The following is a 114,961-nucleotide window of genomic DNA, read 5'->3' on the forward strand; positions in this document are numbered from 1 at the left end:
CATGTTCTTTATCCTCTACTTATCTTTACAATTATATGTCACATTCTGTTTTCACAGCAGTTCATTGTCAAGTTCACTGGACATTAAGTGAACATTTAAAAAAAGATGAAATCGTAAGATCCTCAAAATTTAATTCATATCAGAGTTCTTTTTATAGAACAGAATTAGAAGCATTATTTTAAAAAGTATATTATATATAATTGAATTAACAATTATATTTTGGTTTCTGTTTTTTTAATGAGTCTCCTAAGGAAGACCTTAGAAAAGCTACTAACTTCTGGAAAGAAAGCTAGGATAGTTTAATGGGATATTGCACATAAATTTGAGATTTGATATATGATGTTATAATTAAAGTCAGTCCCATTCATTATAAACTCCTTTTCTGCAAAGCATTATCATAGCATAATCTTCCATGTTCAAAATTATCTCAAGTAATGGAGAAAATAGAATTTAACTGCCTGAGCAGGACTTTAACTTGCTATTCTAGCTTAATCATAGATAATCAATAGTAAAGACGTATCTTTTCAAAGAAGAAAGAAAACATTCCCCAAGTTATTTGATCTCTCTTAAATTTGAGACAAGCTTAACACTGAATATTAATGGAGCTATTTGGAAATCTTGATTCTATAAATGTTTAGCAAAGTACACTAAGATCATCAAGAGGCATTTATCCAGTGTGTAGGCAGAGACTTGATATACAACCTACTCAGCAAAACTTTCTAAATAATCATAGAAAGCAGTGATTCTTTGATTTGACATTTCTAGAAACCAGAGGAAAATCTAGGGAGTACTAGAAAAGTACAGGGGCTGTGGAGAACCTGATGCCATCTGTTGCCATCCCATTCTAACGTAACGCTACAGAACTGAAACCAACTCGTGTTCATCCCATTGAGATCAGCTGAGCATGCTGTGATGCTTTTGATTTTGTCTAGAAACCTGTCGCTTCAGGATAATTTATGAAGACAAGGTCTGTTTCCCGTTTGGTAGGTGACCAGTTTAATGTTTTCCCTGTGTCTGGGAACTCCTTAGTGTAATTAGCGACCTTTGAACTCCACGACTAATCCTGAGCTATTTTGTATTCCTTACTCATCTTTAAGGCTGGACCTTTCTTTTCTTCAGAGTCCGCTGCCACAATTAAAGAAGAAACAGCTGCATTTCAAAGGGATTCCGATTCCAGAAGCTTAATCGTGATTGACATGTTCTTATTCTAAGCTATAAGACACTCTTAAGAGTCCTTTCTTGGGTTAAAACTTCAATCATTTTCTAAAAAATTATCTCACTATGGATTTTATTCATTTTCTTTGATAACTATTCTTTGCTTTTTTTAACTTGAAAGATGCTTTGCGTTTGCAGTGAATATGAGCAACTACGTCCAGTGAAAGACTGGATGGTGTCAGACGTATCCTAGATGCAAAATTGCTAAATTCTTTATAGTGCCAAAATATGATTATGAAATCTGATGTCTATCATATGTGTGATTATTTACCACTAAACCAGAAAAGGTAAAAAAAAAAAAAAAGAAGTGTTAAATTTCTGAACGTGAACTCGAGAAAAGATGGTTCATGATTCTGATAAGACTCCTAGAATACTTCTTTTCATTTTTTACTAAACAATATGTTTTCACTTATTAAGCAATGTAGTAGGCAACACTTTTACAATGCTGGGCATTTTTTAGTTTTTAAGTAATTGATTTGAATGCCATGTTTGAAGTGAATAGCTTTGTCAGAAATTCTTATGGGAATTATTTGTTTAAAAATATTTTTTCTTGATTAAACATTAGTCTGTCCCATAAAATAACTTAATTTTTTCATTTGAAACATCACTTTTGATGTCACACCAGTTCAGTATTTCTAATTTTTTAAATTATTGTGATTTTATACCTTGTGCATGATTCAAGGTCTTTCAAATGCAGGCAGACATAGTAACAAGTGCAAATATTTTTATTTTGTTTTTTGTTAAAAGATTTTAAAACTATAGACATTCATAGACTCCTGCAATACCCCTGAGAGGTAAGTAGGTAGGTAGAATTATTATCAAGAGCCCCTGCAGGGACTGCTGCCACAGCAGAACGGTTGTTTCTAAGACAAAGGTCAAAAAAGGGATGTTAATAAACAGTCCTCAGGTTTAAGGGACTTTTTTAGGATTACATCTTAAATTCCAACAAATCAGATTTAGGAGTTACTGCAAGTGAAATTGATCCATCCCTCATCCAAACTTTGCAATACTTTCCTGTTCTGACATCATTTAGATAGTTAGCTGTATTATCAGATTAGAAACCATTGTACCAGACTGCTGAAAGGAAAAGGAGGCAAAAAGCTAAACATGGGATGAATTCTGAACCTTTTAACCTGGCTGAAGTACGTTGGTCCCTGTTATGCAAATACCTTCAATCCTCTGCTAAGTTCAGTGGAAATAATTTTCTTGAATGACAGGTTTATTCAGCAAGGATTCAGTTGGTGATTAATCCCCCTTTGATCTAGGGTATTTCACTTAACTACCAGTTACCTCGTTCAGACAAAGTGCAACTGAGATTAGGGAGATCACTAGAACACTACTAGGGTGTGCGTTTATTCTGTATAACCTTTTAAAGCAAGGGCCAAGAATGCAATTTATTTTCAGTATTTGAAGATGTAAAGTCCTGTCCGCTAGTTAGAAAGTCAATTGAATACCAAATGAAGTTTATTTCTTATTTAATAGAACAAACACTTCTTTTTGCTTTGCCTAACAATGATTTTAGCAAACAGGCTTTGAAGAAAGAAGAAATAAAGGCTAATTATAAATATAGCTTCTAGTTTTGTTTCATGTACTAGAATGTATACTTACTGGCCCTGAGGTAACCCAAAAATTAAAACAGTGACTACAGCTTAGGTTAAGAAAATGCTTCTATCTTACTAATACTGCACGATTTCTCTCCTGCCCCATTAAAAGAAGTCATGCTATGTGATAAGGAAATCCAATTGGGGGAAAAGTGATACCCATCTAAGACTTCTGATTTCAAAGTTTTGTTAACTTTGTCCTTTCTTGAGGAAAAGGTGGTTGTTATGTTCCCATTATAATATAAATGCATTCACTTTCAGAATGAAGTGGGTTCCCCCCAGTAAAGGTACTATTACCAAAATACTTGAAAGTAATTATTTCAAAGTATCAAAATAACCATTTTTCAGATTATTCTTTCCTATTTTTCTCATTAATTTGGGTAACTTCCATAATTTTAAGCTTTGATATATCCTGTGGACTATTATATTTTTTTGAAAAAAAAAAAGGTTAAAATGTGTTCATTGCTAGGTTTCTCATAGAATTTGCTTTTTAAAACTATTATCAATATCATTGTCAGTATTTATCATAGGATTTCAAATTAGAAGATTTGTTCATCAAGTATATTTCAAGACCTTTTAAAAAAGAAATGATTTATAACAAAACTTATTTTTAAAGCTTATGTTTTTATTAGTTTTCTGTGATCATAGACAATACTCTTAAATGCTTTATAATCGTTAGTAAGTTTAATCGCAGTTTTCAATAGGAAGTTAATTTTCTTATACTATTTTTTTACTCAGACTTTTTGTGATCTAATTTATAAGTTGAAATAACGGCTCAAAGAAGTATATATCTAATTTATGTCATGCTGGTGCCAAACCAGCCTTTCTAGTTTCAGTTATTAAACCAAACAATTCATAAATATCTTTTGATAGGAAGTTACTTAACCACAGCAAAATTGAGGGTCAGAAAAAATACAAGACCAGACAGGTATTAGAGGGCAGGATCCCAAATTGTGTTGCTAACAAACTAGTGTCTTTAAATAATTACTCCATGTAGTAAATATTTAGTTAATAAAATACTGCAATATATTTTAGAATGTACCACAAGAATATGTTTATATAAAATATGTATGCTTATATGTGTGCTTATGTAAGTAACACGGTAGTGTGTCTGACTTGGTGAGTTTCCCCTAAAACATTTCAGTATTGTATCAGGAAGAAGAGTATTTTAAAATTCAATATTCAAATACTGTCCTTCCAAAAACAGTGTTAATTAACAATTTATAATTGTAATGAAGAAATTCATTAAAGTGAAAGTTGCCAGAGAATTCATGAGCTTAGTCTTACAGAATGGTTAAAACTCTTATAATCTGAAGTATTGTCAACTGTCTTCTAATTTTATGGGTATGATAACGTTATTGTCCATATGTAACCTGGAACAGAACAATGCCATATTCGTATCACAAACTGACTGCCTTGTAAGCAGGTTACTTTGAGGTCCAGGTTTATTTCTTAGTCCTGGCTAGTCTGTGTGATTGATTGCAGTGTGGTGTTATTGTATGATGCATAAGCATTTACAGATTGATGGATACCCCAGGATGTAAACCACCTGCTGAATTGCTTTTCCAGTAGGACATGTGAAAATTTGTACATCTAGTAATTCATTAAACATCTGAAGTCAAACTGTATGTTTCTTTAAATGGCTTCCTTTAAATTATATTTGCTGTGAAAATGTGTTTAGTGCACTTCTAATAATAAAAATGAAAAATAGAAAATTGCTGTCCCTCTTAAAATTTTTATTTTTCCTTCAAGAGACTTGAGTGCCCTCTGCAGGTTATAAGGAGAATAATAAATTATTTTTAAACTGATTTTTCCTCCTTTTAAAAGTACAACTCTTACTTACATCCATTCTCAAAAAAGTGAGATCCATATTATTTATATTTTTATCTCTATTACTTTGCCAGTGATTGAAGGAGACAGTTTTTATGTGTTTTGTCTTTGTTTTTTGCTGCTGGTTTTACAGTTGTGTTTAGTGTGAAAATTTGATACCATTAAACTTTCCAGATCACTTAGCGGTAGCTCTTTTAAATGTTGGGACTATAGAACACACATTCTCTCACAAAACAGATATTGGGAAAACACTTAGCTATTCTGAAGTTTATTGAGGATGTGGAAAATAACTTATTTCCTATTACATTTTTAGAATATTATACATTTGGAATAAGTCTTTTTCAACATACATCATGTAAAATTACACAGGAGTTCTATTTCTTGATCTTGTTGAGTGATAATTGTGTTTAAATTTTAAAAAACAGACTTTTTAGAATTTATTTTTTTAAAGAACTTATGATTGAACAAATAACCCTTCGGTTTTATTGTTGCATAGGCCTGCTAGCTAGAAAGAGCCTTTCTATTTGAAGACCACGGGGCAAAGCCATGCTCACCATAATGTGAGAATATTTGAGTCATTGATGTAGCAGACTTGTTCCTAAAGGAGACAGGAGTTCACTTTGTAGATGAAACTGTAGAGGTGGAGTGCTGGTGGCACTTCTGATTCAATTAACTTGGTGAAGCTGCCTGGGAAACTATGATGAGAACAAGAGGAATGACTGGATCAAATTAATAGAAATAGATCTTTTTGCAAGCAACGTAATGACCCTGATCATCAACCTTGAAAAGTAAATTAGAACAAGCACATTGCTGTTGGAAAATTCTTTCCGCACTCTGCGGTTGCTACTCCGCTAGTCATGGCTCAGCCAGAGGCAAGGAAAAAATGCACTCAGTTTTGCATTAACAAAGGAAACATTATTAAAGTGAATGTTTACATTGTATTTATTGAAGTGTTCAAAGAATATTTGTTGCATCTTCAAGCAACCTGCTGTTCTCCAGACCATTACAGTGCAGGCAGGAGTGATAATAAAAATGAATCACTTGTACATTTTAGAAAAATAAATGACATTTAATAGTGTTTTTCAACTGTTTTTACATCAAAATAAGTATCAGGCTTAGTTATACCTTTTAAAAATACTTTAGTCTCTAGGAAATATACTCCATTAAAAATTTTTTTTATTTGAACATACCTTCCAATTACTTCCAAATGTTTTGTTTAACTTTCTTCCTGGAAACTACAGCATGTAAAGAATAAGATGAATAAAAATATTAAAACAATTGTGAAATTACTGAAGTGGGTGTGAAATTGAATATATAATATATGCTTTGGGAATGATAATTGTGATAAATAACCTTTAGCTACAGTTATCTTGAACTACCTCCTAAAGACTAAACTGAGAGTCAATAGGACAAAATTGAATAGGCATGCCAATTGGACCATTTAGAAGTTCACTAAATCCTTATCGTGTGCACTGGTAAAATGGCGGTGAAATCAATAATTAAAAAACAGAATTTTAGCTTTTACTTGTCTCAAATAAGAAATTTAAATCACTTTTGTATTTTAGATGTAATGTTGTTAGTTGCCATGGAGTCAATTCTGACTCGTGGCAACCCCATGTGTACAGAATAGACCTGCTCCATAGAGTTTTCAAGGCAGTGACCTTTCAGAAGCAGATTGCCAGGCCTGTCTTCTGAGGCACCGCTGGGTGGGTTTGAACCTCCAACCTTTCAGCTAATAGTCAAGCACTTAACCATTTTTGCCACCCAGGGACTCTTTAGAAGTAGTAGAAGCATGGTATTTAACAGGGATTAAAGTACCATATTTTCCTTGGTCTCTTAGCAGGAATTGTCAAATACAAATGCAATATTCTGTAATTTTACACAGATTGACTAACTTTTGAAGAACTATTTTCATCACCAGGGCAATTTTTCAGTCCTCTTGCACATTCAGCCTAAAAATCTTATCATAGTTATCCAAATTAGCCCATGCTACTGGAAACCCTGACGGTGTAGTGGTTAAGTGCTACAGCTGCTAACCAAAGGGTCAGCAGTTCAAATCCACCAGGCGCTCCTCAGAAACTCTACGGGACAGTTCTACTCTGTCCTGTAGGGTCACTATGAGTTGGAATTGACTTGACAGCACTGGGTTTGGTTTACAGGCAGTGGGCAGTGGGTAGGGTCACTGGAAACCCTGGTGGCGTAGTGGTTAAGTGCTAGGGCTGCTAACCAAAAGGTCAGCAGTTCAAGTCCGCCAGGCTCTCTTTGGAAACTCTATGGGGCAGTTCTACTTTGTCCTATAGGGTTGCTATGAGTCAGAATTGACTCAACGGCAGTGGGTTTGGTTTGGGTTTTTTTATAGGGTCATTATAAGTAAGAATCTGGTCGACGGCAATGGGTTTGGTTTTTGGTTTTATAGGCTCTTAAAATCCTCTTAGCCGGATGTTTTATTATTTGCTATTTCAATAACACATACATTTACAGAGCATCTTGTATTATTTTCAAGTCCAGAATCAAAATAATTGTTTAAAAGTTATGAATTATTGTATCATAAGTTTATATTTTAAATGAATATTTAACCTTTATTTCATAAAGGTATTTCAATCTTTGTCCATAAGCCATGAAACTTGAATCCATTGTAAAGCGATGCCAAGCCCCTAACTCTGCTTTTGGTAAGAAAATGACCAGCAGAGGTGGCTCATAATGTTTATTGCTTGTTAACAAATAGTGACAAGACGAGTTTTTAACGAATGTGAGTATCAGTGATCTCATGCCCATAATACATATTTCCCTCATATTAAGATAGTATATGCCATTTTATTTAATATTGAAGGCCTAAACAAATTGAACATAATGTTTGGCTTGGAATTAAAAACTACTGAGCAATCTAGTTGAAATGGAGGCCTTAATTTGGCCAGTAAATATTCATAATTGGTGAGATGAGAAGGCCGAGGGGGACAGGAGCTCATTGAATGGGCATGGGAAATCTGGGGTGGAAAGGAGGAGTGTGCCGTCACACATAGGGAGAGTAACTAGGGTCACATAACAATTCGTGTATAAATTTTTGTATGAGAAACTAACGAACTGTAAACTTTGACTTAAAGCACAACAAAAAAATCATAATTATGTTAAGCTTTTATTGTGTTCCTATTACATGCCACTCCGGTGCTTTAAAAAAATATATATATATATATTGCCACGGAGTCTATTCGGATTCATAGCAACCCTGTGACACAAAGAAAAGGCAGTCCCTGATTCTCAATGATACATTATAACTCCTGCAACATATTAACATTGTAGTAGGGAAGACAACCAGTACTTCTACAAGGTGAATACAGAAATTGTCCAAAGTTTGGGGAAGGGCTTCACCAAGGAGGTAATGGAGTTAACCAGGGAAGGAACTGGCATCCCAGGGGCAACATCCGATCTCTTTAGGCCTGTGTCTTTAGCAAACAGAATCCCAGAAACCTGGTCTAATATATCAGAAAGAGAAAAAGAAGATTATAGTATGTATATGCAGCCAAGGGAATACCTTTAGCTTGCAAATGTTTGGGGTTTAGATATTTAAGATAAATATAAATTTCTAAAAAAGTAATTACTATATTTAATTTCCAGTCTTATATACATAATACTAAATACATGAATACAAAAATACTCCTGCATGTTACAGAAACAGAGCCAAGAGTATAAATAAGCCCCAGTTTTGAGCCAGACTTGTGTTCCAAAACCAACTGACACATGCTGTCTATATGACCTTGAGGAAGTGGTTTCTCCCTTCAAGTTGTATGTACCTGTAATATGCGGGGCTGGTGTAAGTGAAGTTACTGAATGATTAAGCAGTAGCTGTCAGTCTCTTCTCTCACCTCGCTTTTTCTTTTTTTTTTTTTTTTTTGTGGTCTCCTCTGCTTTTCACTGAGATTCACCTCTGCATTATCAATGAAGAAAATGTAATGATGTATAAATAGAATTATAAGGAAAATAAGAAATGTTATATAATCATTGATATGCTAATGTATTTATATTTAGTCAATTGATAAGCTAAATTTTTCTTTAGAATGGTTCACATCTATTAGGACTTCTACCTTGTAACACATTCTTAGCCTGTTTCAGTTGAATAGACATATGTATACGTGTGTGTATGTAAGTAAAACAAAAAAATGCAAGATCCAGAGCACTGCCCTCACGTTGATTTATACGTTGCATATCTTTCCCCCACCTCCCGCCCCCGTATTTTGAACTTCTTGAGTGTAATTCATCTGCATCTTTGTATTCCCTTTGCCACCTGAAACACGAAAGGAGCTTAGTGTTGATTCAGTGAAGTAGTAAAATGTTAAAGGTATAATAAAGCAAATTGTCCTCCCAGCTAAAACAAATCAATGATGTTTGATTATAGTTTTGCATGTGTGTATAAAAAAGCCATTGGGCAAACAGTGATTCAATCCACATTCGGCACAAGTAAATTCTGCCCTGTGATTGCCACCTCTAGCACTATTGGGAGAATTTGTCGCTATTTATGAAACTGGTCTTCAGACAGGCTATGCAGAGCCTTGGCTCAGCCTGTTAGACTGGCAGCAGCTGAAGCCTGCAGTTGCTGCCCATCATAGGACACATTCTTTGCAAGTTACGCTTCAGTAAACCTTAAAGCATTCGGCACGCCCATCTTAGAAACTCCCTTCTGGAATTCCCTCTACCACAGCTTTGTAGGCTCCCCACTATTTACCAGAGTCAAGCCTGATTTTGTTGTGCTATAATATGACCTGATATGATATGACTGTCTGCACCCCACAAAACCACAGCTTCCAGTGATCCCCCAAATACTGATGAAATGGAGTTGCAGGTATCCAAGAATTCCAAGTGATTATTTTGAACATTTCCATGAAGCATAAAGGCAGAGTGGTATAGAGAAAATAATAGTCTTTGAAGTCATACAGGCCTGATTTCAAATCCCAACTCTGCCATTTACAAGCTGGGTGGCCCTGGGTAAGTTTCTTAAGCTTCATGGCTTTCGGTTTCCTCCCAGCTTCGTGAGGTTATTGTGAGCATTAAATGATACCAAGTTCTAAGTGCACAGGTATTCAATCAATGTTCATTCCCTTCTATGTGAAAGAATTTACAACGGCCTTTTCATGGAACGGTTTCTACCTGTAATGAGACTGCTAGGCCTTCAAATTATCAACATTATATAAACTGTCCATTTGGCCTTGGTTTTGAATGTTCAGCTATACATTGTAGAAACACCTACTCAGTTGCTTGAATGGATCATTGGAGTTAATAAAATGGCTATAGAATCGAGTAGGTGTAAGTGTTTTATAGAAGTTTACTAAACTTTCACAATTTGTCATTCATCGGAAAACATTTACTCAAAATTCACATAAGGTTGGAAAAAATAGTCATATTCTGTCAAAAAGTATTAAGCAAAAATGAAATTCATCTACAGGAACATTGGACAAATAAATACAATAATCCGCAAACTATTAATAGACCTCAATTTGCATCTGGAGGTCTTTTGCATACATTGTCCAAGATACGGTCTGTGCCATTCATAACTAATTGCTATGTGTGGCAGTCATTTCTTCATAAAACGAACTACAGATTTAGCCTGAGTTGGATGTCTGGAAAAGAAACGAATGAATACATTCAGAATATTCTAACACGTATTTATTATATAATATACTGTGGAAGACCCTAGAAAAAAGGTAAAGACAAGACTAAGTACCTGCTTTCCCAGAATTTACAACCTGAAAGATACAGAAATGCTTTAAGTACCAGCTGTTATTTCTTGGATTTTCTTGAAATTTTTTTTCCTAAAAATAGATTTAAATTTAATTGACAACTAAAATTTTTTATATGTAAGATTGCTTGAGTTATTGTTAAGTTAATGAAACATTGGAGCTGTCAAATTTAGCTTCTTGAAAATCTGATGTTTCAGGATATGGGCACTTAAATCTTAGTAATGCTAAGGAGAGGTGAAAATAATTTGTTCTTACAGAAAAGGGACATTTTTATTTTGTTTTATCCTACCAGCACTTCTGCCCAAGTTAGCTGTATTGAGCAAAGTACTCTAAGCTGCAGCTACACATTTCTGATGACAGTGGGCGTATTCCTTCATCTTTCCTAAGGGCTGAGTCTCTGTCACAATGCCAAGCATCTCTGATGTCTAAAAGTGGAAGCGTGAATGACAGGGTAACATTGAGGTCTGGATGTGACCCTCAGGAAACCTCTGCTGAAGACCACTCCCCTACAGCCAAGGAGCTTCCCAATTTCCAGGTCCTCAGCTCAGGGCGCCCAGGATGCACAGTTGGTGGTGCCTGAGATCATCTTACATGCTGCCTAATTCCCACCTTTTAATAGAGATTCCTCTTTGTTTTCTAATTCTGGCAAGCACACTGGTTTTACATTTATAATAGTGATACAAAGTTCCTCTTTAAATAAATTTAAATTAATGAATACACATAAAGAAAAATATTGCGTAAATAATAATTCAGGTGGTATATGGCTAATGCAAAGGTTGGAACTCAAATGACTGCACTAAAGCAATCTTGGGCCTCTGTGAAAATCAGAGATTGATGCTTCGGGAATCGGAAATAGAGGTAAGTCTTCTTCATTGTGCTACTTAAGATACAGTCTCTGAGAAGTCCTTGGAGAGGGGTTAGCAAGCAGCGTGGTCAGTGGCGAATACACTCTCACTCTGGCTTAAGCAGTTTAAATGCCAGCTCTGGTTAAGGATGTGTCAGTTGGGCATCTTGGGCCCAGTGTCCTCATTTGTAAAATGGGACTCTCACCATGTAAGATTGGTGTATGAATTAAATGTCAAAATATAAAGTGAAGGGTGCAGATCATGCCCCTCATTCCCCCTTGGCTCCCCCCTGAAGAACAGTATCAGCTATTTTAATTTTAAAAAATAAATTAGAACTGGAAGTAGGCCACAATTATTTACATTCTAATTTTTTTTTGTATTGTGATAGAAAGGTAAGGGAAAATCAAATATTAAACCCCCATTTACACTGCGTCACAGTAAGTTTATGTCAAGAGCAAAACCAGGCTTATATTTTCGCAGAGTTAAGCTAACTAGCCCTACTTCTTCTCCCTTCGCTCACTCGAAGAATTCACTCACATACATACGTATCCTCCTCGTAGCAGATCATTTTCCTCTCTGCTTTGGTAACTGGGAAGCTGAGAGCTGAAATTTTGACTTTTAAAATTGTGCAGAGCCTTTTCATGTACATTTCTGGTTATTTGTACTGTCTTCATTTTACTATTCTAGCATTATTTTCCCTTTGCCTATATAGCCTATACCCTGTTCTGTTGAGGAGCCTTGGTGGCACAATCGTTAAGAGCTCAGGCTGCTAACTAAAAGGTTGGCAGTTCGAATCTACCAGCTGCTCCTTGGAAACCCTGTGGGGCAGCTCTTATCTGTCCTACAGAGTCACTATGAGTTGTAATCGATTCAACAACAATGGGATTTATTCTGTCCTACTGGTCTTTATTAATTTTGTACTATTACATACTTTATCATTAGCTTCCTCAAAGTATTTCTGGAATAGGTTGAGAATAATTAAATATGCAAAACAATGTCACTAATCCAGCACTGAGTAATGTTCTGGACAAATTTTCAGAGAAAAAGACTGAAGAAAATTTAATGTGATCCTGAAGCTAATTACATCGGACAGTGCCCTGGTGACTTCTAACTTTAAACATTTCATTCTTGTCCAAATACAGCTACCTTTGTTATGCTGCCAATCATTGCTTTGCATCAAAAGCCATTCGAATCCATTGACTATAAAGAAATGAGGCTCACATCATAAATCTACCAGTTCAAATGCATACTGTCTTGCAAATTAGTCACCTTTAGAGACAATTTTAGTGATACTATCATAGCTTAAAAAATATTTGGAGATGTTCTCTTTGGACATGCCTTCAAATCTAATTTAGAAGACACAAAAGAAAATGAACCTTACAACTGCCTCCTGTTTTTAAATGAAAACTATTTGATTTAGCTTAATCAATCACTTTAGATTCATGGGGCTCAACTTTAAGAACTCAAATATTTGGGAGGCTGTGCCACATGATTTGAAGGCCGTTCACAAAGAAAAAGGAATTCCCAGAAAGACCTGGCACAAAGGCAGAATCACTGGAATAAGCATGTCGTTAACCAAAGAGACTACTCTGAAGCTCAGCTGCCAAGTTCGGGTGTGTTTCCTTTTGAATGAATCTCAATGAGAGGCAATCTCAATAAGAGGCACACCCCATACAACGGAGTCTTACATGTTCCTAGGAAGCCAAAATGTTTTAAATACCAGGGTCTATTTGGGTTTTGTTTGTATAATGCATAAAGATAAATTTTAAAAATAAAAATAATAATTTAAGGGCCTTTTATAGCAAAGATCTATTTTGACAGGAAAATTACAGCAATTGTACCTATAGTGTATAGTCTAGGACTAGGACTGCTTAAAATGAAGGGAAAATAAGAGAGTATTTGTACATGTGTTTTCTTATTTACATTTGGGTATTCTATCGAGAGAAACTAAAAATTATGTTTCACAGGTCATTCTCATTCTTATGACAATCTGGTGATTATTTGTATTTAATGTTAAATATTTCCTGACATTTTTACTTCAATTATTTTTAGCTATTCACCCACAAATGCAGTAAAGCTGACATAATTAAACCCCCTTTTAATTCACGAAAGACATGTATTTACCTATTTGTTACAAGGCTTTTTATGCTAGCATGCTGTTACTGTGACAAGAGTACTCTGAACACACAGTAGGTAAAACAATATTGTATACTGCACAGCAACCCTAATAACTGAATGTTAATTTAACCAATAAAGACAAAGTAACTACAATAATAAGAATTCTTATCTTTTAATGGAATTAAAAATGGAACTCAAATTAGTCTTATGTAGCTCATTGACTCAGTAGTCACTGAAAAATCAGTCAGTCAAGGTGCAAAGCATATTTGCAAAGCTGCAACTAGTTATTATAGATTTTAGCAGAAGATCTCAGTGTAGGTATTAGTGATATAACTAGAGTATTTGACACCCAGAGTGGATTATATTTTAACACCTATCACCTCCGTATGATAAAATTATTTTCAGTAATAATCATGAAAGGAAATAACAATGATGGCCAGAAAAGCAGATAGTGAAAATTGTATTTTATTTATTGAATATATACATATGTCAATAAATAATCACTATGTAAAATCATAATAATCATGCCAGTAAAAAATAAAATATTTATTATAAGAAAATACTTTTAAATTACATTAATGTATTTTTTAAAAGAGGAAAATTTAAGCCTATATATCGGTCTATCACAGTGATGCATAATAGCATCATAGTAGCTGGTAAGTACATTTTAATAAAGCCAAAACATCTGCAAAAGGTACAATTTGGACAATTAAATCATATCACTTATATAACATTCCATTTGCTTGAGTTATTCTTTAGTTCAAAACAAATGATTATCAATGAGAAAAAATTTAAGTTTACTAGAAGATGCAATGTTTGACATAAAATGTGTACTTCCCAAATAACATTAGACTCAGCACTGTCTCACTGTTGTAAATATTAAACAGAATTGAAGTAACTCAAGTTCTGTTTATCCATCTTTAAAACTGCTGTGTGCTAAGTTGTTAATTTCAAATATACTCTTTAAACACAGGAACATGTAGTACCACAAGGGTAGGAGATAGAAATTGTCCTCAAAGCAAGCTTCGACAATTCTGAATTGTTACTTACTCTTGAACAGAGCGAGCACAGCTGAATCCATGTGGGCGTAGGGGAAGCCTAATTGTAAAACCAGAAATTCTCCAAATTAACTTACAAGTAGGATACAATGTTTTTAAAGGCTAAGTAATCAAAATATGAAAATCTGAAACTTACATATATTTTATTTCGACTCAACAAAACCACAGCAATTGTTTAAAATGTAGACCAAAAAAAGACAGTAATGAAGAGGAGTATTTTATCACTAACATTGTTTAGAATTGCTGGCACATGGTGATAATAAAAGGCCAACCAACTTTTGGTCAGTTAAAAACCAAAACCAAACCCATTGCTGTCGAGTCGATTCCGACTCATAGCGGCCCTGTAGGACAGAGCAGAACTGCCTCATAGAGTTTCCAAGGGGTGCCTGGTGGATCTGAACGGCCAACTTTTTGGTTAGCAGCCGTAGCTCTCAACCACTACACTACCAGGGTTTCCTTTGGTCAGTTATTGCGTTAAAATTCTCTGCAGACAATGCATCCCTTTACTGCCTGCACCAGAAGTGGACCATCCTGTCTTAAACACATCACTGCATACCCTCATCTCACCTCTGCTCATAAAACATGCTTAGTTTTTGTTTTGTGCCAGATAATCCAACTGCAGAAAACCTTCAGAGATGTGCCACACCAATCCCAAAGTTCACTCTACATGTTCCTCAATATTCATTTAGTGAAGGGGAGCCAAACAATTTAATTCTTGAGGGCTACCTATTAGTAAAATTAACTCTTACCAAATGCCTGTGTTTTAACCATGTGCTCCCTAATACCTTTATACAACAGGATTAGTTCTGCATCATATCCCACCATAACATTATAAAGACTTTTTTGCCTATTTAACTGGAGAGGAAACTCAGCGCTGGCCTTAGTGTGCAGTTGACTCTCAGCATTTTTGCTTTCTCTTCGAGTATATTCCTAACCTCCACTCTGCTCCTTTTCCTAATCCTTTAATTTTAGTATGCCTGTGCTCCTAGGTTTCTGGGATCACTTGAAAGTCTTTGTGTCCCTACTTAAGTTTAGGAACCTTATGTGTTCCCATATTCAGAGGATTTGGTTTTTCAAATAGGATTGGGAGAGTGAGTAAAGCTTAGCACAAAGCTAATAGTGTAAATTCTGGCATTGGAAGTATTCCGTATTTTTGATTATAGGATCTGGATACTATCTCTTATATCATACCATATGGACTACTGCCTACTCATCGTACTCACTTGGTCTACCCTTGTAAAATGACTCAGGCAAAATCATTACATCAGGGTTGAAAACGGGAAATTAGGGCTCATGAATGTATGATATTTTCTATCTTGATGAGAATAGGTTTTTAAATCTTTTTACAAAGTCACAGGACTTTTCTATCTTAAAGCTAAAACGAACCCCCACAGGTTCGGGTATTGCGGGTAGCCATGCAATCCTGGGTGCCTCATTGTCAGTATCCTCATCTGAAAAATGCAGGGGTGGGCCAAGAGAAATTACCACTCTTTCAGCTTCACATTTTATGCTTCTATTGTATATATGTAAAGCAAATCTTATCATCTGTAGCCAGTAATTTTGGGAAAGAGAGGGAGAGCTATCAATAATAGGAAAAAAGGGATGGTGGTGACAATGAGGACAAAGTCCATGGTTAGGAAAGGAAGTTGTCGAGTTACAAAAATTTTTTTCCTCCTACAATTGTCTTGGTTGGATCACAATTTTAAAATTTTAGATAAATTCCACTTACATAACCAAAACCAAAAACCTGTTGCCATTGAGTCGATTCCGACTCATAGTGACCCTATAGGACGGAGTAGAACTGTTCCATAGAGTTTCCAAGGACCGCCTGGTGGATTCGAATTGCTGACCTTTTGGTTAGCAGCCATAGCTCTTAACCATTACACCACCAGGGTTTTCACCACGTATATATCCATCCTTTAATTCAGTAAATTATTTATTAAGTATCTACTATGTGCCAGTCATTATTCTAGGTGCTGGGAGTTCAGCAATAAATAAAAGAAATGAAATCTCTTGTCCTTGTGGAGCTTATGCTATAGTCAGGGGAGACAGAAAATACATAAATAAGTAAAATATATGGTAAACCAGGTAGTGATTAATTCTTTGGATTTAAAAAAAAAGAGGGGAAGGAAGCCAGATGAAGGGCGCTAGAGGTAGAAGTTAGGTACAATTTTTACAACATAATGGTCACAGAAATGGGGAGGGGGTGAATCAGGAGAAGAAAAATAAGTACTGTGAATAGTCACATTCATACCATTCAGGAAAGAGAATTGACCCAGTCCTTGCTTGTCACAAGACAGTGGGTGTCACAAGGACAGGTGAAGGTATAATTGACAATAGAAGAAGAAAAACTCAATACAGACTAAAAAATTTTAAACAATGGCTGTAATGTCCCAAAACACCTAAAGCCTAATTGCTGTTACCTTCTGAAATGTCATTAAAATTCACAGACACCAAAGATAATATTTGAATCATTGTATGCTAGGCAACAATGTTTCTCAGTAAGTTATAGCCTATTTTGTGCCAAGTCCTGGAGGTATGAATTCCAGGGAAGGGTGCGGAGAGGAGACTCGGGCCCATGGGGTGGTTGACACTTGAAACAGCCCTGACTCAGAGTTTCTGAGGCTGACTGGTGCCTGGAAGGACTGGAGCATTACTAGAAGCGCAACACTAGAGCTGTACGTTTGTTTAAAATCAGTTGCAAGGAAGAGGGGTTGGCCTTAACAACTGCTCTGTCATGTCCAGAGAGTCAAGTGTTGGACAGGAAAGTAGCCACTTTTTAACAAGCGACTCCATGTGGCACTAAGAAGCAACAGCAGCAGCAGATTTGTGTCCGACATCAGTTTCTGCTTGATTGGGTGGAGAAGTTGGACTAAACAAAAGCTATCTGTACTTTGGATACTGGGGTAAGAAGGAAAGCCCATTATTTGTGCATATTTATCCATAATTTTTAGATCAGTTCAGATTACATGTCTAAATTACATAAATATCCTTTACGTCCCCTTGAATTGAGATGAAACCTTCATCAAGAAAAGTATGAATCTTGGTCTCCAGAAGGAAATTTTCATTAGCATTCAAATATTATGTCATACAAATGCATACTGTTCTAGGCTGATTCTGAATGCAGATGATAAAAACTAACATGTAATAAGCACTTAATATTTATTATTCTGGAGCCCTGCTGGTGCAGGGGTTAAAAGCTCAGGCTGCTAACCAAAAGTCGGCAGTTCAAATATACCAACCACTCCTTGGAAACTCTATGGGACAGCTCTGCTCTGTCCTATAGGGTTGCTATGACTCGGATTCGACTCAACGACAACGGGTTATTTATTACTCTGTATGTAATTTCTCTCTTAATCATCCAGTAATTCAGGAAGGTGTGTTCTATTAGCACCTCCATTTTGAAAAGGAGGAAAATTTGGGTTTGGTGAGATTAAGTGGTAAAGCTAGAATTGAAGAACAGGGCAGCTGGCCATCTTCTCCCTCCAATACAATGCCTTCCAAAAGACTAATTGGATTCTTCGGCATTTGCAACAAAAGGTCCCCCGACTATCCTTTTTTTTGTCCTCTTGTGATCTTCTTAGTGCAGATGAAACTGAAGCTAAATTACTCACATTAGTCCAGTGCACCTTTCCGCTAATGATGGTGTGAACATTTCTCTGTGGATTGTTCATCTTTTTCAATCTTCCCTTTTGCAAACCGGGGCACTGAGTTGATGTGTACTATTCAGCAAGCCTGCCAATTGTGCTTTGCAGTCATCTGTAAAATAAACTTTTCATCCTGACTCCATCCATTTCCACAAGCAAATGACTCAAGTTTCATAGGCAAGAGACAAGGAAAAATCTACTTGTGATTTTTTGAAATGTCTCTGGGTTCAGGGAATGTACATTATAGGGGTTAATTGCCAGAAAGTTTAATTGTTACCCTGCAAGTCAAGCTGCCCTCATGTGCTAGGGCACACGGTAGGTGCTAATAGTGAGAAAATTTGACTGTAACTCTGCCGTGCTCTCTTCATTAAGCTAATGGAACATTTTCCTCTCATTTTCTCCCTAGGGTAGCTGTAGGAGTACAACCTTATAATTGTTGCTCTTACTGTAATTGGAGGTAGTAGGAGTATATATAATTTTATTGTCTTTCCTATGTGGTAGTAGTTTATTTACGGCCTGTTGGTAATTTCTAGCCAGCAGCTAAAAACTCAGTGAGTATTACATTAGCATTCCCTCCTAGGAGAGTGACTACAAAACAAAGACTATTATTAACCACAAAGAACACAAACTAGTGATGGCCCATCATACCAAATATAAAGTTCATTACTGCAAGGATTGACCCCTCTGGGTATCATGGGTGTTTCTTCCCGCCTCCACTAGAATTCATGGAGACTTGACCTTTCTTTAGATGTATGAACTCGGCTTCAGGAACCATTTTGAAAGATTCCTTCAAAGTGGCTGGGGTCATGTTTGGCCACTGAAGTGCTTGTAGTGCAATGGACCAGGAGAAAAGCATCAAAGTCAGCAGTCACCACCCTGATTTGAGACCACTGGACTGTGCTGAGTGCAGTTCTGGGCCAGTAGGCCCTCCTAAAAAAAGAGATACCGGGATGACCTTGGGTCTAGTTAACCCAAACACAAATGGAGAGATCTGCTGAGGAACAAACATCCATCTTACCAAATCTTGACCTCCTGCAACATACCTTGGTAAAATAACCCTTCTACAGTCCTTTATAAGATGTAACATTCTTTAGGACATGGTCCAATAAGAGTCCTTCTTGGGACTTCGCTACCAGAGAAGGAAAGATGTTTTTTCTTCCTTTTTGGCTCTCCAAAAATTCTCCACAATCATGTGTTCCATTTGGACTTCATTAAAGAATAACTGAAGAGAACTTGCATGTTGACTATTTTGCTGCTTCAAATAATTCTATTCAAGGGCTGCCCTTTATTTTTGAACAGAAAAAAATCTCTTCTAAGTACACAGAGCTCGGAAATGTAAGATATTAGGCTGTCATCTACGAGAATGTATCCTTTAGGAGACGTGTATTTCCTCTCAACAGGATATCAAACATCTAAAAAGCTAATGCTGGATGGGGCTCATGGTCAAATATCTGAATCATTGGAATTTATGAACTGAAAATTGGTATTAGTCAAATACCTATGATGTGGCAAACACAGTGCTAGGAAACTTCACAAGTATTATTTCATTTTGTACTCCTGTGGTAATACAAATAATGGCTCCCCATAAAATGCGTATGTGCTAATCCCAGAAACCTGTGAATATGTTACTTTACATGGCAAAAAGGACCCTGCAGATGTGATTAAGTTAGGGATCCTGAGCTGGGAAGATTATCCTGGAGTATCTAGGTAGGCCAAATTTAATTAAAAAGGTCCTTATAAGAGAGAGACGGGAGGATCAGAGTCAGAAAAGATATGACCACAGAAGCAAAAGTTGGAGTGATGCAGCCAGGAGCCAAGGAATGTCAGCAGCCTCTAGAAGCTGGAAAACACAAGGAAATAGATTCTCCTCTAGAGCCTTCAGAAGGAATGCAGCCCTGCTGACATCTTGATTTTAGCCATAAGAATTCTCAGTTCCATGGCTGTAAGATCATTAATTCGCGTCATTTTAAGACACTAAAGTTGTGGCAATTTATTACAGCAGCAATACGAAACTAATACAACTTCCAACAATTTTGCAAACCAAAAGTTATCATCTCCATTTCACAGATAAGGAAACTGATCTTTCAAAAGGTTTAAGTAGCTTGACTCACCCTGCTTTCTCTCACAATAAGGTGTCACTATTTTTTGTTGTACTTTAATTCTCTCTTAAACCAGATGGGTTCTCCCAAGGCTCTGGGAAAAGCTGCAAGTTGCATGAGTTACCTATCTTGATAACTGGACATCCATCCTTTTGTCTTCAGTCATCATGTTAGATGAATTTTTAATGAATTTAGCTGAGCTTTTTTTTTTTTTTCCTAAAAGCTTGGCAGGTTGTGAAGATTAATTTAAACCAAAATAAAATAAAATAACCAGTTGCCATCAAGTCAGCTCTGACTCACGGTGACTGCATGTATATCAGAACAGAACTGAGCTTCATAGGGTTTTCAATGGCTGATTTTTTTGGAAGTAGAACACAAGGCCTTTCTTTCAAGGTGCCTCTGGGTGAGTTCCAATTGCCAAACTTTTTGTTAGCAGCTGAGCACTTAACTGTTTGCACTAGCCAGGGACCCAAAGATTAATTTAGCATTTCTGAAATCAGAGTTTCTGTATTGCTCCTTCTTTCATAAACATTTTCTTTTGTCTCATCCTTTAACATCAGGCTCTAAAACATATTCACATTAGGAGAGAATGAACCGCCTACGAAGGGAAGCAGCTTGATGTATTTGCAAGTTTGTAATAACAGCTTTAATCAAGATGGGGCCTTAAAGAAATATATGCCATATTCTTCTTTTTTCTTTTGACTTCGGAGAACAGAATTTTATTTTCTAACAGTTCTAGAGATCAAAAGTCTAAAGCATAGTCTTGGCCATGTTGATTTTTCTTGGGGCCTCTCTCCTAGTTTCTGGAAACTGTTGATAATTCTTGGCATTCTTTTGCTGCTTATAGATGCATCTGCCTTCATCGTCACATGTCATCTCCCCTGTGTGTCAGTATCTATTCTGCTCTTTTAATAAGACACTACTCAGAAGAGACTAGGTTTAGGACCAACCCTACTCTGGTATTACCTCTGTAACATAACAGAAGAAAACCCCTATTTCCACACAGGTTCATGTTTACAAGTATAGGGGTTAGGACTTCAACATAACTTTTTTGTAGAATACAATTGAATCTATACACTAAATTTACAATTTCATTTCTATGTATACTTTTTTTTCTTTAATCTCTAACTTATCAAAACTGGGTTCACGTATTTATATTTAGCCCATACCTATGGTGGCACAAGTGGTTTGTGAAAGGCTACAAACCTAATGGTTGAACCTACCCAGTGGCTCCTCAGAGGAAAGGGCTGGCGAACTGCACCTATAGAGATTATAGCCAAGAAAACCCTATGGAGCAGTCGTACTCTGTAACACATGGGGTCTTCATGAGTCGGGCCAACTTGATGGCAGCTAACAATAACAACATGTATAGGCCCTGGTAATCAGATGGATGTTGAAATATGTCATATTCTTGATTCAACTCCACAGCCATGTCAATGAAGTTCATGTTTTAAATAGTTAATAATCATTTTCCATGTCCTTAGCACTTTGACATTCACTGAGTTCTATAGCAGGTCTAGATACAAAGATCTGAGCCACAGGGATTAAGAAGGCTTTGTTCTAGTTTCAAAAACATTTGTCTCTATAGTAGATATATATTCATTGCCCATCACTCCTGACTGCATCCCTGGGTGGTGCAAACAGTCAAGTGCTTTGCAGTTCAAATCCACACAGAACTGCCTCAAAAGAAAGGCCTCGCTCTCTACTTTCAAAAGATCACAGCCATTGAAAAAACTGTGGGTTGCCATGAGTCAGAATCAACTCTATGGCAACTGGTTTGGTTTTCTTTTTTTTCTGTGTGGTGCAGATGAGAGTATCCTCACCATTCCCATGTGGCCTAGGTCTGTCCAACCAGAATACTCTACCTCCTGACCTCGGTGATTGGTTTAGGAATTCAGAATGGGCATGTGATCCAAGATAGTCCAATCAGAGTCCTTCTTGGGACTTCACTGCCAAAAAGGAAAGATGTTTTTTCTTCCTCTTTGGCAAGCTGTAAGGGTAATGTAAGCATGTGACTCATATGTCCTTTTTTTTTTCCAGCTGTTTACAGGTGTACAATTTATTACATTAACTGACTGTGCAACCCTACTGCATCTTGTGGCCATTTTTCCAGAACCTTGGGAGGCAGCCATCTGCTGCAAGAAAGAACACAGCCAACACCCAAGAAAACTAGAGCTAAGAGTTGGGCAGAGACAGAGGGCAAAAGTGAGAAAGTCCTGATTTATCCAACCATGTCTTATCCAGCTAGCTCTACTCCTGACCTCTTCAAGTACATAAGCCAATAAAACACTCCTTTCAAACTTTAGTTAGTTTGAGATGGATTTGTGATTAAAACAGAATATATTTTCTTTTATTGTACTTTAGGTGAAGGGTTATACAGAGCAAATTAGTTTCTCATTAAACAATTAATACACATATTGTTTTGTGGCATTGGTTGCCAACCCCGTTATGTGTCAACACTCTCCCCTTCTCAACCTTGGGTTCTCCATTTCCATTCATCTAGCTTTCCTGTCCCCTTCTGTCTTCTCATCCTTGCCCCCAGGGATGCTGTACCTATTTAGTCTCATATACATGGTTGAGATATGTGTATTAATGTTTGTTTTATGGGCCTATCTAATCTTTGTTTGAAGGGTGAAATATAGGAGTGACTTCAGTATTGAGTTAAAAGGGTATCCAGGGTGTCTCGGGATTTCTCCAGCCTCCATTAGACCAGTAAGTCTGGTCTTTTTTTGTGAGTTTGAATTTTGTTCTACATTTTTTGCCAGCTCTCTCCAGGACCCTCTGTTATGATCTCTGTCAGAGCGGTCAGCGGTGGTAGCCAGGTACCATCTAGTTGTGCTGGACTCAGCCTGGTGGAGGCTGTGGTAGTTGTGGTCCATTAGTCCTTTGGACTAACCTTTCCCTTGTGCCTTTGGTTTTCTTCATTCTACCTTGCTCCAGACTGGGTGGAGCAAGTAGATGTATCTTAGATGGCTGCTTACAAGCTTTCAAGACCCCAGACACTACTCACCAAATTAGGATATAGAACATTTTCCTTATAAACTATGTTATGCCATTTAAGCTAGGTGTACTCCAAGACCATGGTCCCCAGCCCTCAGCCTAGTAACTCGATCCCTATGCGTATTTGGATGTGTCTATGAAGTCTTTTTTTTTTTTTTTTTTATGAAGTCTCTATGACTTTGCCTTGGCCAAGTTGTCTGGCTTCCCCAGTATTGTGTACTGTCTTACCCTTCACCAAAGTTACCACTTATCTATTGTCTAGTTAGTGCGTTTTTCCCTCCTCACCCTTCCCTTCCCTTGTAACCATCAAAGACTGTTTCTTTCTGTGTGTAAACCTTTTCATGATTTTTGATAATAGTCTCATGCAGAATTTATGCTTTTGTGATTGACTTATTTCACTCAGCATAATGCCCTCTAGATTCATCCATGTTGTGAGCTGTTTCACAGATTCATCATTGTTCTTTATGGTTACATAGTATTCCATTGTGTGTATGTACCATAGTTTGTTTATCCATTCATCTGTTGATGGGTACTTAGATTGTTTCCATATTTTTGCTACTGTGAATAATGCTACAATGAACCTGGGTATGCATATATCTATTTGTGTGACAGCTCCTATTTCACCAGGATATATTCCTAGGAGTAGGATTGCTGGATCATATAGTATTTCTATTTATAGCTTTTTAAGGAAGTCACATATCATTTTCTGAAATGGTCGTGCCATTTCACATTCCCAGCGACAGTGCATACGAGTTCTAATCTCCCTGCAACCTCTCCAACATTTGTTACTTTCTGTTTTTTTGATTCATGCCACTAATGTCAGGGTGAGATGTTATCTCATTGTAGCTTTGATTTGCATTTCTCTAATAGCTAGTTATCGGGAGCATTTCCTCCTGTGTCTGTTAGCCGCCTGAATGTCTTCTTTGGTGAAGTGTCCAAACAGAACACATTTTTTAATTTAGTTTTTCAAAAAGGTGATAAATTTACATTGTTCAAAAGAAAAAGATATATAGTGAAGTCCTCCTTTCCCAATTGCTCCTGTCTGCTCAGTTTCTTTGCCACCCCATAAGTTAATGGCTATTCTTAATTTTGTTTGCATACTTTCTTCATGCATATACAAATATAAATATATTTCTTTATTTTCTCCTTAACACACAAAGTAGCATATAAGACATGCTGTTCTACACCTTGCTTTTTTCACCAATGTATCTTGTTGATCTTTCCCTATCAACGAATAAGGAGCTTCTTCAGTCCTTTATACAGCTTTATAGTAGTATCAAAGGATTTAATCTAATCAGAAAGACCTTGGAAAAGCAAGTTGGTTTTGAGGACCTTCGTCAACTCTATATGAGAAAATAGCGTAGCTCCTAGAAATACTAATATGGGATGGAGGTTCCCATACACAGCCCAGTGCAATCTCTCTACAGTGACATTCATAGTCTTCAAGCTTTTCATGCTACACATAGAACTTTCAGTAAGCTTTTAAGTGCTCCACTCTTAAGTCTTATCAGGCGGGTAAGAATCCTTACACATCTGAGGAAAACCTCTAACATAAAAGACAAAGTCTGAAACAAAACAAGAAAAAAAGCCAGTTGCAACTTGGAGGAATCAAAGCCTATAGTTGCTGTTGTTGTTTACTGCCATGAAGTCAGCCCCCAACTCATGGCAATGCCATGTGTTACAGAATAGAACTGCTCCATAGGGTTTTCTTGGCTATAATCTTTATGAAAGCAGTTCTCCTGGCCTTTCTTCTTCACAGTATCACTGCATAGGTTCGAACTACCAACCTTTATATTAGCAGCCAATAACAAACCACTTGTACCACACAGCTTCTGAAAGATTACAGAGGGAGATGAAAACTTAACAAGATAAAAATAAATAAAAAGCTATCATTAAAATCTTCAGAGGAATAAGAAGGTATTGCATCCATGAAACAAGAAGGAGATGCTATTGAAAAGAAATATTTATAAGGGAACCTGGGAAAATCCAACTGCCAACAATATACTCAGTGGAGAAAGACTAAGAGTCTTCCCCTTGAGAACGGGAACAAGACGAGGATGCCTGTTATCACTACTTCTATTCATTATCATACTGGAAGTCCTAGCTGGAGCAACAAGGTGATAAAAAGAAATAAATCTATCCAAATTTTAAAGAAAGAAATAAAGCTATCTTTATTTGCAGATGACATGATTCTATGTACAGAAAATCCCAAACAATCCACAAGAAAGCTACTAGAACTAATTGAAGAATTCATTGATGTTGCAGGGTAAAAGATCAGCACACAAAAATCAGTTGGGTTTCTATATGCCAACAAGGAGAAATCTGAAAAGGAAATCAAGAAAACAATACCATTTACAATGTTGTGTTGTTTTTGTTAGGTGCTGTCAAGTTGGTTCCAACTCATAGCGACCTTATGGACAACAGAATGAAGCACTGCCTGGTTTTGCACCATCCTCACAACCATTGTTATGCTTGAATCCATTGTTGCAGCCACTGTGTTGATCCATCTCGTTGAGGGTCTTTCTCTTTTTTGCTGACCCTCAACTTTACCAAGCATGATATCCTAATCCAGGGACTGGTCTTTCTTCATAACACATCCAAAGTATGTGAGACATAGTCTCACTATCCTTGCTTCTAAGGAGCATTCTGGTTGTACTTCTTCCGAGGCAGATTTGTTCATTCTTTTAGCAGTCCATGGTATATTCAATATTCTTTGCCAAAACCACAATTCCAAGGTGTCAATTCTTCTTCAGTCTTCCTTATTCATTGTCCAGCTTTTGTACGCATATGAGCCATAGCTTGGGTCAGGTGCACCTTAGTCCTCAAGATGACATCTTTGCTTTTCAACACTTTAAAGAGGTCTTTTGCATCTGATTTGCCCAATGCAACACGCCTTTTGATTTCTTGACTGCTGCTTCCATGGGTATTGATTGTGGATCCAAGTAAAATGAAATCTTTTATCCACTTATCATGATGTTGTTTATGGGTCCAGTTGTGAGGATTTTTGTTCTCTTTATGTTGAAGTACAATCCATACTGAAGGCTGTTGTCTTTGATCTTCATCAGTAAGTGCTTCAAGTCCTCTTCACTTCCAGCAAGCAAGGTTGTGTCAACAGTATAACAGGTTGTTAATGAGTCTTCCTCCAATCTTGATGCCCCATTCTTCTTCACTTAAAACAGCACCTAAAAAACCAAAATACCTAGGAATAAATCTAACAAGGGATGGAAAGGACTTTTAAAACAAAAACTATAAAACTCTGCTGCAAAAGACTAAAATAAACCAAAAAAAACCCAAACCCGTTGCCGTCGAGTCGATTCCGACTCATAGCAACCCTATAGGACAGAGTAGAACTGCCCCATAAGGTTTCCAAGGATCGCCTGGTGGACTCAAACTGCCGACCTTTTGGTTAGCAGCCATAGCTCTTAACCACTATGCTACCAGGGTTTCCAGAGACTAAAATAGACCTAGATAAATGGAAAGACATTGTATGCTTATGAATTAGAAGACCTAATATTGTGAAAATGTCAATACTACCAAAAACAATCTATAAATTCAATGCAAACCCAATCAAAATTCCAACAGCATTCTTTACAGAAGTGGAAAAACTAACCCTCAACTTTAAATGGAAAGGAAAGAGACCCCAAATAGCCAAACCAATTTTGAAGAACAAGAGGCCTCATTCTTCCAAATTTCAAAATATACTATACAGCTACAGTAATCAAAACAGCCTGGTGCTGGCTTAGTAATAAACATATAAACCAGTGGAATAGAACTGAGAGCCCAGAAATAAATCCATATATCCATGGACAACTGAAAATATGAGTGGTCGTAAGAAAATCAGAGAATAAATCCAGTAGATCAAACATATATGCCCAGAATAATAAGTAAAAATAGTCTTTAAAATACGAAATATCAGAACACTGGGGACAAAAAGCACATCTACAAAATTTCCAAAGGGAGAAAACAGATTAGATATAAATAATTAAGATTCAGAATTTGATCAGACTTCTCAAGAGAACACAAGAAGCTAGAAGAGAGTAGTGCCTACCAAATTTTGAGGGGACATAATTTCCATCCTAGAATTCTAGACCCAGTCAAAATGCCATTTCAGTGAGAGGGTTAAATAAAGACATTTTCAGAGATTCAGGGTCTCAAAACTTTATTTCTTATGCACCCTTTTTATGAAACTACTAGAGGAGGGCTTCCATCAAAAAAGGGTAAAAGCCAATTAAGAAAAACTTGGAATCCAAAACACTGAGGATCCCACATATTTGAGAGGCAAAGAGAGTCTCCAAGACAACAGGGATCAAAGATGACAGTACAGGTTATATTAGAATCATAACTTCAGCCTGTGCTTTATCCATCCATCAGGCACACCCATTATGTTAACCATTCGCTTAATACAATACACGGACTTACTTTGAACCCAATTTACATTATGATCACTAATACCTGGAAAGGTGATGGAAAGGTTTGGATGTGAGTGTGGGAAAGGAACATTTTCTCAAATTACTTAGGCTTTTCAGAGAGAAGATTAGTCCTTGTGTGTCATTATCTTATTTCCCCACTCACAGCTTCTCCAAAACCTATCAAGATCTATGTAACAGAAATGAAATCTTACAAATCTTTTCTTTTTTCTTCATAAATGCATTATTTTAGAATAGTTTCAGATTTACAGAAAAGTCACAAAATCAGTACTGGAAGTTCCCTTATTCCCCTCACCCAGTTTCCTTTATTGATAACCTTTTTTTTTTTTTTTTTTAACTATGGTTCATTTGTCACAAGTAGAGAACTAGCATTGGTAGATTAGTACTAAGTAAACTCCACAGTTTATTTAAATTTCACTAGTTCTTCAGTGTTGCAGGATCCCATCCAGGATATGACGTTAGATTTATGCAAGTCTCCTTAGACTCCTTTGGCCTGTGACAATTTCTCAGATTCTCCTTGTTTTTGATGACTTCGGCAATTTTGAAGAATGCTGGTCAGGTATTTTGTAAAATGTACCAGACTAAGACAGACAAGGAAGAAGGACCTGACAGTCTACTTCTGAAAAGAATTAGACACTGAAAACCTTATGAATAGCAGCAGAACATTGTCTGATATAGCGCTAGAAGATAAGGCCTCCAGGTTGGAAGGCGCTCAAAAGATAACTGGGCAAGAGCTGCCTCCTCAAAGTAGAGGCAACCTTAATGACGTGGATGGAGTCAAGATTTCAGGACCTTCATTTGCTGATGTGGCACGACTCAAAATGAGAAGAAACAGCTGCAAACATCCATTAATAATCAGAACTTGGAATGTATGAAGTATGAATCTAGGAAAATTGGAAATCATCAAAAATGAAATGGAACACATAAACATCCATATCCTTGGCATTAGTGAGCTGAAATGGACTGGTATTGGCCATTCTGAATTGGACAATCATATAGTTTACTATGCTGGGAATGACAACTTGAAGAGGAATGGTGTTGCATTCACTGTCAAAAAGAATGTTTCAAGATCTATCCTGAAGTACAATGCTGTCAGTGATAGGATAATATCCATACGCCTACAAGGAAGACCAGTTAACATGACTATTATTCAAATATACGCACCAACTACTAGGGCCAAAGATGAAGAAATAGAAGATTTTTATCAGCTGCTGCAGTCTGAAATTGATCGAACATGCAATCAAGATGCATTGATAATTACTGGTGATTAGAATGTGAAAGTTGGAAACAAAGAAGGATCAGTAGTTGGAAAATACGGCCTTGGTGATAGAAACAAAGACAGAGATCGAATAATAGAATTTTGCAAGACCAACGACTTCTTCATTGCATACCTTCTTTCACCAACATAAACGGTGACTATACACATGGATCTCGCCAGATGGAACACACAGACATCAAATTGACTACATCTGTGGAAAGAGAAGATGGAAAAGCTCAATATCATCAGTCAGAACAAGGCCGGGGGCCGATTGTGGAACAGACCATCAATTGCTCATACGCAAGTTCAAGCTGTAACTGAAGAAAATCAGAGCAAGTCCACAAGAGCCAAAATATGACCTTGAGTATATCCCACCAGAATTTAGAGACCATCTGAAGAACAGATTTGATGCATTGAACACTAGCGACCGAAGACCAGATGAGTTGTGGAATGACATCAAGGACATCATCCAAGAAGAACACAAGAGATCATTGAAAAGACGGGAAAGAAAGAAAAGACCAAGATGGATGTCAGGAGACTCTGAAACGTCCTCTCGAATGTCGAGCAGCTAAAGCAAAAGGAAGAATTGATGAAGTAAAAGAACTGAACAGAAGATTTCAAAGGGTGGCTCGAGAAGACAAAGTATTATAATTACACGTGCAAAGAGCTGGAGATGGAAAACCAAAAAGGCAGAAGAAGCTTGGCATTTCTCAAGCTGAAAGAACTGAAGAAAAAATTCAAGCCTCGAGTTGCAATAGTGAAGGATTCTATGGGGAAAATATTAAATGACACAGGAAGCATCAAAAGAAGATGGAAGGAATACACAGAATCATTGTACCAAAAAGAATTAGTCAATGTTCAACCATTTCAAGAGGTGGCATATGATCAGGAACCGATGGTACTGAAGGAGGAAGTCCAAGCTGCTCTGAAGGCATTGGCGAAAAACAAGGCTCCAGGAATTGATGGAATATCAATGGAGATGTTTCAACAAACAGATGCAGCACTGGAGGTGCTCACTCATTTATGCCAAGAAATATGGAAGACAGCTTCCTGGCCAACTGACTGGAAGAGATCCATATTTATGCCTATTCCCAAGAAAGGTGATCCAACCCAATGTTGGAACAATATCATTAATATCACACGCAAGCAAAATTTTGCTGAAGATCATTCAAAAATGGCTGTAGCAGTATATCGACAAGGAACTGCCAGAAATTCAGGCCAGTTTCAGAAGAGGACGTAGAACCAGGGATATCATTGCTGATGTCAGATGGATCCTGGCTGAAAGCAGAGACTACAAGAAGGATGTTTATCTGTGTTTTATGGACTATGCAAAGGCATTTGACTGTGTGGATCATAACAAATTATGGATAACACTGCGAAGAATGGGAATTCCAGAACACTTAATTGTGCTCCTGAGGAACCTTAACATAGATCAAGAGGCAGTTGATTGGACAGAATGAGGGGATACTAATCGGTTTAAAGTCACGAAAGGTGCGCATCAGGGTTGTATTCTTTCACCATAGATATTTAATCTGTATGCTGAGCAAATAATACGAGAAGCTGGACTATATGAAGAAGAACAGGGCATCAGGATTGGAGGAAGACTCATAAACAGCCTGCGTTATGAAGATGACACAACCTTGCTTGCTGAAAGTGAAGAGGACTTGAAGCACTTACTAATGAAGATCAAAGACCACAGCCTTCAGTATGGATTACACCTCAACATAAAGAAAACAAAAATCTTCACAACTGGACCAATGAGCAACAGCATGATTAACGGAGAAAAAGACTGAAGTTGTCAAGGATTTCATTTTATTTGGATTCACAATCAACAGCCATGGAAGCAACAGTCAAGAAATCAAAGGATGCATTGCATTGGGCAAATCTGCTGCAAAGGACCTCTTCAAAGTGTTGAAGAGCAAAGATGTCACCCTGAAGACTAAGGTGCGCCTGACCCAAGCCATGGTATTTTCAATCACATCATATGCACGTGAAAGCTGGACAATGAATAAGGAAGACCGAAGAACTGACGCCTTTAAATTGTGGTCTTGGCGAAGAATATCGAATATACCATGGACTGCCAAAAGAATGAAAAAAATCTGTCTTAGAAGAAGTACAGCCAGAATGCTCCTTAGAGGGAAGGATGGCGAAACTGCGTCTTACATACTTTGGACATGTTGTCAGGAGGGATCAGTTCCTGGAGGAGGACATCATGCTTGGCAGTGTACAGGGTCAGTGGAAAAGAGGAAGACCCTCAATGAGGTGGATTGACACAGTGGCTGCAATAATGAGCTCAAGCATAACAACGATTGTAAGGATGGCTCAGGACCGGGCAGTGTTTCGTTCTGTTGTGCACAGAGTCACTATGAGTCAGAACTGACTCGATGGCACCTAACAAGAACAACAACAACAACAACATCAGTTTGGGTTTGCCTGATGTTTCTATCATACTTAAACTGAAGTTATGGGTTTTGGGAAGGAAGACCACAGAGGTGAAGGGCCATTCTCATCATATCATAGCAAGGGTACACGCTAGCAATATGACTTTATCACTGGTGATGTTAACCTTGATCACCTGGTCCAGGTAATGTTTGCTAGAGTTTTCCACTATAAAGTTACTTTTTCCCCCTTTTCCATACTCTACTCTTTGGAAGCAAGTCACTAAGAGCAGCCCACGCTTAAGTGGTGGTGGTGGGGGATCTATATAAATTACTTGGAATTCTTTTATATGGAAGATTTGACTCCTCTCACCTATTTACGCAATCATTTATTGATCAGTATGAACTCATGGATATTTATTTTATACTTTGTGTTATAACCCAATACTACCTGTGATGGTTAAAGTTATGTGTCAACTTGGCTAGGCCATGATTCTCAGTGGTTTGGCAGATGTTACGTAATCATCCTCCATTTTGTGATCTGATACGAACAGCCAATCAGTTGAAAGGGGAGTTTCCTTGGGGGTGTGGTCTGCATCCAATATATATGGATGTTCTGGCAAAGCTCACTCTCTCAATATTGCATCTGTCTGTCTAGTCATCCTCTGACCTCTGGTTCTTAGGACGTGAGCCAGCAGCCTGCCACCTGATCCACAGATGTTGGATTCGTCAGCCCCTGCCACCACGTGAATCAGGAGAAGCCTCCAGCCTGCTGCCTGACCCATGGATTTGGGACTTGCCAGCCTCCACCACTGAGTGGGCCATTTCCTTGAAATAAATCTTTCTCTCTATGTATACATATTTATATATATGCTTCACTGGTTCTGCTCCTCTAGAAAACCCAGCCTAAAACACTACCTTATTAATTTTGTTGCTCGAATTGTTCCTGCTTTGGCCATTGGCAGCTTTTTCAGGTTGGTTTCTATGTTCATTTAAAATGCCCCATTCTTTTGTTTATAAGCTCTTCCTTACCTTCTGGCACTATAAGATGTGCCAGGCTCATCTTGTGTATTTCCTGCCCCAGCCCTAGAATCAATCATTTCTCTAAAGAGTCCTAGTTCCATTTATTAGACAATGTCACGTACTCCTTCTTTATTGCTATGATTATTTTTAAGGGCTCCACCCTCCACCCATTTTTAGAGTTATTTGCAACATCTAGGATAGAGAAAGGATATTGATAACTTTCCTTATAATGAATGTATAATTTATTTTAACATCTTAGTCTAGTTTCCTGCAAGAAAGACCATTTCAGTTTTCCCCCATCCTAGAAAAACAGTACTAGAAGATGGAGTTTTTAATCTTAACCATAACGCTCAGAAATATTTAACTAGTATTTTACAATCCATCAGAAGAATGCTATAGATATTCTAAGAATTAGATTTGATAATATTAAGCATCTTAAGAGCGGGAGCACCACAAAGATATAGGGCAATTAATATTTCTAGTATTTGCATTTTTATTAGAGATATCCAACAGATTTTATAAATCCAACACTCTGAGTCATTCTGTAGGTGCATAGCTAGTCTCACTTTTTTAGACTTAAGTGGGAAAGAAAAAGATGTTTTCATTCTACACATAAAATGAATAACCAACACTAGAACTAAAAATTACATCAGAAAGGAGCAGTTGAGATTAATTAATCTGAACTCTATAGTATGTAAATTTGAATTCCAGGTTTATTAGAAATTTTTTTTTTTCAAAAAAGCTGCATTTATATACTTATGGACACAAGGCTCAACTCAACTGTCTGTGTCAAATGACATAATCTGATTATTAGACTTAAACCCAAGATTTACACGGGATTTAAACATTTTAATGAGAGGGAAAAAGAAAATATTCCTTTGTTTAAATTAAGTTTTGCAATTCAAAGGATTTGTTTATTAGGGTCTCCGAGTTCTACCTTTCATCATAAAAGAGTCTTGAACGTGGTATCTTTGTTTCAAAGCCTTTTGGTTTCAAATCTAACTTTTACTTCAAAATTAACTGAAAAGAAATTAGTACACCGGAACCATACCTAATCCCCTAGGAGTCAGCATTGCATCAAGTTTATTAAAATTAAAAAATTCCTTTTTTTTTCTCCTCCCCTAGTAAGCATCTGGTAATAAAAGGCAAATCAGCCAGGCTGGGACACAGACAGTGTTTTTCCTTCACTAGTTCATTTGGAAAAGTGCCTTTGCTAATTGAGAAAAATTCAATGAATTTTACTTGTATTAAAACAAAATAAAGATGATTGCTTCATGGCAACAATGCACTCATTTGAGAAAGTCATTCCATTTATGTATTGTGTTTTCATGTAAATACTTTTGCCAAAATGTATTAGCAAGGAATATAATATTATGGTTCATGGTTCATGTAGTATCTGAAAAGAATAATTGTATAACTAATCGGTGAAAACAAAGTAAATGTTCCTCTTGGGTTTGTACAATGAAAACAGAACTAAAATTATTCAGGCTCAAAAATGCAAATATAAACCATCTCTACCAGGAGAAAAATAATATTTTAAAGGTAAGACTTATATATAAGTCCAGTGTTTCAATTTCTCCTAAAGTCTTAGTTTCATTCCAGAACCTATCTCAAAAAAATTCACTGCATGCATTTTAATAAAGTAATCAAAGATTTCATTGTGTTTAAGACAATAAAATTTATCATGCATTCTTCTGAACAAGCTCACTGATATTCAAAACACATTCTCTGGGAAATTAATGCTAATCAGTGCAGTGGCAGCAAACATAATAACACTTTAATGTATTAAACAGTAACATGAGATTAAATTCACAGTAAACTCAAGAGCAAATAACCAATATAAATTTAAACCGATTAAATCCTGGGAAAGGGCAAAGGTTAGAAATGATCTGAAGCGATAACCAAATTCCACTGAGGACAGAAGCCCTTGTATTAGACAATAGCAACCCCTGCAGGAAGCTCGATGCTGCCTGGACAGGCATTCTTGGAAGCTGCAGGGAAGGATGGGCAAGACAGAAAGGAGCCTATGAGCGTGCTTAGTCTCCATCTGGCGAGTCACCATGGAACGCAAGTGCATCATCAGTCCCAGAATCGTTTCTATTGTAATCACAAACCTCAGGTCCATCAGCTAGGATTTTTACTACAACTGTAACTGAGGAAGAATTTGAGTCAGAAAGGCCTTATTAGTAAACATTACAAGAATTTTATTTTTTTAAAGCAAAAAGAAAGTTTACTTGGTATATATTCAAAGAGGCAAAAATGGGAAACGGACAACCATGCTGCCATGGTCATGTCTGCTCAAGTCCAAGGAAATATTACAGAACAGACAAAAGTGGGAAGATGGACAAGGATGCTGCCACAGCCATGTCTGCCTGAGTCCTGGGTTCTTTTTTTAAGAAAGCTAAAATTCTGTGATAAAATCTGAGATGAAAAAGAAATCTGTGGTCATGCAATGATTTAATCAGTTACGCTTCCTTGGAATTTCCCCGCAGTGCTCAAAAATGTTTCTGTATTTACAGAGGATATTTTTCTGAGTGTGCTTTGATATGACACCTCCAGAAGCATGTATCCATTGTCATCGAGTCGATTCCGACTCATAGTGACCCTACAGGACAGAGTAGAACTGCCCCATAGAGTTTCTAAGGAATGCCTGATGGATTCGAACTGCTGACCTTTCGATTAGCAGCCATAGCACTTAACCACTAAGCCACCAGAAGCATGTATGGTGGATACATTTATACTTTCTTATATAAATACATATGTGCATGTATACCCACACACCATATATACACATTGTTAGGGAATGAATTGTGTCCCCACAAAATATGTGTTGGAATCCTAACCCTCATACCTGTAGATGTAATCCAGTTTGAAAATAGAGTTTTCTGTGTTATGTTAAATGTGGCCATACCAGTGTAGGGTGTGTCCTAAACCTAATCCTTTCCGAGTTATAAAAAGTGCAGATTAGACATAGAAGCAGGCACATACTGGGGAAGACAGATGCCATGTGAAGATAACCAAGAACCAAGGAATGCCCGGGGCTACCAACCAAGAAGGAATTGACATGGCCAAGATCCTGAATTGGACTTTTAGCCTTCAGAGCTGTGAGAAAATACATTTCTGTTCTTGTGGTATTTGTGTTAAAGCGTCACTAAGTAACTAAGGCACACATGGCATGCAACCTATGGCTCAAAGGGGAACCTAGAGAAGCCTCAGTAAGATGGAAAATCTTCACCATCAGCTTGTTCCCAAGTATTCGGATTTATGGCTTTTTTCTGTATTATTCTTTGGGTCACTAAACATTCTTTCAATCACTTATGAGAAAAAATATGAAAACTTCTGAGAGATTATAAAAGGCAATTTGAAAAAGTACTCCACCAAACCCAGTGTTGTAAAATATTCTCTTTTAAAAATTAACGGGACACTAAGTTGCTGTTAAGGGTGACAGAAAAATTTGGAAATGAACAGTGGTGATGGTTGTACAACATGATGAATGTAATTAATGTCACTGAATTGTACATGGAAAAAATGCTGGGAAGGCAAATGTTTTGTTATATATATTTTTACCACCATTGAAAAAATAATGCAAAATGCCTAATGGTTTTTTGAATTCAGCAATTCAAGTAAATCACATGACTAAATTGGATTGTCATATAACTAAAGGAAACCTCAGTGAAGTTGACTTGCTAAATGTGTGTAAATGCCACAAGCAGTAAGTACAGCCATGAGGGCAATACACTGAAAAAACTCAAGAGTGACCATTTAAAAGATGGGAGCAGATACATAAAGAGAATGGGAGAGAGACAGAAATAGAAGCAGGCATTAAAACCAGGTTTGGTCTGAAAAGAAGTCTAAATTACTATGAAGAAACGATAATGGAAATAACTCTCGGCTTTGCATTTTACTTTCTGAAAACCTACCTCACTACCTCTACCACCAAATGTTTTACTTTCATGGCTTACGTGTGAATGGTTTTCATAAAAACCCACCTGGGAAGTGCATTACTAAGCCAAGCAAATCTTGTTTTGGAGGCTATATAGGTTCATTCTCCCAGTGGGGGTGAGAGAAGCTGAATTTGTCTTCCTTTCTCAGAATTTCTGAGGTGCGTGGAGGAGCCCAAGAGCATCCAAAGTGAAAGGCATTCTGTTTATGCTCCTGTCTGAAATACAGAGTAAGATCATTTCAGAAAGAAGTTAAGCATCTTCTGGGAGTTGCCTGCAGGTAGAACAAGTGTTTATTTCTTCAGGCTAAAACCAAGCAATGCATTCCTCAAAGAAACAAGATCAAAAGTATTCGAAAGTCTAGGTTTTTGAAGGGAGGCAGAGTAGTAGTTGGGAAAAGACACTGAATTGACATAGGAGCCTAGAATCGTATCTCATCTTGGCCTAACTGGGTGATCTTGAGTGTTATTAACTTCTCTGTGCCTTAGTTTCTTCAATCGCAAACGTGAAGACATTTGACTATTTATCCAGCTGAATCTTGGATGGTGAAAGAAATTTTAATGTGGATTTGTTTTTCAGATAGGCATGACCTAACAGTGCTTCACAGAACCATCACTGTTTAAGAAGAGAAAGGGTTCACAGAATGAAAGAATTGTAATTAGTGATATATCTTCCCTGGATTTGTGCACTCATTTATTTATTCTTCAATAGGAGTTTATTAAAAGTCTACTCTGTGCCAGACTCCAAACCAGACACTGGAATATAAATTTAAAGAAGACTCAATTTCTTCCTTCGAAGAACTTGCAGCTTAGTGGGGATGAAAGACAAATAAATCTGTATTCATAATTCAGGGCAGTGCATCCTCTCCTCTGCTAGCATACACCACAGTGCTGTGGGAGCATGACTCAAGAATTCCAACCAAGGAGGCAAGGGTAAAATCTGCCACCAAAGAATTCACAGAGGAGGCAACACTCAAGTTCAAATTTAAAGCATGAACAGGAATTAACCCACTGCCTTCGAATCCAGAAAATAATCCAAGAAATTTGGGGTATATGAAGAAGAATGAAGCATCAGAATTGGAGGAAGACTCATTAACAACCTGTATTATGCAGATGACACAACCTCACTTGCTGAGAGTGAAGAGGACTTGAAGCACTTACTGATGAAGATCAAAGACTACAGCCTTCAGTATGGATTGCACCTCAACATAAAGGACACAAAAATCCTCACAACTGGACCTATAAGTAACATTATGATAATCAGAGAAAATATTGAAATTGTCAAGAATTTTATTTAACTTGGATCCATAATGAACACCCATGGAAGCAGCAGTCAAGAAATCAAACGACACATTGCATTGGGCAAATCTGCTCCAAAAGATCTCTCTCAAGTGTTAAAAAACAAAGATGTCACTTTGAGGACTAAGGTACACCTGACCTAAGCCATGGTATTTTCAATTACCTCACATGCTTGAGAAAGCTAGACAATGAATAAGGAAGACCAAAGAAGAATTGACACCTTTGAATTGTGGTTTTGGCCAAGAATGCTAAATACACCATGGACTTCCAGAAGAACGCACAAATCTGTCTTGGAAGGAGTCCAGTCGGAATGCTCCTGAGAAGGACGGCAAGACTTCGTCTCGTGTATTTTGAACACGTTATCAGGAAGAACCAGTCCCTGGAGAAGGACATCATGCTTGGTTAAGTAGAGGGTCAGTGATAAAGAAGAAGACCCTCAACAAGGTGGATTGATGCAGTGGCTGCAACAATGGGCTGAAGCGTAACAACAATTGTGAAGATGGCACAGGACCGGGCAGTGTTTCATTCTGTTGTACATAGGTCACTATGAGTTGGAAGGGACTCCAAGGCACCTAACAACAATAACAACAACATTTTGATTGAAAGTTACAAACTTAGATGAGCATAAGGTAGGATTACTAGAAGTGGGGGATCCAAGGTGATAGGTTCAAAGCATATATGTGGACAGTGTGGACTGGTTAGCTCCTTAAATTGTAGAAGTAGTGACTAAAGGGGGCTTACAGGGTGGTCAAAAGATGATTACGTAGCTCTTTTTTATTAGACATAGCTTGCTCAAGGGAAACCTTTCCCGTGGAGATTTATGCAGGAGGTTTCTGATAAGGGCAGGTGCCAAGGCCTTTCCCCAAAGACATTGTTTCTACATCCTTATCCTAAAAAAAAAAAAAAAAAAGTTTCTTTAGAGTCATGATTAAGTCTGTATAAAGATTAATGGTGCCAGGCTATAAACAGAAGTAAGAGGTAAGATAGAGTCTGAATTCAAACTGAGGCCAGCCATTTTAGTTTTGTCAACTAGTTCAGTTTTAATGCTCTCACACAACCCACACTCTGTTGACACCTGTCCATTCTCCCAGTACGCCAGCCTCCTCCCAGCTTTACTTCCTTTCCTATCCAGTTTGGACCACGTGGGCTATCATATTTGATCTGATGATGAGTCCATCTAGAATCACAAGAAACTCATAGAAGGCACTGACGAGCCTGAGGCTAGGCCATGAACATCCTGCATGATCTCTTGAACCAAGATATGAATATTCACACACCTCCTGATATGTCCTCTCCAAGTCCTCTAGTTCAGACGATACTCAGTTGATTTCCACCTAACTATCTCTGCATAGTCCCAGACCAAGTGTGTTTTTATGCGACTTGAGGCTGAGTTTCTGGCACAAATCCTTTCCCCTTAGGAAACTTAGAAGATGCCAGTGAAGGTGATTACAATTTTGAAATGGCAGCTTCTCTGAGCAGTTACAGAAATCTCACAGTTTCTGGTCTTGATGGGTAACTCCACTTATTTTTTCAGTAAGTACTCAATAAATATTTGTTAAGCACACTTTTTAATTCTCTCTTCCAAAATACTCAACCCAACAGGGAAGCACTGTACCCTTAGAGAATATGGAAATAAGTTACCCCGCCACCCCCAGAGTTAAACTATTGATATCTACATATAATGAACATGAACAGCTATCTGAGAGAGTAAACCAAGGCCTTGTCTGTAAATATGTGACTGAAACCCCCACAATTAGAAACCTCCACAATTTCAATCAAGGTGATCTGGAAAGTGTATTTAGAAAGGGAAAACGTATATACTTACTTATGTGTACCAAGTTTGGAGATAGACTGTATGACCTGCCCAGGAAAGAGAGGGAACTGTCTGAATAATAAGTCTACATCCACATTTAAATCCTATCTGATTCTGTTTCTTAGTAAACTTTTTTTGGTAGTTGTTTGTCTACAAGAATATACTGATTGTACAGGTGGAAATGCACCATCTTTCTGACAGTTATATTTCTTATAGTTAATTAATACATTTGTATTAATTAGGCCATCTCTGAAGGGTTTAGTTACATGAGTTGGCTTCTCCAAATCCAGACTACATTCAGGTGGATGCAAGTTCTGACGGCACGGTTTGAAAATCACAGAAAAGTAAAAGGTCCTCTGGCAGAAGGCTTGCTAACGGTTCTAGCCACACACCTGAACATGACACCTGCAGTACACCTTCTTTAATGTTTGAGTAGCAACCCCAAATGACAAACCAACAAGTAATAATTGACCATGCTACACTTACGTGTGGTTACTAGTGATAATGCTAATTTCCATTCATTGAATGGTTATGTGTCAAGAATAGCCCTAGGAAGTGTTTAACGCAATATCCAAATGCATCAAGCCCATTATTAATTATTGACATACTGGACTGACAATAAGCATATTGTTTTGTAAAATATTTACGGTATCACCTCAAATGATTTCATTAAAATTAGTTCCCAATGAAACAGAGTATCTTGCACTTTGAAAAGGTGTTAGGAAAATATTCTTAGGCACTAGAGGCATTAGATAATTTCTTACCCTTACCACTATGCTACTTGCACTTAAGATGAAGAGATATTAGAATTGCTGCTCCAGCACAGTGTATTAAGTACTACAGAGAGTGACCTGAGGTCTAATGCATTTTGGGAAATCCATAAATTCCACTGTAACATTAAGGCAGTACATTAGGAAACCATAAATGCATGATTTTACACCATGAGGAGTGCTCAAATGAGAAATTTATCAAGCTTGAATAGGTCCATCCTTAATGAGAAGCTCAGCAGACATAAGAATGTCTGGAGCCCTGTTCTCCCAGTTTGTAAGATACTCACTAATGACCAATAAACACTTTTTAAATTACATTATTTATATATGCATATATGACAGTGCCCAATAGGGATTCCTAATGGGATCATTAGCATGGTATTTAGGGCACTGTGGCCATCATATTCTGAGGAGTACCCTGATATAACCAAACAGTTAATGCAACTCCCAAATGTATGATTTGTGTTGCTTTAAACCAAGAAGCATTGTACACACCAGCAGAATCAACTTCTTATCTAAATTACGTTTACATTTTCAACAGCGTTTCTGGAGTGGTATTAACAGTATTAGTTTTCTTGTTTCATCTTCTTTATTCAATTTAATTAAAATTCATTAATTAAAAAAAAGAATAGCTCTAGGAACTTTGTGGTGGTGCACAAAAATGTGTAAAAAATTTTTTCCTTGAAATAGTCTTTATAATACTGAAAAACTGGAATCAACCTAAACGTGCAACATTAAAGTGATACCAGCTGGTAAAAACCATACATGAAAAGACCGAAGAGCTTCACATCAAAAGGTTGACCGATGAGATCAGGTGTCTTTTTTTTTTTAAATCATCTTCTGTGTTCTTTTATATATTTACAATTTTTTCTACAGTCAAGATACATTTTATAATTGGGGAGTTTTCATTCACTGTTAATTCACAAAAACAAACTTTAAAATTATTGTATAAATCATCTGGAGAAACCCTGAGAATATGGCCCCCAGACACCATATCAGCTCAGTAATGAAGTCACTGTAGAGGTTCATCCTTCAGCCACAGATTAGATAGGCCCATAAAACAAAATGAGACTAAATGGGCACACCAGCCCAGCGGCAAGGATGAGAAGGCAAGAAGGCAGGAGGGGACAGGAAAGCTGGTAATACTGAACCCAAGTTCGAGAAGTGGAGAGTATCGCCATGCTGTGGCGCTGGCAACCAATGCCACAAAACAATATGTTGTACTTATTGTTTAAGAAGAAGATAGAAAAAAAATTATTGTATAAGTCTTCAGAATGTTCTTTAGACCTTATTATTTCAATGGAATATAGGAGTTGTTATAAAAATGATGTTGAATTTTTAGATGAAATACAGTTAGATTGTCTCTTAGGTTTACCACAGACTTAATTTCTCATTCTGCTTGTACATATTTGGACCCTCATTCAAAATAAAACCCAGAGAGGAGCATCAACTCAATTTTGCTGTATTACCATAGCAACATAATAGTGACAAAAACACATAGCTCCTTTCCTCCCTCATACATACATGCCCTGCTACTGCTTCTCTTTCATCTGCTTTCATTCATTGCCATTTTCTTCCATCCATTTTTTCATCCTTTCTAACATGCTGGCTTCCTTCCCCTCAAAAAAGTTTATGTATGGCAAGCAAAGAGCGTATATGACTAGTCAAAACGCTCTAAATTCTAAATATCAATTTGTTCTGTTTTATGCTGTTTTGTTCCTCCTGGTCAACTGTAAGTAAGGAACAGGTATATTTTTCTGGGTAGCTTATCTAATCAATACCACTGAGTACAAATAATTTCCTCATTCAAAGCTTAATCCAAATGTGCTCTTGGGGGCAAGAAACATAGAATGCATATTGGGAAGCAACTAGCAGTAACTGGGTTTTATTGGGCTTTACTCCTCTCCCCTTCCCTCATCTCCTAAACATATAAACAATAAACTCATGATTGTTTTTGGCAGTTATGGAAAGACTGGGCTGTAACAGGAGCCATCATAGATAAATATTTCAGTTGCACTTAATGAAAGCAGGGACCTGAACACTGTTGTGCTTCATAGTGAGAATGTGCAGATGACAACGATTGCCTATCAAGTACACTCCGAGCCCATCCTTTTCCTACACTCCTTCCGCATTCCTAAGAATTCTGACTTTACCCAGGTTTTTCCCCTTCCTCCTGGAAGGAATGTCTTTCGGAAGAGGCTAGTCCCAGCCCCAAGCCCAGATGGTAAGGCTTGATTGATATAAGCTAATTACGATGGTGGAAACCCAGTGACACAGTGGTTAAGAGCTACAGCTGCTAATCAAAATGTTGGCAGTTCAAATCCGCCAGGCAGTCCATACAGGGCAGTTCTACTCTGTCCTATAGGGTCTCTATGAGTTGGAATCAACTTGATGGCAATGGGTTTGTCTGTTCGTTGTCTTTTTTTTTTTTAATTATGATGGTACCATTCCCTTCCCAGGACTAGCCTAAGCATGGACATGCAATGCTCTTCTGGTCAATAAAACATAAGGGCAAATCTGCTGTTGGCTTCTAGGAAAGTTTCCTTGTTCCTAATGAGAGGTACAGGATGTGGTAGTGACTCCCTGTCTTGGGCTGGATTCTCTAGAGAAGCAAAACCAGTAAAGTGTATAAATATATATAGAGAGAGATTTATATCCAGGAAATGACTCATGTGGTTGTACAGGCTGTAACGTACCAAGTCTGTGGGTCAGGATAGAGGCGTCTCCTGATTCGCACAGCCACAGGGGCTGACGAACTAAAGATCGGCAGATCGGGGAGCAGGGCTCTTGCTTACAGGCTGCAAAGATCAATGAATCCCAAGATCAGCAGGCAAGATTGCAGGTAAGCTGCTAACTCGAGTCCCAAAAACCAGAGGTCAGATGAACAGGAGCCAGCTGCAAGATCCAACCAGCGTGAGCAAAAAGTTCCCAAGCCTTGCCAAAATGTCTGCTTATATCCAATGCAGACCACATGCCCAAGGAAATTCCCTTTCAACTGATTGGCTACTTACAGCAGATCCCATCATGGGGGTGATCACATATCAAATCTCGACATGGAAGTGATTACAACATTATAGGACTGCCAAAACACTGAGAATCATGGCCCAGCCAAGTTGATACACAATCTTAACCATCACACTCCCCAATTTGCATGCTCCACTTATTCCACTTAGTAGAAATTTTAGTTGGGCACATGGCCATCCATCACAAAGAATACATTTCCCAGGCTCCCTTGCAAGCCAGTGTGGTCTATTAAGTTTTGACCAATGGGATGAAAGCAGAAGTGTGGTATGTCTGCTTCTGAGAGTTTTTCTTATTAGACAGCTGAGAGTAACCTTTGCCTGCTCTTACGCCTTTCCTTTATTCTGTTATGTAGAATGCAGATGTGATAGCTGGAGGTGAAACAACCATCTGGGACTATGGGAGACCTTGGGAATGGAGGCCTTATATGGATACATAAGAAAAAAAGATCTTGGATCTCTGACACCATGGAGCACCAAATCCAACACTGATCTACCTCTTCTACGTGTGAGAGAAATACATTTTTATTTAAAAGCCACTGTTATTTTGTGGTTTATGTCATTTACAGCCAAACCTAATCTTAACGAATATAGAGAAAGAGATGGCTCATTTTCAGCTTCCAGATATTGTTTCTAGACGTGATGCCTGAAACTGCTTTAGCCACTGTGCAACCATCAGGGGAACCAACCTGAGGTCAAAGGCAAAGACAAGGACAACAGATACCAGGTGATGTTAGAGTTACTGAATCAACCAACCTTGGTGCTACCTTTCTGTGGATTTTTTTTTTTTTTTCTCGAAAAGACAATTTTAATGATATTCTCATAAGTAGATCATCCTGGGACTATGGATGCTTTCAGCTGAAAGAAACAGAAATAATGGTCAACATGAATGTGTTGGTATACTGTAGAAAATCAGTTCAACTATATTTTTTTCTTTTTATTGAAGTGAAATTCACATAACGTAAAATGAACAATTCAGTGGCATTTAGTACATTCACGGTGTTGTGTAACCACCACCTCTATCTAGTTCCAAACATTTTCATTACCCCAAAAGGATAAGCTGTACCAATTAAGCAGCTGCTCTCCATTTACCAATGCCCCACCCCCAACCAGCAATCTGTGTTCTGTCTCTATGGATTTGTCTATATAAATGGAAATATGTGATCTTTTGTGTCTGGCTTCTTTCATTTAGCAAAATGTTTTTGTGGTAGCATGTATCAGTGTTTCATTCTTTTTATGGGTGCATTTTATATATATACACACACCCTTTCCCATCGAGTCGATTCTGACTCACAGCAACCCTATAGGACAGAGTAGAACTGCTCCATACGGTTTCCAAGGAGTGGCTGGTGAATTTGAACTGCCAACCTTTTTGTTAGCAGCTGAGCTCTTAACCACTGCACCACCAGGGCTCCATATATTTATATGCATGCATATATATCCATGTATGTCTGCATGTGTGTGTGTGTATGTGTGTGTGTATACATATATATATATAATATATGTCGTGTCATTTAACATCTACAACACATTCTGTGAAATAGAATGTGATTTGGACATTGTGCAAACACCGTATTATAGACGAAGGTCCTTTCAGGCATTCACTTTCAGAATAAGGAGGTTTCATCCATATCAAAAATTTGCTGGGGCAAATAACGTCCCTCAACAATTAGTTTATCTAAGGTTTCAACAAATTCTGCTGCTGCCTTCACAACAGCACTCAGACTCACCATTCACTTTCACCTTATCCAGTGAAAAAATGTTGTTCGAAGCACCTGAACCATCAAGAGCTACCACTAAACTCGATATCATAGTCTGGTCCTGCTTTTTCTTTAAGTATCTCCAACAAACTTGGTGCCTTAGCGGTGATCATCAATGTGCTGAGAGGGATTAGCTTTTAGCATTTGGTCTTCAATCCCCGTCACTAGCAATTTCTCCATATCTGACGCAGGTCCTTCTTACATTTTCGCGAGCCTTGTAGCTTTCAGTGGAGCTTAACTTTTAACAGCTTGGAGAATTTTTTCTTTGTTTTTGAAGATCGTCATGATTGTCCAGTGCGATATGCCTAAATTCACTTTGTCCCATTCTCTGTGATTTCTAAACTCTATTATAACCTTATGGAACCACGGACGTATATGTGGTCAGACGTCACCTGAACGGACATTTCACGGTACATGACTATGTATATAATCACAATTTGTTTATCCATTTATCCACTGATGGACATTGGGCTGTGTCCATCTATTGGCTATGATAAATAGTGGTGCTATGAACATGTACATACATGTATTTGTTTGAGTACCTGTTTTCAAATCTTTTTGGTGTTTACCCAGGAAAGGAATTGCTGCATTATATGATTATTCTGTGTTTAACTTTTGAGGAACTACCAAATGGTTTTCCTTCCTGTGGATTTTTTACCATGTGAGAAAATGAATTTCATTATTTTTTGAGCCACCTGGGTTGAGGGGTTTTATTTCTTGCAGCCAAAAGCATTCCTGTTTCAGGGTTTAATGGTTTCAATGGCACAGTGGTTAAGAGCTCAGCTGCTAACCAACAGGTCAGCAGTTCAAATTCACCAGTTGCTCCTTGAAGCCTATGGCACAATTCTACTATGTCCTGTAGGGTTGCTATGAGTTGGAATCAACGCGACAGTACGTAGTAACAACAACAAATGATTGTAAACTACATACTCCTTCAGAAAAGATTCAACTAACTGAAGATTGGGAGGAAGCAAGATTTACTTTGATTGACTTATCTGAAACCATAAATGTTATCAGTCATTTTTCTGTGTTGACAGAAACCACAGCAGAGGTTTCCATTTTAGTTAGACCTCACATTCAGCCAATTTGCCTATACAACGAGCAAGAACATCAAATCTGCTCGTTTTCTTCTGCCTACCAGGAGAGCACAGAAACACTTGAGGCTGAGTGTGCGAGGCGAGAGCCAGGCCCAGAGGCAGCCTGGCTGAGTTTGGCCATCCTTGGGCTGTTTTCTCCTCATCCATAAACTGAAAGTGCTCCTGAGGCTAAATGCCAGGCCAGGTCCCAGACCTATTCATAACGGGTTCACGCTCACTGAAAATGGGCAAAGAATTTGAAAAGGAATATAAACAAAGAAAACAACACTTGATAAGAAGGAAGAAAGCTGGTATCATCTTTGGAGCAAAAGGTTTATTGGTCCCAAAGAGGTGCTCTGAGTAAGAAGCTCGAGCTCCTCCTTGGGCTGCTCCACTTGTTCCTAGTAGATTTCCTGATAATCATCTCTCAGAATAGCTGTTCCTTTTCAAGTGACAGCCTTGTGTGCTTGTCTGTAATCAATCCTGTTGTTGTGTGCCATCAAGTCAATTCTGACTCATAGCGACCCTACAAGACAGAGTAGAACTGCCCCATAGGATTTCCTAGGCTGTAAATCTTTACGGGAGCAGATCGCCTGGTCTTTTCCCTGAGGAGTGACTGGTGGGTTCCAACTACCAACCTTTTGGTTAGTAGCCAAGCACTTAACCATTGCGCCACCAGGACTTATTTCAAGATCACACACTAAGACTGAAGACAAAATTTAAAATATTGTCTATGTTTTAAAGTATATTAGTTGTCGGTTTTTATATATTTGGTGTTTTTGTTTCTTTAAAAAGTCATTTTATCTATAATAAAACAATTCATAAAATTCTGACATTTAAATCATTCACGCTTCTTCACTTTTTATTACTTGTAAAGTACTTATTCTGTTAAAAGAGCAAAGCATTTTTGTAGACACAAAGTACATTTTTTAAAAAATGTAGGTGTTTCACACCAAGGTCACACGATAACTATGAGCCCAAGAGACAGAAAGGGCCACATGAACTAGAGACTTACATCATCCTGAGACCAAAAGAACTAGATGGTGCCCAGCCACAACCAATGACTGCCCTGACAGGGAGCACAACAGAGAACCCCTGAGGGAGCAGGAGAACAGTGGGATGCAGACCCCAAATTCTCATAAAAAGACCAGACTTAATGGTCTGACTGAGACTAGAAGAATCCTGGCGGTCATGGTCCCCAAACCTTCTGTTGGCCCAGGACAGGAACCATTCCCGAAGACAACTCATCAGACATGGAAGGGACTGGACAATGGGTTGGAGAGAGATGCTGATGAAGAGTGAGCTACTTGTATCAGGTGGACACTTGAGACTGTGTTGACATCTCCTGTCTGGAGGGGAGATGGGAGGGTAGAGAGAGAAACTGGCAAAATGGTCACAAAAGGAGAGACTGGAAGGAGGGAGTGGGCTGACTCATTAGGGAGAGAGTAAGTGGGAGTATGGAGTAAGGTGTATATAAGCTTATATGTGTCACACTGACTTGATCCTTAAACTTTCACTTAAAGCACAATAAAAATTATTTAAAAAAAAATGTAGGTGTTTCAAAAGATATCTGCCCTAACAACTATTAAGCTGGATATCCATAATATAGCAAGGCACACACAGATATTAGAACTATTTCTAAACATCAAATATTGTACACTGAAGATTATCAAAGTTTTGAAAAAAATTATCCTTGACCTGACAGCAAGGTTATAGCTTTGTGTCAACCATAAATGTTCCTCCTAGCTTTCTGAAACAAGGAGGTTAGAAAACATTCACAAACAAAAATAAAGGAGAATTTCAAGCAAGAACAAAAACTGAAAAAGAATGGATGTTGTTGAATCCTTTGCCGATGCATTCATGCTAACAACACCATAACAAAGTGGTTGAAATGTTTGTTGTGATCAAGAAATTGTGAAAAAATGAAAAGTCAGATAGGTAAATAGCAATAGCTTAGCTGTACTACAATAAGAAGACAAGGCCTGAGATCCTGCAGGGAGAGGCAGTGTGCAGGGCGGAAGGGCAGAAAGCCCAGGGGTCTGCACTCAGGAAGACTAAGTTGTCACCTCAGAGAAACATCCATCTCCCTTACTATCCCACCGTGCTTTTCTGCCACACTTCAAACTCCAGTTGGACAGCCAGCTGTCAGAAAATACTGCGTGTTCATGTCATAAAGAGGAGTATCGTGTGTGGAAGGTACAGTTTTAGAGTCTTGTACTTTCATGTGAGAAGTGCTTGTAAGGCAGCAGGAGCCCAGGGTATGTGTTGTAAAAATGTCCAGAAACATCAAACACTACACTCTCTGCAGAAAGGTAGACTCCAGCTTTAGCCACTGATTCTTTTGGCTCAAGCTGAGACTTACACTACACGAAGAATAGACAAAATCTTGCAAACGACTGGCAGTCACCACGGGGTATGCCAAACCAATGACTGCTAACTCCAGACATTGTTCCTGCCCTATGAAAGAGTGGCTGCACCTGCGTCCAGTTGAAGCTTGGCCACATCACCTCCTCTGGACCCCTGGAAAACTCTCCACAGCAAGGAGGTGGGGGGCCCTTGTCATTGAAAGGTCCTTGTTTCTGCATATGTTTGAATGCTTTTTCATATGATAGTTTTTATTCCTCAGACTTCACCTATTTTAAGCTTGGGCTTTTTAAATGAACTATAAAATGAGGCCTGATGTAACTGTTAAAAATAATTTCTTCTTTAATAATCAAACCTCACTGCAGTTTCCTTTTCCTGGAAGCATATGGGATTAGCCACATGCCTCTAATATTAGCACTTACGTCACCCACCCAACCCTCTGACGATCCAAACGAATCACTCTTTCAATTACCCGTGTGCTGTTCAACACTAATTTTCACAGACTGCTCTTTTGAAGGTCTTATGCCAGTTGTCATGGTAAATCAGCTTTTTTAAAAAATAATTTTTTTCTTTAATTGGAAGTAAAATGAAAAAGCATTTTCTTTCATCTAATAATAGAAGTGTCAAGAATTTAAGATATTTATGGATCGTAAGACCTGCCTGCCCATGGTGTTCATTTCTTAAATAAACTTTTTTTTTAATTTTTATTGTGCTTTAGGTAAAAGTTTACAGTTCAAGTTAATTTCTCATACAAAATTTTACACATATATTATTATGTTACACTAGTTGCAATCCCTATAATGTGAGAGTACAGTCTCCCTCTCCACCCGAGATTTCCTGGGTCCATCCAACCAGCTCCTGTCCCTTCCTGCCTTCTCGTCCTGCCTCTGGACAGGAGCTACCCATTTGGTCTCGTGTATCCACTTGAACTAAGAAGCACACTCTTCACGAGTATTATTTTATGTTTTGTAGTCCAGTCCAATCTGTCTGAAGAGTGGGCTTCGGGAATGGTTTTAGTTCTGGGTGAATAAAGCATTCGGGGGCCATGACTTCAGAGCTTCCTCCAGTCTCAGTCAGACTATTACGTCTCATCTTTTTACGTGAATTTGAGTTTTACTCCACACTTTTTTCCCCGCTCCATCAGGGACTTTGTTGTGTTCACTGTCAGGGTTAAATGAACATTTCTTATATAGATATTTCTTAAACTTTATCCTATTACATAAGAATGAGGTGCCCATTATTCTTTCCATTTAAAAGAAGAGAAAATTAAACCCAGTTTCATAATTTCTACAGAGCCCTGCCAAATTAGAGGGGACTTGAGCAACGCAAAATGCGACCCAATAAAACATTTTCACCACTAGTATGTTGCTGTGTATCAGTGTAGGAACAGCATCAAGAAATCCACACATTTCATCTTTATGGGACACAAAGTTGTAGGGGGGAAAACCCCACTTCTCTCACCACTTCCCCTTTTGGATTATTTCCCGGGCCTACTCTAAGATAGGATTGACAACCAGTGCACAGCTCCAATGTGATCCTCAACATCTCTAAGATGGGGCGTCCCTGAGTGGGAGATGCCTAGGGGTGGATGAAACCCTCAGCACACTGAAAAAGCAGATACAAAGGGAACCAGTCTCTTGTGTTAGGCTTTCTTTCCTATTTGTGGTTATGTGGTTGGAAGTTTCTTCTTTTGGTCAAGTATCTGTCTACTTCTACACACGTACACGGCTATTTTATGTTCCCAAACGCTCTCTTCAAAAGTCGACCTTCAAATATCATTGAAGGTAGAAAGGCAGACAAATGTGCTATTGTTCACTTAGATGACACAGGGCACCTCCCAATATTTGCTCTAATCTGCTAATACCCTGTAGCAGGTGGAAACAGTCAAAAGAATCCCCATAAAAGCCATTTTCTCTGTTGAACAAGATGGAAATGGCACTGGATTAAGTTCAAATATCATCTGTTACTGTATCACATAAAGACATTCATTAAAGAAGCTTATAATACTGCGATGACTCCCTTACAATTATTACTATATCTTAAAATCTATCCCTAAAGCCTACTCCTACAACGTGTTAAGAAAATACAGTATGCAGGAGTCAACACTATAGCTATTTTACAGTAGCCCTAGTAACCCACATGTGTTGTAGTAATTCATTCACAGTGTCCAATTAAAAAAAAAAAAACAGATAAAAATAGCACTATGATTGTTTCCGTCATGGTCAATCACAAAATTCCTCAGTATAGATAGTGACTGAAGCAAAAGGCTCTGGAAGATATAAGTCAATCACTTGCCACAAATAATTTCTATGGAAATTCCCTACTGGGTTATTCCCACACAAGATGATTTCAAGAATAAAAGTAGTAAATTATCCGGTTTCTGAGTACAACCAAAGATACAGCGAATGCACAGTCCTGACTAACAGGTATCATAATACTTATGAGATTATAAACTTTTATAACTTGAACAGCCATTCAAACCTACAGACTCAACACGTATGTTCTGAGATTTTATAAAGCCCATAATACTGGAGTACTTACTGATATGACTGAGTAGAGACATCACAAAAACAAACAAGATGCTAGCTTTGGCAGATGGGCAAGGAAAAGTTAAACAAAGAAGCATAAAAATCAGACCAGTTATCATTCTGATAAATTTTTGGTTTCACGTAGATGTGAGATTCATCTTAAGGACAATTCAGAAGATCGTATCTTTAGGATATTTCTAAGCTAACAACAAGTGTTATGTATTTATACCTATTTCAACCAAAGAGTAGTTGCAATAAAAAGTACGGACTATAGTATTCTGGTGTCTTAATAAAAATTAAAATAAATAAAGCCTTTTTAATATGGCAGACACAATTAATTTTAAACTTGATTCTTTATTAAATCTTTATTATTTCTGATCTATGTTATGTTCTGAATAAAATGAAAGACCAGTTGTTGGAGTCCCTGGGTGGTACAAACAGTGAACATACTTGGCAGCTAACCAACAGGTTGGAGGTCAGAGTCTACCCAGAAGTGCCATGGAGGAAAGACCTGGTGATCTATGTCTAAGAAATCAGCCACTGAAAACCCCGCGGAGCACAGTTGTACTGTGCTTTAGATGGAGAGTCCAAAGTAGGACAATGGAGAAAACTGCCTGGCAGGATGATACACCTTTCAGGAAAACAGTAAGATCAGTATTGTAAAAATGTTACGGCAGGGGCATCTGATCGCCTTTACCTTTACAAGGGGGAAGGAGAATCAGGATCAACAGGCCGAGTCTGATTCCTATGAGATGGAGGTCAGACATACCTCCTGTCTCCAACCACGTTTTTACCAATTCTGACACCAGCTGTCCCTCCCACAGCATTACTTCTCTGCTGGGTTTGACAGCTCGTTGCAGTGGCCACACAGAACTCACAAACAATATCGAAGATTATGGGATTTATTGGGGAAGTAACAGGTTACAATTCAGGAAACAATTCTTCCATCAGGACAGCCTCTTCTCAGCCATGCCCACAGGCAGGCCTCTCTCTGGCCCTCTACTCCTCTGCTCCTCAGCCCCTTGGCCTGGCCTTTGCCCTGCTTGGGCAAGTGTTACACAGCTTCACCAGTAAGTGCCCAGAGACACCCCACTAGGCCCGCAAGGGCTCCGCCCCAAGGCGCTCAGCTCTCTCACTCCGTGGGCTTGGAAGCCCACCATTCTACCTCCTGTCAGTCTCCTTGTTCTGCTGCCTTTGCTGCTACAATTTCTCTGCCACTGCTTCTCATTGTCTCTCACCGTCTCCAGTGTTATACCTCTCTCTGTCTCCTGGATCTAGGAGGTTCTCAGAGCAGGGATGCCCGGTCCTTTAGGATGTGCTCCACTCCTAGATCTTCTTTCTTGGTAGAAGTGCAGTCCCCCCTTTCCTGCCTCTGGGATGGCTCATTTTAAGCCTAACGGGATGGCAAAACTTACTGATCCCCTCTATAGGGTTCTACACGCTTTATTTGCATAGTCCCACCCAATCATTTGGTGAGAGTTACAAAACCATGGCAAGAAAGGCTATACAAAGGCAATCCATCCCACTGTAGTATTATAATACATATGCAGAACTAAAGCCATTAATTAAAGTTTGTAATTCTAGTTTTAAAAATACAAACTATTTTTAAAATTTTAATACTCTATGTACTTTGCAAAAATTAATAACAGAATTTAGCCCAGTTATCACATATATTTGAAACCATGTCCATATCCTTATTGGGTAGTATGTGTATTCACATACAACTTGAGAATGACACAGTACTTCATGAAATAAAACAAAAATCAGAATAAGCTTTAAAAAGTAATACAGCTATGCTCTGCATAATGTCAGTTTCAGGAATGTCAAACCGTATATATGTGCATAGTCCCATAAGGTTTTGTTTATTTATTCATTTTAAAAAGAAAGCAGCTCTCCTTTTGTTTATTATTTCTCTCTAATGGTCTAGCCCTAGAGTGAATGAGCAGTGGGGGTTCCAGAGTGTAGTACCTCCTCCACCTCCTCCTCTTCCCCCTTCGTTTACTCCCTAAGCAAGGCAGCCCTCTGCTGCTGCCAGGGTGCCAGCCACTACCAGCCAGCACCCGCACACCCGCTCCCCGCCCAATCCCCCCCACACCAGACGTGTGCAAAATCTCAATCCAGCTGCAGGTGCGGCCCCGCCTGGCTGCCTTCTGTATCCAGTGGGCTTTGTCAGTGGGCAAAGATTATAATATAATAGGCTTTGGAGGGGGGAGTTGGTTTGTAACTACAGATTGTACTGGACTGCCTGTATATAACATGGTGTTCTCGTGACACCCAAATCTCGTAACGTCCTTTTTCACAAAACGTATTGTAGACATTGACACATTAGTTAATAAAGATCCCGAGGAATAAAGCTGGTGAATTAGTTTAAATGTCTGAATCCTGAGGACTCATTCCACGTAGTGTCCAAAGCATGCCAATGCCACTGGTTCTATGTTGATCTTTTTTAATTTCTCAAATTAAAAACATACTCTAGAAGCAAAATTCAATTTAGAAGTAGCTGTAGCAAGAACCATAGGCGTGACTGGTCATGTTAAAACTCCAGCCTGCTTCTGCCTGCGTGTGCAGGTCACCCAGCAGCTCCTCATACCACCCAGTTGTCCCAGTGACAGTGTTTCCATGGCTATCATCTACCCCTCCTCTGTTCTTGCAGCCTGTTAGACAAAAACCCTCTGCTGTTTCTGACTAATAGAGCTACGTGATTATCTTTCAGAGCTCCAGTTTCCAAGGATTTGACTACTAGCTAAAACAGCGATTTACCTAACGCTTTTCATAGATCGCTTCCCTCCCATTTTATAATTTCTAATGTTTTCCCATGTTCTTACAGCTGCCACCCCTTCCTCCACGATGCACATTCTATTCCCATTAGCCTTTTCTCTAAGCGTTTCTTAAATCTCATCTAACAAGATCTCCTATATATAACTAGTGTTCTTTTTATTTTCAATAGTGATAAAACCCCCATAAAGACACCTACACAGCTGGCTAAAAGTACACCATCAGGTGTTCAGGGAGCAACTGCTAAGAAATCAAAGAGGTTAAAAGGAAATCCTGTTTTTTAGACCCAGTTAGGTAAGAACTATCTTGTAGAAGCCCAGGATTAGCAGATATTAAGCCTCCAGTCATTGCTAGAAGATGGATTCCCAATCGTTGACCTCAGGGAGCTCATAAAATTTGCCAGAATATCTTGGTCTTTCAGTTCTGCCTGGTGTATGCCCAACAAAAGAAATTAAGTATAGTCTAGGTTCAGAATGAAAAGGGGATTGTAGATTCACAACGCTTTCCCTGTGTCTAATAATTTAAAGAGGTAAGTTTCTTTTAGTTTCAAATATTATTGTCAGTGTTTGACAATATTAAATATGCCTTTTTAAAAAAAAACAGTTCTCTTAAAAAGTACATCGAGTTTGTTAATTATTGGGGTACTTTTAAAATTGAAGTCTTCTCTATATTTTAAGTAAAAAAAGCTAATGATTTTTAATTCTTGCCTTCAGCTATTCATGTTACACTAATTTAAACTGAATTTGTCAGTTCTATGTTCCAGGTATTATAAACTGTCAGGTTCCTAACAGACACTTTTATGTCACAGAAAATTAAATACCCAATTTGCAATCAGCAGTTTTCTCAAACTCAAATACTGTATATAGAGATGTGTAAGCAAGATTTTTTACTCGTGTTGGATTGCGCATAGACATAAATAATATTAGAAAATGGGCAATGAATTTTCCTGATTTATGCAATATTTTCTCAATACTCCTGGAGGATAAAACTTGGTGTGTGGGAGGAGTGAGGGGTGGAGTAAGAGTGAATGTATCTGAAATGTCAGTTCTGACGCTTGCCCTGCAACCATTTCCAAAAAAACAAACTACACCCCTGTCTTTAACCTACCTTAAGGCCCTGAATTGTCTGGCTGCAAGCTTTCCCCTATTTCTATTCCTAGGCCACAGAGATGATGGTCACCACCTCACTGGGAGTCTAATTACTGATACTCAAAATATCAAGCTAGGAAATACATCACAAGGGACTTAGTTTCGCAAAGCTAGGAATACTTTAGCTTATGTGGATCTTTTCACCTTTCTAAATTCAAACGCTTGCTTCCACATTCAAACTCTCATTTTTCTGTGAAGACAGGTGGGGTTCCAGTGTCCACATCCTTTGAATTAGTTGGCTCTATAAACCTTTTTTTTTTATAAACCTGATAGCATTTAGGAGGCAAGTGACTTACCTCATAATGTACAACAACCCAGATATTTTAAATGAGTCAATAGTGTGGTTATTCTTCCCTCCAAGTTTCCTGAAAAGGAGGGGGAGTGTCTTAGTTATCTAGTGCTGCTATAACAGAAATACCACAAGTGGGTGGCTTTAACAAACAGAAATATATAATCCTGTTTGGGAGGATAGAAGTCCAAATTCAGGGCACAGATTCTAGGGGAAGGCTTTCTTTCTGTGTTGGCTTTGGGGGAAGGTCTACAAACATTCCACAGTCTCTTTTCAGCTTCTGTTTTTTGGTTCCTTGGTGATCTTCATGTGGTGTGGCATCTATCTTCCCCAATCTCTGCTTCTTCTTTTTGCCTATTTACTCGTTTAATATCTCAAAGGTGATTGGCTTAAGACACACTCAACACCGATACCGAGTGGTTGAAAATGAGGAAAGGTGCGCACCAGGGTTGTATTCTTTCACCATAATTATTCAATCTGTATGCTGAGCAAATAATCCAAGAAATTGGACTATATGAAGAAAAACACAGTATCAGGGTTGGAGGCAGACTTATTAACATCTTGTGATATGTAGATGACACAACCTTGCTTGCTAAAATTGAAGAAGACTTGAAGCACTTACTGATGAAGATCAAAGACTACAGACTTCAGTATGGATTGCACCTCAAATAAAAAAAACAAAAATCCTCACACTGCACCAGTAAATAACATCACTATAAATAGAGAAAAGACTGAAATTGTCAAGGATTTCATTTTACTTGGATCCACAATCAACATCCATGGAAGCAACAGTCAAGAAATGACATAATACTGCATCAGGCAAATATGCTGCAAAAGACCTCTTTAAAGTGTTGAAAAGCAAAGATGTTACTTTGAGGGTTAAGGTGCCCCTGACCCAAGTCATGGTATTTTCAATTGTCTAATATTCATGCGAAAGCTGGGCAATGAATAAGGAAGAACAAAGAAGAGTTGATGCCTTTGAATTACAGTGTTGGTGAAGAATACTGAATGGACTGCCAGAAGAATGAACAAATTTGTCTTCAAAGGAGTACAATCAGAATGCTCCTTAGAAGCAAGGATGGCGAGACTTCATCGCATGTACTTTGGACATGTTATCAGGAGGAACCATTCCCTAGAGAAGGACATTGTGCTTGGTAAAGTAGAGGGTCAGTGAAAGAGAGGAAGACCCTCAACAAGACGGACTGACACAGTGGCTGCAACAATGGACTCAAACATAGCAATGATTGTGACGATGGCACAGGACCAGGCAGTGTTTCCTTCTGTTGTACACAGGGTCACTATGAGTCGAACTGACTCAAGGGCACCTACCCAACAACACTGATATGGCCTCATTAACATAACAAAGAAAATCTATTCTTAAATGGCTTTACAACCTCAAGTACAGGGGTTAGGGTTCGCAACATATATATTTGGGGGACACAATTCAATTCACAACAGGGAGTGAGCTCATATTTATTGATATACTTGAGAGACTCTGAGGGGTACTTCTATGAATTCATTCAGAATAAATTTATTGAGTGCTTACTATATACCAGGCACTGTACTAGGATCTAAGGAGTCCTGGTGGGGCAATGGTTAAAGCGATCAACTGCTAACCAAAGGTTGATGGTTCGAAACCACCAGCAGCTCTGCAGGAGAAAGATGTGGCAGTCTGCTTCTGTAGAGATTTACAACCTTGGAAGCCCTGTGGGGTCCCTATGAATTTCAAGTGATTTGACAGCAGTGGGTGGGTACTAAGATCTATGACTATAGTGGTGAACTAAATAGTTATTCTTACAATAACTCTGTCAAGTAAAAAAAAAAATTTTTTTTTTTACTTTTTTACTAGTTATTATTAATTCACACATTACTAATAAAAGTGTACTATCCAATTCTTTTTAAACTCATTTAAAATTATTTAACACATAGTCCTTTTACTGTGTGTTTACAAAACAAAGTCTAGTTTGTATGCATTTTGCTAAGATGGAAGCAAAGAACGTTTGGACTTCTACCTTATTAAAAATCTAATAGGAGCTTCACTCTTGGCAAACTCAAAAAAGAAATCAGAACAATAAAAAGTCAACTCGGTTTAAAAATGAGCAAAGATCTAAATACGGTATTTTTTCACAAATGACAGGCCCACATAAAAACATGCCCAAACATACAATGCATGGTATAGCAAGTTTTTTTATAGCAAGTTTATGAAAATAGCATGGGAGGTAGTAAGGCATTGCAGCATTGGCAAAAAACATATAACACGTGCTATTTGTGTAAAAATATGGTAGAAATTTTTCTAAAGAAGATATACAAATGTTCAATAAAGCACATGAAAAGATATTCAACATCATTTGTATCATTAAGGAAATACAAATCAAAACCACAATGAGAGACCACTTCACATGCACTAGGATAGCTGTAATAACAAAAAGACAGGCAATAATAAATGGAGGTGAGGATATGAAGAACTTGGAACCCTCATGCATAGCTGGTGGGAATATAAAATAGTACACCCATTTTGGAAAACAGTTTGGCAGTTTCCCTAAAAGTTAAGCAGAGAGTTACCATATGAATCAGTAATTCCACTCCTAGGTATACACCCAAGAGAATTGAAAACATATGTCTACACAAAAACTTGTTCACAAATGTTCATAGCAGCATTGTTAATAATAGCTAAAAGTGGAACCAACCCAGATGCCCATTAATTGGTGAATGCATACATTCATCCAGCTCAATGACTGTATATAGAAAAAATGTTAAACACAGAAGTAACTTAGGCTCAGTGGTCAGCTGTATAACCCCTGGTCCTTGCCTCCTATACTTTTCCCTAAAGCCCCTCAGAGATACCAAATAGTGTAGTGATGCAAATGACTATTCCTCAGAACACAATGTGTTCGCATTTTTTTTCCCCCTTTGCTTTTTGTTTTGTCAGATTTCAAAAAATTCTGGGTAGAGCCCTAATAAATGGCATAAACAGTATATAAAACATTTACTAGTAATGCACAAACACCAGAAGAGAAACTAGGTAACTGGGAGCTCCTAAAAATCAAACACCTATGCTCATCCAAAGACTTCACCAAAAGAGTCAAAAGATTACCTATAGACTGGGAAAAAGTTTTTAGCTATGACATTTCCAATAAGTGCCTGATCTCTAAAATCTATGTGATACTGGAAAAACTCAACCAGAAAAAGACAAATAACCCAATTTAAAAAATGGGCAAAAGATATGAACACACACTTCACTAAAGAAGACATTCAGGTAGCTAACAGATACATGAGGAAATGCCCATGATCATTATCCATTAGAGAAATGCAAATCAAAACTACAATGAGATTCTATCTCACTCCAACAAGGCTGGCATTAAGCCAAAAAAACACAAAATAATAAACGTTGGAGGGGTTGTGGAGAGACTGGAACACTCATTCACTGCTGGTGGGAATGTAAAATGGTACAACCACTGTGGAAATCGACTTGGTACTTCCTTAAAAACCTAGAAATAGAACTACCATATGATCCAGCAATCCCACTCTTCGGAATATATCCTAGAGAAATAAGAGCCTTTACACAGATAATACGCACACCCGTGTTCATTGCAGCACTGTTTACAATAGCAAAAAGATGGAAGCAACTAAGGTGCCCATGCATGGATGAATGGATAAATAAATTATGGTATATTCACACAATAGAATACTATGCATCAATAAAGAACAGTGATGAATCTGTGAAACATTTCATAATATGGAGGAATCTGGATGGCATTATGCTGAGTGAAATTAGTCAGTTGCAAAAGAACAAATATTGTATGGGACCACTATTGTAAGAACTGAAGAAAAAGTTTAAACACAGAAGAAAATATTCTTTGATGGTTAGATGGTAAGGAGGGAGGGAGAGGGGTATTCACTAATTAGATAGTAGACAAGAACTATTTTAGGTAAAGGGAAAAACAACACACAATACCGGGGAGGTCAGCACAACTGGACTAAACCAAAAGCAAAGAAGCTTCCTGAATACAACCAAACGCTTCGAAGGCCAGAGTAGCAGGGGTGAGGGTTTCAGGGGACATCTAGGTCAACTGGCATAACACAATGTATTAAGAAAATGTTCTGCATCCCACTTTGGTGAGTGGCGTCTGGGGTCTTAAATGCTAGCAAGTAGCCATCTAAGATGCATAATTGGCCTCAACCCACCTGCACCAACGAAGAATGAAAAACACCAAAGACAAAAGGTAAATATGAGCCCAGGAGACAGAAAGGGCCACATAAACCAGAGACTCCATTAGCCTGAGACTGGAAGAACTAGATGGTACCCAGCCACCACCAATGACTTCCCTGACAGGAAACACAACAGAGAATCCCTGATGGAGCAGGAAAGCAGTGGGATGCAGACCTCAAATTCTTGTAAAAAGACCAGACTTAATGGTCTGACTGAGACTGAAGGGATTGAACTGGACTATAAGACAGGAAATGATACTGGTGAGGAGTGAGCTTCTTGGCTCAAGTAGACACATGAGGCTATGTGGGCAGCTCCTGTCTGGCGGCGAGATGAGAAGGCAGAGGGGGACAGGAGCTGGTTGAATGGACATGGGGAATACAGGGTGAAGAGGAGGAGTGTGGTATCACATTAGGGGGAGAGCAGATAGGGGTACATAGCAAGGTGTGTATAAGTTTTTGTATGAGAGACTGACTGATTTAAAGCACAATAAAATAAAATAAATTCTGGGTCCTTGACCCTGGTAAAAACTCTGGAACTATTAGCATCTCTTGGGATAGAAGCTCATGGTCTATTTAGTTTAGACTTTTTTTTTTTTTTTATGGTAGTCTACTGTCTGAATGCACCATAGTTTATTTAACCAGTTCCCTACTGACGGAATTTTGAGTTGGGGACAAAGTTATTTCATTATAAATAGTGCGGTATTGAATATCCTAGTATATATGTTCTTGTGCACTAGTACAAGTGTTTCTGTAGGGAAAATTCCTAGAAAGTAATATTGCAGATTGGAGGGTACGCACATTTAAAATTATAATGAAAATTGTAAAATTGACCTTGAAATATGTTGTATTAATTTACACTTCCACCAGCAGTATATTAGAATGCCTATTTCTGGTTTGTTTCTTAAGCAACACAAAAACAATGACAGAAATTTTTTAAGATTAAGCTCCTGTAGTCTTAGGTCACAGTACTTAATAGACAAAGAAAATTATGTGTCCAAGGGAGCAATATGACAGCTGCTGGTTTGGGGGGATAAGCAAATATCACAAACTACCTTCTCATGCATGTAATTGATTCCAGAGATTCCTCAGCATTATCGGAATGGAAAAATAGAATAGCATTTATATGGTTTCACCTTAGGGACTGAGATAATAAGAAAAAATTACAACTTTTTTTTCTTTTGTTCATCTTCACTTATACTATTTGCCTCCAGATTAGGACAGCACAGTGTTGAGAATCACATAGAATTAAAAAAATTGGGACTCATAAAAGTGATAACCTATTTTCTTCATCAAATACCAGTGTTTGGAAAAACCAATTAAATGACAAATTTAGGTGTACAAATACACGCTTTTAAAAAATTGCTTCTTATTTAAACACTTATTTAGTCTTGCAACACTGTTTAGCTTTATGTGAATTTTATATTGAGTGAGTCGGAAGTATAGCTTACTGGGCAATACATTAATTACTAGTAACACTAATAACTGCTAGAACTTCTGAGTACTTACACAGGTACTATGTTAAGTGCTTTATAAGCATCACTTAATGTAATACTCATTATAGCCCTGGGAGGTACTAATATTATCCCCATTTACACATCCAATACACAATTCTTCGGGATAAAGCACTTTGAACGTAGTCACCTATACAGGTGCTTTTAACAGTGATTTATAATGCTGAAACACAACTTAAAGCTTATCTTCCTCCTTTGACTGATTTGTCCCTTGGAAGGAGGACTGGTTGATTATACCTTTACTTGCCCTACCTTGGACATTGTGAGGATTAAATATTAACACACAAATAGTATATATAATCTGTTGTGGATTTATTTGATGATAAACGGGAGGATTTTAAACATGGTAGTGGATTCTCTCAGCTGAAGCAGAGTAGGGCTTGGACCTAGCCAAAGGGGCCGGAATTCTGTCTATAAGGTGGTCCTGCTTCACATCCTCACTGATGGCCAGGTGGGAAAAATATGATTCTGCTCCTGAAAAGTTTTCTTGACACAAGAGATGGTGTCAGGCCAGACCTAAACAAGCAGCAGGAATAGATTCTCGGTGATGATGGATAAACCATCGTGAGGACAATTTATCTCGTTGATGAATTATTGTTGGACAATTGGTGTTTTGCATTATCATGTAAGAATAGTGAGAAGAGAGCCCAGTGTACAGCAAAACCAGAATTACATTTGGTAGGGAAGGGATCTATGCAGAAAAAGAAGCATTCAAATTCTAGTAGGTACATGCTGGGCACAGCATGGGTGATAACTTTTGAGGTTTGTAGAAGAAACAATGGCCTCACTGAGACAAAGGAAGAGAAAAGGGAAACTGGTGTGAACACACAAAGGGGGATTAGCTTTCGCCCCACTTCACTACAGAAGTATATTGTATTTGTATTGAAATACCAATTTTGAACAATATTGGAAAAGTCTCAGAAAGTTAGCAGTTAGAGGGAAGGTGTTAACAGGCTAGTCTGGATGCAACTTGATCAACAGTGATGTAGCAAAGCCTAAAGGAAGGAGAACCAGGCATTACTGGTGTGATCTTTGCTATTTAATGCTTTACAAATTAGAATCCCATCTACCTCTTTAATTTTTCCTCTTTTTGAACATTGGCTTATTGCTTAGTTATTTGCTCAGTTCCTGAACAAAATGTTCAGTCTCTAAGTCATGTTTTCACCTGAGAAAAAATTCCCCCAAGAAAAATTTTTTTTAGAAATGAATTTCTGGGCTTTTAGTTTCAAACAATTCTTTTCAAGGCCTTTGACTGCTTTCTGTCCAACTGGGAAGTTAATCTGGAATGTTCTCAGGATGCTGAAGTTTTCACAAGCTTTATACGTAAAGCAGATTCACAGCTCTGCGGAGAACCACCTTTGAAGTTGCCGTGCTTTGCTAATATCTCAAATGCTTGGCTTTGATCTGTAGGTGGCCTTTTTCCTAGAAAACTTTCTCATGATTGTTGTATTTCCTGTCACCAATCATTTTTAGTCAATAATGTCCATATTTCTTATGAACTAAAAAATATATGTGCAAATATTTTGCCAGTTGTGTTTATCTTTGGTAATTTAGAGGTAAGAGAAACATTATCACGAAAGCCATACAATTTCTTTTGTTGTTGTTGGTAGGTGCTGTTGAGTCAATTTTGACTCATAGCAACCCCATGTGACAGAGTAGAACTGCCCCATAGTGTTTTCTTGCCAGCAATCTTTATGGGAGAAGATCACCTGGTCTTTCTCCTGCTATGAGTTGGAACTGCCTTCATGGCAATGGGTTTGGTGTTTTTTTTTTTTCCCTCCAGAGCTACTGAGTAGGTATGAACTGCCAACTTTCCAGTTAGTAGACAAGCACTTAATGGTTGTTAAGCCTCATTACAATTTCTTTTGATTAAACAATCATTTTAATATTTTCCTCTTATTTTTATGCTCTGGTATTTAAATCAGAAAAGTGGAGTCATTTGTCTGTAAACATATAAAGTGAGAAGCAGAAAAAAAATTTCTTGATGAGTTTTATTCTTTTTATTGTATTACAGGCATGGCTTTTGGGAAGCTTTGTATAAAATATTTAATAACTATTTAATATTTAATTAAATATTTAATAAGCATATTGCTTATGAAGCTATACTTTAAAAACGTGATGAGAAAAAGAGGAAAAGTCAAGAGGAATGAAGAAAGAAAGAAAGGGAGAAAAGGAGTAAAAAGTATCAAGAGAAGAGGGAAGTCAAAGGGAAAAGAACCAAAATCAAGGGAGAACATGAAAGAAAAAAAGGGAAGTAGATCAAAGAAAGGAAAAAGAGGTAAAATGTGAAGTGGCTATTCTCTACAAATCTTATTATAGTTGTTGCTATTAATTTAAAAAGTATATACACTTCCTTAAATAAACGTCTTTATTTCTTGAGTACACATAATACTGAGAAAATGTAGTCTCAGATGCTTTTCTTTCCTATTATTATATTTTAAGGGAAAGAGGCTTTCAAAAATGATTACTATTGCTTAATGTTGTTGAATACAAGGATAATGCAGTAAGGTTATTATGTACGGTAAAAAAAAAAAGGTGTTGCTTATATTGGAAACTCTGGTGGCATAGTGGTTAAGTGCTACAGCTGCTAACCAAGAGGTTGGCAGTTCAAATCAGCCAGGCGCTCCTACTACTCTGTCCTGTGGGGTTGCTATGAGTCAGAATCGACTCGACAGCAGTGGGTTCGGGTACCCTGATATATTTGTTCATTCTAAAAGATAATTGAATAGCTCGGGGATACTTAAGCTTCCACCAATTGGAGGTGCTAAAAATGTTGAATAAATGAATAAACTATAGATTTGTGTCTATAGAAGCCATTTCTATCTTAAAGTTAAATTGCTCTCTGAATATTGCTCTTTCAGAGGGCAATGAATACATGCAGAGATAGACAGAATTTATAACACTGCATTAAGAAAATGTATGATACATCTCACAATGTGGATGAATTTTAAGGGCATTATGCTGAGTGAAATAAGTCAATTACAAAAGGACAAATACTATATGAGACCACTATTATAAAAACTCATGAAAAGATTTACACACAGGAAGAAACAACTGTTGATGGTTACTAGGAAGGAGAGGGGTAAGGAGGGAAAACACTAACTAGGCAATAGATAAGTGGTAACTTTGGTGAAGGGTGAGGCAGTACACAATATAGGGGAAGTCAGCATGACTTGACCAAGGCACGGTCATGGAAGCTTCATAGACACATTCAAATTCTGGGAGGGACTGAATTACTGGGCTGAGGGCTGAGGGTGCTGGTCTTGGGGGACATCTAGCTCAACTGGCATAATAAAGCTTATGAAGAAAATGTTCTATATTCTAATTTGGTGAGTAGCACCTGGGGTCTTAAAAGCTGGTAAGTGGCCATCTAAGATACCCCACTGGTCTGGAGAAAGGGAGAATGAAGAAAACCAAAGACACAAGGGAAAGATTAGTCCAAAGGACTAATGGACCACAACCACCACAGCCTTCACCAGACTGAGTCCAGCACAACTAGATGATGCCTGGCTACCACCACTGACTGCCCTGACAGGGATCACAATAGAGGGTCCCAGACAGAGCTGGAGAAAAATGTAAAACAAAATTCTAACTCACAAAAACAGACCAGACTTACTGGTCTGACAGAAACTGGAGAAACCCCAAGAGTATGGCCCCCAGACACCCTTTTAACTCAATACTGAACTTACTCCTGAGGTTCATCCTTCAGCCAAAGATTAGACAGGCCCATAAAACAGAGACTAAATGGGCACACCAGCCTAGGGGCAAGGATGAGAAGGCAGCAGGGGCAGGAAGGCTGGTAACAGGGAAGCCAAGGTTGAGAAGGGGGAGGGTTGACATGTTGTGGGGTTGGCAACCAATGTCACAAAACAATATGTGTATTAATTGTTTAATGAGAAACTAATTTGCCCTGTAAACCTTCATCTAAAGTACAATGAAAAGAAAATTTATGATAATCCAGAGTCTTTAACCTTGATTCAAAGATTTTTAGGTTAGCTTTTATGTTTCGAACTCAGCATTACTACCAGGACCTTGCAATTATAAATGCTATTTCATCACTTAGAACTCAGCCTGCTGCTTCATTTCAGTGTATCTGGGAAATACTTTTTTGCTCTATTGCATACTTTGAGCATACACATCAGCTACGATGTGGACAGATACGTAGTGTTTGGCACAGAACATACAGTACCTTTATAACAAGCATTAGCACTGGGATTTGGATCTGAATACAAGTTGCATTTTCAAGACTTCCTTCTTGTAAGATGGTGACCTTCTGGGCATTAGCCAGCTGCCTGTAACACTGGGACTCAGGCTAACACATATCAGGTTTATAAGGTTTGCTCTTCTTGTTCCCTACCTGTGTGTGGGTACATTTTGTTATGTTCGTGCAGCACAAATAGCTAAGAATTAAGCCAACTGACTACATGATGTTGAAAGTCAATTGCTGAGAAAGATGAAGCCAAGTATAGTCTTCTTTGAAAAGACAAGAAGATTTTATATGCGTTTGAGGATCTCAAGAGTAACAACCTCAGACAGGAACACTACTCAGTGTCAAAGTACAACTGACACTTTGCCTGTACTCAGCTCCTCTTCTCCTCAGAGCAGAAAAGAGGACATTTTGAAATGTGTAATGCCTCTGTTCCTGAACACAATGGTACCTTTCATTTATTTCTGGTGACTTCTATTTTCTTTTGTTGCTGGATTCCCTACATAATTGTAAGCATATCGAAGGCAAGCACAATGGTGAACAGTGGGTGGACACCTCCTCCGCAGACGCAGATAATGTCTGCCTGGCTGGCACTGCTTAATTTGGCCATTAACCCATTTTTATATGCTTTTTTGAGAAAAAGGTTTAGAAAAGCTCTTAAGAACTTAAAGGAGAAGACGCTTTTCAAATTTCATTTTCTGATTCCAGATGTTTTGGTGAGGCAGTCTGAAAATGCTAGGAGGGAAAAGCAGAAAGGAAAGCCTTCCAAAGAGCCATAAACAACCCAAGCCTCTTCAAGAACAAGGAACATGCATAACCTTTGTCAAAGTGCAATACTGTGACTTATAAAGTAACCCAGTCAGAGGAAGAAATACATGACAATATTTCAGGTGATTTTTATGATGGAGAAGGGGATTCCATCTGAATTGTGGGGATTTGCAAATCACAAGCAAGCAGCCCTTTTGTTCACCAGCTGGAGAGGGTCTGAGGGTGCGTGCAGATGCCCTAATCACAGCCTTTAGAAGTTCCACATTTACCACCTGACCTCTGTACTGGTTCCCTCATTGCTTGTTCTGCCTCCAGTAGCTTCCTCATCCAATCCATCCTCCACACAGCTAGAGTCATTTCCCTAAAGCAGCAGTGATTGAACCAGGAGCTCTCTGACTGAAAGCTTCAGTAGTTGCCCATTCTCTGGAGAGTGGATGGGCATAAGGCCCACTCTCACAGCTCTCTTACATGCAATGTACTCTTGCAAAAGTGGACCAAATATTTGATGCTTTCTGAACGTGATTGCTGCTTCCTACCTACAAGTCTTTAATCATCTTATTCTCTTCTCTGGGGAAGCCCATCCTCCGCCAGCTGCCCTCAACCTTGTCTTCTGGAATCTTATCCATCCTTCAAGGCCCAGTTCATATGCCACCAATTCCATTAGCCATTTCTGACTTCAATCTAAGTAGTCCCTTATGTGCTTGTGCTCTTCTATAGCCTCCCAATACTACTTTACAGCATGCCTTTTTGTTTACATTCTCTCTATTACATTGTGAGCTCCCCGGAATAGGACCTTTATCCAGGTAATCATTTTGTCCTCCCAGAGTGTATACCTCCGCATTTGGAAGGTTCTTTCCGTAGGTGTTTACTGAACTAAGTGGAATGGAATCTGTGTTTTTAAAGATACTAATGCCAAATAATTATATAAGAAACTAATTTTAATGTTTTACTATCATCTGTTAACTTGTTAACCATTTCTGGAAGAGCTCATAGAAAAAAAATCCAATGAAAAATGGGAATGAACAGTAATAGGCAATTCCAAGAATAAGATACATAAAATTTGCAAAGATATCACAATCACTCATAATTAAAATAATACTGATTACAACAAGTTACTGCTTCTCACCTCTTGCGTAAACAAAAGATTCAAGTTTGATAACATACTATGTTGGCATGGATTTATTAAGACTAGCATTCTCATACATGATTGTTTTTGTTAGTTTCTGTGTAGTGGATTCTTATTCATGGTGACCCCATTTGTGCAGAGTAGAACTGCTCCATAGGATTTCAAGGCCATGATCTTTTGGAAACAGATCTCCAAGCCTGTCTTCCAAGGTGCCTCTGGGTGGGTTTCAACTGCCAGCCTTTCAGCTAGTAGTCAAGTGTTTTCCAAACATTTGTACCACCCAGGGACCCCTCATATATCATTAAAAAAAACCCATTGCTGTTGAGTCGATTCTGACTCATAGCGACCCCATAGCACAGAGAACTGTCCCATAGAGTTTCCAAGGAGCACTTGGTGGATTTGAACTGCTGACCTTTTGGTTAGCAGCCATAGCACTTAACCACTACGTCACCAGGGTTTCCCCATATATCATTAGTGAGGATATAAATTGGTATAACTTCTTTGGAGGGAGGTTTGAAAAACATCTGCTAAAATTTTAAATGCATATGCCTTTGACCTAACAATTCAATTCCTAGGAATTTATCCTCTAGGAATACTTACGAAAGCACTCAAAGATATATCTACAACTGTATTCGAGGCAGAGGAGGCCTGGTGGTGCAGTGGTTAAAGTGCTCAGCTCCTAGCCGAAAGGTTAGCAGTTCGAACTCACCAGATGCTCCATGGGAGAAAGATGTGGCAGTCTGCTTCCCTAAAGATTTACAGCCTTTGAAGCCCTATGGGACAATTCTACTGTCCTAAAAAAAAAAAAAAAAATTTTTTTTTTCAATAGGTTATAGGGTCGCTATGAGTCAGAATCAACTTGAGGGCATGAGTTTTTTGGGTTTGATTCAAGGCAGCATTGTTTGTAATGATATGCAAAAAACTACTCATTATAGTTGTCTTTAGGAAGAAGACTGGCAGTCTCAGATGGAGAAAGTTAGTTTTCATTCTACACTTTCATACTGTTGAAAATTTTACCACAAGCTTGTATAACTTTTTTTCCAATTAAAAGCTAATATAGGATTAGACTTTTAGAGCTAAAAGAAACCTTAAAATTAATTTACAACAAGATGACCAAAAGTGGCACTCACACACACCACCACACATATCGCCACTCCTCCCTTGTGTGCCCAGGACAGACACTGATGAGACGTCATAGTTTTTCCTACAGAGCCAATACACAGCCTCAAAATTCTCTGCAACACAGTGCTACATAAAACCACAACCAAAAGATTAAAGTTGTCATGCAAGTTGAACTGATCATTCTTGACTAACCTAAACCAGTAACAAGGAGTCAAGTGATTTCTCGACCAAAGTCACACAGTTAGCAATGAACCCAAGGCTAGAACATTTCTCTCAGGTCATGATGTCACTCTGTCTCATGGGTCTTGGGCATAAAAGTAGCAGCTGAGTGTTTAACTGTTGAGTCACCAAGACTCCTGTTGGACGTATTAACACTGGTTATTTCAGAGGGGAGGCAGTGTCAACAATGGGGCAGGATAGGAAATTTTTACATTTGTTCTCTATTTGCTTTCCTTGTTTTATTTTTAAATGATGATATATCACTCCATAATTTTAAGTAGTAAAGATATGTGTAAATAATTCTTATTATTTTGAGAATAATGGTATCTTTATTCTTGAGATCTTTTTAAAGTATAAAGCAAGTTCTTCAGGAAATATAGCTAATCCTGAGGGCTATGGTGACCATGATCTCACCGAACATCTAGCTTAGTTTGCATAACATCGTTTATAAAGAAAATGTTCTACATTCTACTTTGGTGAGCAGCGTCTGGGGTCTTAAAAGCCTGTGAGCGGCCTTCTAAGATACTCCACTGGTCTCACCCCTTTGAGACCAAGGAAGAAGGAAGAAAACTAAAGATACGAGGGAAAGATTAGTACAAAGGACTAGTAGACCACATCTATCATGGCCTCCACAAGACTGAGTCCAGCACAACTAGATGGTGCCCAGCTACCACCACTGACTGCTCTGACAGGGATCACAATAGAAGGTTCTGAGGAGAGCTGAAGAAAAAATGTAGAACAAAATTCTAACTCACAAAAAAAGATCAGACTTACTGGCTTGACAAGAGACTGGAGAAATTCCAAGAGTATGGCCCCTGGACACCCTTTCAGCTCAGTAATGAAGTCACTCCTGAGGTTCACCCTTCAACCAAAGATTAGACAGACCCAGAAAACAAAACAAGACTAAACAGGCACACCAGCCCAGGGGCAAAGACGAGAAGGCAGGAGTGGACAGGAAAGCTGGTAATAGGGAACCCAGGGTAGAGAAGTGAGCATGCTGACATGTCATGGAGTTGTTGACCAATGTCATAAAACAATACATGTACTGTTTAATGAAAAACTAGTTTGTTCTATAAACCTTCATCTAAAGTACAATTAAAAAAAAAAAAAGAAGTATAGCTAATTCTAAAACTCATGAATTGGTTTTTCTCTAGTGAGTTCTGCCCTGCTCCCAATGTGTAGCATAGTACTGTATTTTTATGCAAATAACGTGGCCTTCTTCATTTGTTTGCCAACCGCTCCCTCCTCCCATGAGGCATTTTCATAAGTGCACTATGCTAATTTTCTCTCTCACAGCAACACGTAAAAAATAATTGGCATAGTGGGGCTTACAGAAATACCTGGGGTACAGGGCGGAGGCATGGTTGGGAAACAAATGTAGAAGGTGTGAGTATTTGTGTAAAAAAAAAGGCAAGTATGTTTTCTGGTGATTAAAATGTTTTAGAAGGCCAAGCAGGTACTAGAAGAAAAACAGAGTTTGGCATGTCTTTCCAATAATTTCGTAAAAAGTGTTTCTCCTACAGGACCATCTTCAGTCCTGTGGTTTCTCTGTGGAATACATCCTATTTCAGGCATCCCCTTGAGGCTAACGTGAGCCCATGTTATCTTTATGGGGCACAATATTAGATGAAAAACCTGATAATATCCTAACATATTAGGAACCAAAGCTCAGTAGAGTCTCACAAAATTAATTAATAATAATGATGATAATGATAAGGCTACTGTGGGTGACAGTAAAATAAAACAACGATTTGCTACCTGAAAATGGTGAAAAGATTTAAAGTGGAAAAAGAAAATAAGAAAGGCATTTTTATACCACCACTTGGTGGCTGATTCTTGCTACTTTATTCTAAAGGCACAAGTACTTTGATGAGAGCATATATTAACTTTTGAGTGGTTTATCTGGTTTTTGCATTAAGTGTTTGTGGAGGACACTATGGAACCAACAAAGTCAGAGACTTTGACTAATAACATTAACACAGTGAAAAGACAGAAGTAACCTAGACTGAAAGAACTCCTTACTTACATATAACTTGATCTGTGGTATTAGAATATTTAAAGAAAGAATGTGTCAACAATCGGAAATGGCTTAAAGAAGTGGTTCTTATAAAAGCATAGAAAAAGCAGAAGTTGAAGATACAATCTGTAATCGCATAGCCAGCAGCAACTACCTGGAGACAAAGAATCCTGGGAAGCAAAAAAATACAACCACTGTAGAGACATACAACAAATTATTAAAGTATGACCCTCCCCCAAAACAAACAAACAAACCTACTGCTATCGAGTCGATTCTGACTCATAGAAACCACATACAGTTTCCAACCCTGTTAATCTCTATGGAAACAGACCACCTCATCTTTCTCCTGTGGAGTTGCTGGTGGTTTTGAACCGCCAACCTTTCAGTTAGCAGTCTAATGCTTTAACGACTGCATCACCATAGCCCCTTTAAAGTATCACAACAGATATTTAAGTCAGCTAAATAAACAACATGTCCAAATTGTAAACTAAAAAAAAAAACTTTTCCTCATGAGTTTGGATAAATTAATTCTCTCAATAATTTTTAATAGAATTCTCCTAGATGAAATAAAATTAACCATCCAAGGGACTTGCTCTGACTCCACGCTCATTAACCAAACGCGTTAGCATTTATCTTCCCATGATCATCATGAATGAGAATCAACTGCACAGCAACTGGTTGGTAAAGCTCTTCTTGGGGGCGAGATGTCCGACCACAGCAAGGGGAATGTTGAATCTGCTTGACTGTCATGCCTCATTACATGCTCTCATAGCTCCCAGAGCTTTTTTATTCATAATTTTAATTTAATAATTACGTGTACAATTATTTTGTTTAATGTTTCTCTCCCTTAGGAGCTCTTGTGGTGCAGTGGTTAAGAGCTACGGCTGCTAACCAAAAGGTCAGCAGTTCGAATCTACCAGCTGCTCCTTGGAAATCCTATGGGGCAGTTCTACTCTTGTCCTATAGGGTCGCTATGAGTTGGAATCGACTCGATGACAACGGGTCTCTGGTCTGGCCTCATTTTAGCTCAGTGAGGATAGTGTCCACAGCATTTGCACATCAGTCTCTTGTAAATTCGGTTGTCTGATCCACTCAGGCGCTGACAAAATTAAATACCAGAACCTGGCAAGTTAAGGCTCTAGACTTTAGGTAGCTCACCAAGACAAAACTACTTTATGATGAAGTCAATCAGGCAGTCTTTGATGACAAAATCCTTCCAGCATACTAAGTGCCTCTCAGATACCAACAGCATTCAGGATCATTCAAACACTAAAGGATATGATAGAAATTTTCATCGATACTCTAAGATGTTCTCTGTAGAAATTTCCACAAGGACTTAAATTACACTAATTATGTCTTCTTAGTAAGATTTTTTGTTTTTGTTTTTAGTAAGATATTGCAAAACTTTAACTAATCTGTCTTAAAATAGAAACAAAAATATAGATGGAATAAAGCAAAGCAAAAGTACAATATTATCATTAACTTTCTAAATGGTATATTTACCTTTCCATGTGGGCTTTTAAAACAACTTAGAAACTGCGAAAGGAGAAAGTCACCCAAAGAAAAAACAGAAACATGGAAAACCAGTTGCCCAATCTCAGACTGTAGCAATGGCAGTGGTAGAATTAGAACTCAAGTGTTTTGGGCTTCCAGATTTCAGTTTTTATTCTCAAAGAGAGACTATTTTCTGAATCTGAAAACAATTTGATAGGACTATCTTTCACTTCAAATCATGTTACATATGGCAGAAATAAGCCGTATTAAAGCTGTTAACTCCCTCTATAACATGTTATCTTATTTGTCCTCTTGGAAAGCCCGTATCTTAACTTCACTGTTCAGAAATGCCCTCCAGTTCAGATGCTTGTCAATAACACTATTGGACCTTGAGGTTTCTTTAATAAAGAGTCTTATGAAGATTAAACAAGACTATGTACTTCAGAATGACTTACCACACATAGTGGAAGAAGAAGCAGGTATAGTTTTCTGCACAGCTCACATGAGCAAAACCCTTGCAACAAACTCAAACATTCAGTGAGACACTGTTGTTAATTTCTAATTCCTCTTCCCTAGGAACTGAGGAAAACACCTAGTCAATTCAAATTTCATCTGAATTCTTCTTCTAGTAGGCTCTGCGGATCCTCTTCTGCATGTCCAAGAGGATTTCTGCCCCTATTTCATATTCTGCCATCTGGGTTCTTATTTCCATTGGAGATTTTCTTAGGCTCCCATACAATAACAGTAAATACATAAAGCTTACCTTGTACCAGACACTGCTCTAAGTATTTATGTACTCTAAGATTCACAATAAACCTCATGAGGTGAGTACCATTATAACCACATTTTACAAATAAGGAAAAAAAGGCACAGAGAGATTAAGAAACTTGCCCAAGGTTACACAGCTAGTATGTGGCATAAATTGAGGATTCAAACTCCAGACTTTAACTACTATGCTAAATAGCTTTTCTAAATACCAAGTACTTGACCACGGAATTCTGCTTCCACCAGTACAAAAAAAACCCAAACCCAGTGCCGTCGAGTCGCTTCCGACTCATAGCGACCCTATAGGAGAGAGTAGAACTGTCCCATAGAGTTTCCAAGCAGCGCCTGGCAGATATGCACAGGTAAACACCTGCTTCTATTTCCTTTTTTCTTTTCCTTTTTCTATGCTGTTTGGCACTCAAAATTCCAATGTTTCAAGTGGGAGGAGGCTAGAGGATAGGAAGCAAAACTACACAAATGCTGTCTGCCTTTGCTTTGTAGATGAAATCGAGATCTTTGAGAATTTGCATATGCAATGCATGCAATAACTTTAAACCCACCATTTTTTCATGCCCTTAATTTCTAGGACCTAGTAAGGTAACCAAAATTACAGTTTTACTTAAGTGCCAAGAAATCAAAGTATATAAAAGATCATACATGCTTCCTGATCTAATCATCAGACCATGTTCTTCCTTTCAAAAAACCAAACTGACTGCTGTCGAGTCTATTCTGACTCATAGCAACCCTGTAGGTCAGAGGAGAACTACCTCACAGGATTTCCAAGGTTGTAATCTTTACAGAAGTAGACTGCCACATCTTTCTCCCACAGAGCGGCTGGTGGGTTCAAACCACTGACCTTTCGGTTAGTAGCCAACAGCTTAACCGTTGTGCCACTGGGGCTCCTTTTGTTCTTCCTTTAGCAATCTGTCATTTTTTTTATTGCCTAAAAATAGTCCCTTAATTGAGACTTAATAGATTACACATTTCTTATCAGAAAATAATCAAGCTATTTTCATTTTGAAATAAATGCATAATGAACTCAGTATAAAAAAATATCTATTTTTGTGTCTCTTCTGTGTCAGAGAGATTTCCTTGTTTCTCTGTAAACTGAAAACCGGGAAATATGTAGTGGTCAATGGAAAATAGATTTACTCTTACCAAGAATTAAAAAGAAAGAAAATGCATGCAAAATTAATTGTATGAATGTTGACAATAAATATCTTTGCAAGTCATCCTTCTATATCCATTAATAAAAAAGACAATACATCCAGAAAAAAACTTAAATGTCTTCTACTGAAAAAAATCACAGTTGATTAAAAATGTTGGACCATTTTTTCTTATGCAAACATATTTTATCATTGTGCAAGATTGCCCTCTTGTGTTTTCTGTAGTTAAGTCTTTATTATTTTTATCAATTTAACTTTGAGCTTCTAACTTTTCAATCTAAAATTAACTCACTTCTAACTGAACTTCATTATCCTGAGCATATGACTCACATTTTTTAAAGTCATATATCCAAAACTGTACAGGTGAGAAGTTAATACTGGTGTATGGTTTGTGGTGCACTCTATCCTTTAAATCTCTGAACTAATTTATAAAATACCATGGCCTAAAGTTAAGAAAAAGCAGAAGCAAAGACACAAAGAAAAATTTAGATTAATGTCAAGATATGCTACAACGCTGATACTAACTTTCCACATTACCAAGTTATGAAAGATGCAGCCAATTAGTCTATTAATACAGGCGTGGCCTAATAGCCACACGGTCAGCTCTTCCCTTTGGTTTACTCAGTTTTTTTTTTTTTTTCCTTAGGGGTATATAAAATGAATATTGACATTCGTAATTTTTTCTTTGGTTTTATATTAGCGAAGTTTATTTTTAATGTTGCCTAATTAAAATATGTGTTGTCCATATGTTAAAAGGAGCCCTGGTGACTCAGTGGTTAAGAGTTCGGCTGCTATCTGAAAGGGCAGCAGTAAAAACCCACCAGCCACTCCTTGAGAGAAAGATGTGGCTGTCTGCTTCCGTAAGGATTACAGCCTTGGAAGCCCTATGGGGCAGCTCTGCTCTGTCCTATACAGTCACTGTGAGTTGGAATCAACAGGGCAGCAATGGGTTTTTGTCTGTTTGTTTTCTCCTATGTTCCTGGTGGAAATCTAAATTTTATACACCCCTTTCTGTAAATCAAATTGGCAACGTGTATTAGAAGTCTTAAAAAAGCATTGTTAGGTTTGCTTCTAGGAATCTATCTTAAGGCCACAGCCCTAAGCATGCAAAAAATGTATGTCCAATCTGCTCATCATAGCATCATTTATAGTGCAAACACTGGTAACAGCCTAAACATGGAGGTGTGTTGCATTACACTGATATACACTCATACAATGGAATCATTTTCGATGATTTAAATTTTAATGTAATATTTAATATAGCATAAAAATTTTCTACGTGACGATGCTAAGTAAAAAAAAGACCAGGATATACATGCAAGTGTTTGTGTATGACCCGAAAGCAATCTTCCCAAAACTATGCACAAAGACTAAAAGAAATGCCTAAAATATTAACAGTGGTTGTCATTCAGTGGTGGCACCATGGAGTTTTTTCATGTATTTTTCACTTGCCCGTAGTTTACATATTTTTATGATGCACCTGTATTACTGTTACAATGGAGGAGCCCTCCTTGCTCCTAACAGCAGCAGAACCGAGCTACGACCATCTGTGTTGTTGTCAGCTGCCGTGGAGCCGGCTCTGACTCATTGCAACCTTCTGTGTAACAGAACGAAACACTGTCCAGCCCTGCACCACCCTCACATGGATCAGAATTCTGTGGACTGTGCAAGCTCAGAAAACTCGGAAAGCTTTTTTAAAGAAACCCAAACTTCAGCAAGTAGCTCAGGATGCTGCATCCATTTGAGCAATATAGGAAGTGGAGGGGCCCCAAGACCAGGGAATGAGTGGGGAAAGGTCCTAAGAGGTATGGATGTTTTCCCTCCCAAAGCTTTATTCTTTAGAGGAGAGAAAAACAGAGAAGATAACTTTCCCAAACGCATAAAAGAACAAACAAAATAACAACCATTTACTAAGTCCATAAGATGTGCTAGGTTGGTTCAAAAGGGTCAGAAGTTAAGTGTAGTGAATGGCTAATGAAAAGAAGTATGACACAGAATTCCACCTTCAGCCATCATGCAGGACCTCCTTAGCTAGACTGCGGTTAAAGAGCTGGTCTACCCACCAGCAATTCCCCATGCAGCACCCCTCATCCCTTTTATTCCCCACCCCTACACCTCAGGAATACTGTATGGTTTAAACTCAGGACAGGTATGCATCAGGGTTGTATCCTTTCACCATATTTATTCGATCTGTATCTCAGCAAATAATCCGAGAAGCTAGACTATATGAAGAAGAATGGGGCATCAGGAAGACTCATTAACAACCTGCATTATGCAGATAACACAATCTTGCTTGCTGAAAGTGAAGAGACCTTGAAGCACCAATGAAGATCAGAGACGACTGCCTTCAGTATGGATTATACCTCGACATAAAGAAAACAAAAATCCCCACAACTGGACCAACAAGCAACATCATGATAAATGGAGAAAAGACTGAAGTTGTCAAGGATTTCATTTTTCTTGGATCCACAATCAACATCCATGGAAGCAGCAGTTGAGAAATCAAAAGACGCATTGCATTGGGCAAATCTGCTGAAAAAGACCTCTTTAAAGTGTTAAAAAGCAAAGATGGCACCTTGAAGACTAAGGTGTGCCTGACCCAAGCCATGGTGTTTTCAGTTGCCTCATATGCATGTGAAAGCTGGACAATGAATAAGAAAAACAGAAGGAGAACTGATGCCTTTGAATTATGGTGTTGGCGAGCAAACAAATCTGTCTTGGAAGAAATACGGCCAGAATGCTCCTTAGAAGCAAGGATGGCGAGACTACATCTCACAAATTTTGGACATGTTGCCAGGAGGAATCAGTCCATGGAGAAGGACATCATGCTTGGTAAAGTAGAGGGTCAGCAAAAAAAAAAGGAAGACCCTTAAGGAGGTGGACTGACACAGTGGCTGCAACAACGGGCTCAAGCATAACAATTGTGAGGATGGAACAGGACTGTGCAGTATTTCCTTCTGTCGTACATAGGGTTGCGATGAGTTGGAACTGACTCAAGGGCACCTAACACCACCACCACCTCACCACTCAACTCCAGTACAGCAAGAATGATCTTTTCATAAAGCAAACCATCAACATATTCCCAGTGCCCCTTGAAATAAAGCCTAAATTCCTTATGGGGGTGACAAGGCCCTTTGTGACCAGACTTCTACTTACCCACTTCTCTAGCTTCCACTTATCTGTATCCACAGTTCCCTCACTCTAACTCCCAGGAATCCTGATCTCCACCAGATTTTGCCTCTGGTATTGTCTAGATCTAACCTGTCTCCTTTGTCTAGCTAACTCCTGCTTGCCTTCAAGTTTTTGCTTAAATGTTGCCTTCTTCAAGGATCCTTAGCTGCTCCTGTTCTGGATACCCATTGTAATCACTAATTTCCCTATCATCAAAAACCTGTTGTTGTAGAGTAGATTCTGACTCATTTCAACCCCATGTGTTATAAAGTAGAATTATAATCTTTTTTTTTTTGACTATAATCTTTATGGTAGCTGGTCACCAGGGCTTTCTTCCATAGTGCCACTAGGTGGGTTCAAACCACCAGTCTTGTGATTAGTTGTTGTTGTTGCAGTTGTTGTTGTCGTCAGTAGGCACTGAATCAATTCCGACTCATGGTGACCCCATGTGTGCAGAGCAGAACTGCTTCATAAGGTTTTCAAGGCTGTGTGTGACCTTTCAGAAACAGATTGCCCGGCCTGTCTTCCAAGGTACCTCCGGGTAGGTTCGAATTACAAATCTTTCAGCTAGTAGTTGAGCTCTTAACCATTTGCACCACCCAGAGACCATTCCCTACCATAGCCCTTTCTATATATTATTAAAGTCTCTTGTCTAATTGTGCTTTTCTTCATCTAGACTGTAAGTTCTGGGAGGGTAAAGGTTAAGTCTGCATTGTTTATCTTGGTATCTACAGTGCCTAGCAGCAGGGAAGCAGCTGCCCAGAATAAATGGATGAATAAGTGAAATAACCTGATTATATTTAACTTCTCAAAAACTTTCTTAAAAGAGGTACCCTAACTGATTCAAGTGCATTTCAAATAAAAATGGTGCACCTTGTGATGGTGGCGGTCTTGGTGATGCTGTGAGTACTTCACGCAGTATGAAGTCCTGAATCCTATCTTCAGTTAATAGCTATGTGTACTTGGAATATAATATATATATATACATATATATCGAACACAAAAGTATATATAATAATATCTAATATACAAGTATAAGACGTGGAATCATTATTTCTAACCCTGAGAAAAATGATCCAGAAATAACGGAATATATAAATTGTGATCTATAAAATACTTACGATTTTTACGAAATGGGAAAATGTTACTATAACACTAAGTTTTTTTTTAAGTATAGGAATTACGTGTAAGGAATAAGTTGATATCTCCATGTAAAAAGAAATACACACATAATATATTTATATAATAAAAAGATTGGAAGGCATCAAATGTATATGGTAATGATCTCTGGAAGTCATGAATGTGTAAATACTTTTCTTCCTTAAACTTTTCAGTGTTTACCTAAATGTATTACTTTTATAAAAACACCAAGATTTATCAAAAGGATCTTTATAATTTGATGAATTCCTTTACAGCTAGGCAGTTATTTTATTTTGAGACTAAAGAATGGGCTAGAGGCAATTAGCCAACTGTAGGTTTACTTGAAGTAGATGAGGGAGACGCTAACTTGCACTGCTTGGCAGAACTGCTACTCTAAATAGTCAGGCCATCAGCAGCAATTCAGACTAGCCTGGGAAAGCCCTTTACCTGCACCACCTATCTCAATAGATCTAGGAGGTTGCTTTTTCTTTTGCTTAACAATAGGTCCAGTGATAAGCAACACTGCCCTCCTCCAAAGCTCCCTGAAGTGTAAAAGACTAAGAAGATCAAAGGAACCATCAGCCACTCCCTGAACTTCAAAGGTTTCTCCTATGGGAAACCAAAGAAGCAGCTGTGTGCTTATAGATTACTTAGAGGCTTCCATTACCCAAAACCCATTGCCATGGAGCCCATTCCAACTCACAGCAACCCTATAGGACAGCAGAACGGCCCCTAGGGTTCCAAGGCTGTAATCTTTACAGAAACAGGCTGCCACTTTGCTCTCCTTCCCAGTGGCTGTTGGGTTCAAACCGCTGACCTTTCAGTTAGCAGCTCAGTGCTTAACTACTGCACCACTAGGGCTCTTTAGAGGCTTCCATTACTGTATGTAAACAGAACATAACAAATATCTTGGCCCTCATATCCTTTTTATTTCCTTATTATGGTGGCATTTTAGGTTTTACAGTTTATATATATATTAAAATGAGTAACAAAAATGTATCAGGAAGAGAAATCTACACACCCCAACGCACACTTATCTTAAAACACACAGAGAAACACTGTGGCACTATTCCTAGCATTTCGTTCTTGTTGTATTTTCTAAACTTTTTTTTTTTTTTTAAATATGTCTTGTTTCAATATTTTCTCAATCAGAAAAAAAGTAATAAAACAAGCAGTTTGCTTCACACAGTTTGTGTTTTAATGTACTATTCAAACACAGTCTACTTACCTTTCCTGAACTAGTTTCACAGACTCAGTCCCCACAGTGATGAAAAACGTCTCTTCAGTAAAACATTTTATGTAGGAGGTGGTGACCTAAAGCCAAAAAAAAAATTCAAATATGTATATGTAGACGACACTGGGTTTTGTGGGTTACATGTAGACTGCTGTCATTGAATACTTTTCCTAAAGGAGTTCATTTTAATAATAAAAAAAAGTATTTTTAAGTGATTGTTTTAAGCAAAATAATTAAGATCCAAGCAGGAGGACCTTGTTTATGTAGTGAACATAGGTGGTGGCCTTCCCAGCATCCACTCCCTATTCCAACAGACACCCACTTTTGTTTAGTTTGCATCTCTTCCATACACACCCATATACCTCAAAGAATTTTAGCCCCAGGGCGGTCCTCATTGACATAAGGGTAAATTTAGTCCTCTTTCCATTGACTGATTTAGGAATTGCTTGTGACTGATTCTGGTCAAGGAGACAGGGAGAGGTTTGCTGGAGGCTTCTGGGAAAGTAACTCTGTGTGAATTACAGAAAGCTTCTCCTTTTCTCTCACAGGGCATGGATGAAAAGGCACATAGCCCCCAAACACTTGGCAGCAGCCTCATTATAACCATGAGGGAAACCAGCCTTAGGATGGAGCTGACTATGAATGGCAGGAGAGAGAGAGAGAGAGAGACAATTCTCAATTATATCATGAAACGCATCCAAATCTGAAGCTCACCCTGCCTGATTGTCTCTTATGTGAGCTAATTTTTCTAAACTGAGAATGAGTCAGTTTTTTGTTGTTGTTATTTGTGGCCAAAGTACCTTAACCAAAGTTTAGATTTTATTATTAGGCAACAGGGAGCTACTGAAGAGGTTTAAGCAGGAGACTGACATAATGAGTTAGTATTTTCCAAGGATGGCAGTGGCAGCAAGGTTGGGAATAGGTGGGTAGGATGGGAACCTGGCTAATATTTACTGAGGACTCACATCTTATCTAGCAGGGGGTTATATTTCAAAGTGAATGAGTGAGAGGCATTTTTCTAAATAAGATTTCCCTTAAACATTTCTTGAGGGATTGTGTGGGGTCAGCTTGGCCACTTTTTGAATAGATCATTGTTTCTTAGGCTGAACACCTAGGTTACACTTAGAAGCTATGTGGTTTGGAAAGTATATATCCTTAAACAACCTATGTTCATTTGGAAATATGGTTTTGTTTTGTGCTTTAAAGAAAAAAGCATAAATGGGGTCACACTCTACATATTATATAACTTGTTTACCTGACCCTCTAGCCCCATAAAGACTGTAGCCTAGGAAACCCTATGTGGCAGTTTCTACTCTGTCCTATAGGGTTGCTATGAGTCAGGATCTACTAGATGGCACATAATAACAATGACAAGGTGTTTCGGAGGCCTTTCTATGAGTCACAATCAACTTGATGGTAACCTGTTTGGTTTAATGTTTTGTTTTTTTTTCATTGTAAGTATTTGTGGCAAGTAGTATTTTCCAAAAATTGTCACTGCAATATTTCTGGTCCCGCATGTTTTTTTGAGAACCTTGCTACTCTCCATCAAGAGGTAGGATCTATTTTCCCCTTCCCTTAAACCTGGATGAGACTTCTGTGAACACCTAGGAAAAAAGAATGCAGCAAAAGTGACACTGCATGACATCTAAGTTTTTCCTGGCTGTCTCTCAGAATACTCATCCTTGCAACCTAGACACTACACTGTGAGGAATCCCAAACCAGTCCATGCAAAGCAAGCACATGGAGAAATCCACATGGTATAGAATTGAGGCCTCCAGCCTACAGCCAGCATCAACCACCACCATTAGTGTCTTAGTCATCTAGTACTGCTCTAATAGAAATACCACAAGTGGATGGCTTTAACAGAGAGAAGTTTATTCTCTCACAGTCCAGTGGGCTAGAAGTCCGAAATCAAGGCACCAGCTCCAGGAGAAGGCTTTCTCTCTCTGTTGGCTCTGGAGGAAAGTCCTTGTGACCTTCCCTCGATCTGGGAGCACCTCAGGTCCAAAGGACGCGCTCTGCTCCTGATGCTGCTTTCTTGATAGTATGAGGTTCCCAACTCTCTGCTTGCTTCCTTTTCCTTTTATCTCTTGTAAGATAGAATTGGTATAGGCCACGCCTCAGGGAAACTCCCTTTACATTGGATCGGGGATGTGGCCTGAGCAAGGGTATTTGTTATATCCTACCCTAATCCTCTTTGACCACAAGCAGAGACTGATTTATAACACATAGGAAAGTCACAAAATGGAGGACAACCACACATGGCCTAAGGAAGCTGACGCATTTTGGGGGGACACAATTCAACTCATTACAATGAGAGTGAAAAATTTCTGATAATTCCAGTCCTCACCATTTGAATTTTCCAGTTGAGGTCTTACACATAATGGAGCAGAGAATACCCATCCCTGCTATGCCCAGTCTGAATTCCTGACCCATAGAATTTGTGAGTTCAGTAAGTGGTTGATTTGAAACACTAAGTTCTGGGTGTAAATTGCAATCCAGCCAGTTACTGGAAGACTATTATCTTAGGCTGTATTCTCTAGAGAAGCAAAACTGGTAAAGTGTATAAATATATAGAGAGCTTTATATCAAGGAAATGGCTCATGCAATCGTAGAGTCTGGAACTTCCCAAGTCTGTGGGTCAGGCTAGAGGCCTCTCCTGATTCAAGTAGCCTCAGGGGCTGGTGAACCCAAGATCGGCAGGTCAACAGCAGGGCACTTGCTCACAGGCTGCAAAGGTCAACTAAACCCAAGATCAATGGGCAAGATCCCAGGTAAGTTGCTAGCTCAAGTCCCAAGAACCAGAGGTCAGATGAACAGGAGCCACCTACAGGAACCAGCACAAGCAAGAGCCTGGGAGCTTTGCCAGAAAGCCCACTTATTTTTGATGCAAGCCACACCCCCAAGGAAAATCCCTTTCAACTGACTGGCTACTCTCAGTAGATCCCCTCACGGAGGTGATCACATTATACCAAATCTCATCATGGAAGTGATCATATCATCATACAACTGTCCAGCTACATCATAACTGCCAAATCACTGAGAATCATGGCCCAGTCAAGTTGATCACCAATGTCAATATATATCTACTTTAATCTTTTAAACTATAACATAATTAACATAATGTGATAGATTAGGTGGTGTTTCAACTTGACTGAGCTATGAATCTCTGTGGTTTGGCAGTTGTGATGTAGTTTGTCAGTCATATAATGATGTAGTCATCCTGCACTTGTGATCTCATGTAATCTCTCCATAATGTGATCTGATGACATCAGCCAATCAGTTGTAAAACTCGCAAAACTCACTTGCTTTTTCTGGATCCTGCATCTGGCCCATCATCATTTGACCTCCAGTTCTTAGGACTTGAGCTAGTTGCCTGCCATAATGCCTGCCAATCTCGGGATTCATCAGCCTCCATGGCCTGTGAGCCAGTGTCCTATTGTCTGACCTGCCGATCTTGGGTTCGTCAGCCCCTGCAGCTATGTGACTCGGGAGAAGCCTCCAGCCTGACGCACCGGACTTCGGACTTGCCAGCCTCTACAACTGTGCGAGCCATTTCATTGAGATAAATCTCTCTCTACACATATATATACATATGCTTTACTGGTTTTGCTTCTCTAGGGCCTAAGACATTTGGTACCAAGAGTGATTCTACAGAAACAAAATCCTAAGGGCAAGTTTTCTAAATTGGTTCTAAAATCTTACTAGTCTTAAAGGTGCTGATAATTCTGCCTTCAGTAGTAAAGAAGGCATTGCTAATCCATGGCATGAGGTGGCAATATTAATATGCAAAATATTACCACCAATAGATCAAGTATCATTGAGAAGTGAGGCTCTGGGTGATCACGTTTGATAGTTTTCTACAGTTTTGTCAGAATGAGAAATACAGGGAAGCTAATTGGTTGGTCCTACATTCACTAAACAAAGTGGTGAAAGAAAGAGATGAGCTCAGGGTTTCAGAGTCACATCTCAAGCATCGCATAAAAGACCCCAAAGTTGCCATGCCACCTGTGCCCTGAAAGCCTTATTTCATGTAGTAACAGAGCTAATATTACCAAAAACCAAACACAGAGTCTTACCATAAGAGTGGCTGAATTACAATGCCAATTGAATTCCTAACCTCAAATGGTGTCTTAAGTTAAAGAGAAGGCATTGATTGGAAAGAAATGGTATCCTGAAATGTGGGATGGGGACATAGGGCAGATAATCAGGAAGTAGACACTGAGCCCCTAAGTTCCATTGAATCACTCCTGCCAACAGAATCTGCCCTGTTCCTCCCCTCTGAAGATCATTCCATCTTTGCCTGGTAAGCTACCTTCCCCAGTCAAATCATTAGCCCTTCCACCCCCATCTGACGAGATTAATACAGCTGTGCCTGAAGAGTATTTCTGAGCTATTGCCTGCAGTGGTGCCTGGGGAGTCACCTGGGGCGTTGTCTGAGGTAGATGACTTACAAGACATTGCTAAATGTTGCCAGAACCCATCTCCATGATCCATTTTTGTTTCTAGACCTATAACTAGACTTACATCATAGCAGCTTGTGATGGTTAAGACTGTGTGTCAACTTGGCGGGGCTACGTAACTCTCAGTATTTATATGTGACAGCCCCATGATGGGATCCGCCAATCAGTTGAAAAGGAGTTTCCTTGGGCGTGTAGCCTGCATCTGAATGTAAGTGGATATTCTGGCTTTTGCCCTCTCTGGATCCTGCAGCTGCCTCTTGTTTGTCTGACCTCCAGTTCTTGGGACTTGAGCTAGCAGCTTATCTGCTGATCTTGGTATTTGTCCATCTTCACAGCCTGTGAGCAAGATTCCTGCTCTCTGACCTGCCAATCTTGGGCTCGCCAGCACCTGCAGCTATGTGAATCAGGAAAAGTCTTGCAGTCTTACCTGCCAATCCTGGGATTTGTCGACCTTCACACCCTGTGAGCAAGAGCCCTGCTCTCTGGCATGCCAATTTTGGGTTCACCAGCCCCTGCAGCTACATGAATCAGGAGAAGCCTCTATTCTGATCCATGGACTTGGGATGTTCCAGCCTCTACAATCATGTGAGCTTCTCCAAATAACCCGGCCTAAGACAGCCCAAAAAGGTGAAGTACGAATGTGATCCACAGGGAGGTATGCTACAAAAGAACTGCTTAAGTTTTTTAATATGTGTAAACAGAAATCTAGGGAATATGTGTGGGAATGACTATTAAAGGTATCAGATCACGGTGCAAGGGACAGCGAGTTGGATCAGTCTGAGTTTATTGATATGGGACCACTAAGCACAGATTATTCTTCATTCATTGTTTCAGCTCAAGAGGTTAAGAAAGGATACAATAACTTTTGGTTGGTTTGCTGAAGCACGGATTACACAGTGGCCTATACCTAGTCCCCAATATGGCACCATTCCTTGAGGCAATCAGCCGGCAACCTGGTAGCAGGTTAATTACACTAGACCACTTCTATTACGGAAAGGGTAGTTTCATTCTTACTGGGTGTTATGGGTTGAATTGTGTCCTCCAAAAATGTACGTCAACTTGGCTAGGCCATGATTACTGTTATTCTGTAGTTATCCTCCATTTTGTGATCTGATGTAATTTTCCTATGTGTTATAAATCCTAATCTCTATGATGTTAGTGAGGCAGTACACAATACAAGATTAGGTTGCGTCCTGAGTCAATCTCTTTTGAGATACAAAAGAGAGAAGTGAGCACAGGGAGAGAGGATCCTCCTACCACCAATAATGAAGAACCAGGATTGGAGTACGTCCTTTGGACCCGGGGTCTCTGCACCAAGAAATTCCTAGACCCAGGGGAAGATTGATGACAAGGACCTTCCCCCAGAAGCAACAGAGAAAGAAAGCCTTCCTTTGTAGCTGGCACCCTGAATTCAGACTTCTAGCACAATTTCTAGCCTCCTAGACTGTAAGAGAATAAATTTGTTTATTAAAGCCATTCACTTGTGGTATTTCTGTTATAGCAACACTAGATAACTACAACACTGGGATAGACACTCTGGATATGGATTTGTCTTCCCTGCATGCAATGCCTCTGCCAACTAACATCCGTGGACTCACAGAATGCCTAATCCACTGTCATGGTCAACAGGCAAAGAAGGGAGTTACCATGTTGGCTAGTATGACTGACCCTGACTACCAAGGGGAAATTGGATCAATATTGCATAACGGAGAGAAAAAGAGTATGTCTAGAATACAGGAGTCTCGTAGTACTACCATGCTCTGTGATTAAAGTCAATGGAAAGCTATAGCAACCTAATTCCAACATGAATACTAATGCCACAGATCCTTCAGGAATGAAGGTTTGGTTCACCCCACCAGGAAAGAACCATGACCAATTGAGGTACTTGCTGAGGGTAAAGGGAGTATGGAATAGGTGGTACAAGAAGGTAGTTCTAAATACTAGTTACAACCACATGACCAGTTGTAGAAACAAGGACTGTAATTGCTATATTTCTTCCTTGTATATGTGCATAAAATATTTTTGTCTTCTTCACTTATAAAATTTAAGATGTAAACCAGGCTAGTGCATTTTCAGTATTATGTGTATGAGTTGTATCAATTAGGTGCAAGTGTATTGGTTTATAATTGTCTGTATTTACAAATTATGCATGGTTTAAGGAGACATGTACAGGCAATAGATTGTGATGGCTAAAGCTATGGGACAACTTGGCTGGGCCATGATTCTCAGTGGTCTGGCAGTTACAATGCAGTTTGTCAGTTATGTAATTATATAATTTGGCAGTTATGTAATGATGTAGTCATCATCCATTTTGTGATCTGATGTAATCACCTCCATGATTTGACCTTCCATGTTGTGATCTGATGTGATCAGCCAATCAGTTGTAAGGGGAGTTTCCTCAGTGCAGTGGCTCACATCCAATATATATGGGCATTCTGGCAAAGCTTGCCTGCTTGCTCTGAATCCTGCATCCAGCTGATCATCATCTGATCGCTGGTTCTTGGGACTTGTCTTAGTTACCTAGTGCTGCTATAACAGAAATACCACAAGTGGATGGCTTTAACAAAGAGAAATTTATTTTCTCACAGTCTAGTAGGCTAGAAGTCCAAATTCAGGGTGTCAGCTCTGGGGGAAGGCTTTCTCTTTCTGTCAGCTCTGGAGGAAGGTCCTCCTTGTCAATTCTCCCCTCGACTAGGAAATTCTCTGTGCAGAAACTCCAGGTCCAAAGGATGTACTCTTTCTTGGTAGTATGAGCTTCCCCCTCTCTGCTCCCTTACTTTTTCTTTTTATCTTTTCAGAGATAAAAGGTGGTACAAGCTACACCCCAGGGGAACTCCCTTTACACTGGATCAGGGATGTGACCTGGGTACGGGTGCTATAATCCCACCCCAATCTTTAACATAAAATTACAATCACAAAATGGAGGACAACCACACAATACAGGGAATCATGACCTAACCAAGTTGACACATATTTTAGGGGAGCAGATTTCAGTCCATGACAGAACTTTAGCCAGCTGCCTGCTGTACCACCTACTGATCTTGGGATCTGTCAGGCTCCACAGCCCATGAGCCGGCAACCTGCCATCTTACCTGCCAATCTTATGTTCATCTGCCCCTGCAGCTACATGAGTCAGGGGAAGCCTCCAGCCTGAGGCATGACCCATGGACTTGGGACTTGCCAGCCTCTACAACCACATGAGCTATTTCCTCAAGATAAGTCTCTCTCTCTCTCTATAGGCATACCTTGGAGATACTGCGAGTTTGGTTCCAGTCCACCGCAATAAAGTGAATTACAATAAAGTGAGGCACACAAATTTTTTGGTTTCCCAGTGTATATAAAAGTTTATACTATACTGTAGTCTATTAAGTGTATAATAGCAATATGTCTAAAACAATATACATACCTTAATTAAAGAATACTTTATTGATAAAAAATGCTAACCATCATCTGAGCATTCAGTGAGTCATAATTTTTTTTGCTGGTGGAGGGTCTGGCATCAATATTGATGGCTGCCGAAGGCTGGGGTGGTTGTGGCAGTTTCTTAAAATAAGACAACAATGAAGTTTGCCACATCAATTAAATCTTCCTTTCATGAAAGATTTCTCTGTAGCATTCGATACTGTTTGACAGCATTTTACTCACAGTAGAACTTCTTTCAAAACTAGAGTCAGTCCTCTCAAACCCTGCTGCTGCTTTATCAACTAAGTATATGTAATATTCTAAATCCTTTGTAGTCATCTCAACAAAGTTCATAGCATCTTCACCAGGAGTAGATTCCATCTCAAGAAACCACTTTCTTTGTTCATCCATAAGGAGCAATTCCTCATCTGTTAAAGTTTCATCAAGAGATTGCAGCAATTCAGTCACACCTCCAAGCTCCACTTCTAATTCTAGTTCTCCTGCTATTTGCACAACATCTTCAGTTACTTCCTCCACTGAAGTCTTGAACCCCTTAAAGTCATACATGAAAGTTGGAATCAACTTCTTCCAAACTCCTGTTAATGTTGGTATTTTGACCCTCTCTGTCTTAGTCATCTAGTGCTACTACAACAGAAACACCACAAGTGGATGGCTTTAACAAAGAGAAATTAATTCTCTCACAATCTAAGAGGCTAGAAGTCTGAATTTGGGGTACCAGCTCCAGGGAAAGGCTTTGTTAGCTCTTGAGGAAGGTCCTTGTCATCAGCCTTCCCCTGGACTAGGAGCTTCTCCATGCAGGAACCTGGGGTCCAAAGGACATTCTCTGCTCCCAGCACTGCTTTCTTGGTGGTATGAGCCCCGCCCCCAACTTCCCTTTCATTTCCTGTAAGATAAAAGGTAGCACAGGCCACACCCCAGGGAAACTCCCTTTATATTGGATCAGGGATGTGACCTGAATGAGGGTGTTACATCCCGCCTTAATTCTCTTTAACATAACCTAATCTTGCCTCATTAACCACAGGCAGAGATTGGGATTTACAACACATATGAAAATTACATCAATCACAAAACAGAGGACAAGGGCACAATACTGGGTATCATGGCCTAGCCAAATAGACACATATTTTTGGGGGACACAATTCAATCCATGACACCCTCCCATAAGTCATAAAATGTTCTTAATGACATCTAGAATGGTGAATCCCTTCCAGAAGGTTTTCAATTGACTTTGCCCAAATCCATCCAGCTGTCACTACCTGTGACAGCTATAGCCTTATGCAATGCATTTCTTAAACAATAAGACTTGAAAGTTGAAGTTACTCCTTGATCCATGGGCTCCAGAATAGATGTTGTGTTATCAGGCATGAAAATATCATCAATCTCTTTGTACAGCTCTATCAGAGCTCTTGACTGACCAGGCGCATTTCCAATGAGCAGTAATATTTTGAAAGAAATCTCTTTTTCTGAGCAGTAGGTCTCAACAGTGGGCTTGAAATATTCACTAAACTCTGTTGTAAATAGATATGCTGTCATTTAGGCTGTGTTGTTCCTTTTATACAGCGTGGGCAGAGTAGATTCAGCATGATTCTTAAGGGTCCTAGGATTTTCGGAATGGTAAATGAGTATTAGCTTCAACTGAAAGTCACCAGCTGCCTAACAAAAGAGTCAGCCTGTCCGTTGAAGCTTTGAAGCGAGGCACTGACTCCTCTGTGGAAGTCCTAGATGGCATCTTCTTCCAATACGAGGTTGTTCTGAAAATCTGATATTTAGTGTCGTCACCTTCGTCAGTGATTTCAGCTAGATTTTCTAGACAACTTGCTGCAGCCTCTGTATCGACACTTGCTCCTTCACCTTGTACTGTCGTGTCGTTATAGAGACACCTTTTTTCTGTAAGCCTCATGGCCTAACCTCCGCTAGCTTCAGACTTTTCTTCTGCAGCTTCCTCACCTCTCTCAGCCTTTATAGAACTCAAAAGAGTTAGGACCTTGCTCTGGATTTAGGCTTTGGCTTAAGGGAATGTTGTGGCTGGTGTGATTTTCTATCCAGACCACTAAAAGTTTCTCCATATCAGCAATAAGGCTGTTTTGCTTTCTTATCATTTGTGTGTTCCCTGGAGTAGCACTTTTAATTTCCTTCAAGAACTTTTCCTTTGCATTCACAACTTGGCTGTTTGGCACATGAGGCCTAAATTCTGGCCTATCTCGGCTTTCGACACGCTTTCCTCACTAAGCTTAATCATTTCTAGCTTTTGATTTGAAGTGAGAGATCTGGGACTCTTCCTTTCACTTGAACACCTAGAGGTCATTGTAGGGTTATTAAATGGCCTAATTTCAATACTGTCCTGTCTCAGGGAATAGGGAAGCCAGAGGAGAGGGAGACAGACAGGGAACGGTAGGTCGGCAGGGCAGTCAGAGCACATGTAACATTTATCGATTAAATTCGCCACCATATATGGATGTGGTCCACGGTGCCCCAAAACAATGACAGTTGTAACATCAAAAATCACTGATCACAAATCACCATAACAGATTTAATAATGAAAAGTTTGAAATATTCTGAGAATTAACAAAAATGTGACACAGAGACACGAAGTGGGCACACATTATTGGAAAAATCATGCTCATAGACTTGCTCGACACAGGGTTGCCACAAACCTTCAATTTGTAAAAAATGCAGTATCTGCAAAGTGCAATAAAGCAAAGCACAATAAAATGAGGTATGCCTGTATCCACCTCACTGGTTTTGTTTCTTAAGAAAACTCAGCCTAAGACACATAATAATATCTTATAGTACTTAACGTATTATACATATATGTATATAGGGTCGCCATGACTCAGAATCGACTAGATGGCAGTGGGTTTTTACATATTTTAAGTTTACTTAACCACTCCTCTATTGACAGGCATTTGAATGGGGCTTGGGATCATTTTTTCTTATTACACCAGGCGGAAATAAACTTCTACATGCCTATTTGTGCACAAAGGTATTTCTATAGTTTAAAAAACTATGAGTTAATAAATCCATATAAGACACGCAGAACAGTGTCTGACCCAGAGCAAATAATAAATATTATTGTTATTTTTATAACTATAGTTTGAATTTCTTGAGCGAAGGTGATAAAAATTTCTCGAGGGAAGGTGATAGATAGCCTTCCTTTAACAGAGTTTAACGACAAGGACCCTAACAACTCAAATGTAATAGCCATGTTACAGTGTATTCCATTCTCTGCACAGTTTAGATTATGGCAAAAAGTTGCAAACATGATCAGTCTTAGAATTATAACCCTGAAAACATCCATTCTGCTGCACACTTGACCAGTTCTACAAATCAGTTTTCAAAAAACCTAATTTGCTCAGTATGCAGGTGAGTTACATTACCTGTCTGCCTCTCAGTTCAGACCTGCTGAAAATCACCAGTGTAGACTAGAGCAGAATGAGCCCCGGAGCACGCTTAAGTGTGTGCTGTAGTTCTTTTTCCTCTGTTCCCGCTGGGCAGGCCACTTGGTGGGAAGGGCATCCGGGCTCCCAAACTATCACAATTCGTGTCACAAATTTAGGAATGTGCTTCTTAGCTGTCGTCACTCGCTTCCATCATCTCTAACTCTTCCCTAAGCGTGCTTGCAGCTGCCCAGCACCTGTTAGTCACATTTACCTCCAATTTCCCTGGGCCACGGTGGGGGTGGGGAGGGGAACAGGAAGAGGACTACCTGTCCACTTTCTCTTGCTTCAAAGGCTCTTGTTAACGACCAAGTTTCCACAGGCCTCCCCACATTTTCACAGCTCAAAGCTTCTAACTTCCTCTCCTTTTCTATTTGCTTTCCTGATTTGCTCCATTTTTGAAGGAGACCTAGGTAAACTCCCTTCTCTTGCCAGTCTCTGGGTCAGGGCAAAAGTTAAACTTTATGCAGCTGAGTCAAGCTTTTTTAGGAGATTTGTAATCCTCCCCAAGAGGACGAGGTTCGCGGCAGCGCCTCTCGGGCCCATCCGTCCCCAGCCCGTATGTCAAACTGCCGGGGCGGAGGAGCCTCAAATCCCAGGAGAGGGGGATGGGAGCTGGTGACTCCTAAGGCCCCAGCAACTTCCCCGCCCCACAGCCCCACCCATTAGCACGCGGCCTCCCGGTAGCCCGCAGAAGACACCTTCGTCCCCGCCCCTCCACAGGTCACCTCCCTCCACGCCCCTTTCCCTTGGCTCCGGCAGCCGGCAGGCAGGGAAGTGTCGTAAAGCCAGGCCCAGGAAACTTTACCCGGGGTAACAGCCGGGGCGCTTTACGGCGGCGGCGACTGAGTGTGAGCTTGGCGGTGGTAGAGGCGGCTGCGGCCGAGGAGGAAGAGGAGAGGCGGTGGCAGCGGCGGGGACTGGTGTGGGGTGAGCCGCACGGAAGGGACCGGGGGAGGGGCTGCGGGTGACAGGGCTGGCGGATGGGCCCGGGCGGACCGGGACAGTGGCCCGCTGAGCAGCTGGGCGGCGCTGAAGAGCGGGTGGGGGGGCGCGGAATTAGGGGGCAGCTCCGCGAGGGACGGTTTCTGCCTTTGTTCCCCCCACTTTGGCCGCCCCCCACCCGCCGCCCCCTTTGCTCCGCGCTCCTGGCTGGGTCTCATGGCCTCCCCTCTCGGTCTGTGTCGCCTGTAGGATGGCGGAGGTACCGCCTGGGCCTAGCAGCCTCCTCCCACCGCCAGCACCTCCGGCCCCGGCGGCGGCCGAGCCCCGCTGTGCCTTCCCGGTGGGGGCTGCCCCCGCCTGCTGCAGCGAGGACGAGGAGGACGACGAGGAGCACGAAGGCGGCGGCGGCGGCAGGAGTCCGGCGGGCGGCGAGGCGGTGGCGGCGGCGGCCAAGGGACATCCGTGCCTTCGCTGCCCTCAGCCGCCGCAGGAGCAGCAGCAGCTCAACGGATTGATCGGCCCCGAACTGCGGCACCTCCGCTCGGCCGCCTCCCTCAAGAGCAAGGTCCTGAGCGCGGCCGAGTCAGCCACGACTACGGTCACCCCCGACGGGGGCCCCAGAGCAACTGCAACAAAAGGAGCTGGGCTACGCTCGGGCGAAAGCCCCCCTCACTCCCTCCCTAATAATGCAAGAACTGCGCTCCCCAGCCCGGCAGAGGCAGCGACGGCGAGCGGTCCCGCGGCGACCCGCAATGGACTGGCCGAGGGCACTGAGCAGGAGGAGGAGGAAGACGAGCAGGTGCAGCTGCTGTCTTCGTCCCTGACTGCCGGCTGCAGTTTAAGAAGCCCCTCGGGCAGGGAGGTTGAGCCTGGGGAGGATCGGACGATACGATATGTCCGATATGAATCCGAGCTACAAATGCCCGATATCATGAGACTGATCACCAAAGATCTGTCTGAACCCTACTCCATTTATACCTATAGATATTTTATCCACAACTGGCCACAGCTGTGCTTCTTGGTAAGTGGATGGAATGAAAAGAGGGTGAATCCAGCAGAGATCCAGGCCGAGCAGGGCAGGGAATGTGAGGGCTGAGAGTGTGGCAGCGGATGTGTCCTGCATTTCGTAGTACCTTACGTGATGTAAAGTACCTGTGCACTCTCCTAGTTATTTAATGAAACTGTTTTGAAGGTAAGACATCATGATCCGAGTCCACTTCATACTGATGTAAATGCAGCAAGCCTGTATGATGCATGTTTCGCTGGGGGTCTTGTGTCCTGTTTACATAAGCTTATAATCATGTTTAACCGTCTTTAATCACCCTCCTCACTCTCAAAGCACTTTGCAATCATTTAATTTGAACTTGGGTCTGTTCGGATACAGGCCTTATTAATCTCACTTACAGTCATAATCACGGATGAGTATATGAGCAAACATGTTTTGGCGAACATGGTTGTCAGTAAACTTGCTGTGGCTACATTGGAGAGTTAAATCTTACAAGCATGGAGAGTAATTATGGAGATTGTTTCCTTTTACTTCAACAGGACAATTAACAGTTGTAGCCATCCTGCTTTCTGGTGTTCCATTGTAGAAGGTGCTGTTAACACTTCTGGTAGCTGAAAGAATCCTGAAACTTGAACAACATACCTTTTTGTGAAATGTAGGAAACTAAGCGTGAAATTGTTACTAATCTTCTTCTTTTTTTTTTTTTTTAAGAAATTGGTCATAAAATAAACACTAGTAACACTGGCTTGTGTGGAGTATGCTTGACAACATTTTTTTTTACTTAAATGAAAGCAAAAAAGACTTAGCTACTGAACAAGCTGAATAATTTTTTTTCAACTTAAGTAGTATTTTTAAAATTTAAGATGAAGGAAATGGCAGTACCATTAATTTCTTTCCAGTTACATTGGCCCATTTCAGTTTGATGAGACCTTTCATTTAAATATTGACTACAAATACATGCTTTGTATCATGTACTCACAACCATATTGTTTCCATTGAATTTTACTAAAGAAAGGTTTTAAGGAGTATTTTTTTTTTTCACATGAACGGAAAAGCCACCACCATTATTTGTTATCTTAGCATTGACTTTGTTGTACTTAGTAATTCCTCGCAAGTCATTTTGACAGTAGTTTAAAATTTCTATAGCTTAATTGTAATCTGAAAACATAATGTGGTGTGGATAATGGCGGTTCTGTGTGTAGATTTTCTGTATTCACTTTGCTAAAGTTCCATTTAGTATGTTTGTTTGAAGTATGGAACTATTTCATATTCTAGAAAGCTACTCTTAGAGAATTCTAAGCATTGTATCAAAATAGAAGTTATAAAATATATCATTGTCAATGAATATGGGAAAATGATTTTAGAGCATTGTTATATCAAATGTCATTGTAATTGCTAAAAAATTGTAGATTGATTTAATTGTAAGATAAGCCACAAAAGCATACAAATGAGTCACATTTTAAATTGAAATAGTGTATGTATTTCTTCCAATTCCAGAAAATAGTGTGTATATGATACTTAGTAAACTTGAGTTCTGATGTTAACCTAGGTGCCTCTCAACTTGCCTGCCAATTTTAGACTCTGATAAACTTAGTAAACTTCGGTATTGATTTTACATAGACCTCTACCAATTTGCTAATTTGGACTTTAGCCCCTAATAGCCAAAGTTTCTTTCATGTATATATTAAGTTCTGAGTACTTAGAAATGATATATGCTTAAGTGGTTAACTTGTAAGATTTGTTGGTGCAAGTATGAATCAAGGTATTGAACAGTAAAACAATAGTTAAAAAACTTAGAATTGGGCCACTTAGAACTGGGGTCTTCACGTTGACATACTTTTAAATGTGAACTTCCCATAACTAATTTTTTAAAACTGTAAGTGTGTATTTTTAGCAAAAATCCTATCATTTTAGAACTGACAGAGATCTTAGATAATCTAGCTCAGCTTCATTTTTTTTAGTTAAAAAATTAAGGATCAGAGTGACTTAACACGTTTCAATCTTCAAATGTTAATTGGCATTATGGTAACAAAGTAAGAACCTGAAAAGTGACATACCATTGACCCATTCAGCCAAGGTCATTGTGTCACCAAGTTATGTTTCACCAAGGGGCAGTTGTCCTTACAAACATTAATCTCAAGAGATTTGGAAACCTCCCAAATGATCTTGGTTTCCATAAGTAATCTGTAATGGATCCGATGGAATATATGGGGTTGGCCTTATAAAATTTTATGATTCTTCCTAATAGTTGTAACAGATGTGAGAGTACTATAGAAATGGGAGACACTGTCAACTCCTCTGTATTTAACTATCTACCTTTTTGGAGTTCATGGTATTTCCAGTTGTTAGTGCCTTCTTGAAGTTCTTAAACTTACTGCCAGCTATTTAATATAGTACTTCCTTTTTATTCTAAATTTAACTTTCCAGCTTCGTCCTGTTTTCTTTTTGTAGTGTTCTGGAATTTAGGACTCTAGTTCATACAATTCATATTTTTCATGGTTTTATATATATTTGGCCTTGTAAAGTTAAGTCTTAACTTTGCCAAGGTTTTTCAGTTCCTATTCATGAAAAAATGAATGCATTTAGTAGCATGAATCCCAAACGTGTATGCAAAAACTTTTATTTGGAAAAATTGACAAGCAATTTAGGGATTATTGTAAGTGTATATTCATCAGCAGTTTATCAGGAAAAAATGCAACACTGGCATTTCTTGCTACCAACATCTTATTAATTACAACATCGTGTATACAGTCATGCGTTGCCTATTGTCCAAGATGCATTCTGGGAAATAGGACGTTAATGTGATTTGAGTGTCGTGCGAACACCATATTATGGTTGAAGGTACTTTCAGGCATTCGCTTCCAGAATAAGGAGGATTCGTCCATAATAAAAATTTGCTAGGGCATATAACCTCCCTCTACAATTAGTTTGGAAACCCTGGTGGCATAGTGGTTAAGAGCTACAGCTGCTAACCAAAAGGTCGTTAGTTTGAATCTATCAGGTGCTCTTTGGAAACTCTATGGGGCGGTTCTACTCTGTCCTGTAGGGTCACTATGAGTCGGGATCGACTGGATGGCAACAGGTTTTTTTTTTTTTCTTCATAATCTGTCTAAGGTTTCAACAAATTCTGCAGCCTTCATATCAGGACTCAGACTTGCCACTCACTTTCATGTTATGCAGCGTTATGAAGCGCTTGAACAACCCAAACTAGCACTAAACTCAATATTGTAATCTGGTCCTGCTTTTTCTCTGAGCATCTCAAACAGGCTTCTTGCCTTAACAGTGATTGTCAACATACTGAGAGTGATTGGTTTTTGGGTTTGGTCCTCAATCCATATCATTAGCGATTTCTCCATATCTGATACAAATCCTTCTCACATTTTCTTTAGCCTTGTAGCTCTAGTGGAGCTGATCCTTTAACAGCTTAGAGAATTTTTTTCTTTGTTTTTGAGGATCATCATGATCGTTAAGTGCGACATGCCTAAATCTGCTACGTCTGTTCTCAGAGTGGGTTTTCTGAACTCTCATAACCTTATGGGACCACAGACGTATATGCGGCGCATGACTGTATTGGGCTTTTATTTTTAAGTAACATATGCAACTTGATTTTTGCTCCTGCAGGTTCTTAATTAGGAAAAAAATCAATCCAGTCCAATGTAGAGTGAACTAATACTGTGTTTGCATATTACTTCGTTGGTCAGAAAACAAAGATATGTTTGAAATTACTGTCCAATTTGAAAGTACTGTCCAGTGTGTATTGTGCTTAGTGGTTTTAATTTTGTTCTCCCTTTTAGATGGCTTTATTAACTGTAAGGTGTAGCTGTCCTACTGTTTTCTGTCATAGAACATACATAGTTTTCATTTCACATGAGTCAACCTAAGGTGGCCAGGCCTCCGCATTTTCTGGCTTTTAAATGTACAATTTGGTCTGCGATGATTTTATATGGTGTGTGTATGTGTGTGCATATGCATTTTTTTCTTTTAAATACACACACACAAATCAGAGAACTCTATCAGCTGTTCAAAGAGGCAGCTTTTGTGTCTGTTTCAGCTCTTAATACAGAAAATTTTCAGTTTTCAAAATAATTTTTAAAGAAGTAGATGGATTTTAAGTGAAAAAAAAAGGAAATAAAAATTTCAGAGGCTTATTGACCTGTAATAGTTTCGGAATGCGTGATAAAACAAAACAGTTAGTGAGGGCTGTTGAGTTTAATATCCCCTCAAGAGGATTTTTCTGACCTAGTTTAGATTTCCATGAAATGGATTAGAATTATCTTGCCTAAAAAATTTCTCCACACTTAAAAAAGTCACAACAGATTTAAGTTAAGGTATGTAAAAAAAAAAAAAAAAAAAATTTTTTTTTTCTTTTTTTTATGTATTAAGTGTAAATGGGACTTTGTTTATTAATTTAATTTTTTAATTCACTCTGGTTATTTTTGTTGTTGAAATAGTTTCCTCGGGAAAATTAGTTGTGTTAATAGACACTTGATGTTTTCATGTTTTTAATGAGGGCACTTTACAGCAAACAAGTATTTCATGCAGACACATGATTGAACAGTTAGATATATTTCCCTATTTATATTTACCAGAATACAGTATTACTAAAACTTTATCAGTGCTGAAAATTCTGAAAAACATATTCTCAATGACAACAGTGGAACTCTTAATGAAAATAGAGGGTGATTAGCATTGATTTAATATGTAACCCTTAACATTAAAAAAATGCTGTACATTTTTATTAAAGTAGAAAGCTCTGTAAAATCATTACAGCAAAGGTTTTGCTGTATCTGATTTTTAGCTATAGGTATTTTTTATGACAGTGACCCACACTGTCAGGAGTGTCTTTAAATTGAGACCATTATGAAGTCTTTGTAGAACTTAATAACAAAAACCCCTCAGGTAGGATCTTTGCAATACCTTATAAGCAGTCTCTTTTCTGAAAAATTTTTACGTTTCTTTTCCCGATCAAAATCTAACTCTACCATTCAGGTATGAGTACCATGTCTTAGAGTTGTTTTTTACTAAAGCTTTACTATAATTAAATTTAAACTTATAATACTCTGCTTATAAGCAAATCTTAAAATATTTTAACGTATCCTAATGAATACGCTTTTTCTTAAAAAATTTTTTCCCACTTAAAATACCTTGGTCTTTATTGCAAATTCTCAGTACCTCATGCATACCTTGGTCTTTATTGCAAATTCTAAGTACCTTATGTACAAGTACTTGAATGTATACCTTGTGGAAATCTTTGTCCCCTAGGTTTTCATAATAAGCATAAGAAATTCATGTCCTCAAGAATATAGAAAGATCTTAAAATGAAAACATTTGGAAGAGTCCTGGGATTTAGATTTCTGAAGCTTACTTGATTGTTCCTTTTGTGGATTTCCTAGTACCTCTTTTTCCCTCAAAAATGCTAAGCAATGGTTGGTTGCTGTTTTCACTGAGTAATTGTTTAGTACCTGATGGCAATGTATTCTTCATAACTGTTTGTTTATTTTTAAGGCAATGGTAGGGGAGGAGTGTGTAGGTGCCATCGTTTGCAAGTTGGATATGCACAAAAAGATGTTCCGCAGAGGTTATATAGCCATGTTAGCTGTGGATTCCAAATACAGGAGAAATGGCATTGGTAAGAAAAATATCACGTTGCTAAAAGAATTGTTTCCATTTGTGTTTTTTGAAACAAAAGACTTAAGTGTAAATACGTAAAAATGAATGTGAAGCTAAGGGAAGAAAATTAATAGGATTTTAAAATTTCAATATAGTATTTTCAAAAAGTTCTTAGAGTTTTCTTTATGTTTAATTGTTCGAGAGATTATCTTTCTAACAAGTAAGAGGTGAACAGTTTTTATTGACATTTTTTGATCCCATTCAAAATTTTTGCAAATTGCACAACATGGTGAACATAATTAATGTTGCTGAATTTTACAAGTAAAAAAGGTTGAAATGGCAAAAGTTTTGTTATGTATATTTTTACCACAATTAAAAAAACAAAAACAAAATTATTTTGCATTTTACTAAGTACTATTGAGGTTTTTATAGCATTTTAGGACCCTTGAGCCCAGCCCTCACAGAGCTGTCTATACTTGGAGTGAGTGGACCTCAGTCAAAGCAAAATTATGGAGACATTTTTATCCTTACTCAGTGCTAGTCATCTAACATTATATTAGCAGATCAGGGAGGACCAAGAGAAAGGAGAACTGTTTCTTACTGTTCCCGACCTTGTCTTTTTCCTGGGTCTGCCTTTCCTGACATGTCAATTTTTATACCCATGGTTCATAATGGTCATTAGAATCATTTGGGTGGTTTAAAAACTGATGCATAGGCCACTCCCCTGACAATCTTGCTTGTCCTGTCAGAGGTAGGGCTAAAACTTCCCCAGATGACTGTGATATATGCCTAGTTAAGAACCACTGTCCTAGTTAGTGTCTAGGACCTACTGGCTCTTTGTTGAAGATGCAGGGTCAGGTAGACAGGTGCTTGTCTGAGCTTGTCAAATTCTGGGATATACCTAAGCTAAGTATTAATGAAAGTATATTTGATGCTTGTAGCAGTATTTATTAGCAGTTTTGTCATTTGTGGCTATTCTTAAACTAAATATTAGTGTTATCTAACTTGAGACTGTTTCACACATGGGGAATAATTATGAATAGATTTATTTAATATGTTAAGTTTAACCAACTTTCATTTTACTATTACAAATTAGTAAGTAAACTGTAACACTATAAGGAAAGTTGGTTAAACCTAACATATTAAAAATAGGTTACTTTTTCAAGTTGGGCTTATTATATAGGCCAAGGTCGAGTCTTTGATGTATTAAAAAGCTTTAATAAGGACTCATGGAAAATGGTAGGCAATTGTTTGGTAGCTAGTTCAGAGGGCCTAAACCGTCTTGAGGTTTGCATCCTGGCCTTCAGACATAATTGTTTGCCTCATGTGCTTTTGTGTATAGTTTGAAAATTAGGAGATTTGTTATAAAAATATGGATTTCTGCCTTTTAAGATCAGATTTGGCAATTTGTTTTTCTATACTGAAACCAAAACAAACCAAACCTTTTGCTGTCAAGTCAGTTCTGACTCATGGCGACACTATGAGACAGAGTGGAACTGCCCTATATGGTTTCCAAAGACAGCCTGGTAGATTTGAACTGCCAGCCTTTTGGCTAGCAGCCGTAGCTCTTAACCACTACGCTACCAGGGTTTCTATGATATACCAAATATATCTGACCCTAAGCTAGGATACATTTGCTAGACATGTACAGACACACCACTGCCATCATTTGGGAGTACGAGATACCGTTGTGCCCAGGCTCATTACAAGGATTTGTAGAAATCGACTCAATGTCTTAGGCCCACTCTGGGTTACAGTAGCTCTGGTAGTAGCTGTCTTGTGCCCGGGGTCCAGGGGTTTGGAAGATCTTTGGCAAATCGGCTCAAGGAGTATGTAGTAAGTTCTGACCAGCTCAAGGAGTTCCTGGTTTTTCTGTCCATACCATATCTTGCCTTTTTCTTTTTTTCTTTCCTCCTACCTTCAACTAGAATAGCACAAACCCCTGCCTGGGGCAAATAGTTAGAACCAAGATAAAGGAATACATCAAGAGAGAGGTCTTTAATGAGAAAACTTAAATTGCTATGTGCAGCTCCTCTTGATTTCTCTTGGCTTACATCTTCATTTTTCCCCACAATATGAGGTAATCTATATATCTATATTCAAGATAGACTAGCATTTAACATTTCTGTGCTTATTATGAATATAATAATTTAGGTATCTTTAAGAAACTAATTACATTTTCCTTCATTAATACTCAGATCTGTATTCTAGGTACTAACTTGGTTAAGAAAGCTATATATGCCATGGTTGAAGGAGACTGTGATGAGGTAAGTTTTTCTAAATGTTTAAGGTCTGCTATCCTGGGCAGTACTTACTGGGTAGTTTCTCTCTAAATGACACTTTTTTTTGAACCATAGGGAAACTGCCAGCCCATATGAAGGACATTTCACACTTGAAAAAATCCTTTGGCATTAAATAATAATAAGGCTAGGGGGAAAAGTATAGACCTATCTGTATATTAATCTAAATGCATCTTCGTTCTTCAGTGAGTTTGTAAGACAGGTGTAATTTCTTTGTATCCTGTAAGTACTGTGCTTACATATGATAAAAAAGGTGCCCAATAAATGTTGGTGATGGTTGAGGATGTTAAACATTTACTAGTGTGCACTGTGGAGGAAAACAACTATAAAGTAGAGAAGTACGGATGTCTTTAATACAGCAATGATGAAGAAGTAGGAACAAGGAAAGTCATATTGTACTAGTAATTTTATGAGCAATACAAGCAGTCCAGTGAGTAGGGATGTTATAAGCAGTGTTACATTCCTATGGATAAGCCTTTTCTGAGTTATTCTGGTCATTACCTGTGAGGTGGGCTGTGTGCTTTACCTATCAACTGTTTCAATAGTATTAGCTTTTCTTTGAGAGTTCTGAGGAGTGATAGGGGGATTTTGATTATACTATTTTAGTCTCACAGTTAAATCCTAAGTTAGTGATACGTTTTGCAGTAGAAATACTCTTTCCATTGTGGGCCTGAAAATCTAATGCTGATTCATTTTTCTTAACTTTAGAAATAATGATTATTACTTAACCTTAGGCTTAAGATCCAAATCAAATAGCAACAACTCCTTTAAGCTTTCCTTGATCCTTCTGGACAGAATCAGTTGTACCTTCTGTTTTTCTGAATTTATTTTTTTTTAGTACTTATTGTGCTTCAGTGTGCTTGTTCAGTGTCTGTTCCTTAGCCACTCAGTTCCAGGAAGGCAGAGATACCTTTTCTTGTTTACTACTCTATTCTTAGTAGTTAGTGTGGCTTTTGTGATATAGTAGGTAGTTCATAAGTATTTGTTAGATGATTAGCTGTGTTTTTCCAGCATGTTATTTTTACCTCTTTTTTTAAAAAGTCAGTCTGAATTTTGACCAGTATAATTGTTAACTTGTCTTTCTTTTTGATTCCATTGTAATCTTTCTAGGAACAGGAATTTATTTATTTTTGTACATAGCAAACAAGATAAAAATAAGTGTATTTGCAATGTTAACCAAGTTTTTAAAAAACTTGAGAAATCTTTGGGATAGTGGAACTTGGCCTTTTGATAAAAACAAAGTTATATGTGAAAATGTCTTCTATATAATTCATTGCTCTTAGGAAAACTTTGAAATTACATTTCTCCGAGAATACAGTGACTAATTATAAAACCATAAGCATGTGATTTTGCTTTCATTAAATTAGGCCAACCTTCCTTTCTTTTAAAGGGTCAATAAATTTTGATAAGTTATTAGAAAATCTATCAGAAAGACATTTGAGGAGGGTTTTAAATATATTTTCTATTGTTTACATTGTTTTGTGCTGCTATTTTTTTTTAATTCTTACAAAGGTAGAGGTTTTTAAATCTGTGAACTGCTTAGCACAGATACATTTGGAAATCTATGAAGCCTTACTGCGCACATGCTATCCATTTTTATTTTTTATTCTATTTGCAGAATCCACTCGTGACCTGAGTCATGTTTATATTGTTCTTGATTGCCACTTGTCCTTTTAAGATAAGAGTAAATTAAGCCAAAGTCAGTAATCATAGGCTTGAAATGTAGATTGTTTTTTGACCAAATAACAATGCTATACTGTCAGTCTGATAGATGTTTTTATTTTGCCTTACTGTGATTTTCTCAACATTTAGTATCAGAATTGGACATAGTACAAAAACATAGCTAAAAATCTTTTTCATTTTCTAAATGTTTGGAACTGATTAAAAAGTTATACCATGAAAAAAAGAGTTAAACAAGTGGATATGTTGCTTCGTGAATAAGAAATCCATTATCCGTACACTGATCTGGCTTGAATTTGATTACACACCTATGTGTTCTGGCTGCCAGCTGTGTAGCAGTTAGGACAAGTAGCTCAGATTCATGTTCCACATTAAGAAAGAGTAAGATACATACACAAGCATAGCATAAAAGAGTTTTCTAAAATGTAATTTTTAAACGAGGCTGTGTCTGCCAAAAATAATGAACCTGCATTTATGCACTTTTTTCCTGAAATAAGTTAGAATATGTCAGGTGATTAATCAACGTAATGAGCAATGCTTTACTTTCTAAGCTGTAAATGTCCTTGATACTGTCATCTCTGAAAATTTAAATTTCAAAAAAAATTTTTTCTTTTAATTTAAGGTATGGTTACCATGGTATTCCTACCCACAGCTGATTATCATATATGATGAGAATACAATGGAATCATAATTTCTTAATGGAAGGTGTGAAATCATGTCATAATTTTTCAACTCTACTTACATTAAAAACATTTTTACATTGGAAACCCATAATAAACATCACAGAAAACTTGGAAAATAGAAGAAAGTCTACCACCTGATGTTTTCTTGTAGTTCTTTTTAGTTTTGATGTGTAGTTTCTGTCTTTTATAAACGTGGCCTGTTGCAGACTGTCCATAGCTCTTAACCACTACACCACCAGGGTTTCCAGATTATATTATAGTTCACTATATTTTATACAACAGTGACTGAACTAGATTATTAGGAACCAAAGAGATGTGAGTTAGTTTCTGTTAAAATATTAAAATATATAAGGGAAAAAAATCCCATTGTACTTTCCCCCCCGATAATGTACAGCAATGATTTCTTAGCTTTATGTTGTTTAATAACTATATATTTAACATTTTTGTTTCTCTGGAAACATATTTTGACTATGAGTTAAGGCTGCTAGATGAAGGATGGGATAAGATGGGTTTTTGAGTAATTTGAAGGTTTGAGAAACTTGGGTTTTAGATTCATCTTCTGTCACTTGATAGTTGTGTAATTGTAAGCAAGTCATTTAACTTTTTATAGTCGGTCTCTTTATGCATTGTGATGGTTAATTATCTTAAAAGGATGTTGTGGAGAACAGGGAGTAACTTTGTTGTTACTCGTTCCGCAAATATCAGCCAGGTGTCGGCCATTGTGCTAGTCTAGGTTCTAGCAGCGAACAAACCAGCCCTCCAAGTGCTCCTAGCCTACAACATTAAAACATGTGTTCTGAACTGTAGTCGTCTGACTTAAACGCTGGTAATTTTTGGTTTTTAAGGGAATCAGTGGAACTAGACTATAACCTGTTTTATCTGTTAAGTAAAATTTAGGATTAAAATGACTTCATTATCCTTTGGTTTCCTATATGTTCTCATGATATAGACCAAAAAAATAGCTTTATAGTGAGTTTCCAGTATAAACCCAGATTCTCTCTTGATGTTTACAAGAATTTAAGCAATTAACTATTAAAAGTAAGTTACTTTTTCCTTGGTATTTTCTGTTGTCAAGAAACTCATGATCTCTTTGTTTAGAAAATATAAGTATGCCAGGTATCTTTACATTTTAACTAAGTTTAGCCCTTTGTGTAGTTTTTTTTTTCTGTGTAATTGGACTTCATTTCATTAATCTGTTAGGATGCTAGCAAACCTGAATACATCTCTTAACCATACCTCAAATGTGTATTTATGCAGCCATGGTTAGCCTGAGGATTCCCTGGGTAGTGTAAATTGGTTAATGTGCTTGGCTGCTAATTGAAAGGTGGACGGTCGAGTCCATTCAGAGGCACCTCTGGAGAAAGATCTGGCAATCTACTTCCAAAACATCAGTCATTGAAAACCCTGTGGAGCACAGTTCTACTCTGACACACATGAGATTGCCATGAGTCAGAACTGACTCAGTGGTAACTGGTTTTGGTTTAGCCTCAGATGTGTATTGAGTTTCTTAGATTGCTAAATATTAATGAAGGTAGACTTAGATCCCCTTCATTGTAGTTAGACCTTTTCCCATTTGCTGCTTTGTTTTACCCTGGGTAACAATTAGAGAAGTACAGGAGAGTGGTTACTATTAAACTCTAGCTCCAATGTGGACTGTGGCCTGCCCCTGTTCTTCTGGTGGGTGGCCTCGGGTTTCCCTCACCTGTAAAATGGAAGTAATATCTATTTCAAAAGGTTATTGTAAATGTAAAATGAGAGAATGAATGTAAAATGCTTCACATGGTACGTAAGTCTCCAATAAATATTAGCTATTGAAAATTGTCTCATTTTGTTTCTGTGAAATCACTTCCAAGTTTTGAGGTGTTACAGCTTTAGTGCTTCCCGTATTAATTGCTTAGATTTAACATTTTAGTTATAATTATCTGTAGTTACATTCTCACCCAATAAAAGAATTCCAGGAATTACCAAGAGTAATACTGAAAACTGAAAACTTGTATTGACCAGAACTTGTGTTCCAGATTGGAGTATGGCATACCTTACTAAAAATCAAATTCTCTTTTCCTCAGAGAGAAATTGTTGGCTTCTAATTCTTATCTTAAACCAGTATGTTTGCTATACAACTTTGATTAAGTTCTTCCTAGAAACTTTTTCCATTGACCCTGAACTATTATTTGTTTTAGATCTTTTGAAGGTTTTATATACTTACGTGAGTTAATCACATAGGTAATTGCCTTAAGATGATGCCTACTCAGCTTTACAGAAAAAGTTTGCCAAGCCCTGGTCCAGACCAGGAGTTCTCAAATTAGTCTGCAGTATAATCACCTGGAGGGTTTGTCAAACTAGATTGCTGAGCCCTACCCCCAGAATTTCTGAGAGTTTTTTCAGGATGATGCTTTCTCTGATTTTGTGTACAGTGAAATCTGTGAGTGTGGAACTCGCTAGAACTGCCTTGTTTTTCCAGGTCTCCCAAGTTTTCTGCCTTTGACAGGGTACAGTCTTAAGTTTTTCCATTGCTTGTTTTAGTGGAAAATACAGTGAAACCTGTAAGAGCTGGAACGCGACGGGACTGCCTCATTTTTCCAGGTCATTCAAGTTTTCCACCTTTGACAGGGTGTGGTCTGTCACTTTTGCATTGCTTGTTTTAGCGGAAAATACATACTATAATCCACATCTATGAAGTCACCCATCTCCTTCATTATACTGATCAGCTGATAGTGATGCAGCTATAAAATACTGTCCAAGTATTCTGGTCATTGAAAACCATGGCAATACTTTTGTTTAATATTTGCATCTTGTATGTAATATAATGAAAGATATTAAGGACATATAATTAACAAATCTATCAGGCAATGTGCTAGGTACAGAGGAAACAGCTGGGAAGGAGATGTGCGTGGTCCCTGTCTTCCTTGGGATCACTAGCTAGGAGAGAAGACATTCTCATCAAACGTGGAATACGTGTTTCCTAGGACCAGTACAAGGGTAGTATAAAAGGGGAGGGATATTCCATCCCATCTGGAGTGACAAGCTAAGGCCAGAAGGGAGGAGGATAGGAAGAGTGTGCCTCCAGGCAGAGGAAGCAGCTGATATAAAAGGTCTAAGATGGGAAATTTTCATCATGGTGGGTTCCAGAAACAAAGTTTGTATTGAGGGTGGAGAGCAAAGGGAGAAATACCCAAAGCAGAGCTGTAAATGTAGGTGGAGGCCATATCTTGAAGGGCTTTTTACATTCTCTTTAGGTTATCTTTAGGTTGTAGACTTTGTCTTGAAACCAAAAGGGAGTCAATAAATGGTTTTAAGCAGAGAATCAACCAGTGATCATTCTAACTACTTGTAGATAATGGGAGACAAGTAAGGAGGCTGTTGTAATTATGAGTCTTGATGGCAGCTTGGACTAGGTGGTTATCAGTGGAATAGGAAGAGGACCAGTTAGAGAATATTTACAATATAGAATTGACATTAGTGCTTGGATGTATGTAAAGGGGAGGAAAGAGGTTCGAGGATGACTCTGGGGTTTCGGGATTGAGCCTCTGGTGAGATGGAGATCCTGCTTACTGAGATATGGAATTGTGGAAGAGGAGCAGATTATGAACTCAATTTTGGATATTTACATCTATTGCTTGAATTCTTGTCTGATTTTTTGAGAACTTGAGATAGAACAGGAAGAGATTCGTATGCCTTCCTTGGGCCTTTGTTTAATCATTGTTTGCCATCTGCCCCCTCTCAACAAACCTGAGGGTTATGACACCCCAACAGTAACAGTGGCTCATTATGGCGATAATTCTCAATGGGATAAGTCGAGGATCAGTACAAAAGGCAAATAAAGCTATGTATATAAAAGTTAGGGGAAGGGAGCAGAACGGTGTTTTTGTAGAGGGAGGTAGAAACATTAAGAAAATCACACTTAATGTTCAAAAGTATCAGTTCTTCATTGTTAGGGTCACTGATCCAGTAATATTCAAAAAGACCCAGATGGAACTTAATACTACGTATTCCTCTGTTAAGTTTTGATACTATAATGTCTAGACCCCCCCCCAAAAAAAAAAAAAACCATTGCTGTCGAGTCGATTCTGATGTCTAGACCGATGGTTCTCAAAACATGGTCCCCCAATCAGCAGCATCAGCATCACCGAGGAATTTGTTAAAAACGCAAATTTTGGGGACCTAACCTAAACCTTCCCAGAAGCTGGGGTTGGGGCCTAGCAATCTATTTTAACAAGCACTCCAGGTGATTATAGTACACACGTAAAATTTGAGAACTCATGCTCTGGACCAGGGTTCACATGACTTTTTCAGTAAAAGGTCAGATAATAAATATTTTACACTTTCTGACTATAGGTCTAAACCAGAAAACCAAACCTGTTGCTGTCCAGTCAATTCCAACTCATAGTGACCCTACAGGAGAGAGCAGAACTGCCCCATAGGGTTTCCAAGGGGCAGCACGTGGATTCGAACTGCCGGCCTTTTGGTTAGCAGCCTTAGCTCTTAACCACTGCGCCACCATGGCTCTGACTATATGGCTGTGTGGTTACTACTCAACTCTCAGCAGTAGACAACTTGTAAACAAATGGACGTGGCTGTGTTCCAGTAAAACTTTACAGAAACTGGCAGTGTTTGGTCCAGGGGCTGAAATTTGCTGATATCTGGTCTAGAGTCCAGAAAAGTATTACAGTTATCATTAGGATAAATGATGACGAAGTAATGAAAACAAAAGTTGGAGATCAATCTCAATAGTTTTCAAGTACTGGTTTATTTTCGTAAACTTCTTATTGTTGACTTCTTCATCTTCTTGTCACTCTTTTTTCCACAAGGAAATAATACATATTTTTTCGGTATAAAACCAATACAATGTCATTGCTAAAAATTCCAAATATCACGAAAGTCCAGTGTGGTATGTTTTTCTTAAATGTTTGATCTGTTTACTTTGTATTTTTTTTTCAAAATTATGAAATTGTAAGTTAGATTCAAACATACAAAATTGTAACTTAGTTTTCTCTCCTTTCTTTGAAGGTTGTTTTGGAAACAGAAATAACAAATAAATCTGCTTTGAAACTTTATGAAAACCTTGGTTTCGTTCGTGATAAGAGGCTGTTCAGATACTATTTAAACGGAGTTGATGCACTGCGACTTAAGCTGTGGCTGCGTTGAGAAACTGACTTCGAGGAACAGCTGTCCAACCACGCAGTAGCAGCAGCCTTTGCGTACAATGCGATTTGTACAGAATTGCTTTGCAGGTGGATTTAGTGATTTCCATGCGGCTCTTACCTGTCAGTGTCTCGTTGAGTGTCGCACAATATTTGTTGCACTTTGGCATGGCGCATTTGTTCTGAATTAAAAGAGTTTGTTTCAGACTTCAGGAGTTCTTTTGGTACCAACAAGATGTGCCACTTGATAGCCAAGATTTGTTTGTTCACTTGCAAAATCTGCTGACAATGTTATTTACACAGTGATTATTTTATTGCAGAACCAGTAAGTTGAACATGATTTTTGTTCCTGAAAAAAGCCGATGTAGATTATAAAAATCTCTAAGTATACTAACATTTCACATGAAACCTGCCACAGTTTTCTGGGAGGGGTGGGGAGAAAGCTTCAATTTTAGGTTTTGTTTTTTTCAGTATGAAATTTTCCATTCTTGAATATTGGTACCTCAGTGATTAGTGAATGAAAAAAAATGTGTAGGATGGGGTGTGTCTTACAATGAGTAATGATAATTAAATTGCGTCTGCCAGTGCCCGTGTAGATAAGAATATTTGTCTTCATCTGTAGTTTTTGAATGCATGCTATCTTTTCCTTTCTTTTTAAGGCTTTTGCAAACAAACTTTTGTTTTTATTTAAATTCTAAATTTGATAATAAATTATTTCAGATTTTTATAATTTGGATACTTATTTCAGGTGAGAGACAGAGTGGTTTACTTTAGAAGTCCCTTCTTTATAGTAAGATGTTGAATTTACTTGGGAATTCTTAGAGAAATGGCTCAAAGGGGATAGGAAAAATAGAGCCAGGAGTTGCTGGGTTTTGGATGCACTTTTTTTTCTTTTTTTTTGAGAGAGGGATTTTTGGAAAAGAATAGAAAATTAATGTAAATTGGTATGATTTTATTTAATCAAAATTATTGCTACCCTGTGAAGAACAGCTTTCACAAAGCAGTTGGAACTTTAATTCCCCACTTGATTTGGATTCACGTTGCTTCCTTTTCTTGAAATGCTTCACTTTTGGTTCCTGGTCTTAGAAATAAATTTCAAGGTGTATTGTATCCATTTTTAGCTGCTTTTATTTTCTTTTCTCTTATACAGGCAAGTTCTTGGGGAGTGTTACCTTTTTTTTCCCCCAGAAAAACAAAAGGGAGAAATAGAAATCTTTTTTTGGAATGAGTTCTATGGGTTTTCTTAACAGCCATCACCATGTTCATTAGTTATATTGTGTTTTGGTCAATTTATCAATTTTCAGTGTAACAAATGTTAAAGTTAATTGCTTTCAATTGAGTCAGTAAACCTGTGATGGATTATTTATTTAACTGGAAAGCCTATGTACCCATAAAAAAAAAGATTCATTCTCTGTGAAAAATGTTTTGTAGGAATCTGTGTTGTTGCTGTTTTTTAAATTTGGATATGCCTTACTTCTGTTCTAGGATTTGGTTTGAATTTTGTTTTATTTTATGGCTATAATTACTGTATTTTTTAAAAACCCTACCTCTATTAACAGTTGGTAAAAGCCCCCTTTCAGGAAAGTTTGTTGCCTCTTTTTTTTCTTTTTTAAAAAGGAAAGCTGCTCCTTGCTCAGTATAGTGTCCTGGAAGTGAACATGGTAACAAGTATTTTTAAACTAAAAATATACAATTTATATTTGATGAAAATAAAAACTTCCTGCTGGTGGGATCATTTTTAGTTCCTTATTTTTAAAGAAAATTTTTTCTTCCCGTTTCATACTGTTCTTGAAAGTTTAATAGGCAGAAAACTGGTTACATTAAAAATGTGATGACTACACAATACTCTTAGCTTTTTAGTTGAAGATTTTGAGTATGTTTTCAAACTTCATTTGAGCACCAGCATTTAGAAGAATGTAAGTCATAGTCTGCTTCTGTTATTATTGTTAAGATGGAGAGTACTGAACTAAAACAGTTTACTTATGTCATCAAATTTTATTTCACCACTTTATATTTAACTTGCTGGTTCAGAGGTAGTGATTATTGAAGAACATATATGTGCTTGACTCACTAATGGGGACAGTTCTAAAGTAGATACATTCTAGATTTTCAATTCAACCATTTTTATGTTTTTGACAAGTTGTCAATGAAACCATCACTACTGACTTCTTCCCCCAGAATTGACCAAGTTTTGCTGCGTTGTCTGGACTAATTTACTGGGCATATTGTAAATATGACCTTAACTGTGTGACTGAGTCAGAACCAACTCCCCAGCACCTAACAATAGCAACAACATGTGACTAAAAAGTCAAATGGTTGCCATATTGTCCAACTGGCATGTTAAATATCGGTATGTAAAAATCGTTTACTTAAGTAGACTAAAATTTTAACTTTTAGCGTGATAGCCTGACACCAAAATTAAGTCTCCATTCCAGTTGAAATAGCATCCAACATTAATTTACTTTTTGACCTTGGACTTTTGTTTTTCTTCTATAACCTTAAAACAATTCCATTTATAATGGATAGAGTGGGTTCACTTGGCTAAAACTGAGCAAAACTGGTGCAACTTTCTTCTAATGGGGTGCTGCCTCTTTAAGACTGACTGTAATATCCACTGACACTGGTTTGGCAGTTGCTACTGCTGAACATTTTTATACAGGCTACCATGAAGCTATGTGTTAGTATTGAAGAAGCTAACGGGTATACTATCATTTTTGATGTGTGGGCTGATTATAATTTCCCTTACATTAGGATGAAACTGTCAAAGTCCACAGATCAGAAACCGGACAGTAGTTTTTGAAGTTGAAGCCAGCAAAATATGAAAAAAAAAAACAAAAAAAACCTACTATTAAAAAATTGGTTTTAATATTTTCTGCCTCTTTTCCCCAAATTACCTTCCTCACTTGCTTGACAAATCTATGTAAAGGAGTTTGTCTGTCACATGTTTTAACTTTACCTTGCCCTGTGTTATGGTATTGGCTGACATGTATAAGACTGGATGTGTATATTTATTATGGTGTCTAAAAATCATGAAGTTCATCCCTTTCCAGGAGCATAGGTAAAATCAGATTGGTAGTGCATCAGAATTACTTTCAGTGCACCACGACATCACTAAAGTTGAGTGCTATAATGTTACAGGGCTTTCAGGTTTGTGAAAACATAACCATAAATCATATTGACGTCAGATATGAGTTGAGTATCTATAAAATATCACGTGTATCTCAAAATATTGACTGCTATTTGATGACTGGATATTGCTGCATAACTTTCTTCTATTGTCCCATATCCTTTTGGAGAGAGAGATTTAATGGGATTTGAAATGTGCAAGCTGTCTAAATAAGATGCAGTCAAATAAAGTATGGTTAAGTTGTGTTTGCATTTTTCTTTTAGAAACAGCTGTGTGCATTTTATGATTGGGTCGTTTTTGCTTTTACCTACTAAGAAAAAAAAAAAAAGAAGCCATCTATTTTGTTCCCACTCCCTGTCTACCATCCAAGAGTTACTTGGAAGAAGAAATACTATACAATTGTTCTCTCTCTACTTTGTGTTCCGACAAAGTAAATTTGAAAATATTAATAACAGGAACGTCATTTTACCAGAAGTATATGAAGCATTAACTCACGTTTCAGATACTAATACAAATGAGAGCATTTTTGGATGCGTGAAACCAAAAGTTTGTATTTTTTTAGTTCTTATTTCATAGCAGTTTATTCTTTAGACAGTTTTTAATTTACTATTTATTTGTACATTACCTCCTCATGTAAGTAATGCTTTTTTTCCTCCTTGCTAAGACACCAAAGTAAAATAGAGTAATATATAAAGAACTTTTTGCCCGATTCTTGTGAAGAGCTTTAAATGGTAGTTATGCTTGCTTTCTTATTTCAAGATTTTTAGGTATTAGTGGAAGGATGAGATGATCTATTTTAATCATGTGAGTGCTAAATTTCATGTATGGCAGATCTTCACTTTGTTCTTTTATAATCGTGAAAATATCTGAGTTCATTTATTTGAGCCTCATGGATGGAACTTTTAAACATTTCATAAATTCAGACTAAATAAAGACCAGGAAGTTGATACCATTCTTGTGTACGTATCAACAAAGATCAGTATTAACCTGGAGTCCAAAGGTGTAGCGGTTATCTTTTTAAACAACTTCTAAAGAATAAGTTTTAAAATCATTAGCATATAGCACAGCTGCAGTTTCTTGAGAGTAATGCTGTCCAGTCGCATTTTTTGTGATGATGGAAATGTCCTTCACGCTATTCAGTACGGGAGCCAGCAGTCACACGTAGCAGTTGACCACCTGAAATGTGGCTAGTGTGATTGAGGAACCAAATTTTTAATTTTAATTAAACAGCCGTCTGTGGCTAGTGCTACTGTATTGGACATCATAGCTTTAGATAGTACTTAAGCTGTATAAACAACTAAGGAAAGCATTTTTGAATAGAATTTTTAAGATCATGCTATCTAATTATTAAAATAGAAGGGTCATGATTAAAAATTACCTCTGAGCAAAAGGGTGTTGCTGAACTGTTTATGTCGACAATCTATTTCATTAATATAGTGTCCAGCTCCCCTCCTCCTGTTGTGATATATTCCTGAGAAAGGCAGCCCTTTCATTTATTATATTCATTATTTATTATGGACGCTCTGGGTTGAAGAGATGCACGTGTTCAAGTGCCAAAAACAGGTTCTGATGAGGCTGTTGTATCTTTTTTAGCCTTAAAATATTTTGCATAGTTCAGCCTAATAGTTTCTCATTTTAGGTGAATTTGAAGTCTGAATTTCTTTTCTTTTACTAGTGTTCAGACTGGAACATGAAGGTATATATATACTTTACTCACTCTGAAATTGTGCCAGATCCCTTGTGCTCACAAGGTTAAAGGCAAGTGCGTTTGTTTCTGAGAGAACCAGATTGATGTTGCTGTGTTCTGTGACCATGGCATGTCACCCTTGACTCTAGCTGGTCATCTAGTGTAATTCATTAAAAGGGAAGGAATGGGAATGGGACGCACCTGATCAAAGAGCCTGGCTGGCTTAGTACAGCCTATTCACACTGCTGGAAAAAATAGCTCAAAACACATGTTCTGTTGATAGCAAGTTTGATCTTCATATTTAAAAAATACCTAGAAGTAAGACCACCGAAGTGCCTAAATTTATCTTCTACAGCTACTTAAAAATATATATATATATAAAGGGGTTATAATGAAATAGTTGTATTTGTAATGTATTTATAATGACAAGAAATAAGCTCATTTTTAGTTATGATGGGTTTTCATGACTACGTCTTTGCTGTATGAATATATCTTAATTTTCTGATACCTCAGTTTCCTGAGAATATGTACATTTTTGTAAATCAAATAATTTAACTTATGCTAGGGAAGGGGCCTGACTTTTAAAGAAATTGTATAAAGACATTTTCCAGTGGGTTTGTTACACAGTGAATTGGAAGTTTCTTTAAAACGTTTTTATAGACTTTTCTGGACCCCTTTACCAAAAGTTTTTAGCAAGCATTCTTATTTAATGAGATTTGTATTCCAGCAAGTGTGCACCCTCATTTGTTCCTTTACTACTGCAAAGATGTGTATGTCTCCTGTTTTCCTTTCATGCGAAAGAAACATCCTTTTTAAAAGCCAGCAGGTTGCACAAACTGAAAAACTATTTTACTCCTTAAGTAGACATTCTTAAGGTTCATTTCCTGAGATTTAAATATTTTTCTTTGGAAAATATCTTGATTTTTTTAGTGAATGCCAGTAACAATGATTTGTAAAAATGCATGTGTTTTTTAGAAAAGCACTAATTCCATTAAGGAGAGGATTGGCATTTTTGAGGAACTGCACTGCATTCAAATCCACACTGCCTGAAGCTTTTAAAGCTGATGTAAGATACGAAGTAATTGTTAAAACCCTTGTATGTTTGTGAACTACTCAGAGGATTCCTTGCCTTAACCTGTCGGGGATTGATTGCTGTCACCTTTCGGGGCAGATTTCCCATGATTGTACATGGCTCTCGAACATTTTAAGGGGCCTAAACTTGCTGCCTTAAAACTAAACCTGCTGCCTTTAAGCCTTACTGCCTTCCTCCCTCCAATTTGTGGCTGTAAATAGTGACTCTGCACAGTCAGCTAGTGTTATACTTATTTTGTTGTGAATGCAAATAAAATTTGTTAAGTCCACCCAGTATTGAACTTACTAGGTAAATGTAAATGGATTTCACCCTTCTCTTGGGCCAAGACAGCTTGATGGCTAATGATAAATTGGAAATGAAATACATTATTATGGATGTGATTATTGTGTTTGACTTGTGGGAATAGTTGTGTTCTTTATGTTAGGAACTGGTAATGAACAAAGTGTTTATTTCCATCTTGGTGATACTAGGCAAGTTTTTTAATCTCTGTGACCTTTTGGAGGTAACTACCCGATAAACCTGTTGTGAAGAATAAATGAGATAATTTATGTAAATTACTTAATAGTGTCTATACATACTAACTATTATTAAGATACATAATAATATAGTAAAATGTATACTAATTGAAATGGCAAAAGTCATCTCTTATATGAGGTCTTATGAGAGTAGTCCAAACTGTAGCAAGTTGATAAGACTTTGTCTTTTTTAAGCAGTGGAAAATATTGAAATACGTAGACATAAGAGTATATTGAACTTTCCATGTACCAACAGACCCAACACCCATGGCCAATCTTGCACTATCCCCCATCCACACCTGCTTATTTTGTTTCAAAATGAATCCCAGAAATCATATTTGGTCCGTAAGTAATTTGATACTTATATATCACATGGTAAGGATTCATTTTTTTAAAGCAAAACCACAACACTGTTAACAAAGGCACTCTTACACAAAGTAATCCTTACGCATCATATAACCAGTTAGTGTCCCAGTTTCTAGGAAATTGGTTTTAATAACAGCACTGAGATACGTAAGAAATGGAGAGTAAATATAATGAATACAGAGGAGGTTACTCTTTCAAACATGATAAAAGATTTATGGGACAAATTTACAAAGATTTCTGTTAAAAATAATTTGAAAGTACAGACAAGTGATTAAAGGAAAGATAATCAGTGGAAAAATAGAGGTAAAGTTGAGGGGCTATGTCTC

General features: G+C 38.2%; 1 protein-coding gene and 1 long non-coding RNA gene across 3 annotated transcripts; one reads left to right on the plus strand and one right to left on the minus strand.

Annotated features, from left to right (window-relative positions):
* Positions 1-25,327: 25,327 nt before the first annotated feature.
* LOC126083972 (uncharacterized) lies at positions 25,328-91,156 on the minus strand. Of its 2 annotated transcripts, XR_007518895.1 has the most exons (4): positions 90,423-91,156; positions 79,154-79,239; positions 43,827-43,928; positions 25,328-26,324 (listed from the first exon to the last, which is right to left on the minus strand). It is a non-coding gene; the product is annotated as an uncharacterized LOC126083972 (long non-coding RNA). The 2 variants fall into 2 exon arrangements; XR_007518894.1 differs by lacking the exon at positions 25,328-26,324 and having other exon boundaries at positions 41,045-43,928; positions 90,423-91,153.
* Positions 91,157-91,304: 148 nt separating this feature from the next.
* NAA30 (N-alpha-acetyltransferase 30, NatC catalytic subunit) lies at positions 91,305-114,288 on the plus strand. The gene is made up of 5 exons (XM_049898073.1): positions 91,305-91,412; positions 91,677-92,448; positions 97,939-98,062; positions 100,255-100,310; positions 107,714-114,288. The coding sequence occupies exons 2-5, from the start codon at positions 91,678-91,680 to the stop codon at positions 107,849-107,851; spliced, it is 1,089 nt and encodes a 362-aa protein (XP_049754030.1). The 5' UTR covers positions 91,305-91,412; position 91,677; the 3' UTR covers positions 107,852-114,288.
* Positions 114,289-114,961: the final 673 nt, after the last annotated feature.

The sequence above is a fragment of the Elephas maximus genome, chromosome 10 (genome assembly GCF_024166365.1).
Source record: "Elephas maximus indicus isolate mEleMax1 chromosome 10, mEleMax1 primary haplotype, whole genome shotgun sequence".
NCBI classification, from domain to species: Eukaryota; Metazoa; Chordata; class Mammalia; order Proboscidea; family Elephantidae; genus Elephas; species Elephas maximus.

What these genes read in the sequence shown, in the direction of transcription:
- NAA30 (XM_049898073.1), top strand. Translation starts at nt 91,678, where the DNA reads ATGGCGGAGGTACCGCCTGGGCCTAGCAGCCTCCTCCCACCGCCAGCA. An exon ending in GGCCACAGCTGTGCTTCTTG is followed by an intron (nt 92,449 to 97,938) that starts GTAAGTGGATGG and finishes TTTATTTTTAAG; the next exon opens with GCAATGGTAGGGGAGGAGTG. An exon ending in TTGAAGGAGACTGTGATGAG is followed by an intron (nt 100,311 to 107,713) that starts GTAAGTTTTTCT and finishes CTTTCTTTGAAG; the next exon opens with GTTGTTTTGGAAACAGAAAT.